At 36.5% G+C, this 121,896-nt stretch overlaps 3 protein-coding genes and 1 long non-coding RNA gene across 6 annotated transcripts; 2 read left to right on the top strand and 2 right to left on the bottom strand.

The window, feature by feature from the left end:
- Positions 1–7,647: 7,647 nt before the first annotated feature.
- On the top strand, positions 7,648–61,327 carry LOC106079887 (tyrosine aminotransferase-like). Of its 2 annotated transcripts, none has more exons than XM_056034519.1 (12): positions 7,648–7,782; positions 18,702–18,897; positions 27,521–27,625; positions 34,500–34,567; positions 36,944–37,102; positions 39,182–39,373; positions 40,516–40,598; positions 42,394–42,460; positions 49,369–49,497; positions 52,085–52,168; positions 58,516–58,614; positions 59,650–61,327. In XM_056034519.1, the coding sequence occupies exons 2-12, from the start codon at positions 18,756–18,758 to the stop codon at positions 59,908–59,910; spliced, it is 1,389 nt and encodes a 462-aa protein (XP_055890494.1). In that variant the 5' UTR covers positions 7,648–7,782; positions 18,702–18,755; the 3' UTR covers positions 59,911–61,327. The 2 variants fall into 2 exon arrangements, with proteins under 2 accessions (XP_055890494.1, XP_055890496.1); XM_056034521.1 differs by having other exon boundaries at positions 7,778–7,891.
- Positions 58,597–58,793, bottom strand: LOC129927180 (uncharacterized). The gene is made up of 2 exons (XR_008778779.1): positions 58,728–58,793; positions 58,597–58,647 (listed from the first exon to the last, which is right to left on the bottom strand). It is a non-coding gene; the product is annotated as an uncharacterized LOC129927180 (long non-coding RNA).
- Positions 61,328–61,720: 393 nt separating the features above from the next.
- LOC106070726 (bromodomain-containing protein 7-like) lies at positions 61,721–98,825 on the bottom strand. 2 transcript variants are annotated; one of them, XM_013230685.2, is made up of 14 exons: positions 98,692–98,825; positions 87,997–88,187; positions 84,383–84,630; positions 83,289–83,433; positions 79,417–79,527; positions 74,893–75,041; positions 74,662–74,794; positions 74,176–74,248; positions 73,740–73,850; positions 73,498–73,633; positions 71,640–71,754; positions 71,457–71,522; positions 66,967–67,138; positions 61,721–62,277 (listed from the first exon to the last, which is right to left on the bottom strand). In XM_013230685.2, exons 1-14 carry the CDS (start codon positions 98,750–98,752, stop codon positions 61,994–61,996), a joined length of 1,995 nt encoding a protein of 664 aa, XP_013086139.2. In that variant the 5' UTR covers positions 98,753–98,825; the 3' UTR covers positions 61,721–61,993. The 2 variants fall into 2 exon arrangements, with proteins under 2 accessions (XP_013086139.2, XP_013086146.2); XM_013230692.2 differs by having other exon boundaries at positions 84,383–84,624.
- Positions 98,826–106,956: 8,131 nt separating this feature from the next.
- Positions 106,957–107,789, top strand: LOC106063943 (uncharacterized). The gene is made up of 4 exons (XM_056035922.1): positions 106,957–106,966; positions 107,059–107,271; positions 107,355–107,565; positions 107,659–107,789. Exons 1-4 carry the CDS (start codon positions 106,957–106,959, stop codon positions 107,735–107,737), a joined length of 513 nt encoding a protein of 170 aa, XP_055891897.1. The 3' UTR covers positions 107,738–107,789.
- The last annotated feature ends 14,107 nt before the right edge of the window (positions 107,790–121,896 follow it).

Here is a 121,896-nt window from a genome sequence, read left to right as displayed (position 1 = left end):
GGGTAGGATTTTATGGTTATGGATGCCAAGTTTTGGAGAATGGCAGGTGTTAGTCACCTCTTGGTGGCTCCCTCTTGCCCTACCAGGGACAGGTTTATTTGTGGGGTCGGCAATCTCCTCCACGGAGGGCACGTACTAATTCTCCTAGTAGGGATTCTATCAGTGGAGAGCCCAGCTGATTTAGACTAATTGGCCGCAATATGGAGGAAAGATCGCATTTTGATGCGGTTCCTCTCTCCACTGTCGCACTAAAATTGAGGTGGGTAGCCTAAAGTCGCCCCTTTTGTAGCGCTCGTAGGCCGTAAGTACTGCCCTCTCCCTCCTAAGATGTAAGGGTGCCACGTTTGTTAAGATTTCATCAGCGTTTGTTGGGCTTGTCCGAAATGAACCGTAGGGCCTATGCTTCTACTCGGTCGAGTGATTCGAGGGCAGTTTTACTAGCGTATACTTGAACTGTATAGCTGTACTCTATTTGTGATCTGACTGCCCCTAAGTACAATGTGCGTAGCATGTCAGCTTTGGCACCCCACTTTGTGCTGGCCAGCTTTCTTAGTAACGCTAACTTCTCCGAGGCTTTTCTTTCAACATCCTGGACGTGCTGGAGCATTGTCAGCTTTCTATCCAGAGTCACCCCTGGATGTTTTGGCGTATTTTCACGTTTTAGTCGCAGCCCACCTACACCAGTCACCAGATTGTATGAGCGTAGCCAAGAGGGGTTTTGTGTTTAAAACCCCCCTCCAAGGGGGTTTCCAGCTAAAAATACCTCTTCAATATAAACAAAAAAGCAATTGACACACACACACAATTCTATGAGCATAGTCAAAGGGGTTTTGAGTTTAAACCCCCCTTCAGCTGGGTTTGAAGCTGAAAAATACCCCTTCAATATAAAAAAAGCAAATTACGCACTCAAAATGCGATGAGCGTAGCCAAAGAGGTTTTAAGTTTAAACCCCGCTTTCAAGCTAAAAAATACATCTTCCATATAAAAAAAGCAAATTATACAAAATTCTATGAGCGTAGCCAAAGGTCTTTTGAGTTTAACCCCTCCCCCCTTTCAGCGGGTTTTAAGCAAAAAATACCTATTCAATATAAAAAAGCAAATTACTAAAACTTCTATAAGCGTAACCAAAGGGGTTTTGCGTTTAAAACCCCCTTCAGCGGGGTTAGAAGCCAATAAAATACCTCTTCAATATATATTAAAAAAAGCAAATTACACACTCAAAATGCTATGAGTTTGAGTTTAACCCCCTCCCCCTCTCTTCAGCGGAGTTTAATGCTAAAAAATACCTCTTTAATAAAAAACAAGATTACAAAGAGAGTTTGTGTTACACAAACTCAGAGGCGGCCCCCGTCGAAGTCGGATCCCTGTTGGATCTGCATATTCGCAAATAATATTCAAGAGGTGATTTAATTTTGATGGTCAAAAGTAATAATGTTTCAAAGATTCATTTGCCGTAAATTTAAATTAAATAAAAAATAGTAGATTAGTTTTAGTATATTAAAACATTACAATATTGATCAAAACGTTTGGAAATGAAAATCTACACTTTTTTTTACACTTTAAGTTTAGAAATTGAAATTCTACATCTTAATCTAGTCTATTTTAGTCTAAACTAGATCAAGAAATTCTAGATCTAGACTCTAAAATAATTTTAATTAGAATATAAATCCAGATCTAGATATACTGTAATAAAAATCTAGATCTAGTTTTAAAAAATCTAGATTAGATCTAAATCAAGATATCATTCTTTTTTTAAACGCGAGTCACATAACGAGGCTTAATAAACATTACTATACCGAGTTCTTTTTTCATTTCATTTGAAGAATTAATTCCATATAACGTCAGAGGGAAAAAAAAACACTACGTCACACGGCCTAGCTAGAATAAAAATCGCCTTCATCAATACGAGCCATTTATCGAGAGTTCATAGACATTGATGCACCGAGTGCGTTCTTTAAGCACTTCATTTAAAGAATTCATTCCATATGACGTCAAAGGAAAAAAAAACACTACGTCACACGGCCTAGCTAGAATAAAAATCGCCTTCATCATTACGAGCCATTTATCGAGTGTTCATAGACATTGGTGCACCGAGTGCGTTCTTTTAGCATTTCTTTTAAAGAATTCATTCCATATGACGTCAAAGGAAAAAAAAACACTACGTCACACGGCCTAGCTAGAATAAAAATCGCCTTCATCATTACGAGCCATTTATCGAGTGTTCATAGACATTGGTGCACCGAGTGCGTTCTTTTAGCATTTCTTTTAAAGAATTCATTCCATATGACGTCAAAGGAAAAAAAACACTACGTCACACGGCCTAGCTAGAATAAAAATCGCCTTCATCATTACGAGCCATTTATCGACTGTTCATAGACATTGGTGCACCGAGTGCGTTCTTTTAGCATTTCTTTTAAAGAATTCATTCCATATGACGTCAAAGGAAAAAAAAACACTACGTCACACGGCCTAGCTAGAATAAAAATCGCCTTCATCATTACGAGCCATTTATCGAGTGTTCATAGACATTGGTGCACCGAGTGCGTTTTTTTAGAATTTCTTTTAAAGAATTCATTCCATACGACGTTAAAGGAAAAAAAACACTACGTCACACGGCCTAGCTAGACTAAAAATCGCCTTTATTATTACGAGCCATTTATCGAGTGTTCATAGACATTGGTGCACCGAGTGCGTTCTTTTAACATTACATTTAAAGAGTCCATTCATATGACGTCAAAAAAAAAATTCCATTACCTCACAATAGGCTAGTACCGGTACCATAAAAAAAAATGTCTTTATTTACACGAGATATTTAACGAGGGTTCATGGACATTGGTGTACTGAGTTCTAATAGAATTTATTTAAAAAGGATCAAAGCCGCATTGTTTTTGCGTTTTGTCTGTCAGTCGGTCTGTCCATCATCTTGATATAAAAAAAAACAACAACTAAAAGTTATTAAAAATTGATTAACCTTTATTTTACGTTTCAAAACATCGCAATAATTTTTAGGTATGAACACAATTGAAAAGTTTATAATAGATTGTTCCGGATGTTTGAATAAATAGTAAAAGAAAAAGAGAATTTCAGTTAAATGTAATACCGTTAATTAAATTTTTTGGATGGTCTCGTATAAAAATTAGATGTACTACAGCCATGTGGAGAGATTTTCATACCTTACTTTGGTGTTTGGATTCTGTTTTCCTTAAAAATCGGAAACGATAATTAGATTTTTTAATGTTTTAGTTAGAAAGTTAAATGTACTGTAAGAGAGTAGTAAGTTAAAATATTTTTCATAAAAATCCGTAAAAATATTATTTCGTAAATGAGAAGATTATTTGTTTATTAATTAGAAGAGGGAGTTCAAACAATTATTTGGCGTTAGTAGATTTTTAAATAAATTCGGAAATTTCTGGCGACGATTTGTAAGAAACAAAATCCGGAACTTTCTTTATCGATTACAAAACTTCTATGTTGTGTTTTAGCAAGAAAATTAAATGTCTAAAAAGTATTTTCAGTAATCAATTCTAGTAAATTACTTTTTTTTAAAGCCCTGAACAACCTATTGTCGATATTTTAAAAAAATTGTTTAAAGATGAAAATACGGAACAATTTGATATTGATAACCAAATTATAGTGACGCATTGTCAAATAATATAAGTGTAATATTAGTAAATTATGCGATTTCAATAATTAGGCATAATTCATGTTTTATAAAACATCCATCGTCGTCGTCATGTTTTATCCGGAACATTTTTACACTTAATGAAATATAAGTCAGTATAGAGATTTTGATTTAGCATTAATATGCTATTTACATAAAAAACGGAACAACATATTATTGATAATGTGTTTTTGCAACGTTTAAGCATGGAAATTGAATGTATTATAAATTAGAAGAGCAAACAAACATTTGTTGGGGTTGATTAGTTTTGCACAAAAAATCCGGAACATAAATTTTTAGATACTTAAAACTAGTGACATGTTACGGGAGGAACATTGAGGAGTTCTAGTTTTTTTAATCTAATCATGACGGACAGACCGACCAACAGACAAAACGCACAAAAATAATCTTCTTTTATTCGGATGGGGGCACTAAACAAAAAATAAATAAAATCTGATTTTTTTTTTAAAGTTTAAGGAATTGGTTTAGTACCTGATCATGTAGCGACGTTACGCTACTGCACGAAAATCGCTGCATAAAAAGTCCATTAAAAAAAAATGTGCGTGATATTTACATACAAAATGCATTATTAGCCTTTATAAACAAACAGAAATGTTTTCTTTTAATTTTAGCAGCTAGTTGACCAGAAAAAACATCTTTAACTATTATTTATATTTGTTGTAAACATTTCCTGTACATTTTAAAAATATATTTGACTTAGTGATACTGAAAATACACAAAAATAGTCCATCTTTGTTAGCATATTGTAACATTGCCTCCCTTTCATTTACGTAATTGTTTTAGAATTGGTGTATTTTTATGAAAAAAAAAGATAAAATAAATGAGAAATGGACGAGCTCCCATCCAAATCACAAGAAAGATGATGCTTACTATAAGCTATCCCGACAAGACCAACGTCTAATCTTTCGACTCAGGACCGGACACAACAGAATGCGACAACACATGTTCCGGAAGCTCAAAATTGGAACCAGTGAAATCTGCCCATGTGGAGTATCACCAGAAAATGCCGACCACGTCCTCCAAAACTGCTCTCTCTACCAAGAGGCCCGTATAAGACATTGGCCCCAAATCACCCCAATAGAAAGAAAACTATATGGAGAGCTCCCTGATTTGGAAACCACTGCGCAGTTCATCTCATGTATTGGTCTAGTCATATGAACACTCCAACATAACAATGAGAACGATGAAGAAGAAGAAGAAATGAAAAAATCGCTTGCATAATTAATTTTATAAATTAAACGGTTTGCTTTTAGAAAACCAAAAGTAGCCGTTGCACCTAAACTTTTCAAGCCGCATTTAATGATGAAATAATATTTTTCATATATCTTCTAGTTTTTGAGATCTGAGTGTGACAGACGGACATTTTGCACAAACCTAATAGCGGCTTTTTCCCCTTACGGGGCCCGCTAAAAAGGCAAATCAGACACTAAAAATTCTATGAGCGTAGCTAAGCCAAGAGGGTTTTGAGTTTAAACCCCCCTGCTCTAGAAGGATTTTAAAAAAGTTTTGAGTTTAAAATCCTCCTAGTCACCAAATTCTATGAGCGTAGCTAAGGGGGTTTTGAATTTAAAAGCAACAACAAAGCCCCAGAGATTTATAGTTTAACACCCCCCCCCCCAATCAGATTATTTTGACGATATAACTTTCTTTTTCGTCATAAAATCTAAAGCAAACTACAGTCACCTATTTCCAAGAGCGTAGCCAAGAGAGGTTACACATTTCTACCAGTGGCTGGCGGCTGGGCTCAATTAATAAAGTGTAGTGAATAGTCATCTGCCGAAATTGAAAAAGACTAAATGTGGCTCAACAAAAATGTCTAAGACGGATTTTAGGAGTCAGTCATAGAGATCGGGTCTCAATCAAGGAAATCCTGTGCCGAACTGTGAGTCGACCCCTTAGTAAGGTTATGACAGAGCGTCGCATGAGGTTTGCGGGACATGTTTTCCGTTACGTGAAAGCGCAAGCAGTGACATCATAGTACAACTTGGCGTAACAATTTGATGGAGATCCTCAGATCAGGTGGCAAGTGGCTTCAGACATCTGGTGACAGATTATTGTAGAAGCAGGTTGCCGCCCAATGTGCCAAAGGGTGCGGGAGGATCTAAGTAAGTAACTTTCTATTAGCAGGATAATGTACTGTAGATACCTCGGAATATGTATTTTGTTGGCTTTCAATACCGGAAATAGTGCTTGGCGTCGGGGCTACGCCAGAACCCCGCTGAGGGAGCTCACAGCGTTCCAGCAGTTTCCCTTGCTGGAAAGGGCGGGGAGTCTACAACTTTTCCACTAACTCCAGGAAGAAACTATTCTAGGGTACAATAAACGTCTTCCGAAAGAATGAATTTAAGGGGCAGAATGTAATAAAGATTAATTATATACACACAGACACACACACACATAGATGAGGTCAACGTATGACCCCGGCGAGATAACACAGCAGCGGTTGTTCTCTGGAATGTACATGTATCAACAAAGACAGGATGTGACGTGTCCTTACGTGTTATTCCAGAAGGTACTAGCAATGTCCAGTGACAGATAGACCCCGGCAAGATGACACTGCAGCCGATGTTTTCTGGAATCTACATGTATAAACAAAGACAGGATGTGACGTTTCCTCACGTGTTATTCCAGAGGATACTAGCCGTGTTTGTGCAACTTTGGACAAGCGATTAGGGACTCTATATAAGCCAGAGAGTTAATGTGAAAGTCAGTCGTATGGAGTCGTGAGTGAGCCGTTACAGTCGATACAGACGATGTAAGACGTGTGCGGCTCTGTGGAAGAAAAATGTGTACGACTCGATGCAAGTTAACTAGGGTAGAGTTAACTGGAGTGGACTACTGTCGTTAAAGTCTATACAGCGAACTACAGTGGACTTGAGCCGTTACAGTCGATACAGTCGATGTAAGACGTGTGCGGCTCTGATTCGGTAGACTTGAGTACGACTTGGTTCAGCTTTAGGAGACCTGGAGCGACACTGGGAAGTGTGTCGTTGGTCTGTTCTGCGGAATACGGCTCGATGCAAGTTGAGAAGAGAGGAATTGCAACGAAGTATAGCTAACTGTAAACTGACAGATATTGTACAGTCTTCTACGCTACATGTTACAGTAACGAATTGTTAGAGTTAATAGTCATTAAAGTTATATGAAACTGAAAGTTTAGTCGTCAGGTTCTTTGCTGTGTTTTTATTTGTGTGCCAACTAATACCTCTAGCCAGAAGATTCAGAAATACGTAACAATATATATATATATATATATATATATATATATCCGCGGAGGGGGAGAGAAAAATCTCCCCCCCCCCCCGAAAAAAATATCCTGACTACGCCCATGTTAAATCCAAATTGATAATTAAAATAATAAATAATAAAGTGGGGAATGGGAAATGGGAGTTCAATTGGCGCCTTCGGAAACAGCATTTGTTTTCCCTGATGGTGTAAAGAAATGTTTAGATTAAATTGGATATCTAATACCGTACAATGCTTGCCTTATGATTAGATTATTGGGGAAAGAAAACTAAAACTAATCAAAGGAGCTCTATCTCCTATCTAGAATTCAAAAACTGAAAAGTGTGTGGTGAGGGCCGATCAATTTGAGGATGCTAAAAAAAAATAATGGGTTGTCATTACAATAAAAAAGGGGGGCGAAAATTGTGAAAGAGAGTGGGCGAGGGTCCGGTCGAAAAGCAACAGAAGTCTAGAAGCTGAAGAAAAGTCAGAGATTTTACGTAGAACTAACTTTTTTTGTTTGTTCTGAGTTTCCAGAGATAAACTAGGAATTAGGACTTAGAAATTCAAAATCTAAATATGTATTTATTTGGATCATTTGAAAATAGGCCTAACTTTTTCTTTAGTGCGGCCCACACCCTCCTAGTCACGCCTCTGGTATTTGTGTCTGCTGGGTTTGAATTTTGTTGTTTTGCCCAACAGAAAAATGATATAATCTAAATATAACAGTCACGTGGCTTTACCACGGTATACGAAGACAACAAAGGTGCACAGCTGGAGGTGTGTCGAGACCTGCCCACAAGTTGCGCCAATCAGAATTTAGCAACTGGAATGTCAAGGTGAAGACATTTTTTAACGACACAAACAGCTGAATTGTAAGTAACTTATAAGTTGCTCTGAACGTAGGGAGCATTCGCACTAACAGTTTGTAATAGTTTGGTTGTTTTTTTGTTTTTTTTGTTAAGCCAAAGATAAACGTTAACAGTAAGTAGATTTAAATGTCATTTGTCAAGTGTATTAAAGAACTTCAAGAAAACAAACGTATAGAGTAACCCACGTTTACTTAAACTAATATTTGTATTGCATCTGTAAACTAGGAATACTATACTTAATTTAATATTTAATAATAATCTTTATTGTCCGTATGGAAATTTGTCTTACAATTTGTGCATTACACCAAACAAAAAACATAACTATAAGAAACCAAAGTGTACATTCACACCAGACTCACTCATAATTTACATGTGACAAAGTTTATATCAGATTGTTCCTTTTTAATGATTTGATTGCCAGGGGAACAAAAGAGTGTTTGTGTCTGTTTGTCTTTGCTATCGGTGTCTTGTATCTCTTTTGTGATTGTAAAATCACAAAATCCTGACACATAAGCTGATTCTTTATTTCGAGGATCTTGTTAGCTTTTTTTTATAGATGTTTGTCTCAAACAACTGCCAAAATGGGGTTTGTTTTTTTGCCAATTATTTTATCAGCAGCATTTAGGATTCTATAAAGTTTATTTTTATTTTTAATGCTCAGATTGCCGTTCCAGACAGTGATATTGAAACTTAAAATATTGCAGATGTGAGCGTGATAAAACATAGCCAAGGCCCTTTCGCTAACATTAAACGAGGACAGTTTTTAGTAGGCCTAATCGTAATCTTTGCTGCCCTTGTTTGCTGATATAATCAGTATTTGCAGTGAAATTTAGTTTATTGTCTGGGATAGTACCAAGGTATTTAAAGGTTTGCACTATTTCAATATATATATAGTCTCTCCAGCTACAGAAACATCATTTTCCTTCTTTTCCCTACGAAAATCGATTCATTTCTTTGTTGTTTTTTTTTACATTTAATAAAATCTTTTATATATATTTCAAATTAATTTTGCTTTAAAATGTTGGACTCCGAATGGTGTGTTGTGAAGACGACATAGTTCCACGGTCACTTCTATACTGTTCAAGCAAGCTGAAATAGAATACCTCTTTTTACTTTGGCATGACATTTGGTGACAGAAATCACCCATGCATGAATCTCATTATTTGCCTTTTATGACATTTTCAAAAAACGAAACGTGAAGGCCTCGCGGTCAATCGCTGGCATTTTCAAGTGCATGTTTAAACGTGAGGGTATAGGCTATTGTAGTATAAATAAAGATCATTAACATTATATACAATCATTGATTTAATTAAAATAAAACATAGATATTTCTCCGGCATCTGCAATTCTATGTTCTAAATCGAGAGTAGCCTGCTGATGCGGCTTGCACTCTGGAGGGCCTTCAGAATGTATCCGTATTCAAACCCAGCCCGCGACCACCATCCCCCCGCCTTCCTGTTTCGGATAGGCTATAACATAGGAAGAAAGTAAAAGAAATAAACACGTTTGTTGTTAGACCCACAAACTGATAGTCATTACTTGAATTGTTTTCAAGACATTTTTTTTTACTTCATTAAGTTTTTTTTTTTTTATAGTCGTCACCAAGTTTGAAATGCATACACGTCCTTGAACCAGATTTTATATAATAATATGGAGGTGTGTCACCAACCTACTACAAAAATGAGCCAATCAGAGTTTCTTTTCCACGCGGCCAGTTGACCTATTTTACCTGTTGTTGTTCGCTCTAAATATATTATCCATTTTTTTTTTTACTGCACTGATGCAATGCCACGTAGATTTAGAGATCTAGATCGAGTTGTTTTCATTAACCCATATGTCTCCTATTTATAGATTGTTTTTCAACTGACCTATATAGCTCAGGGTTATACGTGATGTGGGTGTAGTCTCTTTCACTTTGGCTGCCTGGTCGTGCGGTTTGCGCGCTGGACTGTCGTTCGGATTTATTGATGGTCCTAGATTCACACCCTGTGTGCTCCCATCCCCAGTCGTCCTGCGAGAGGTTTGGACTAAGAAGTAAATTTTTTACATTAAGCCAAGAGACAAGAGAACCAGGTTAAACTTCCCACCAATATACAACATTTAGCCAAGAGAGCCAGGTTAAACTTCCCACCAATATACAACATTTAGCCAAGAGAGCCAGGTTAAACTTCCCATCAATATACAACATTTAGCCAAGAGAGCCAGGTTAAACTTCCCACCAATATACAACATTTAGCCAAGAGAGCCAGGTTAAACTTCCCATCAATATATAGCATTTAGCCAAGAGAGCCAGGTTAAACTTCCCACCAATATACAACATTTAGCCAAGAGAGCCAGGTTAAACTTCCCATCAATATACAGCATTTAGCCAAGAGAGCCAGGTTAAACTTCCCACCAATATACAACATTTAGCCAAGAGAGCCAGGTTAAACCTCCCACCAATATACAACATTTAGCCAAGAGAGCCAGGTCAAACTTCCCACCAATATACAACATTTAGCCAAGAGAGCCAGGTTAAACTTCCCATCAATATACAGCATTTAGCCAAGAGAGCCAGGTTAAACTTCCCACCAATATACAACATGTAGCCAAGAGAGCCAGGTTAAACCTCCTACCAATATACAACATTTAGCCAAGAGAGCCAGGTCAAACTTCCCACCAATATACAACATTTAGCCAAGAGAGCCAGGTTAAACTTCCCATCAATATACAACATTTAGCCAAGAGAGCCAGGTTAAACATCCCACCAATATAAAAAAAAAACAACTATAGGAAATCTAAATTAGCCAAGGGGAGGGGGAGGTTGAGATTAAAACCCCTCATTCTAATAAAAAGAAAAGCAAGGCTTTAATTATTAAATTCCATCAGCAAAGTCAAAATGAATTTTAAGGTTTAACCCCTCCCTCCAATAAAAAACCAAAGTACCGGTAAAACCATAGTAACCATTTGAGCCTAGCAATAGGATATTTCTGCCAGCTGCTGGAACCCTAATAAAGTAACTCTACGAGAATTCAAGCCACAAAAAAAAAAAAAAAAACGTATGCAAACTACAGTCTTTTGAGCTTTAAACCCTACCCCAAATGAAACCTTTCACGCATTGATTTATTTTTCTACCAGTCGCTGGACTCCGTTAATAAAGTGCAGAGAATAGCAGATTTCATATTTCAACTACAACTTTTTAATAGAAGATTAACAGGACATTGCGCTGTAGACACCTCAGAATAAATATATATTTTTAGTTTCAAATACTGGCAATAATGCTAGGCTTGCTCTATCCCAGACCCCGCTGGGGGAGCTCACAGCCAATCTGGTTCTGGTCGGTTTGGTTAGTACATATGGGCACCAAGCCAATCTGGTTCTGGTCGGTATGGTTAGTATATAGGAGCACGAAGCCAATCTGGTTCTGGTCGGTATGGTTAGTATATAGGGGCACCAAGCCAATCTGGTTCTGGTTGGTATGGTTAGTAGGCCTATATAGGGGCACCAAGCCAATCTAGTTCTAGTCGGTATGGTTAGTATATAGGGGCACCAAGCCAATCTGGTTCTGGTCGGTATGGTTAGTAGGCCTATTTAGGGGCACCAAGCCAATCTGGTTCTGGTTGGTATGGTTAGTAGGCCTATATAGGGGCACCAAGCCAATCTGGTTCTGGTTGGTATGGTTAGTAGGCCTATATAGGGGCACCAAGCCAATCTAGTTCTGTTCGGTATGGATAGTAGGCCTATATAGGGGCACCAAGCCAATCTGGTTCTGGTTGGTATCGTTAGTAGGCCTATATAGGGGCAGCAAGCCAATCTAGTTCTGGTCGGTATGGTTAGTATATAGGGGCACCAAGCCAATCTAGTTCTGGTTGGTATGGTTAGTAGGCCTATATAGGGGCACCAAGCCAATCTAGTTCTGGTTGGTATGGATAGTAGGCCTATATAGGGGCACCAAGCCAATCTGGTTCTGGTTGGTATCGTTAGTAGGCCTATATAGGGGCACCAAGCCAATCTAGTTCTGGTCGGTATGGTTAGTATATAGGGGCACCAAGCCAATCTAGTTCTGGTTGCTATGGTTAGTAGGCCTATATAGGGGCACCAAGCCAATCTAGTTCTGGTCGGTATGGATAGTAGGCCTATATAGGGGCACCAAGATAATCTGGTTCTGGTCGGTATGGTTAGTAGGCCTATTTAGGGGCACCAAGCCAATCTGGTTCTGGTTGGTATGGTTAGTAGGCCTATATAGGGGCACCAAGCAAATCTGGTTCTGGTTGGTATGGTTAGTAGGCCTATATAGGGGCACCAAGCCAATCTAGTTCTGGTCGGTATGGTTAGTATATAGGGGCACCAAGCCAATCTAGTTCTGGTTGGTATGGTTAGTAGGCCTATATAGGGGCACCAAGCCAATCTAGTTCTGGTCGGTATGGATAGTAGGCCTATATAGGGGCACCAAGCCAATCTGGTTCTGGTTGGTATCGTTAGTAGGCCTATATAGGGGCACCAAGCCAATCTAGTTCTGGTCGGTATGGTTAGTATATAGGGGCACCAAGCCAATCTAGTTCTGGTGCTATGGTTAGTAGGCCTATATAGGGGCACCAAGCCAATCTAGTTCTGGTCGGTATGGATAGTAGGCCTATATAGGGGCACCAAGATAATCTGGTTCTGGTCGGTATGGTTAGTAGGCCTATTTAGGGGCACCAAGCCAATCTGGTTCTGGTTGGTATGGTTAGTAGGCCTATATAGGGGCACCAAGCCAATCTAGTTCTGGTCGGTATGGATAGTAGGCCTATATAGGGGCACCAAGCCAATCTGGTTCTGGTTGGTATCGTTAGTAGGCCTATATAGGGGCACCAAGCCAATCTAGTTCTGGTCGGTATGGTTAGTATATAGGGGCACCAAGCCAATCTAGTTTTGGTTGGTATGGTTAGTAGGCCTATATAGGGGCACCAAGCCAATCTAGTTCTGGTCGGTATGGTTAGTATATAGGGGCACCAAGCCAATCTAGTTCTGGTTGGTATGGTTAGTAGGCCTATATAGGGGCACCAAGCCAATCTAGTTCTGGTTGGTATCGTTAGTAGGCCTATATAGGGGCACCAAGCCAATCTAGTTCTGGTCGGTATGGTTAGTATATAGGGGCACCAAGTCAATCTAGTTTATGTTGGTATGGTTAGTAGGCCTATATAGGGGCACCAAGCCAATCTAGTTCTGGTCGGTATGGATAGTAGGCCTATATAGGGGCACCAAGATAATCTGGTTCTGGTCGGTATGGTTAGTAGGCCTATTTAGGGGCACCAAGCCAATCTGGTTCTGGTTGGTATGGTTAGTAGGCCTATATAGGGGCACCAAGCCAATCTGGTTCTGGTTGGTATGGTTAGTAGGCCTATATAGGGGCACCAAGCCAATCTGGTTCTGGTCGGTATGGATAGTAGGCCTATATAGGGGCACCAAGCCAATCTGGTTCTGGTTGGTATCGTTAGTAGGCCTATATAGGGGCACCAAGCCAATCTGGTTCTGGTTGGTATGGTTAGTAGGCCTATATAGGGGCACCAAGCCAATCTGGTTCTGGTTGGTATGGTTAGTAGGCCTATATAGGGGCACCAAGCCAATCTAGTTCTGGTCGGTATGGTTAGTATATAGGGGCACCAAGTCAATCTAGTTCTGGTTGGTATGGTTAGTAGGCCTATATAGGGGCACCAAGCCAATCTAGTTCTGGTCGGTAGGGATAGTAGGCCTATATAGGGGCACCAAGCCAATCTGGTTCTGGTTTGTATGGTTAGTAGGCCTATATAGGGGCACCAAGCCAATCTGGTTCTGGTTGGTATCGTTAGTAGGCCTATATAGGGGCACCAAGCCAATCTAGTTCTGGTCGGTATGGTTAGTATATAGGGGCACCAAGCCAATCTAGTTCTGGTTGCTATGGTTAGTAGGCCTATATAGGGGCACCAAGCCAATCTAGTTCTTGTCGGTATGGTTAGTATATAGGGGCACCAAGCCAATCTAGTTCTGGTTGGTATGGTTAGTAGGCCTATATAGGGGCACCAAGCCAATCTAGTTCTGGTCGGTATGGATAGTAGGCCTATATAGGGGCACCAAGCCAATCTGTTCTGGTTGGTATCGTTAGTAGGCCTATATAGGGGCACCAAGCCAATCTAGTTCTGGTCGGTATGGTTAGTATATAGGGGCACCAAGCCAATCTAGTTCTGGTTGGTATCGTTAGTAGGCCTATATAGGGGCACCAAGCCAATCTAGTTCTGGTCGGTATGTTTAGTATATAGGGGCACCAAGCCAATCTAGTTCTGGTTGGTATGGTTAGTAGGCCTATATAGGGGCACCAAGCCAATCTAGTTCTGGTCGGTATGGTTAGTATATAGGGGCACCAAGCCAATCTGGTTCTGGTTGGTATAGTTAGTATATAGGGGCACCAAGCCAATCTAGTTCTGGTCGGTATGGTTAGTAGGCCTATATAGGGGCACCAAGCCAATGTAGTTCTGGTCGGTATGGTTAGTAGGCCTATATAGGGGCACCAAGATAATCTGGTTCTGGTTGGTATGGTTAGTATATAGGGGCACCAAGCCAAGCAGGTTCTGGTCGGTATGGTTAGTATCATGGGCGTAGCCAGGATTTGTTTTCGGGGGGGGGGGGGTAGGGGGGATCTTTTCTCCCCCCCCCCCCCCCGTGAAAAAAATATTTGTATGTATGTGTATTTGTACATAATCTTTATTAGATTCTGACCCTTCATTCTTTCGGAAGATGTTTCTTCCTGGATTTAGTGGAAAAATTGTAGACTTCGCGACATTGCCAGCAAGGGGGTCTGGGGGAGCGCTAGCAGCTCCCCCCAGCGCGGGGCGGAGCCCCGCCGTCAAACACTATTTCTGGTATTGAATGCCAACAAAATGCATATTCTGAGGTATCTACAGTGCATTTTCCTGCTATTTAAAAGTTTTATTTCAAAAACCTAATGTGCTATTCTTACTGACTTAGACCCTCCCGCGCCTTTCGGCGCATTGGCCGTCAAGCTGTTTCCACAAAAATCTGTCACTGGTAATGTCTGAAGCCTCTTCCCACCTTATCTGAGGACCTCCATGAATGTGTGGCGCCAAGTTGTACTAGGATGTCATCCCAACTCTTATTGTGCGTAATTCATTTTGTCGGAGAACATGTCCTGCAAACCTCATGCGACGCTCTGTCACAATCTTATTAAGGGGTCGACTTCCAGTTCAGCATAGGATTTCCTTGATTGAGACCCGATCTCTATAACTGACTCCTAAAATCTGTCTTAACCATCTTTGTTGAGCCACATTTAGTGTTTTTCAATTTCGGCAGATGACTATCCACTGCACTTTATTAATGGAGCCCCGCCACTGGTAAAAATATGTAACTTCTCTTGAATACGCTCTTGGAATTAGGTGACAGTAGTTTGCTTTAGATTTTATATCTAAAAGGGAAGTTTTATCGTCAAAATCATCTGTTGGGGGTTTTAAACTAAAAATCTCAGGAATTAGTTGTTGTTTTTTTTTTAAATTCATAACGCCATTAAGCTACGATCATAGAATTTGGTAACTGTAGTTTGCTTTATAAAAATATTGAAGATAGAGGTTTTCCACCTCAAAACGCTCTGTATGGGGATTTTAAACTCAAAACCATCTGGAGGAGAGGAATTTAAACTCAAAACCCCCAATTGACTTGGCTACCCTCAAATAATTTTAGTGTGTAATTTGCTTTTTTTATATTGAAGAGATATTTTTTAGCATCAAACCCTTCTGAAGGAGGATTTAAACTCAAAATTCCTTTTGGCAACGCTCATAGCATTTTGAGTGCGTAATTTGCTTTTTTTTTACATTGAAGATGTATTTTTTAGCTTCAAATCCCGCTGGCAAGGGGGGGGGGGTTAAACTCAAAACCCCTTTGGCTACGCTCATAGATTTTAGAGTAATTTACTTTTTTTTTAAATTGAAGAATGTATTGTTTTAGCTTCAAACTCCACTGGAGGGGAGTTTAAACTTAAAACTGAGTCAAACCCATTTAGCTACGCTCATAACATTTTCAGTGCAAAATTTGCTTTTTTTTCATATTGAAGAGGGGGTTTATCGTAAATTTTGGAGGGGGTTTTAAAATCAAAATCTTCCTTAATTTTGCACTTGGAATTTAAAGTAGGCCTATGTCGTTTGCATTTTTTTTTTATACAAGAGGGGGATTTAACTTTAAAAACCCCTGGTAGGGGGTTTTAAACTCAAAACCCCCTGGAAGGGATTTAAACTTAAAACCCCCTTGGCTGCGCTGGGGCAAGTGATGGTTTAGTATTAAAATCTCACCTTAAATAAACAAAATCAAAGAAAAAAATCAGTCACTAAAGTCCGTCTCCCTCCCCTCCACCCCCCCCTCGTGGGGGGGGATTTCATTTTTTTTTGGGGGGGCTACGCCCATGGTTAGTATATAGGGGCACCAAACCAATCTGGTTCTGGTCGGTCTGGTTAGTATATAGGGGCACCAAGCCAATCTGGTTCTGGTCGGCATGGTTAGTATATAGGGGCACCAAGCCAATCTGGTTCTGGTCGGTCTGGTTAGTATATATGGGCACCAAGCCAATCTGGTTCTGGTCGGCATGGTTAGTATATAGGGGCACCAAGCCAATCTGGTTCTGGTCGGTCTGGTTAGTATATAGGGGCACCAAGCCAATCTGGTTCTGGTCGGCATGGTTAGTATATAGGGGCACCAAGCCAATCTGGTTCTGGTCGGTCTGGTTAGTATATAGGGGCACCAAGCCAATCTGGTTCTGGTCGGCATGGTTAGTATATAGGGGCACCAAGCCAATCTGGTTCTGGTCGGTCTGGTTAGTATATATGGGCACCAAGCCAATCTGGTTCTGGTCGGCATGGTTAGTATATAGGGGCACCAAGCCAATCTGGTTCTGGTCGGTCTGGTTAGTATATAGGGGCACCAAGCCAATCTGGTTCTGGTCGGCATGGTTAGTATATAGGGGCACCAAGCCAATCTGGTTCTGGTCGGTCTGGTTAGTATATAGGGGCACCAAGCCAATCTGGTTCTGGTCGGCATGGTTAGTATATAGGGGCACCAAGCCAATCTGGTTCTGGTCGGTCTGGTTAGTATATAGGGGCACCAAGCCAATCTGGTTCTGGTCGGTCTGGTTAGTATATATGGGCACCAAGCCAATCTGGTTCTGGTCGGCATGGTTAGTATATAGGGGCACCAAGCCAATCTGGTTCTGGTCGGTCTGGTTAGTATATAGGGGCACCAAGCCAATCTGGTTCTGGTCGGCATGGTTAGTATATAGGGGCACCAAGCCAATCTGGTTCTGGTCGGTCTGGTTAGTATATAGGGGCACCAAGCCAATCTGGTTCTGGTCGGCATGGTTAGTATATAGGGGCACCAAGCCAATCTGGTTCTGGTCGGTCTGGTTAGTATATAGGGGCACCAAGCCAACTCTATCGGGGTCCCTCTTAACCGAATCATTCATTGGATAGATAAGATTTTATGGTATTTTTTGCTTTTTCTTCTAGTTTTTTCAAGTGGTAAATATCCCAGGGCGGCACCTTCCTGGCCAATAAGGAACAGGTTTATAGTATGGTATGACTTCCTCCTCCAGGGAAGAGCAGACACCTGTTCTTATTATAGATACTTTGTCAGTAGAGAGCAAAGCCTGTAAGCTCAAATTCGTAGCTACGTGCATAAATCTTAATGCCATGTGATGTGACTAACTAAATATATATGGATTATGAGTTATGTACTTTGTACTGACCAGTGTTTAGGTTGTATGAATTCCATCTAGAAGACTTGCTCGATTGGATTAATCATTTTTTTTTCGCAAATTTCATAGACAAAAGAGACGTTATAACATAAAATGATGACATACAGTTTTGCATTGAAAACTGTTAGTAAAAATAGTTCCAACGGACCCAATATCTGAGCTATAGATGAAGGCTTTTGACTTGTCAGAGGCTATTTGAGACGCATGCCAGTGAAAGCATAGTATAGGTACTGGAGTAGGCCTACTGAGGCCTTTATCAATTACCACTTCCGGCATTAAGGCCTATATACTGTGCAACAGATGTGGTCATACATGTATATATAGCATGCATTATTTTCTAAAGAGAAAGTTGAAACATGAATGGTGACATACAGTTTTGAATTGAAGACTTGAGATTTAGGTTAAACCTGACAACTAAAAATTAGCTGAATAGTTTATTATTCACCCCTGTAGACTTGGGTCCTGAGACTAAACTTTCATAACAGTGAAACAGGGGAAGTAACTAAATTTAAAACCAGATGAAAGAGACGTGAGGATCTACAGATTGGTATATAACAGAGATTGTCCACGAAATGAATAGCTAAAAAGAAAAAAAAAACGAGTAAATACCCGCGTTTAAAAATAGATACATAAGTAACTTGGAGTAAGGTATACAAGCTTAAAGCCTTTGTTGACAGCAACAGTTTGATTTTTACTAATTTGAGTATGGGAAAGTATGTGTTGCAGGCTGAATATTCTGTTCTATTGTCGATGCCTAACTTAACGTAGATACCTTCGTATTCAATTGTCTAGTTGAAGTAGAACTCCGAAGAAGGGAGGTGAAAATGTTGGAACAAGTTTGCACTCTTGATTCTAATTTGACGTTTTCTCCCTCATACAGCTGCTTGGGAATGGAAAGAAATCCGGGCAAAGATAAACACAAAGCATCTCGATCAAACTGTATTAAACGTCTTAGAGTTCGACATAGACACTTTATACTTATAATTGAAAATGTTCATTCAGAGATGTTATTTATTTTTTTCATTTTTTAGTTGCTTTTGGAAATTCGATTTTTTTTTTTTTTGTTTACTGTGATCGTTTGTCAGGAAATGCTAGCATAGCGCCAATCCATTTAAAAATAAATTTTTAGATTTTGATAAACATTTTTTATGAAGTTGTCTGTAATCTTTTGTTTCAGTTTGATAACGTCATCGAGTTAGTAGCACAAGAAGAGATTTGATAAAAGACTGGCATGGCTCAAGAAATAAAAAAAAACAAATGGACTGTGCCTATTTCCAAAATGGCTCAGAACACGTTCAATCCAATAAGAAGTATAGTAGATACAATGAAGCTTGAACCACATCCAGATAAGCCTATGATTGCATTGTCCATTGGTATGTAACTGCACACATCTAAACAGGAAGAATGGGGGAGCTCGCAGTAAAACAAGGGACAAAATAAAAAATTCAAAGTGACTCAAAATTCGTTTTTAGAATAAGTCAGTTAAAAAGATTATTTCTCTCATACAGTTAAAACAAAAAAACAGCCACTGTACCTTGGCCTAGACTCAAACGATAGTCAAAAGTGCAATCGTGCTTAGGATTATCCATTGATACGTGACACTTATCTTTTAGTACCTTACTACAGTCTCTTCATTTGTTAGTAGATGCTCAGACATCAGCAGTATAAAGAAGAAGAATGTACATTCAAGCAATAAGTTTGAATACTTCTTAAGCGCTTTCAAATAACTTTAAAACGAATGATAGGGTTTCATCGTTTGTCAGTAGCACATTGCCTACACGTTGCATCACTCCATATAGCTTATACACATTTCTATGCATGCACCGAGGAAATAATGCATGCCATATATACATGTACGACTACATACATTGCACAGTACATCTAGATATACCTGCCAGAAAGGGTAATGGATACAACCACTCCACTACCTTTAAATGCTTACAATGGAACTGTTATCACTAACAGGAGAAGGGACAAAGCGCATCAGCTAGTAAGCTTCTGGCAGGAGGGGCTCGTTAGCCTGTCTAGCTACCCACCTAGGTTAAGTAAATTCAAACCTCTGCTGGGTTTCGGAGAAATAACGTGTACAATTATCTAAGGAAACAAAAAGCTACATATTTAGCCATATCAGTGAATTAACAATAATTAACTCATTGTTTTTATTTTATTGATTTATGTATTGTCTTAGCCAATCAATAATTATGAAATGTTTCAAATTGATCCGACAGTGAGTGTGGGTAAATAATGTGTTTAAACTTTTAGCCTGACAGGCAGAGTTGATAAAAACTTTGTAACAAGAAATCTGCACCCCTAAGCTGTCAGAAGATAAGTTATTGCGTAATAATAAAAGATTTGTTTAAATTATCAATACATTTATAATATATATATATATATATCATGGGCGTAACCAGGATTTTTTTCGGAGGGGGGGAGGGGTTTGGGGGATTTTTTTCTCCCCCCCCCCCTCCGCCCCCCCCCCCCGCGGAAAAAAATTATATGTATGTATGTGTGTGTATGTACATAATCTTTATTACATTCTGACCCATCAGTCTTTCGGAAGACGCTTATTGTGCCCTAGAATAGGTTCTTCCTGGAGTTAGTTGGAAAATTGTAGACCCCCCGCCATTGCCAGCAAGGGGGTCTGGAGGAGCGCTAGGAGCTCCCCAGCGCGGGGCGGTGCCCCGCCTCCAAGCACTATTTCTGATATTGAAAGCCAACAAAATGCATATTCTGAGGTATCTACAGTGCATTTTCCTGCTATTAAAAAGTTTTATTTCAAAAATCTAATGTGCTATTCTCACTGACTTAACCCTCCTACGCCGTTCGGCGCATTTGCCGTCAAGTGTTTCCACAAAAATCTGTCACTGGTAAATAGTGATGGGAACTAAACTAATTTTTTTTAGTTAAACTAAAACTAAGTTTGAACTAAAAAAAAGTAATTAAACTTTTAGTTAATCACAAATTGAAAAAAATTAGTTAAACTAAACTAAGAAACTTTAGTTAAACTTTTACAAACTATTTTGACCTTTTTTAAGGACGAACAGCCAAACATGAAAAATATAAAGTATAATAAAGCACAACAAATCTCTTTAGCAAAATGTAATAAACATTTATTTGTGCACATGAAAAAAGATTTAAATGTCTTTATGGAATAAATGTAGATCTTAATAGAATCACTAGAATGATACTATTATAGAAAGAAATTAGAAGTAATTGTCCAAGTTCTAATATAAGTTACCTTTAGAAGTAATGATAAAACTGCATGTTGACTAACTAACTCTAGATTCTAGAATATTCTGGATCTAATATCTTCTACAAACGAAATGATCAGAAATATAATCTGGATCTAGAATTAGATCTACTAGACCTAGATCAAATAATTAATATTTTAATCTAAAAATAATCTAAGAAATACTAGTTACTACTACTACTAGATCTAAAATCTAGATAGAGTCTAGTAGATATCTTAGTAACTTTAGATCTAGAGATTTTAGATTATTATAATTATAACTAGATATGGGTATTTAGAATATTTAGATCTATATACTCTAGTAGATAATACTAGATTAACTAGATGTAGATCTAATAGATCTAGATAGTAGATATAAGTATAATTATAATAGAAGTAGATGTAGATCTAGTCTAGATTTAGTTTATTTAGTATTAGATCTAGTATAGTGACGACTATTATTAGTATATTATAGTCATTATAGATCTATCTATCTATGCATCTAGGGTCTTAGTATAATAATGTTACAAATGAACAGTGATAGGTAGAGGTCAACGTATGACCCCGGCGAGATGACACAGCAGCTAGTGTTCCCTGGAATCTACATGTACAAACAAAGACAGGATGTGACGTGTCCACACGTGTTGTTCCAGGGGACGAATAGATCTAAGTAGAGGGACAGTTACTAATGAACAGTGACAGATAAAGGTCACTACGTGTGACCCCGACTTGATGACACTGCAGCGAGTGTTTTCTGGAATCTACATGTATAAATAAAGACAGGATGTGACGTTTCCTGACATGTTATTCCAGAGGATACTAGGAGTGTTTGTGCAACTTTGGACAAGCGATTAGGGACTCTATATAAGCCAAAGAGTTAATGTGAAAGTGAGTCGTATGGAGTCGTGAGTGAGCCGTTACAGTCGATACAGACGATGTAAGACGTGTGCGGCTCTGTGGAAGAGAAATGTGTACGACTCGATGCAAGTTAACTAGCGTAGAGTTAACTGGAGTGGACTACTGTCGTTAAAGTCTATACAGCGAACTACAGTGGACTTGAGCCGTTACAGTCGATACAGTCGATGTAAGACGTGTGCGGCTCTGATGTGGTAGACTGGAGTACGACTTGGTTCAGCTTTGGGAGACCTGGAGCGACACTGGGAAGTGTGTCGTTGGTCTGTTCTGTAGAATACGGCTCGAGGAAAGTTGAGAAGAGATGAATTGCAACGAAGTGAAGAGATGCAGTGCAACGAAGTATAGCTAACTGTAAACTGACAGATATTGTACAGTCTTCTACGCTACATGTTACAGTAATGTTAGAGTTAATAGTCATTAAAGTTATATGAAACTGAAAGTTTAGTCGTCAAGTTCTTTGCTGTGTTTTTATTTGTGTGCCAACTAATACTTCTAGCCAGAAGATTCAGAAATACGTAACAATAAGTAATCTAGATTTATCTAGATCTAATCTAGACTCTAATTCTAGAATAGTAGAATCTCTAAACTAATAGATCTAGTCTAGTAAAGTAAAGTAATTTAGATTTCAATTTTATTTAATAGATCTATGTCTATATTATTGACTTATAATTTTAAATTTACATCTAGATAGATCTAAGACTAAGACTACTAAGAGCAGGGGCGGACTGGGAGTCAAAATCGGCCCAGGCATTTCTATACATATCGGCCCATAAATTGCATATTATACGATGGGATTCCAATTATAGGCATACCTTACCTCAAAACCATTATGTTAAGTTTAATAATGTATCGATAAATGTAGGCCTACGCAAGCTTTATATCTTTAAAGAAATATGGGCCTTATGTTGCTTTTTCATCGCTAAGTGTGTAGGCCCTAAAAGGATGTAGCCTACAGTAGCACTGTCTACGGATGTAGGCTATTAAATTATTTCGGAAAATGTGTTAAATTAGTATTTTAGGACCTACAATGTAGAGTCTGTAAACGATTTTTTTAAATCATGACGCTCAGAGGGCCACTTTTATAAGAGAATATCATAAAACCTTTAACAATTTAATACGTGTCATAGTGGCATTCATGAGGCCCTTTAGGTCGCCCTACCGGCCCATTTGGGTGCCGGCCCACCGGGCATTTGCCCGACTGCCCATATAGCCAGTCCGCCCCTGACTAAGAGTTAGACTCTACTTGAGACTAAAATAATTAAATATAGACTATTATGACTATAGATCTAATAGTAATAGACTTATACTAATAAACTAGACGTAACTAGACTCTAACTCTAACTCTAGATCTAGTAAAAAAAAATTTAAATAAAAAGAGTCGACATTTCTTTTAGATATATAGTAAAGCAAAATTCTTTGCCTGCAGCTATACAGGAACACACTGGTGTTTAATAAAAAGCAGCAAAATGTAGATCTATAGAAGCAAGGAATTATCAGGATTTATCAAGCAGCGAAACTTTCTAGAAATATAATGAACACGTTTATTTTTCTCGCCTTTCAAATACATTGAATTGGCGGGAATAGCAGCCATAATAGGCTAAAGGTCAAAAGGCTTTCTAGTGACCTGTGCACCCTCTAATTTATTCTCCTCTCTATTATCCATTATATACATTCTCCAAATTACATAGATCTAAATATTTATTGGTATAACAAAGAATGTTAAAAAAGTTTGTAAAATTTGTAATTAAACTTTTTAGTTTGTAACTAAAAAAAAAAATAATTAAACTAGGATTGTAACTAAACTTTTTTTTTTAAATTAAACTTTGGCCTTAACTAATTTTTTTGCGTTAAACTAAAAGTTAGCAACTTTTTAGTTAACTTTTGCCCATCACTACTGGTAATGACTGAAGCCTCTTCCCACCTGCTCTGAGGACCTCCATGAATGTGTGGCGCCAAGTTGTACTAGGATGTCATCGCAACTCTTCTTATGCGTAATTCATTTTGTCGGAGAACATGTCCCGCAAACCTCATGCGACGCTCTGTCACAATCTTACTGAGGGGTCGACTCCCAGTTCGGCATAGGATTTCCTTAATTTACACCCGATCTCTATAACTGACTTCTAAAATCTGTTTTAGCCATCTTTGTTGAGCCACATTTAGTGTTTTTCTATTTCGGCAGATGACTATTCACTGCACTTTATTAATTGAGCCCCACCACTGGTAGAAATTTGTAGCCTCTCTTGAATACGCTCTTGGAATTAAGTGAACGTAGTTTGCTTTAGATTTTATATCCAAAAAAGTGAAGTTTTATGGTCATAATCATCTTTTGGGGGTTTTAAACTAAAAAATCTCTGTAGTTGTGTTTTTTTTTAAAATTCAAAACCCCATTTAGCTATGGTCATAGAATTTGGTAACTGTAGTTTGCTTTAGAATAATATTGAAGATAGAGCTTTTCCACCTCAAAACGCTCTGTATGGGGATTTTAAACTCAAAACCATCTGGAGGGGTTTTAAACTTTTAAAAAGGTCATCTGTAGGAGAGGGATTTAAACTCAAAACCCCTAATTGTCTTTGCTACTTTCAAATAATTTTATTGTGTAATTTGCTTTTTTTTTAGCATCAAACCACTCTGAAGGGAGGTTTAAACTCAAAACTTCTTTAGCAACGCTCATAGCATTTTGAGTGCGTAATTTGCTTTTTTTCTTACATTGAAGATGTATTTTTTTTAGCTTCAAACCCCGCTTGCAGGGGTTTAAACTCAAAACCCCTTTGGCTACGCTCATAGATTTCTGAGTGTGTAATTTTCTTTTTTTTTTATATTGAAGAGGTATTTTTTAGCTTCAAACTCCACTGGAGGGGAGTTTAAATTCAAAACCCCTTTGAATACACTCATAACAAGTTTAGTGTATAATTTGCTTTGTTTTTAATATTAAAGAGGTATTTGAAGGGGGGGTTTAAACTCAATACTGAGTCAAAATCCATTTAGCCACGCCCATAACATTTTAAGTACGTAATTTGCGTTTCTTTATACCGAGTATTAAAGACGTTATTTTTTAGCCTCAAATCCTACTTTTGAATGTGTAATTGTCTTTTTATTTTGAAGAGGGGGTTTATCGTTAATTTTGGAGGGGGTTTAAAAATGAAAATCTTCATTAACTGTGCTCGTGAAATTTGGGGGTTTATAGTTTGCATTTTTTTTGTTTTGTGTTATAGAAGAGTGGAATTTAACTGCGAAAACTCCTGGAAGGGGTTTTAAACTCAAAAACCCCTGGTAGGGGGTTTTAAACTCAAAAATTCAAAAGCAAAAAATCAGTCACTAAATTCCGATCGGGGGGGGGAATTTCATTTCGGTGGTTCAACCCCCCCCCCCCCCCCGTTGGCTACGCCCATGATATATATATAAATATATATATATATATATATATATATATATATATATATATATATATATATATATATGTTTCTAGATCTGGGCTCTATTTAGTCTTATTTAGACTGTCAAGTGTAGGCCGGCATATTATGATAATAAGTAAAAACTGCGCGCTATAAAAGTAGATCGTTATTTTTTAAACTTATAACTAAAATGAAGTTCGTATCAAAATTCTTTTTTAAAAACATTTCAATCAGTATTCTATTCAATGAGTTAATTAATAAATAGAAAATATATTTTATAATGATCTACTGACACTTTTACCATTGTGACCTTACCAATGCGCGAATCTATAAAAGAAGCTTGAATTATTAATGAAGTCCTTGCCCTTTTAAAAAAGTTACCTCCCCTGAAGTTTTTCATTGAAAAGTGGTGTAATTTTTTGAAAAATCTGCTTGCACATATAATTTTAAAAATTAAAGGGTTCGGAAAAGAAAAATGTCGCCGTTGCATCAGAACTTTGAATGATCTAAAATATCATGATGTCCAATTTTCATTTCTCTACTAGTTTCTGAGATCTAGACGGGACGGACGGACAGACAGGCCACACAAAACTAATAGCGTCTTTTCCCTTTCGGGGGCCTCTAAAAACAAAGCTTATATTAAGCGCAGTAGCATTAAAAAGTTAAGATCAGTTGTGTAATTAAATTTGTAATAGCTCTAAATTCTAGATTAACATTAATAAATCCGTGCGGTTAGAAATATTATTACCATTTTTAGCGGCCCCCGTAAGGGGAAAAGACGCTATTAGGTTTGTGCAAAATGTCCGTCTGTCACACTCAGATCTCGAAAACTAGAAGAGAAATGAAAAATATTATTTCCCCATGCTATGCGGCTACTTTTGGTTTTCTAAAACCAAACCGTTTAGTTTATACAATTAATTATGCAAGCGATTTTTTTTCATAAAAATACATTGCACCAATTCTAAAACAATTACGTAAATGTAAGGGAGGCAGTGTTACAATATGTTAACAAAGAAGTACAAGATTCGGTGAATTTTTAGTATCAAGAAATCATATATATTTATAAAATGTAAAAGGAATGTTCACAACAAATATAAATATTAGGTAAAGGTGTTGTTTTTTCTGGTCAACTAGCTGCTAAAATTAAAAGAAAACATTTATTTGTTTATAAATGCTAAGAATGCGCTTTGTATGTAAATATCACGCACATTTTTAAAATGGACTTTTAATGCAGCGACTTTCGTGCAGTAGCGTAACGCCGTGGCATGTTTATTTTGCTAAACTTATTCCTTAAAATTTTTTTAAATAATCAGATTTTATTTATTTTTTGTTTAGAGCACTCATCAGGATAAAAGCCGCTTATTTTTATGCGTTTTGTCTTCTGGTCGGTCTCTCCATCATATAAAAAACAACAACACTAAACGCTATTGAAAATCTGATTTCACATTTAATGTTCCTTCCAAAACATTGCAATGGTTTTAAATATCTATATAGATTGTTCCGGATGTTTTTGTGAAAAACAAATCAATGCCAACGAATGTTTGTTTTATCTTCTAACTTAGATTACATGTCATTTCCGTGCTATGAACTATGAAGAACTATAAAGTTGCTCCGGATATTGTTTTGTAAGAAAAATAGCATCATTGACTTACATTACTCTTATATTCTTGGACAATAAATTTATATAGTTTAATTATCGATATCCAATTTTTTTCGTATTTTCAACTTGAAAAAAAAATTATGTCAAATGACTTTTTTTTTCAAAGATATTGACAATAGGTTGTTCAGGATTTTAAAATAAGAAAGTAATTTACTAGAAACGATTATCGAAAAACACTTTTTATACTTATTTTACATTGAATTTAAAGCTGCGACCAACAAAGTATAAAGTGAGCTGGTTCAACTTATACCACCACATCAGACAAGTACAATTTCTTTCTCTTTTTCTATACCAAACAAAATAATTAATTACCATTAGTTAATTAACTAATTGATTTTTTTATTTTGTATTGATTGATTCTTGTTTTGTCATGCAAAAGAAATAATTGTTCAAAATTTCAGCGCTTGATCCGAGATTGGGTGTGGGAGAAATAAGATGTACAAACTTTTTACCAGACAGACAGAATGAGTAGATATTAGGTTTGTAAAAATCAAGAGCTGGCGCCCCTTAGGCAGTTTGCAGCACAGTGCTACACCCTGGCAGAGTCTGCGACGCTGCTGATCCCAAACTGTATCATCACTTAACCTTCCTTTGGATACATCATCTGAGTGGAGAGGGGGGTGACATGGTTACAACCATAGCAAATGCTAATTTCTGTGGTGACCCATAGTCGCTTACTCGACTGAAGATGGTCATAGCTAGATATACATAAGTTTGATTAATAAATGAACATCAAAATGCTGTATTATAATTATAGTGAACTAAATCTATTTTTAGAACAAAGTTTATTCGATTTGCAGGAGACCCAACTGTTTTTGGGAATCTGCCTATGTCAGAAGAGATTGAAAATGCTGTGATTAAATGTATTAAACAGAGAAAATACAATGGTTACGCTCCATCGGTTGGTAAGTTCTCCCTTCTTATCTGTTGCAAAGCTCTGAGCTATTAGCATGTTCAAATCATTCAGTTACTGCAAGATAACAAAAGCAGCTTGTGTTTTCACACAACTCTAAGCGGCCCTTGTGTATTTGTTGTTTTGGTAAGCATGCTGTCAAAGAGCAGCTATTGGTAGTTGAGCACGATGAAGAGCATGACTTTGCTTACGAAGCCACAATACACTTTAACAAGGGGTCAAACGTATTACTTCATTGAAACTTTTAGTGACTGCTTTTGGAGGTTCGTACAAATAGGTGAAGGGATTCGAGTCACCAATTAGCAAACTTTAAAACCATCAAACATAAGAATATTTTATAACTTGAGACTGAACGTAGAGTTTCTTAGTTCTATCGTTGACTTGGTTCAATATGAAGCGACTTGAAGGAACATACTTCTAGGTATCATTCTAGACAAGGACATAAAGTTAAGTAACGTATAGTGTATGTGATGTGTGGCTGAGGGACAAGAGTCAATTGACTACTTATCAAGTTTTATCCAGACTCGAGCAGAGCTATGTTTGCAGGACGGAAACCTGCATCCAGGCAATGGCCTCACTAGGGTCGGTGTCACCTGGTGCGGTAAGCTCAGGGTGTCACCCCCCTCTCAAGGAAAAAATTAATCTCCCCCTAAAAAAAAAACAATTATTGTTTTTTTTCTTTATGTTGAATAATAAAACTGTAAACTAATTAATTAAATGGTGTAAGTTCGTTGTGTCGTGTGGTGCAGTTTGAAGAGAGCCTGAATAGTAGGAGAGACGTTACAGTATACACGATGTGACGGATAAAGACGCCCTCAAAGTTATGCATATTGGGTGCAGGTTACCCGAAACCCCCTTCAACATTGGTCATACAGATCTTGAACAAATGGAAATATTAGTCTATTAAGACACTGCCATCACAAGCAATGAAGTTGCATATCATGGTGTTGAGTGTCGGATTGGAAAGCAGGAGACGTCTTTCAAAAAGGACGTCCTATCTGACCAAACGAATTAATTAGCCTGGAGATTAAAATCCACCTACACAATACAATCATTGTCCCAACGGCCTTCTACGCTTCGGGACGTGGAAGGTTGAAAAGAGGCAGAGCAGTGATGGCTGAGAAGGATCCTACGAATAACATACCGAGAAAATGTTACAAATATAGAAATCTTTTCCCGCACAGTCATTCGCCATCTAAGGGACGAGGCGACTGAACGTCGATTGACATTTGTGAGACATAGCAGTAGACAAGACGAAAAGAGGAACACCTTTTTAGAAGGACAGTGGCTGGGAAAGTCGCCTAAGACTGATTTCTGTGGAAAGTGCTTGCAGCCCTATGCGTTGAATGGCGTGCGAAGGGCAAATGTCTATGTGTTTCTCAACATTTTACAAAAAAAATGTTACGTTCGCCACAAAACTGATCAGATGTTCGGAGAAGCGTCTTAAGCTCACTCGGAGTTGTCCGGGGAGAAGCCCCGGGCGCCAAACTTTTTCTACATTTCTGAGCTTCAAAAACTCTTTCTGCTACAACGTATTATTTTTCTCATAATAGGAAGATTACAAGTCAAATAGAAATGAATTAAGAAAGTTTGGGAATTTTTTATACTAAACTGAGAGACATTCAAGGTGGTAATTTTTATTTTTAAAAGTTGCATTTTGGAAAAGTGCATTTTTCCGACTTGGGTGTCACCCCCCTGGTGGGTGTCACCCGGTGCGGCCCGCACACCCCGCGTCCTCATAGTGACGCCCCTGCATCTAGGTACTCCTCCGCACCGTCCCACCAAAAAGATTGAACCAGAACTTTTAAGATCTTGTTTAGACATGGTTTAGATCTACTTCTAGAATCTAGGTGTAATAGATATTACATTTACGTAAGAATATAAGCAACGCCTATAAACTTCACAAAATTGAAGCAACTTAAAATTGACTGTTTTTGCATAATTACGGCTGACTTCGCCCTTCGACCTATGCTGGAGGGCGGTGGCTGGAGGGTCAATCAGGGAGCTGCTGTATCGGACACATGTCCGATGCAGCAGCTGACTGAGTATAGCACCTGTGTAGCCCTGGCGGGCTCATTCTGGACATCCGAATGGCCCGTCCCCTTTTTGGACTCATGGCGGGTGGGGAGCACAGGTGCCGAATTACTACTTACGTACATGGACAAAAAAAACCCACACAAAACTACTTGCCCCAGACCTATGTCTGGGCAAGAAACGTCGAATTGATGATAAAAAAAGAGGTGGCCTGACAAAGCTGAGCCCTTTTCTTATATATAAGGAACTCAATTCAGTAGTGGGAGAGCCCAAGAGTGTGTCTAAGCTACACAAGTCGATGGAACTTCTTGTAGAAGTAGATAGCAAGATACACTCTGATGGGCTTTTAAGATGCAGAAGAACTAGGACACCGCCAGAGTATGAGAAGGCAGGATACCTACGAGTTCCAGTGAGGCCCTACATACCTAACCCCATGAGGTGCTTCAAGTGCCAGGGTTATGGACACGACGCGGCAGTTTGCAAGAGGAACACTGTGTGTGCCAGATGTGCTGGAGAGGGACATGAGGACAAGGGCGAAATCGGCTGTATTGGCCCTACCCAAGGGCCAATTCGGCTTGACAAAGACCTACGCCCAGGCTGCGGCTAAGATAGGAAGATACATAGCCACACAGACGGACACATTGACCCCACCACCCCCTCCTCCTCCTCCTCCAACTCAGAAGAAAACACCGCCAAAAAACACACCTCAGAAGAGACAAGAAAGCCCTGTTGTCGTGCTAAAGAACAGGTTCTCTGTGCTCACTGATGAGAGCATGGAGACAGAACAGCACTCCGGGAGAACCCGGAAACATTATCTCTGACACAGGTTCTCCTCAGAGAACCCAGCCAGACACACCAACCTCTACTGAATTAGAGGTTGACCAACTCCCTAAGTGAGAACTCAAAACGGAAAGGATGCCCGAGGTGAGGGAGGGGGAAATAGCCTCCGCTCTAACAAGAGGGACCTCCCCTTTCCAGAGAGAAGGACCCCCGCCCAAGAGGGGGGTGTCCTCCTCTACACCCAAATCCAAGTGGAAAAACACTAAGGTCACTGGAATAAAGGAAAAGCCCTCCGGGGGACTCCCAAGGCCTAATAGCTCCAAGTAGGTCATTTAGAATAAGCCATGGATTCCAGAATTGTACAGTGGAACTTTATCTACCACCAGGCGCTCCATTAAACCCAGCAGTCATGGAGGACCTATTGAAACAACTCACCCGGCCTTATATAATCCTTGGGGATTTCAATGCATATAACACCATGTGGGGATCCAACAATACTGACACAAGAGGTCGTATGCTGGAGGATATCTTCCTCCAACATGATTTATGCATACTTAATGATGCATCACCGACATACTTGCACCCAGGAACTGGATCTCTCACATGCATTGACCTCACCGTATGCGTCCCCGGACTTCTGGACGACTTTAAATGGTCAGTTAGCAACGATCTACGGGGAAGTGATCACTTTCCAATCATCATTACTAACAATCTCCCCTCATTGGGACGACCTCAGCGGTGGAATCTGAATAAAGCCGATTGGGAATAATTCCAAAAAAGATGCTTCGAGGATATCACAGAAAATATCCTCGATGAACAGAACCCAGCTGATACCTTTGCTAGCACGCTACTAAGTATAGCCAGGAAAGTTGTACCCCTAACCTCCGCAAATCCAAAACGGCCTAGCAAACCATGGTTCGATACAGCTTGCAAAAGTGCTATTGGCGATAGGAAAAAACGACTGGCTGCATTTATAAAGAATCCTTCCCAGGAAAACCTAAAGCTATTCAGGATAGCTAGAGCAAAGGCTAGACAAACCATACGGTCAGCCAAAAGGAATTCCTGGAAAGGTTTGTCGGCAGTCTGGATGCCAAAACTTCTGCTAGAGCGGTTTGGAAGGCAGTAAGGTGAATCAAAGGGAAATAATCAAATGCAATAGGGCATTTGAAAAATCAAGGACGAACTGTCACGTCCCCCAGAGAAATAGCTGACTGCCATGCCCCCTCAATAGCAGAAAAGTCATCCACTGCACACTACACGCCAGAGTTCTAAAAAATCAAAACCAGGGAGGGAAGACACCCCATTGATTTCAGGTCAGAGAACAATGAAGACTACAACAAACCGTTCTCGCTTGAGGAACTGAGGGACTCGCTAGACAAGTCACATGACATAGCGCCTGGAGAAGATGAAATCCATTACTAGTTCCTCAAGCACCTTCCCGAACCCTCATTGGCAGTCCTGCTATGGGTCTATAACTGTGTGTGGCAAACAGGCGCTTTCCCAAGCAGCTGGAGGAAAGCCACAGTTATACCGATACCTAAACCGGGAAGAGACGGCTCTGACCCAGCTAACTATCGACCAATAGCACTAACAAGCTGCATCTGCAAAACCATGGAGAGAATGATTAACAGTAGGCTGGTCTGGTACCTGGAGAGGAATAAAGTGATCTCCAACTACCAGTGCGGATTCCGGCAGGGGCGGACAACAACTGACCACCTGGTAAGGCTGGAAGCTTATATTAGAAATGCATTACTCAGAAGAAAACATCTAGTAGCTGTATTCTTCGATATAGAAAAGGCCTATGACACAACCTGGAAACATGGCATTCTACGTGACCTGGAGCTTATGGGGCTTAAGGGACACCTTCTCCGTTTTGTGGGGGAATTCCTGAAGGACCGAAAATTTTAGGTAAGAGTGGGCAACTCCGCTTCTGACACTTATGACCAGGAAATGGGTGTACCCCAGGGCAGCATTCTGTCAGTCACCCTGTTCAACATTAAAATAAACAGCATCATAAATGCTCTGTCCCCTGGCATAGAGTGCTCTTTGTATGTTGATGACTTTGTCATTTTTACTTATGGGAAAAACATGAACACCTTAGAAAGAAAATTACCGTTAAGTTTAAACAAAATTCAAAAATGGGCAAATGATAATGGTTTTAAATTTTCGGACTCCAAAACAATTAGCATGTATTTTTGTAATTTAAGGGGACCCCACCCAGATCCTGAACTATTTATACACAAAAAGAAGATCCCTATTGTAAAAACTACAAAATTTTTATGCCTCACCCTAGATTCCAAATTTAATTTTCTCCCCCACATTAAGGAACTTAAGAAGAAATGTCAAAAGTCATTAAACATACTTAGAGTTCTCAGCCATACGGACTGAAGAGCTGACAGAGATACCTTGCTGCTGCTATATCGGAGTCTAATCCGATCCAAGCAAGACTATGGATCCATAATATATGGAGCAGCAAGGAAGTCTTATCTAAAAATGCTGGAACCAATACAAAATGCTGCCCTGCGTCTCTGTCTCGACGCGTTTCGTACATCACCTATCCCAAGTCTCCATGTGGAGGCTGGAGAACCCCCCCATGGATATAAGAATGAAAAAACTTGCAATGCAGTATATAGTCAAGCTAAAATCCAACCCCACGAACCCTGCTTTCGACTCCATATTTAACCCTACAGAGGTAGAACTATACAATCGAAGGCCTAACGTCATACAGCCGTTGGGTCATCAAATGAGAGAACCCACCCAAAATTTAACCCCACCCATTGACCAAATCTCTAAAATAGAAACCCCACAGAATCCTCCTTGGCTAATGAATAAACCCAAATTAAATTCATCCCTCCTTAATTTCAAAAAAGAAAATACAGACTCAAGCACACTACAAGTCCACTTTAGGGAACTGCAGGAGAGCTACGGAGATTGTGGCACCATCTACACAGACGGATCCAAAATGGAGGGAAAGGTCGCGTTTGCCTGCTCCTTTCGAAACAAAATCTCATGTAGACTCCCCGATGGCTGCTCCATCTTTACGGCTGAATTGCATGCAATATCGCTTGCACTTATGGCCGTCAAAGCATCAGAAAGCAGGAAATTTATAATCTGCTCCGACTCCAAATCTGCATTGCAAGCTTTGGGGCGGATGAAGACTGACATTCCATTGGTACCATAGGGATGTCACCTTCATCTGGGTCCCCTCCCATGTGGGCATTGAGGGAAACGAAGCCGCAGACAGAGAAACAAAGAGAGCCCTAAATCATGCGGTGTCAGGAACCCAAATGCCCTGCTCGGACCTGAGACAAAGTATTGCCTCTGCCACCTATCGAGAGTGGCAGAACCGATGGGAGGCTGAGACTTACGATAAACTCAGGCAGATTGTGGCGGATGTCTGGTGGCGGCCCACATCTAAGGGTCTGACAAGGCGTGGTAGCACGACCATGTCCAGACTTAGGATTGGCCACACCTACATCACGCACTGTTTGTGAGTACTGTGACTCTCGCCTAATCGTGGAACATATACTCTTTGATTGCCCCAGATACCAGGATGTCAGGGAGAATTTTTTTAGAAAATACACATTGAAAACACTATTCGACAATGTCGACCCTGGGAAGATACTGGGCTTTGTCCGGGAGGTGGGGTTGTCTACGAAGATCTAATTTTTGAACTGTGAACATATAATATTTACATAAGATTTTTACCAAATTATTAAATTTTTACTACCTTTACTATTTTAACTGTTAATAGACCTTGTTTTTAATGATTTAACTGTATAGAATTTAGCCCTTGTTATGTAAAGGGAGAGTGATCCTTAAAGGATTACAGGCATGACATTGTGCCGATGTGCCTAAACTCAAAACTCAACTCAACTCAAAGAAATCTAAACGTTTGACTTAAAGAGAATAGTGATATAAGCTTGACAATCTATCACACACACACACACACACAGACGAAATTGAAAATTTATTTTGCAATAGACTTGTCTAATTTTACAACGAAAAAGTTTTTTTTATCTAAAAAGAACTCTTATTATTTATGTTCACAGGTTTTGACTTTGCCCGTCAAGCAATAGCAGAGTATGTGTCAACACCTTCGTCACAAGTAGAGGCTAAAGTAAGTTCCCTTTCCAATGTAACTGTGGCATATGCGACATAGGCGTAGCCAAGATTTTTTTCGGGGAGTGTTTTGGGGGTGGGTGAATTTTTTTTACCCCCTCCCATATATATAAATGAGGTGTGTGTTTATTGTGTGTGCATACGTAATAAGTCTTCATTTCATTCTGACCCTGCATTCTTTCAGACGTTTTTTTTTGTACCTTTGAAAAGTTTTTCCTCTAGATTTACTGTAGTTTTTTATTGGAGGAGGTAAGGGCAACCACAAAACCCCTTTTGGCTACACTCATGAAATTTAGTGTTTTACTTTGCCTTTCCTTTTGCTGTGTGAGGAGAGGTTATACATAACATGCATTAAACACCGGCTACGTCCGTTGATTTTTTTTCTTTTTTACCAGTACCCTTCCTCTTTTTTTATCATTTGCATCCTTCGCATCTTTACACTCTCACACATAGTTTTCTGGCAGGACCCCCCAACACACAGTTTTCTGGCAGGACATCCCCCTCCCCTCTCACAGTTTTCTGGCAGGACCTCCCCCTCCCCTCACACAGTTTTCTGACAGGACCTCACCTCCCCTCACACAGTTTTCTGGCAGGACCTCCCCTCCCCTCACACAGTTTTCTGGCAGGACCTCCCCCTCCCCTCACAGTTTTCTGACAGGACCTCCCCCTCCCCTCACACAGTTTTCTAGCAGAACCTCCCCCTCCCCTCACACAGTTTTCTGGCAGGACCTCCCCCTCCCCTCACACATTTTTTTGGCAGGATCTCCCCCTCCCCTCACACAGTTTACTGGCAGGACCTCCCCCTCCCCACACACAGTTTTCTGGCAGGACCTCCCCTCACACAGTTTTCTGGCAGGACCTCCCCCTCACCTCACACAGTTTTCTGACAGGACCTCCCCCTCCCCTCACACAGTTTTCTGGCAGAACCTCCCCCTCCCCTCACACAGTTTTCTGGCAGAACCTTCCCCTCACCTCACACATTTTTCTGGCAGAACCTTCCCCTCACCTCACACATTTTTCTGGCAGGATCTCCCCCTCCCCTCACACAGTTTACTGGCAGGACCTCCCCCTCCCCTCACACAGTTTTCTGGCAGGACCTCCCCCTCCTTTTATTAGTTTTTTTAACCATTGAATTCTATTATCACTATTTCTCCCAGCGCCCCTCTCAGCTTATGGATGTTTATTTGGCACAGCGTTTAGTAGGCGTGCCAGTCCCACTTCAAACCGTCTGTCACGCTTTTCATAAAATGTCCAAGCCGGACGGCCAATGTCCAGCTTTTATCAAACAAAGTTAATCAATGCCACGCTTTTATTTTAACTTAAAAAGTACTGCCTTATGAAAAACATTAAAGCGATAATGATTTTAAAAAATCGCTCTCCTGACTTATAATACATTTAATTCTCTTGCCAAAGCACCAAATAATCTGGTTGTTCCGGAGTTTTTAAAACGTAAATTTACGCCAAATGATTGTTACAATGATTGTTATGTTAAAATTCACTGATGATTGTTAAAATTCACTGATGATTGTTACAATTCACTAATGATTGTTAAAATTTACTGATCTTAATTATATTACATTTAATTTTCTTGACAAGCGTAGCAAAAATTTGAATATCAATAATAGGTTATTCCGGATTTTTTATCTAGGACTTTTTGGGAGCTAAAGAATCGTACAAATTGTACGTAAGCCTGTATGTTTTTTTTCCCTTTTTTGGTGGGGGGACTGAACGGTGTATTACGCTGCACTGTTTCGTGGCATGAGACAATGATTTTGTATCGGATACATCTGAGGGAAGAACTAAATTGTGGAGGTGAGCAAAGGAAAAGCGCGTTACTAGAACTCTGGAACAAAAAAATGTGGTTTGGACGTCGGTATTATGATGCATCTCTTCTATTGCAGCATAAAAATTAAAAAAGGGTTCGTATAAAATAGGGAAAAAAAATCATAATAGTAAACAAGGCAGTTATTTCATCCTTCAGGGCGCTTAGAATTCAATGGGACAAAAGTGTGTGCCTATGTATGTGTTAGGGTGTGTTCTAATTTGGGTCACGTGGAAGAAAGTGTTTCGGGCATTTTGAAGAATTAATACACAAGTATTCTAGAGACATTTTCTATTTAAACTGAGCACACCACACACAAGTATTCTTGAGACATTTTCTATTTAAACTGAGCATACCACACACAAGTATTGTAGAGACATTTTCTATTTAAACTGAGCATATCACATACAAATATTTTGTAAAGTCTATAATGAAACGGGGCATTCATATAATCTATGACACGCATCATAATAAAATGAATTGAGTAATAAAATGAATATAATGTACCTTTTCATAATTTGATTGAGGCATTCCATTGATTGCATTGAACAGGATGTTATACTAACAAGTGGTTGTTCAGGAGCTCTAGAACTTTGTATTTCCTGCTTGGCAGAACCTGGACACAATATTTTAATTCCAAAACCAGGATTTTCCCTGTACAAAACGCTGGCGGAATCCCTTGGAATTGAAGTTCGAAGTTATAATCTTTTGGTACGTATTACTTTGATGATGGATATTAGATTAAACATTCTGAAGTATAAAATCTCAGTTTGTTTTTAGCAGTCCCTGTAAGCTACAAAAACCGCTCTGGTTTTGTTCTGTCTGTGTTAAGATTTGAAAAGCTCTTCTGAGAGTCTGATCTCACCATTGTCTGTCTGAGCTCGGTGCAACTGTTTTGTTTGTCTAAAAGAAATTCCGAGTGGACAAATCTGAAAATAGTTTTATTTTTATTATTTATTAGCTTCAGCCGTGAATAACTTAGTATACGAAATATTACCTATTTTATAAGAAACAGGAATGTTTAGTAAAAGGGTTCCAGGAATTTTTAGTGAAAGGGTTTCAGGAATGAGGAATGTTTAGTGAAAGGGTTTCAGGAATGTTTAGTAAAAGATTTTCAGGAATGTTTAGTAAAAGAGTTTCAGGAATATTTAGTGAAAGGATTAGTTTCCCTGAAGCCCACTGACGCATGCATTGTAGAATTGTAAATAATGTCCCATTTGAAATGTTCAAGATTGGATGTTTTTCTTCGTGTAGGTCGGGCCTAATGCTATTTCACTATCTGGCTAATGATACAGAGTAACTATTTTTGAACTGGACATAAATAATTCATCGGTTAATGATATCTACTAGTGACACTTAATGAGGGTCGACAGTAACATAATTCCTCGCTAGTTGTTGCATTGTGTAAGGTTATCTTTTCGGATAACTTGGTATGGTAATCCAGCTTCCAGATTATAGGGACCTGTTGGCTGAAATTGGTTGGTCGGTTGAAAACATTCCTGACAAGGAAATATCTCTTCGATCAACTGCTGCATCTCAGTCTACTGTAAGTGGCCAAGTTTTTTGTTAGTGTATGAGCAAGACTATGTGCCAAAGGAACAAATGCCTTTGCGTTAAAAAACAAATTAAATGCACTTCAAAATGGCATGCTAGTCTTTCATGCTGCAACAAAGAATGAATATAATGTCTAATTCCTGTGTACTCCTAGTAGAAAAATAATGTTTTTTCTTTCATTAATAGTTACCCGTTAGCTACTGTATAATACAATAATTTAAATATTTTTTTTAGTTTTAGAATTTGGACAAATCGATTTGTATCCTACAGCTACATTTCTTTAGTAGGTACTACTTCAATGTAAAGACAATTTGTTAATGACTGATAAATGATAGGCCAATGTGAAATACTTATGAATCTTGTAATTTCCATTTGTAATACGGTTAGATCCAGTAGAAACTAATTAAAATGTTGTTTTTTTTTAATAACAATTATTATCTTTGTGAAAATATTTTTTTTCCTTTAAATTTTTTTCCATGAAATAAAAAGTAGCCTAAAAAAGAGATACTAAAAATAGATTTGAAATGTTCATATTGCTTGTTAGTCATTTCTTACTAGTTGGTGAAGAATTTATCTATAAATATACTAAATAGATTTGAAATGTTCATATTGCTTGTTAGTCATTTCTTACTAGTTTGTGAAGAATTTATCTATAAATATACTAAATAGATTTGAAATGTTCATATTGCTTGTTAGTCATTTCTTACTAGTTTGTGAAGAATTTATCTATAAATATACTAAATAGATTTGAAATGTTCATATTGCTTGTTAGTCATTTCTTACTAGTTTGTGAAGAATTTATCTATAAATATCTTTTGATTTGCATATTTACACACTGCCTAAAGCTGTTCTAGACATTCTATAGAATGATTAGATATTCTATAGCAGCGGTTCTCAACCTTTTAAACTCGGCGACCCCTTTTTTTTACTATTCCCCACTCTGCAGCGACCCCCACCCACACGCACAGCAATAGAAGAAAAGACAATAACAATCCATATTTTCGATGGTCTTAGCCTTAGGCGACCCCTGGCAAATCGTCAATTGACCCCCCAAGGGGCGCGCGACCCACAGGTTGAGAACCCCTGTTCTATAGCGTATATAATGCCTAGGCAAAGTATGAAATTGAGAATAATTTCGCACTTTGCCCAAAAACGTCAGGCATTCTATAGAATGTCTGCATTACGTACTTTTCCGATAACATCTTTATATATTTATTTTGTATTCATACACTTCAGCCTGAGCACTCGTGGGAAATCGATTTGCAACACCTTGAAAAATTAATTGATGATGAGACTGCTGCAGTTATTGTTTGCAATCCTTCAAATCCTTGTGGTTCCGCCTACAGGAAAGAACATTTACTCGCCATACTTGAGACAGTAGCCAGACATAAGAAGCCAGTGATTGCAGATGAAATTTATGAACACTTTGTAAGTTTCCTAATTAAAAAGATTGTAATCGTCTTAAAATTAATACCCTAAAAAAGATCAGGAGTAAATAGTTATCATAATGTAAAACCAGATGTATTCAGTACAGCACTCTACAGTAGGCCTACTACTGTATGCTTCCAAGGAGTAAAAGAAGTTTTTAAATCTAGGAGTCCATAAGCTCAACGCGGCAAGAGTTCTTTATATTTGGTCACTAACTGAATGAAAAACTAGTTCAAAGATGTAATAATAATTGCAATTGTTTTGATAAGAAAAACATAATTTCGGTTTATACATCCTGTTTCTAATTTATATGAAAATCAAATTTTCTCTGAGGTAGTTTAAAGGATGTTGATGTCTTAAAATAACATATACAAATAGTTCTACACATAAACTGACAGAAACATTACATAATTTTAAACTATATTGGAATAAGTCTTATGGACGCAACTCAACATCATAATGACAGAGCAGAAGTGTCTTTAGAATTGCTTCTTCTTAAGTTCCTCGACTTTGGCGGAACTCCGTTGTTTCACTAATGTCAACATTTATCTCTAGTCTAGTTCCTAGCAGTGCACAACTTCTGCAGAAACGAGATGTCACTGCGCATCACAGAGTTACAACAAATGTTACATAGGCCTATTTATATCTTCAACAAGGTTTACAAGCTCTAATCAACAAATGGTATGCATAATGTCGAACAAGTTCAAAATGGTCATAGACTGAAAGTACCATTGATTGATGAAAACTGAGTATATGACTTTTACAAATTAATAATATTGACATATGGGAAAAGAATTAATTAACTCGAGTAAGTTGAAGTAGATTAGCCTTGAACTTACTTACCACGCCATGGCCTCATTTTCAAGTAACAAATGGAATAGGTAAGAATATTCGTGTAAAATCACGTTTATCATCACGGATGCGCTGAAATGTATTTTTACAACTGAAATACATTCAATGAAAACAAATATTTGACTTCAAAAGTTTTCTATTCAATAGGACATGTTAACAAAGACATTTCATTGTAAACCATCACGCTTTACTCCCACATGTTTTAACTACAGCGCAGAACTTACTTCCCTAACGAAACTTATTTGTTTACACTTTAATGAAACCCTAATTTTTCTACTTTCATTAAATAGGTGTTCAATGGCCAGGCTTACCATTCTTTGGCTTCCTTATCTACAGTCGTACCTATTCTCGCTTGCAGTGGATTAACTAAACGGTATTTATGTCATCTTTAGAATTTCCCTGTATTGTATTACAAGCATTATCCATCGGCTGCGCATCTTAAGGTAGATAACATAGATATTTGACTTTAATTGGAACGGTCCGGTTTTTAAAGGTCAGAACCCTTCTTTTTCTCAACCCGTGAATTCTAGTATCACTGACGCTCATGCTTCACTGCGTTGAAATAATTAATATTTTATGATGTTTATTTTTTTGTTTTTTTTTAATCCTTTAATGGAACGCTCTCAACTCATAATTTTGTGGCCCGGGAATTCTTTTATCACTTACTCCCCCCCCCCTTCCCGTCCCAGAAAAAAAAAAGTTTGCTATTCTATGACTAGTCCTCGGCTTATCAGTTTTCTTTTTACAAATTTGATAAGCTCTACCAAAGGGTAAAAAGGGTTAGCATATTTTTCATCTATAGTATAAAACTTCCCCAACCAATTCTTGGCCCATTAATTCTGTTATTGGTTGTTGAAATAGTTGACAGGCAATTGGTTGTTGCGCCCGAACCCACCCCTCCTTTTATTTTTGTTGGCACAAAATCTGTGTCTGTTTGTGGGAGGTCGATGTAAGTGGGTCGTAGAAATTCATAAGCCAAATAAATTGTTATAGGAGCGTTAAAATGGGGGGAGGGTAAATATGTTTGATGCGCAGGGAACTAAATAAGGGCTTCCGTCGAAAAGCATTAGAGAGACTTTCAGATTGGAAGCTGAAATGTTGAAGAATACTCAGTAATTGTATTTATAACTATTTTCTAAGGCGTAGGTTGGCGGAATAATAAGTAATACCCAGGGGCGAAGCTATCGATTTGGGGGTCCGGGGGGATTGGCCTCTTTGGGGGCCCCTTGCATTTTGAAATTCGATATCATGACATGAGATAATGTACTTAATAAATATATAAACCTAAATTCTAATTGGTACAATATATCAGTAAAATTAACAAAAATAATCATTAAGATTCTTTTAAGAATTACACCGTTTTTTATGGGCGAAAGTGACAAATCTCAATTCATATCGCTTCACATCGTGCTTTCTGTGCAACAAAGACATCTATAACATCTACATCGATAGTGTCTAGTATTTGTGACTCCACTGACATTAAAGCCATGCTGCTATGCCTTCCTGCGTCATTGTGCTCCTGAGATAGTTTTTGATTAACTTGAGCTTTCAGAATGATCTCTTACATGACGCAATGGAAGTGGCCTGAGTTAGCAGTATTCGGATGGAGGTTTCAAAGTTTTAGCAGACATCATTACCATATGAAGCCAGCTTCCTCAATATGTCAGTTGGTGATTGCGCTACTGGTTTGTTGATGAAAAGTGCTCGTGCATCAATGGCATCATTGAACAAGCGATTTGCTTGTATTTCATCAGAGAAACAGAAAAAAAGTAACAATTTTTCATCAGCGTGTCATCATCCATAGACTCCAAGAGGTGTCTTTGTTCAAGAAGAAACCCAAAGGTGTCCACATGATTGTTTACTTGTGGGCATTTATATTTTTTTATAAGTAAGGAAAAAAAAATGTCCAGTGCAAAATATATAATAGTAATAATAATAATAAGGCTTGTCTTCGAGTCCGAAAATGGATGAGGAATGCAGTATTTCCCGTGGCCTCGCAGTGGATAATGCTAGTAATAGATTTTTAAAGCCCAATACTTCCTTTAATGTATTCAAAAAAAGTATTCATCCAAGTCATCTGTTTTTTATTTTTTTTTTAAAATACTTTGATATCACTTTATTCATCGCTATACCACGTTAAATTGTACATATGTCGTTCGTAATTGCAGGTTTCTAGTTCCTGGCTGGAGACTAGGCTGGATAGTCATCAATGACAGAAATTATGCATTTACAGAGGTAAGCTTAGAATGTAAAGAAAAATTTAATTCTTTTTAGCGGCCCCCGAAAGAAGCAAAGACGCTATTAGTTTTGTGTGGCCTGTCTGTCCGTCAGTTCGCCCGTCCGTCCTCCGTCCCGTTTAGATCTCAGAAACTAGAAGAGAAAATGAAGATCGGACATCATGATATTTTAGATCATTCAAAGTTTTGATGCAACGGCTACTTTTTTCTTTTTCGAAAGTGAACCATCTAATTTTTTAACTTATATATGAAGATTATGAAGCAGATTTGTCAAAAAATTAAACCACTTTTCAATGAAAAACTTAGGGGAGGTAACTTTTTTTAAAAGGTCATGGACTTTTACATTAATAACTCAAGCTTCATTCATAGATTCGCGCATTGGTAAAAAAAAAAAATTTTGCATCTATGGTCACAATGGTAAAAGTGTCAATGTTCAATTTATTAACTAACTCATTGAATAGAATACTGATTCAAATGTTGTTTTTAAAAAAGAATTTTTAAACGAACTTCGTTTTAGTTATAAGTTTCAAAAATAACAAACTGCTTTTTTAGCGCGCAGTTTTGACATATCCTCATTATAGGGGCCTACACTTGACATTCTAAATAAGACTATATAGAGCCCAGATCTAGATATATATAATTCTGTTTCCTACATAGATCTGTTTGGTGTAATGCGCAAATTGTAAGACTAATTTCCTCACGGACAATTAAGATTATTATTATTATAACACTAGCCCACCCAAACATATATAATATATATAACTCTCTTCATGGCTCAACAGTCTGGATACCACCAAGAAGTCATAAAAAGAATTACCAAATGTTTCAATCTATCTTTGAGAATCGTTGACCTCAAGTAATTCTTCATTAGTTTGAGGCGCGAGAAGCTTAAGATTAAACGTGTTTAGAACTCTAGATATAGTAAATTCTATTCTACATCTAGTTCTGGATCTAGATCTATACTTAGATCTAAACTTAGATCTAGATATAGACTTAGATCAAACTTTAGATTTAGAATTAGATCTATTTCTGGATCTAGACTATTACTGTATTAGATCTTGATATAGACTTAGATCAAACTTTAGATTTAGAATTAGATCTATTTCTGGATCTAGACTATTACTGTATTAGATCTTGATATAGACTTAGATCAAACTTTAGATTTAGAATTAGATCTATTTCTGGATCTAGACTATTACTGTCTTTCTTAAAATAGTTATGATAAATTCATGTGAAATTACATAAACTCTGTCTGGAAAGGGGAAGGCGGTAAAATGAAAACGATTTATCCTCACTCCTTTTTATAATTTTTTCTATTAAAAAATCCGCCAGCGCCCCCTCTAAGAAAAACATTTACGAAGAATCGCGAGAAGACAAATATGAACAACGTGTCATCTATTTATTAATTATTTATCCCGAATGGAAGACGACCGCATGCCAAAGACGATCTTCTTTGGTGAGGTTAGAGTAGGACAGAGTTACAGAGGTGCCCCTTTAAGCGCTATATAGACCATTTAGGTGCCATTTCACCCTCACTGGCATAGAGGAAAGTACCTGGAAGCATTCTCTGGCAGCAGATGGCCTCTGAGATAGGCAGTTGGAGAGATTTCACAAATGCTGCGGGACAAACATTTAAGACTCAAAGAAAAGCCATTATAGACATGCGCCAAAAGAAGTAAAGAAAACTTAAATAGACCTCCAGCAGTTAACGGCTTTGTCTGCTCGAAATTCGGGATAATATGCAAGTCACAACTAGGTTTGCGTAGTTATGTGAACCACTGCACCTTAATCTTCGGAATCGAAGGTATTGCTAACAGGGGGGGGGGTTGGGAAAGACGGACTTTAGTGGCTGATTTTTTGCTTTGATTTTCTTTATTTTAGGTGAGATTTTAATACTAAACCATCACTTGCCCCAGCGCAGCCAAAGGGGTTTTGAGTTTGAAACCCCCTTCCGGGGGGGGGGGGGAAGACGGTATTTAGTGACTGATTTTTTGCTTTGATTTTCTTTATTTTAGGTGAGATTTTAATACTAAACCATTACTTGCCGCAGCGCAGTCAAAGGGTTTTTTAGTTTAAAACCCCTACCATGGGGTTTTGAGTTTGAAACCCCCTGACAGGGGGTTTTGAGTTTGAAACCCAGGGGGTTTTTTAGTCACTTGCCCCAGTGCAGCCAAAGGGGTTTTGAGTTTAAAACCCCTACCATGGGAAAGACGGACTTTAGTGACATGTTTTTTTTGCTTTGATTTTGTTAATTTAGGTGAGATTTTAATACTAAACCATCACTTGCCCCAGCACAGCTAAAGGGGTTTTGAGTTTAAAACCCCTACCAGGGGGTTTAGAGTTTAAAACCCCTAGCAGGGGGTTTTGAGTTTAAAACCCCCTACCAGGGGTTTTTGCAGTTAAATCCCCCTCTTCTATAAAACAAAACACACAAAAAATGCAAACGATAAACCTCAAATTCCAAGTGCACAGTTAAGGAAGATTTTGATTTGAAAACCCCCTCCAAAATTTACTATAGACCCCCCTCTTCAATATGAAAAAAAAAAAGCAAATGCACTCAAAATGTTATGAGCGTAGCTAAATGGGTTTTGACTCAGTTTTAAGTTTAAACTCCCCTCCAGTGGAGTTTGAAGCTAAAAAATACATCTTCAATAAAAAAAAAAAAATCAAATTACACTCTAAAATCTAAGAGCGTAGCCATATGGGTTTTGAGTTTAAACCCCCCGCCAGCGGGGTTTGAAGTTAAAAAAATACATCTTTAATGTAAAAAAAAAGCAAATTACGCACTCAAAATGCTATGAGCGTTGCCAAAAGGGTTTTGAGTTCATATCCCCCTTCACAAGGGTTTGATGCTAAAAAATACCTCTTCAATATAAAAAAAAAGCAAATTACACACTAAAATTATTTGAACGTAGCCAAGCGAATTGGGAGTTTTGAGTTTAAGCTCCTTTCCTCCAGATGGTTTTGAGTTTAAAATCCCCCTACAGAGCGTTTTGAGGTGGAAAACCTCTATCTTCAATATTACTCTAAAGCAAACTACAGTTACCAAATTCTATGATCGTAGCTAAATGGGGTTTTGAATTTAAAAAACAACAAAGTCCTGAGATTTTTAGTTTATGACCTCTAACAGATGATTTTGACGACAAAACTTCACTTTTCGATATAAAATCTAAAGCAAACTACAGTCACCCAATTCCAAGAGCGTATCCAAGAGAGGTTACATTTCTACCAGTGGCGGGGCTCCACTAATAAAGTGCAGTGAATAGTCATCTGCCGAAATTGAAAAACACTAAATGTGGCTCAACAAAGATGGCTAAGACAGATTTTAGGAGTTAGTTATTGAGATCGGGTCTAAATCAAGGAAATCCTATGCCGAACTGGAAGTCGACCCCTTAGTAAAATTGCGTCGCATGAGGTTTGCGGGACATGTTCTCCGACAAAATAAATTACGCACAATAAGAGTTGCGATGACATCCTAGTACAACTTGGCGCCACGCATACATCAAGGTCCTCGGAGCAGGTGGGAAGAGGCTTCAGACATTACCAGTGACAGATTTTTGTGGAAACAGCTTGACGGCAAATGCGCCGAACGGCGCGGGAGGATCTAAGTCAGTAAAAATAGCACATACGTTTTTGAAATAAAGACTTTTTAATTGCAGGAAAATGCACTGTAGATACCTCATAATATGGATTTTTTTTTGCATTCTATGCCAGAAATAGTGCTTGGTAATGGCGGGGAGTCAACAATTGCTCCACTAACTCCAGGAAGAACCTATTCTAGGGCACAACAAACGTGTTCCAAAAGAATGAAGGGTCAGAATGTAATAAAGATTATGAACACACACACACATACATATATACAAATTTTTTTTTTTGCGAGGGGGGGGGGGATGCGGTGGGGGGGGGGGAGAAAACATCCCCCCAATCCCCCTCCCCCCCGAAAAAAAATCTGGCTACGCCCATGATGCTAATATTATCATTATACAAAAATTATGTTAAATATTTTGCAGTGATTACATACAAAAATTAATCTCATTGTCATGACTTTCTTTCAAATCCTAAGAATAGTCCCCTTTTAAATTTTTTAATATTAGGACCAACTGTTTTTAGGTTTAATTGTAAATTTAGTTTTTTTTTTAAATATAAACATTATTATTGCTGAATTTACTAGAAAATGAAATTAAGCTAACGGGAACCCTGTACCTCCTGCAGTCTGACAATATTAGAAATTTCAAGCTTTAAATTAGTCAAAGCAAGGCGAATGTCTCATCTACTGGCTACATCTAGTCTATTTCTTTGCTTATTCATTAAGTTTGTTACACGCTCAAACTAGATTAACCATATATGTTGATAGAAAAGCTAAAACATAATTCCAATTTCAACAAAAGTTTGGGAATTTTACTGAAACATTCAAATGCAGCCACATCTCTGTCGAGCCTCCTATGTTAACATTCTTTTTACTGATGACATAATTTTGTAAATCTTAGTTTGAACATCGGTAACAGATGTTTAATAATTGTCCTTTTTTAAATTTATTTATTTACATCCTAAAAGCGAATCGTAATTTCTTCATAGAGCATTGTTGTGTGAATTGCAGATATCGGTGTCTTTATGCAGTATTTCATTTGTTAACGAACAAGTTACGTGAGATTGTAAAACTCTTTAAAATAGATTTGATATTTCGATAAAAGAAAAAAAAATGATATAATCAATGAAAGTCCATTTCTTTCATAGCAGTCGAATGTTGGTTTCATTCATTTGCGTTAGATGCCTACCATAAAAAAATATTTGTTAGCATGCTTAAAGTCTTCGCAAACCGTTGAATCTTCCTGTTTCTCAAAATAAATAAAAAAAAACATTTTCGAAATCCAGCAAACTTCAGTCTACAACAGCATCTCACATCTTTTTCATCAATTTTTTTTTTACTTATTCACTAAAACTTTTTGCAATATTCCATTACAGGCCAGCGAGTTTTCATAACACTTTGTCAATGTTTTTTTGTTTAAAAAAATATTAAATTATTCTATTTGAATGTTAGCTTTAACGTTTTTCTTAATTAACATTTACATATCAATATATTAACTTATGTAGATATAATAAACTATAATCTAAAAGGCGCATTACCTAGTTTGTGTTTATCAAATCATGAACGTTTATGAGCGCAAGATCTAGGGACACACCCTACAATTTCAGCAACAGAGTAAGAATTTAAAAATAGAAAATGGGATTCCCGAACTCAATTTCTAACGTTAAATTAAAAGCAACCTAATTATAATTCATCTATAATTAGTTTGCCAGCTTTAATTTGCAAGAATGTTTAAATCTGTTTTGTTTCAGTGCACCTTTAGTTTCTTCTGTCCCCCTTTATGCCCAGCGCCCCCTTACTGCCCCCTATTGTGCCCAGCGCCCCCGTACCGCCCCTTTGGCTCCCAGCGCCCCACAAGATCTCGAAAACGCCCCCAAGGGGGTGATAGCACCCCCGTTGAAGACCACTAGTGTACACAATTGTTAATTTCCGTAGATCAAGAATTTTTTTTTTGTGTTGCCAATTTATCCAATTTTGTTAGAACTCTTTTTTAGTTTCTCTTTAATGCATGTAACATGTTATTAATTTTGAATGTATGGATAAGGTTAATAATAATTATTTTAAAAAATACAAGTGTACGCTAAATGAATAAATGGAAATGCTGTGGCTGAGGCGTAAAGCACTTGGAACCGGAAGTCCCGCGTTCGAATCCTGGTGAAGACTCTAGGTGGACCACCATCTTTAGTCTAGTTCCTAACAGTGCACAACTTCTGCAGAAACGAGATGTTAGTGCGCACCACAAAGTTACAAATAAGAGTTACAACAATATTATGTAATCCAATCTACGCTTTGTGTCTCCATTCAAGTAAGGGGCATGTTTGCAAGCATTTCAAGGGGTAGTAGAATTACAAAATGATCCATCTACACAGTGCACACCCACGTGATACCCACTTCTTAGTTTCAGATGATTCAGGTTCTAAAAGTGGCGTTTTAAATGGGACAATCTCAGCAAGCTCGGTATTTAAGTCCAATTTGAGGTGCCCCACTTTTCATCAGTGCTTATGAAGGTGCTGATGATAAAATATCTATCTTAGTGAAATCCATTCGTTCCACTGTCACATCTCTTTTCACTCAAAACTTACAGACTGAGCAAGTTTGTCAAATTGGAACTCGCTCCCCATTGAGCTTAGACAGACCACATCCATCATTACATTCATGAAGAATATTAAGACCTAACAGTTCTAAACTTGTAGAGTTACGTTCTCGAGGCCTATATTGCGCTTGTAAACGGCGCTTTACAAACAAATGTATTTTTATTATTTGAAACAATGCTCCCCATGAATCTAATGTAATCACGTGATCAGCCATATTAACAGTAATTTAAAAGGACCGAAAAAATATTTTAAAGAAATTTCCGGCTATTAATGTTACTAAAGTCTTGACTATTATATCAATTTAAAAAGTTTACGAATAATGCTCTGGGTTTAAAATGTTTTTCTACTTATAAAACTCTAATTGTAAAGACAATTGCAAGATACTATGTAGATATCACATCAACAGAAACACATCAGCGAGTATGTGTACTATTAAGTACTATATAAAAGAGAGAGAAAGAGAGAGAGAATACGAAAATGAGCCCATTGGAAACATTCTACCAATCTGAAGGTTTACTGTTCCTTCTTAAGGTCACTGCAAATCGCGAATCACTGGGGTATCTAGGACGGGGGTTGATAGCTTTTTCCCCACTTGAACGACCCCCATATAGCATTTCTGTATTTCAGAATTCGGAAACATTGATTAACACGAAATTACCATTATTTATTAAAGTACACATTTTCGAAAGTATATTAGAAAAATGTATATTTTCTTAATCCCTATAGGTTAGAAATGGTTTATTGAAACTTTCTCAAAGAATACTTGGACCTAACACATTAGTACAAGCTGCTCTACCAGAGATTCTCAAACTTACACCTCAGAGTTTCTATACAGAGACACTGGAGTATCTTGAGGTAAGTTTGAATCTATTGGAAAACATTGATGAGGTGTAAACCATGTAAAGAACAAACAAATGTTTATATGATGAACTTTGTGTGACCTTCTTTTATTCTTTTCATAATGATTGGGTGTGTTGGCTGAGTGGTTAAGTGCTTGGCTTCCAAACCACGGGTCCGTGGTTCGAAATTCGATGAAGACTGGGCTTTTGAGTTTCGGGATTTTTAGTGCTCCCCTGAGTCCACTCAGCTCTAATGGGGGACTTTAGATGGGGGAAAGTAAAGGCGGTTGGTCGTTGTGCTGGCCACATGACACCCAGCTCGTTAACCGTTAACCATAGAAACAGATGACCTTAACATCATCTTCCCCCATAGATCGCAAGGTCTGAAAAGCAACTTTTTTTTTTTACTTTAATGATTGAATGATAGCTGAAAAAACAAAAAGAACCAAACACCAAACAAAGCCACCAGCTTGTAAGGCACTATAGCAGGTCGTTTATAGACTCTCAAACATTAGAGTGTCAAATTGTTTATGCTGTGTAGTCTTTTAGGCTGTCGGTGTTAATATTGCTTGAATTAATGTCAACCAAATACAATGTGAAGGTGCGCTGAAGACGGTTGAAAGTTAATCTCCATTCCCTCCAGGCTGAAAACTTATTTAAATGAGAGCGTTAGTATCTGGTAGCCAAGTCTCGCTTGGTTAAATGTGTGCACTGCATTGGGAGATTTGTACATAAGGTTCAGGGGAGGTCATCAAATTAGCAATTTTTTAAAAACCCATTGAACATATAAATAAATAAAAAAAAAATATATATATATATATAAAGTAGACAGTAAGGCCTATGTATGTATGTATGTCCCGCATGGAAATCAAAACCTTTTGAATAATCTTAATAAAACTTGGCAGAAATGTTCCTTGTGTAGCCTACTAACTGGAGCCGTAACGTATGTTACTAAAACCCTAAAGCCCTAAAACAAACTTAAGACCCTCAAAAAAAAAAAAAAGAGTTGCCCAACTCTATTAAAGTATTAGTATTTTATGGATCTAGGCCATGTTTATCATGTTTACATGAGAAAAGATCGAAAAGATCTAGATCTAATTTTAAGAATTACACTTTGCGCAGATAGTTTTTTACTTTGACACATGAAAATTACAAAATATAGTCTATTGATTTCATTATTTAATAAAATTAATCTTCAAATGTGTCTTTCAAAAGCATTTTTACATACATTCGTCCTTATATCTGCGAAGTTAGAAGTCCTGACGTACTTTATAATCCCATTCATCTATCGAAGCCGACATCTAAGTCTAGACTCTAGACAGTCCAGATCTAACTCTAATTCTAATTCAAAGAGATCTACTTTATACTTTAACACATTAACTTACAAAATAAAGTCCATTTATTTCGTATTCTAATTTTGTGATTCTAAAGCATTTCTCATACATTCGTTCGCTATAACATTTTAATAGTCCCATTCATGTGTTGTGCAACGGCCATGTAAACAGACTATGAGGGGATATTAAATATAGACTACTAACATACAATAATTAATAAGCTTCTTGAGCCATTGAATTAACTCTAATAATAGTAAGTCTACATCTATTATAATAGTATCTGGACTCTATATCTAGATCTAAATATATGTAGACCTACAAGAAAATGTTTTTATTAAACAAATGGATTTAGGTCGATTAGCTATTTTGGTAGCTCCATTCATACTATTTTTTAAATTCAAGCATTCGCTTTCTTATAGCATTATTATTTCGTTTAATTGTTTCCAAAACACTCTGTTACGATATCGATAGTAATACGCAAATTTATATATATATATATATATATATATATATATATATATATATATATATATATATATATATATATATATATATATATATATATATATATATATATATATATAAACGGGGTGGGACTTATAGATCTTCCATATTTTTGAAGACTGGGATTTTCAACTTCGGAATCATTGGGCGCATCTGAGTCTACCCAGCTCTAATGGGTACCTGACATTAGTTGGGGGAAAGTAAATGCGGTTGGTCGTTGTGCTGGCTACATGACACCCTCATTAACGGTAGGCCACAAAAACAGATGAACTTTACATCATCTGCCCTATAGACCACAAGGTCTGAAAGGGGAACTAATTAGGCCATGTTCACATCTAACTTTGCATTCACTTGCACCTATCCTTTGATCTGCAGCACCATTGGGGCACTACACAAGATCTGTCAACCTTCCTTCTCCATTCTTCTCTCATTTGTCTTTGATATAATTTCTTTTGGATGTTCTTTCTGAAAATATTGAAGCCTGCCTGGGTGGACCACTTCGGGGGCCGATTTTAAGTTTGTGTTTCCACACAAACTGTCTTTGTAACATTGGTTTTTTTTTTTTTTGCTTTTAGGGCTCTTTCTTTGATTTCTAGTCACTGTGCATCTTCTATTCATTAAGTTTGAACGACTTTTTGCTGTTTCGGTCTATTTCGTTGTTGTTGTTTTTTTTTTTTTGTATTGTAATGCAATGCTCTTTACTTTTGTGTTTCAAAAATAGAAGCCATATATTTATTAAATTTCAATTTGTTTTATCTTTTGCAGACAAACGCACAATTATTCTACAAGTATTTAAGTAAAATTCAGGGCTTGATGCCTATTATGCCCAGAGGAGCAATGTATATGATGGTAATGAATAAGAACAAAAGTTTAGGTCTACCTTTCTTGAACAGTTACCCAGTCAAATCAACTAGATTCAATTATAAATTATAAATTTTAAATTATTTTTAACTGCCCCCTTAAGGGAAAAGCGCTATTAACTAATTTGTAAATTAGACATGTAACACTAAATGAAAACCAAATTTAAGATAAAATTATATTAATAAGCTAGCTTGTATACGCCATAGAAGCTTAAGGGGGGCTTTTTGCCCCACGTTACCCTAGTTTTGTGTAGTCAGTCTGCCCGTCTGTCACAGTCAGATCTAAAAAAAAAAGAAAAACTATAGCTAAGTAACATTGATTTCACCAGATATCGTGGCTTGCAAAATTTAGTCTTGTCTCAACGTAAACATTCTGTCATCGGAAGGCAAATCGTTTTATTTAAAAATTAGTTATGCAATCTTTTTTTTTTTCATAAAAATAGCCTCTTTTAAAATAATACATAATTGTATTTTAAATTCAATGTAGGTACAGTGGCAAAATTTTTTACAAGTATTAACCTGCATAAAGTATTAGGCCTAACCTGCATAAAGTCTGTGGTTATATAAAATCGTCTTCTACATGGGCATTGAAAAATCTCAAGCCTCTAGATGGTTGGCCTATAAGTGTTGAAAATCTAATATCGTTACTTAAACTTGTATTTCAGTTTAATCATGGAACTATGGTTTAATACACTACTATTGAATCATTTTTTTGAATGTTATAGAATAAAAACTGGTCATCACAATTTCAAATTGAATTTATTCCTATTCTCAGTTTTCTGGGATCCACAGTAGAGATGGGAATCGAACCCAACTTTTAAAGTTCGGGTTCGGTTCGGTTCGGTCAGATTTAAGTTCGAGTTCGGTTCGGTTCGATGACGAGTATAGTTCGGGTTCGGTTCGGTTCGGTCAGGTCTAAAGTTCGGGTTCGGCTCGGTTCGATGTTATGAAATTATGTAATAGCAAAATTAAGTTATAAGGTTTAATACAATTTATCAGATAAAACACTTTAAGTTTAATTTTTACATAAAACAAATACTTTGCAACATATAATAGGCCTATGGGCAATACTTTTCCCAAAATAATGTTGCCTACATACATTTTAAGCATTGTAAAAATTTCTTAATGGAGATAGAATTGAAGATGCGGCAGGTTTTCGCTCAAGTCGGCAAGTGGTTTAATTCTGTGCATGACCCGGCGCTAAGCGTATTCTAACCTTTTTCTCTTAGTAAGAAGAGATTATTTTTTTTAAAAGGCTAATATCGATGTGCTTTCTTTCAGAACGCACTATTCATCATAATAAAAAAACAAATATTCTTCGTGTAAAGACGTCTCTATCGAGGATTTTTTTTCACACATAAGTCGTCACTATAATAAATTGCAATATACGGAAGAAATTCGACTATTCTGAGACAAAAAATGCAGAATCTCAATAGCGGAGATGTTTTCAAATATTTTCTTCAAAACGTTTTGACCCATATTGTGCATACGCGCCTAGCAAAAAGCAGTCTACAGTTGACAAGGTCTTATTAGAAGATAAAATGACATCTCCTACTTAATATATTTTAATTTTTAAACATGTAATTATACTAATATTCAGATAAGTTAAACTGAAAATAAAACTTTTTTTTTCGACTCCCCCTCTCCTTGTTAGTTGGTCTTTGGTTTGTCGCTTACAAACAGATAATACAATTGAACCAATAAAGGCGTTTTATATTTTTACCGGTAAGGATGGTAGAGAGCGACTTCTTATGGTCCGACAGTTACGCTGGGCAGGGCACGTATCCCGTATGGGAGACGAACGTATGCCAAAGTCAGTCTTTTTTTTTTTTTTTGTGAGCTAAAAGGTGGCCGCCGTAACAGAGGCGCCCCACGGAAACGCTTCAAAGACCAGCTTAGGCGTCAACTTTGCTTAGCTGACATAGAAGAGAGCACCTGGTTACATGCGGCTTCAGAACGAGTCAGTTGGAGTTCACTCCCGAAGGCCGCGGGATACTCATTTGAGACCAAAAGAAAATCCGCTGCCGAGGACAAACGCAGACGCGAAAAGAAAAACTAAATGGACCACCTGCGGACAGTGGTAATGCTTGCCCTGGATGTGGCAAAATATGTAGGTCACATCTGGGACTGCGCAGCCATGGGAAAAACTGCAGTCCTCACTAATCTTCGGACTCGAAGACAAGCCTTATAATAACATATAAACTTTAAAATAAAGTTCTTATGTGAACAACTCAATATAGCCAAACTGTTATAAAAATATTCACATATTTAACTTTTGATAGAGATGTAATATTAATGAAATATACTGATATTTAAACGAAATCTAGGTCACCACAAAACAACGTCTTTACTCTTTCATGTCTCAAGATTGTCTGCCGTTTCACATTTGCATTACGCTAATTTCATCATCCTCAATGCATAAACACAAATCAGTCGCTTAACCTCTTCTTACCGCCATCAGGAAACACACACACACACACACTCTATGACACCCCTTTTTGTCAGGAAGTTGCGTCTCCCCATCCCCCAATTCAAGGTACTTGCCATCCCCACCCAGGGGGAGGACCCAAAGTTTGAGAAACGCTGCATTAAAAATACTGATGATCAATAATGCAAAACAAAATAATAGTAAAAATATTCAGGGGCCTTGCTAGGAATTTTTCATCATTTGGGGGCCCGGGAGGGGTTGGACCTCTTTGGTGGCCCCTGCATTTTGCGTAATATTGAATATTGTAAAAAACACTCATTTGGGGCCCCTCTCAAGTGGGGGCCCGGGGAGATTTTCAAATTCTTCCCCTTTTCCCTCACCCTTGCTACGCCACTGATAATATTCAATTATGGAATACTTCACAATTTTGTAAAAATAAATTACTAAATAGAAGATAATTAAAATTTATTTTAAACTAAAACACAAATGAACTTGTAGATTCATATCACTCTCTAATCGGCAAAAACTATTCTACTCTCAACTAACAGCCATCTGAAATAAAAGTGACAATATTTTAATGTTGACTTTCTACTTACTAGGAACTAGAGTTTAGATCTAGATCTAATTAGAGGGCGCCTATTCAACTCAAAACCAATATTGCAAACAGCCCGCGAAAATTCAAGGCCAGGAGGGAGTTGGCACATACGGAAAAACCCATGGGAACCCCAGCGCGCCCCTTTTTTTTTTCTTTTTAAGGTTTTTAAAATACCCCCCCCTCCCAAGTTTTCAAAGTATAATGGAATCATTAGAATTTAAATAAATATTTAAGTAATTATTTTTTTTACTTTTTTTAAACCAAAAATAAAAAAAAGGATGAACAAATTGCAAAATTAGTTCGGTTAAGAAAAGGAGGGTTCGTTCGGTTCGGTTTGTACCGAGCAGTTTCAAAGTTCGGGTTCGGTTCGGTCATAAGTGAGGTTCGAATTCGGTTCGTTCGGTTCTGGTTAGGTTCGTTTCCCATCTCTAATCCACAGTTAATGGACAAATTATCAGTGTTAAATGTTATCTCTCAAGAAATGTTGAACCTCTTTAGGTATCTGTATATTTCTTTACCAACAGAATTTAATCAAAGAATATTTTGAGGTATCGGTCTATATTAAAATACACGCTAATGATCCATCGTCAATTTTAGTAGAAAAAAAAAAGTATTTCTTTAATATAACCCTAAAATCACAATTTTATGATGATAATGTCCTAATGCCAGATTACATACCTGGCGATGAACAAAGAGTTATGGGAAAAAAATGAAGCGTTGTTTGTAATTAGTGTAAAATTAATGTATAAATTTAGAAGTTACTGCACTCATAAGATTCAGTTATACAATTTTTTTTGTATATAGGCCAATTTGAAAACAGCTATCGCTTAAGTTCAACATCAAGATTGATGGTTGTACCAGTAAGAAGAGGGCTGGCCTAAAACATTGTTTCTCAAACTTTTTGTGGTGTCATTCTTCTACACATAAAAAATTAATTTGACACCTCTCCCTTATCCAGCTAGACCTACTAGGCCGTCTGTAAACTCCGGTGCCAAACGTTTTCCTGCATTATAAACTTTCGAAAGTCATTATCCTTTGGTCTAGAGTCTAGACTGATGTCATTTTTAGCGGCCCCCGAAAGGGGAAAAGACGCTATTAGTTTTGTGCGAAATGTCTGTCCGTCTGTCCGTCCGTCCCGTTTAGATCTCGTAAACTAGAAAAGATATTGAAAATCCGACATCACAATATTTTAGACCATTCAAAGTTCTGATGCAACGGCTACTTTTTTTTTCTGAAAGCGAAAAAATCTAATTTTTAAAATCAGTTATGCAAGCAGTTTTTAAAGAGAAAAAGCTAATTAGTATGCATTATAAGTTAGACCTAAATTAAAAAGAATAGTAATCTTGTAAACGTCATTTTCGTGAACAATTTTTTTTATTGCGGAAATATTTTTTTTTTTTTTTTGAGCATTCGAATAAGAGATTGATCCTTTTCAAAACAATGACATATATTATAAGACTTCAGTTAGGCCAGGAGAGGCGAGGTAGCTGAGCGGTAAAGCGCTTGGCTTCCGAACCGGGGGCCCCGGGTTCGAATCCTGGTGAAGACTGGGATTTTCAACTTCGGAATCCTTATGTGCCTCTGAGCCCACCCAGCTCCAATGGGTACCTGATATTAGTTGGGGAAAAGTAAAGGCGGTTGGTTGTTGTGCTGGCTACATGACACCCTCGTTAACCGTAGGCCACAAAAACAGATGAACTTTACATCATCTGCCCTATAGACCACAAGGTCTGAAAGGGGAACTAGTTAGGCCAGGTTCACATCTAACTTTGCATTCACTTGCACCTATCCTTTGATCTGCTGTACCGTTGGGACACTACACAAGATCTGTCAACCTTCTTTCTCCATTCTTATCTCTCATTTGTCTTTGATATAATTTCATTTGGATGTTCTTTCTGAAAAAATTGAAGCCTGCCTGGGTGGACCACTTCAGGGGCCGATTTTGAGTTTGTGTTTCCACACAAACTGTCTTTGTAATCTTGTATTTCTCTTAGGAAGAGAAGCTTAGTTAAAGTTCAATTAAGAAAGCGTGGAAAGTGTTAAAACTTCATTGTAAGATACATTCCAGGCAGTTGAAATGAACTTGATAGTAAAATCCTACTCGTGTTCAGAAAGACGTCTAGTAGGTTTCCAAATTGTTTGCGAAAGAAACAAATGTCATCAGAGCGATGGTACGACACTCTGAAGATTTTGGACCGTTCTGACGTAAGAAAGTACCCTGTAGTCTTCTTTCAACTTTATGACTCGATCTTGCTGCAGACACTTCTCACTAAGACAGCATGAAAGATTTACGTAGGAGATGAAACAACTTCACTTAATTTATTCACTGATTTATTTCAACATTGGTAATGCTATCGTTTTTATTTAATTGACAAATAGGAATTATCGGTATAAATACAATGCAAAAACATTTTTGTTGTCCTTAAGAAACAATAAAACCAATTGTGTGCCCCCTTTGTCAGTACTCTATGATGGCCTCAGAATTCTAACAACGTGGGAAAATAGAAGTACAGTATAGATTTTAGATCTTCTTTTTATTGTCTATTTATTATTTTATTTATACACTGTTCACAGAATTATAATTTAGTATCAGATTTGTCAATGATAAACGATTTTCACACTGATAATGACAAATTGTGATAAACACACAGCGCATCAGATAAAACGCGAGCAAAAGTTTCTTATGGAATTTAAATGAGTAGGCCTATAACGACCATTTCTAAAACAGATCAAGACAAAACAAATGAATTAGATGTAGGCTATGTGAACATATTTATGAAGTTCAAAATATATTTTCCACAACTAATGATTTTTTTTAATTTAAAATTTCCAGAAAATCAATTTTGTCTATTTTCGTTTTTGGCCATGATGCCCCTTTCCCTCACTACGACTTTGAGATATAGATATATATGTTGTTTTCTTTTTTAGAGAATATTAAATTAACGCCAAACGATTGTTTGAAATTCCTATTCTGAATTTTATTATATTTAATTACGGTCCAGAAGTTTCTTTATCGATTTTCGTTAATATTGTTTATAAAGATGAGGAATGCAAATTGTAGGTAGGACCTACATAGCATGCACATTTTTTTAGAATCTAATAGTGCTTTACGTTATTAAAGATATTAGCCTACTTTCTCAAGCCAAATAAGAATATGGTTTGAATATTTCTTATGGGTACATCCGTCGGGGGCCATGTCTTTGTAACATGTTATAAGCCTATGTAAGCCTTGAATTTTTGAATATTTTTTTTATTAAGTATCATTAGCCTGTTCATAAACTATGACTTACTATATGTTGAACTTTTCTATTAGATTGGGATTGATATGAGACATTTCCCCGAGTTCACATCAGACATCGAGTTCACACAGTTATTAGTCACAGAGCAAAGTGTATTTTGTTTACCTGCCTCTGTAAGTAGTCCAGCAAAAGTGTATTTTGTTTACCTGCCTCTGTAAGTAGTACAGCAAAGTGTATTTTGTTTACCTTCCTCTGTAAGTAGTCCAGCAAAGTGTATTTTGTTTACATGCAAGATTCACAAAAGAAACGGTGAATACAAGACAGAACATGGACATTGATCGACGAGAGGAAAGATGCCAAACGTAGACTAGACTAGAATAATGCAACACAGGATCGCAGCTTAGCGGAAGAAGCCATGTTGACAGAATGACGGATATCTTAAATCTCTGTTGGCAAACTTTTAAAGTTCCTGAGGACTGGCAAAATAGTGATTGTAAAGCCAAAGGGCAACTTGGCAGATCGCAACAATTTGAGGGGCATTACCCTCCCCTCTGTCTCGGATAAAGTTTTAAGCATTGTTCTGTTGAGACAGCTTCAACAGTCTGTAGACGAGAGGCTTAGAGAAGAGAAAGCATATATATATATACAGGGCTTTTTTGTGATGGTACGCACCGGTACGGCGTACCGGCACCTTTTCAATGTGGGGAAAAAATTATTACTTTTATTGTAATTTAACGTTTATTATTCTGTATGGCGATCTAATAGAAGGCAGGAGAGCAGCTGGTCGCCCACTTTTACGTTATACAAACGTATGCAAACGCGACATGAAGCTCTTCAAAATCGACACTAGCAGCTGGGAAAAGGTGGCACTGGATAGATCCACATTGAGAGAGAGCATAAAGGAAGGGTCACGGATTGCAGATGTCACAACAGAAGCAGAAAGAAGGGTGAAAATGCAACAGCGCGTGGTGATTATATATGCCCAACCTGCGATCGCAGCTGTGTATCAAGGATTGGCCTCTTTAGTCACACAAGAAGTTGCAAAGGGAAAAGATCGTCTCTCGAGACTTAAAATGCCACAGATTAGTAGGCTAGTTAAAACTTAGGCAATCCATCACTGAGTACCGGCACCTATATTTTTTTTACAAAAAAAGCACTGTGTATATATATATATATATATATAACCAGTTTTTTTAAATTTCTTTCAGTGTTTTCAATACCCAAATTACTTTCGTGTGGTGCTGACAATACCAACAGAGAAAGTCCAAGAAGCCTGTGATAGAATCAAAGAATTTTGTGCTCAACATTACCACTTTCCAGCTGATCCTTTTGTACAAAGTGTTAAAGGGCATAAGAATGAGCAAATAAATAACACATCATATGTCAATGGACTCTGCCCAAATGGGCATTATGAAAATGGTAAATCAAATGGTATTGAAGTAAATGGTCTTCATGATGCAGAAAAATAGGTTGATGCAATTCTGTTATTGTTGAATGTTTATAGTTGTCAAAATATTTTGTTCCTTTATGTGTTATTTAAACATTCCAATTGTTGTCAACTACTTTTCATTTTTTGAAAGTGAACTTTAAAATATACATGCAAACTTTATGTTTGTATACCTACACCATGTTTTAAACTGGATTTTATATTACATGCACCATGTTAGAAACACGATTCCATTAGTAGTGATACTACTGTGTAGTGACCAGGTGCAATAGCTTCGAAATGTTTCATCAAAACCATGCACTTTTGTGTGTTTAAACCGTAAGTGTAATTATAGAAAGCTTATAAACGTTAAAAAAAAAAATTAATTAGAAATTCTTGCCATAACATGCAAGATCTGTGGGAAAGTCTAGCTGACCTACTGGGATTCCCGTCATTTCATTAAAAACAAAGTATTGCTGACGTCAGAATAAAAAACATTTAGTTTTTTCTATACTCTAGAAATTTCTATGACGTCATTTGTGTGCGTGAACTCCTACCCAGTTTGTGTGTTGGGCTCGTGCATCTAGTTTTAAGACTTTCTCAAAAACATGACATTTTTTTTTTGTTGTTGTTGTGGCATAGCTATGAGCCTTTTCGTAGACTGAGCATAGTGTTATATTAAAGATAATGTTAAGTACAACACAATTATGTTCTATCAAGTTTTAAGCACGACCTCAATTCAAATATGATTTGTTTTATAACACTGTGCACAAACGGAGACCCCAGCAAGAGACATTTAAAAAAAAAGTGAAATGGGTGGATTTAAAAGGCATAGAAATATTATAATACATTCGTTAATTATAAACACCTTTTTTGAAATATTATTATTTAATCTTAGAATATTTTCAAATTTTGGCCCTCACTCTAATCCAAGCTCATATTTAATGTAGAGTTATAATTCAGTTATTCCTAAATGCAACACTTGACAAATACAGCAGTCTATGTTCGGACAAAAGTAAATTGGTGAAATTAACATGCTTAAAAACGATTTTATTGACCTAATACCAGAGATGCTAAAAGCTATAATTTTTTTATTTTTTTTTTAATTTATTTTTTTTTTTTTTTCAAATTTATAGTCCTTGGCTTGTGGATCATAGGATGCTGTTTTGATTTCTATAGACATTATTCTTTTATATCTATTAGATTAGACTGTAGCAATATTGTTTTGAAGTGTTCACATACTATTGTTGATGAAATCAATATGAATCTCATATACACATTTTTTTTTATACCAATGTACCTATTTAATAGTACTTCAAGAATTTTTTTTAAAGTCTTAACATATACTATAACTATTTGGATAATTGACATTTTATGTTTAAAAACTGCCACACTTACACCCCTGTATCCACATTTTTTTGAGTAAAAACCAGATTAATAAACAATTTTTGCTTTAATGATTTCCTTGAGTTTTTTTTTGTTTTTTGTTACAAATTAAATAATTGCACAGATGTATAAGAACTGTAGAAACCAGTCCACTTGGGCCACTTTTTGTATTGAGCAAATTTCTGTGAAGCAAAGTGTACATCATTTGTTTCAAGCCTTTCTTGCACAAGGTTAGCCATTGTTAGTAGGTTACAACATTACTGTATGGTTTTGATACTAATATGGTCGGAGTAAATGACACCCACAACAGTTTAACACTTTTGATGGAACACATTTATATTATTGTTTTCCTCCTAATTTCACCAACAGAAGTAAAATCAAGTTTTGTACTCCCACAGTTTCAAGGATTTTGTCATTTTTGAAGCCATGTTATTGTCAACTGTATAACAACAACTAAAAAAAACAACTGGATCAGAATTATTTATTGGCAATGTCATAAAAGTCAAGTAAAACATTTTAGTTTTATTTTGAAATGAAACTTATTTAAATACAATAAGTGGATCATCCCATGCTGTTACAAAAACAAAGGTGTTGTGGGGAAATATAACATGATCAATTTTGTGGGTTTGTATTTCTTAGTATTAAATATAATAGCTGCTCACACCTGGACAGAACATCATTGGTAGCAACAACAAATCTGATCCGTACAAACAATGGGGACATAAGAACAATACAATTGTCTATGTTGAGTCAATGTCAAAGCTAGTTTGTTCTGCCTGGGCACCATGAACTTGTTTCTCTTCTCTTTCATCTTCAGAATAATCTTCATTCATACTCTCATCATCAGCACTTTCATCATCTTCCTCTGAGTCATCCTCCTCATTACTGCTGACTGCATTCAGGTTACTTCTGGTGACAGGGTATGTAGTAATGCCCATAGCTCCACGTACAGCCTTGGTACTGACTACATCACTAGGCTGTACATGTTTGGTCATAGTCATCAAGTTACTTGTGACTTTATCAGCTAATAAAAACAAAAAGCAATGGTTAGCTTATCAAGATAAGTATAACACATAAGTTGAATCATTTTTTGAACATTTAACATTGTTATAACAGGTGGAGACACAGATAGGGATCAATATGTGTGTCAGTGTGTGTAATCAGCTAATACATATTACATAGTTCAGTGCAGTCAACCAAGATGAGTGGCAAAGCCGCAATGTTTCAGGAAAGAGCTGTGTTGTGAAGGATATTCATGCCATTCAAGTCAGATATGTGATCATCAAGCTATGTTCTGATAGTTTTGAGAAGGTTTTCTGAAACCCTATATAAAGAACGAAGGTGTCAAGATGCTTCACTACTTCACAAATAAGAGAGGAGTCAGGAGTCAGTCTGGTACAATGAGTGCTATGTTTGAAACAGAGAATCAAGTACAAGCCTGGATGAGGCTGAGAGGCAAGTAGAGTTTGATACAGTGGTATAGAGTTGATACAGCAGTACAGTTATCGGTTATCAACAGTGAAGCTTTTGTACAATCATTGTTACATTGTTGCCAATTGTACAGTATTGGCTGTGATATATTAGACATTAAAGTGTTACATTATTTTGGAGCTCTGAGTTGTCAAGTTCTTTGAGATGGTTGTTTCATGTGGTGCAGTATTGCAGAGAGCCTAGATAGTTAGAGTCGTTACAATATTATAAAAGTAATAAAAAACTTTTTTTTTAAAATGTTACTGTATTTGATGATTTCGACAATCATGTGGTGACTAAGTTCAATAACCCATTTACAATCAGAAAATGTACCAAACTACTTTAGGCTAAATAAACTCTAAACACCCTTGTGTTTCTGAAACTTTTGCCACTGCCCCCCCCCCTCCTTTTAGCCAGATTATGACCTAGAGGAGGGATATAGGCTCCCTGTCATGGAGTGTGTGTGTGTGTTTCCTAAGTGACGATGTTGAGAGGTTAGGCAATAGGTTGGTGACTGTGTAGTTCAGAATGATGAAATAGCAGTTGATTTTTCATAATGCAAATGTTAAGAACCAGAGATCATCTAAAGACATGAAAGTGTAAAGACGTGTTTTTGTTGTGAGTTAGATTTTGTTTAAATATCAGTTTATTTCATTTCATCTCAAGTTGAATTTGTCTATATTGCAATAAAAGTTATTTCAAGTTCTATAATTTAAAATATTATTATACGCCTACATTAGTTTAGCTGTTTACAAGCAATCTGGTGCTATAAGTGTTCTGTTGTCACAGATTAATAATAAATTACTGTAGATGTTACTAATTAATAATGATAATAACGAGACTGTCTTTATCAAGGTAGACATATATAACTATCTTTTTATTTCCGTCCGATCCTTTGCTTTTGCACAAAGCATAAACAACCAACAATGACGTAATATCATATAATATTAGCACATCCTTCCTTTTGAAGCTATTATCACAATAAGTCAATGACCATCAACAATACTTCTACAGTGATCCAAGAAAGTTTAAAGAATGTAATGAAAGAGAAAAAAAGAGACATACAATTATAAAACAATTTTCCAGTTTTATTTTGGATTAAAATTTACACTACATTTAGAATCCTAATTAGCAATGCAGGTCAAATTAAGTCTTATAAAATGGAGGCAGCACTGGCAAATACTATTGTGGGAGAATCTTTCTAGGTACATATTGTGCAAGTAGGTCCGTAATGAGTATGATAGTTGTAAGATCTTTGTGTTAATAAAGATGTTTTAAAATGCATTCTTCAAAAAGTTTGGAATAGATAGTGTATACATCTAAAAAGGTCTTTAATAGAAGTTGAAATGACATCTCTAACTTAAAATACTTAGATTTTTTAAACATGTTATTTCACAAGGTTAATAAATATTCAAACAAGGATTGATAACTATGACAAAAATAACCCTTGAAAAATTAGCCTCCCCTCCCATGAAAAATATTTCCACAATAACAAATCTGTCATGTATCAATTTAAATAAACTAACTAATGTCTACTTTAAAAAACTTAACATATTTATGTCCAGTATCGCACATGTCAAGTGTCAAAATTTCCCATCATGTAATCTGACATGTGTCCATCAATAGCGTGACATCTGACAGGAAATAATTTGATTGGTTAAAAGCAAGCGTCTAAGAGAGGGGCTAAGGATACGTGGGATCTAGAATGTTCAGTCATAGAGAAATTTTCATAGAGATAAGACGTATTTTAGTTTTGAGTTGTAACTTGCAGTGACAAATCTTGAATTTTATTAGATCTAGAATTAATCTGAATATATTTTATTATTGAGCTTTGAAAGAAGATATTTATTTGATACAGTCTATTTAGTATATTTTGAACATACAGTGATTCTTAGTTGTTGAATTAAAGTTCTGTATTTGAATTAAAAGGATCTTTGTTTATTGAATCTCTAAGATAGCATTTAGATCCAGAGATATACATCTACAGAATCCCCAGCATGTCACAGTGACTTCTTGTAACATCTGACATCTCAAGAAAAGACATACAACATACTAGCACAATCGACAAATTAGAACATCTCAACTATCTTCAACAAGAGCACCTGTGACATATTCTAGCACTTCCAACAACAAGACTACTGTGACAAAATCATTAACCTGACAATGACTTACCAACAACTGGTTTCATGACAATTGGTTCACCAACAAATCGTTCACTGTATTCATTGTTAATATTCTCAGTGCAAGTGTAATGTTTACATTGAAAGTACTTACAAGAGATTGATACTGTTATAAAACTGGTGGTGGCACAAATGGGGGTAGTGGTGTGTGTGTAGTCAGCCGACGCAAATCGCCCCAGGCCAGCGCTAGACGAGCAGTCAACCGTGACGAGAGACGAGCGGTCAGCCGAGTCAAGTGTCAACAGGACGGTTCGGGAAGGATCGACGGCGTGAACAGAGCTCAAGGGCGTCACGAGAGTTGTAGTTATATGACCACCTAGAAACGTCGAGCGGGGTTCTGTCCAGTTCGAGAAGGCCAGTAGGTACCCTATATAAGAGCGGAGGTGTCGCAGTCAAGACGGTTCAGAAAAGGGGTTCATGACAGAAGGTTCACTACAGCACAGTTCAACGGTGTGGTTCTGTACGGAGCATTACGACGGTTCAGTGCGGAGTACTGTCAAGTACAGTTGAGATGACTGGCGTCTTGATCTTGGTCTGTGATCGAGTCCGACACAACGAGCCTAGTGTGTGAAGTCAGTCCTGAACTGTTGAACCCAGTGCAAGCCCGGAACGAGGCGGAGAGGCCAGTGCAAGAGTTGATACGGAGGTACAGTGTTATCTGAGAGATATTTGTACAGTGTAGGTGTTGCCAATTGTACAGTATTGGCTGTTATTTATTCAACTATTAAAGTGTTACGTTACTTTGGAGCCCTGAGTTGTCAAGTTCTTTAAGTTGGTGGTGTAAGGTGCAGTTTGCAGAGAGCCTGGATAGTGAGATTCGTAGCAATACATTAGAACTTTTGTTTCTATTGTTTCCAATATTTTTCATTGCTAGCTTGCCACAAGATTGGGTCTAATCTGAGTTTCTTTGTGAATCTTTCTAAATCATGAGGATAGTATGTGTTCAACTTTAAAAATTTACATCTTACAACAAGCTACCTGAACAATTTAAATAGACCCTCTATCTTTTTACTTTCACCGTGTAATTTTACAGTTATACTTATGGCTTTTTAATGTTAATATGGTCCATACCTCAAAACATACATCATCCCATTATGGTTAATCCTTTTTAAGGCCCTCACTACATAAACTCATTTTTTTCCTACCCATTCAGTTTTTGGCACTTCTGGAAGTAATACAACGTTACGGACATGGAACCATTATGTCTAAAAAGTTTATCTGTTAAGATTGAAAATATGAACTAGAATTCAAACCTTTTAAAAATTGGTTAATTACAAAAATAGATTTGCAAATAATTGATTTATTTTTCATGGCTTTTTTTTTTTACCTAGTGTCTTGGATATCTAATGCTCTCATTGGCAGGCTAATTTTACTGCTTGAATTTCAAACTAATTGACCCAATCATTTCTGATTTGTTTTACAATACATTTATAATTCTTGATCTGGAACAAACTGGTGTTGTAAATGTAATTAGATTTGGTCGATTTTTCTTCTAAATATCTGTGAAACAATTATCAGTGAGCCATTTATGGTGAACCAATTGTCAGTAAGTATTTGAGTGATTTGTCAAGTCCCTTCCCCCCTGGCATTTGTCAGGATGTCACACCCTCCCATATTCGAGGAGAGCTGCTCTAGATGATTCTTTTATTATTTATATAAAAAAAACAAAACTATCTTTTATTTTAGAGTTTTATTGTAATGAGAGCTAACAAATTTTTGTTTGGTAAGAAATAGAGAGATAACAATAGAACATGGTGAGAACTGAAAGCTAACATGAAGGCCTACTGCATTGTTTACTCTAGACACCTTTTTTTTTAATCAAAAGTGCTCATACAGCAAATTTAGATTTTTTAAGTTAGTCCAAAAGGTATTAAAAATAAATATTTATTGTAACTAGGCATATTTTTCTTTTTTTTAAAGTTTTTTTTTATTATATTAATTTTTTTTTAAATTTTTTTATTTGGTGTTACCTCTCTTTGCTTGGGCATTTTGGGTAATTTTTTCAAAGTGGAAATAGACGCTAATGTGTTAAATTGAAACAAATAGAGAATTAATCAACTAACCTAAATCTGCTTCCTTGTCAGAAGGCGGTGAAATTAAGGACAAATGAGGTGGAGGGTCCTGGCTCAGTCTTTCATTTTGAGTTTGAGAGAGTTCTGACAACATTGCAGCTGTTTCATTCAGTTTATGTTGAACTGGATCTTTCACTGATGTCTGCTCTGCTTCTTCTGCTGCCTAAATGTAAACAATCTTAGAACATTATTGGAGTGTCCAAGTAATTTCAATAAAGTTTATCATTATGCTACATAAGCTTAAAATTTTAAAATCTTAATTTTTAGAAAATTTTAATAGAAATCTGAGCGGAATAAAATTGTCCTTTTTTTAAACTGTTCACTTTTGAAATAGTAAAGAAATAGAAAAGCTTGTTTCTAGTTTAATACAGATTAAATATTTTACATTGATCTGTTTTCCTACACAGCTGGGCACCATTAAAAAAGTAAATCTAAGAGAATTCAAACACCAAAACTGAGAAAAACTAAAGCAAACTAAGTACAAAATTATAGTTAAACAACAGCTTTTTGCTCACTGAAACTTACACATATACTTAAAAATAAGCTAAAAAAAGGGAATTCTTTTCAAAGAAATAGAAATTTTCCTAAAGTCCAAAGCTCTTAAGTTATCAATCTTTTGTCCAACCTACTCATCTGAGCAGAGTTAGTCCACATTCCCATGGATATTCAAAATAGCCTTTTACAACTGAACATTGCAACAGTGCAGCTCAAAATTTAATTCTAAAAATGCTTCAATGTCCTGTGGGTAGACTTACTTGGTCACTACTTAACAAGATCTAGATCTTAATAAAAATTTGTGGCATAATGTAAATACAGTGTCTTAGTTTTCTAAACCAAGCTTGTGAATAGCAGACTGGATATATGACTAGTATTTTTTTTGTTTGAAGAATAGACGCATATTGCACTGCAGACACCTCAGAAAATATCTTTTCTGAAGCGCAGAGTACTTGGCACCAGGACTCTGCCTAGGGCTTCATTGGAAGAGTTGAAAATGACAGCTAGGGAGAGGTAAAAACTCCAGAAATAAACAATAAGAACCTATTCCAATGTATAAAATACTTTAAAATTATTTATTACTTACTTCCGTGGAAAAAAGGAATGGGCTAGGGTTTTATAAATAAATTTTTAACCACCACGCCCCTCTGGGTTAAGCACTTGGCTTCTGAACCTAGGGTCCTTTCAGGATTTTTAGGGCGACCCTTAGTCCAACCAACTCTAATGGGTACCTGACCTGAACGTAAAGGCGGTTGGTCATTGTGCTGGCCACATGACACCCACTCAAAAACCATTGGCTATAGAAACAGATGACCTTAACATCATCTGCCCCATAGTTTGCAAGGCCTGAAAAGGAAACTTTACTCTTTACTTTAATATATAAATAAATAAATAACTAAGTAAACATTCCCGAGTAATATCTGTGATAATAATAGCTGTGACAATAATTTTCAGTTTGTCTATCATTTTGGCACTAATTTTGGAACTTATATGACCCTATTTATTTGTCCGACAAAGGCTTCATCTGCATCATATGCTGCAAAATATGCTGGTCACAACTGGTCTAAATAATTATGTGAAATACTGCTCTTATCTTTGGACTTGCACAAGATAAAACTTTTTTTTAAACACTGAATTTGATTGTAAATCTGTGTGTGTGTGGGCAAAATTGTAAAAGTGAATGTCTATTTCCTTTTTCTTTATTAAATTTTGGAGTAAATATGGATTTAAAAAACCCAGATATTTCCTTTTTTTAAAACCAAAATATGAAATAGCTTTTTGACCTGTGTGTTTGTATTAGGGGTGCACCGGATAGTACTTTTTGATATCCGGCCGAGGCCGGATATGACCGGATAGTAAAATCTGATATTCGGCCAGGGCCGGAGCCGGATACCTAAGTGTCTTGTTAATAGCTTGTGTTGCTGAACATTCTACGAAACTGTTAAATAACATACCTATATTGGTTGGTTTTATTTTGTTTTCCTTTTATATACATTATTGTTTTAAACTCTGTTACTGATTGATTTATTCAAGCTTAACAGTATTTCTAAAAATCTTTATAGCATGAGTGTGTCTGTGTGTATGTACGATGCCACCAACTGTAAAGGATGTGTGTAGGAAGATCAATGTAAATAATGTTAGTATATATTTAACTAGTTACTAATGTAAATCTCATAAGTAAAGTGCAATCTGCCTTGTATAGTGGTCGGATGTATGTGTTCATGAATTTCAGACCAACAACCTGGTCAGATATACCTAGTGAGCCTACACATGTAGTCCTAATTAGCAATTAGTGTAGTGTGTATTGTTGTTTGTGTTAACCATCAAGCATTGTTTTTTCCTTGAGCATACCCACGCAATAGAGTTGGGTGTCAGTCAAAAAAGATAACACATTGGCATGGTCAGTCAAGCATGTAGATAAATTATACCCGTCCACTAGTTAGAGGTCAAGGTTTGTTTGTTTTTTTACACTCCAGCATATTGTTTCTTTGTTTGCTAGATCTAACTGCGGTACTATTATTCAATTTATTTTATGCGATTTTAAAATTTGCTGTAAGGTTTTCAGTTATTTATGTGTAAAAGTCATCCTAGCCAGATACATAGTGGCTAAGTACGCATCTTAGTAAAAAAAAAAAAGTAATAACAAGGAGTTAATTGACTGTCACAAATTATTAAGAATATTATTATCAAATCAAGACACATATTTGCAGGAATAATATTCAAGTTAACACGTAAGAAAAATTATTTAACCGTAATATTTATTGACAGTGTAATATCCTTTGTTAGCACGTTGTGTTTTTTCATTCTGGCCTAAAAAAATGGTCAATGTCTATCAATAAATTGGGTGTCAAGGACCAAAAAAATAAAATAAAGAGTAGGAGGTGTTTAGCTCTCCATTGAAAGATAGCCCTGGTCGTGTCTCCTACAAAATAATTAGTTACTGGCTTACTGTGCTATATAATCTCGCGGTTTGTGTTCTGTGTAGCTAAAGGTCACTCGTTTAGGTGTGTGTGATCTTTAGTCCAGCTTACTAATTGAGATTTATGTTCAAGTAACTCGGCACACTTGAAAAGGTGTGGCCTCTAGCCCAACTACGTGATTCAGATTTTTCTTCAAATAAGCAAACTCTTTGTCCGGATACCGTGTAGATGTTTGGCTTGAAGTCCAGTCCCCCCCCCCCCCATTAAGATTAACTACTAAGTAAACAAACATAGTTCCCTCGTGTGACCTCTAGAAAGTGCTTACGTCCATCGTATCTGACTTGTGGTCACCTGTCAATCAATGAACTCAATGTGATGGACTAAACAAATAAAAGGGGGAGGGAGTTGTTCATCTGGAAATATACCTAGTTACCTTAGAGGTGTGGCTATGGTAGTCCAGCCCCCATAATAAAGATTAACTACTAAATAAACAAACTCAGTTTCCTCGAAAGGTGTGACCTCTAGAGGGGTGTCAATACCCTGACATTAAACCTACGTCCATCGCATTTAACTTGTGGTCACCTGCCTATAAAAAAAAACTCAATGTGATGGACTAAACAAATAAAAGGGGTGGGAGTTGTTCATCTCTACCGCTGGAGATATACCCGCACAGCTAGACAGACGTCTGGTCAGCATGGCGTAGTCAAGGAATGTAGCATTTTAACATGTTAACTAACCTGCTCAAAGGTCAAGACAAATTGAAAAAAGTGTCAGCCATTGCTGCTCTGTATGTAAAGCGCATTTATGATGTAAAGTTTCATTTCTATTTATATTAAGTTATTAACACGCCTTGACTTTATAATAAACGATGTTTGGTGCATATTCATAATGGCTCTATTTTTTTAAGCACATTATTTTGTTTTAATATAAACATTAATACATTCTACAACAGACATTAATGGAACGAGGTCCACTTTATGCATATTAAATAGGTGTATTTTTTACTATCCGGTAGTGATATCCGACCGGAGCCGAATAGCACCGGATAGTAAAAAATGCTGGATATTCGGCAGAAGCCGGAGCGACTATCCGGTGCACCCCTAGTTTGTATATAATAAGTTATTAACGTATTTAGCAGAATAATCAAGTGAGTGTATGTCAGACTTGTATAAGGGGGGAGGGGTAGAAGTAGAAGGCATAGACATTTTTTCTTTATGGGCTGCAACTGATGGCATCAAAAAGTGAGGAGCAGCTATGGAAAAGGACTTGACCTAGGTAGATCTACGTGTATCTGGAGAAGACTAATTAATGAAACTGTGGAAAAGTGAGGAGACAAAGTAAAAATACTTTTATTGTTATTGGATAAAATGGCAAGCCCTAAAGATTGTGTGTAATTAATGAAATCCAGCAGCTCTTTTTGTAAAACTTGGACAAGGATTATCTACACTGTTTACATAACTGATTATTTCTTTCTCAACATTCTCTGAGGACTTTAAAAATCTTTCCATTAACAAAATTTTTGATCTAAGTTGATATTATAATGCTCTATCTATTTAAATCACTAACCTTTTGAGCTTTCATTATCATTTCATCCTGTAATGCTTTCTCAGCCTCTTCTTCTTCTCTTCTTTTCTGGAGATGACACACACAAAAATGAAAAATAACTTTTTAGTACTGGATCAGTTTTTGCTGTTCTTAGTGGTAAAAGTAAAATGTTTTAAAAAAAGAAAGGAAGTTATTGGATCTTACCTGCTGTTCTAACAAGATGCAAGATTTAGAATGTTGTCCATTAGTCAGTGTATCCAATAGTTTATCCACCATTTCTATAGCACTGATGCCAGCATTTTCTACAAATTTCTGAACACTATAGATAAAAACAAACATTTTTATATATTGAATTTTGGTAAAAAAAAAATAAATTGCAATAGATAAAAAATGTATACTAAAATGATTTTTTTTTTCAAGAGAAGTTTATTTTTACAATTCCTCTTATCAGCTTCCAAATTCGGACACAGGATTTCGAAAATGGCTTTAATGATTTTCCTAGAAATATGACAGCTTAGTATATCTTTGGGAAAAAATTATTAGCTAATTTGCTACACAGGGGAAACAGGTTTGACCATTATAATTTTTCAAAATATAATTATAGTAAAATTAAATTTGGTCTATTTTAAACATACGTCAGTGGAAATTCCCACATGTATTCAGTAAAGAGTTAAATAAATAAATAGAAATTCAGGAACATTTCTTATGCATGAATTATTAGATTTAATGCTAGAACTAATTTATGACAATATATATGTATGTATATTACACTTATAAAATTTTTCATTACAAAATATCAATGCTATATCAGCTTCATAAAGGAGAATTTTTTTTTTTCTTTTAAACTTTTTTATGTTAATTTTATTTTTAAAGACCAGTGAGATTCTGAAAGTTGTGCTGTCATGACTAAGGTTCCTTGTACTGTAGAGTTTTGATTCAGGGGAAGGGGGATCATCAAAGTTAACCCTAAACCCTATAAACCCTAGCCTTATATATAAATACAAATATAATAAAACAAGAAACAACAACAAAAACAAAAAAAAGAGGGTCTAAATTAAAATTAGTCTAAAAAATCTGTTTGTGCTCCCCTTACTGTGAGTGCAGTACTCATCCCTGATTTTAGAAATGTCACCCTTTCAGACCTTGTGATATACATGGCTGATAATGTAAAGGTCAATTGTTTCTTTGGTTGATGAGGATGCTTTACTTTCCACAACTAGTGTCAGGTACCCATCAAAGTTGGGTGGACTCAAGGGGGTTCTTCTATAAATTTAGAAATTAAAAATCTCAGTCTTCACAAAGATTTAAACCTCAGAACCATTCAGTTAGGAAGCCAAACACTATTTACCACTCAGCCACCATGCCCCAAGATAGGTAGATTACATAAATTGAAAACAATATTTTGAATACCATCAGCAGGTCATCCCCTCACGACTCAAATTTTTCTTTGTATTCAGTAAAGAGTTCATGTATATATTGCAAACTGTCTTATTATGTATAAATTAAATGGACTGTAATATAAGAAATTGATAGTAAAAGCTCACTGTAAAGACTCTTTGAAATATTGAAGAACCACAAAAAATAAACAGAACAAGATACTATAGACCAGCTTCATAAAGGAGGTATTGATTTTAAAAAATACAACAATTTTTTTATATTACTTGTTTTCACCCTTATTGAGAGAATTACTGGCGGAAAAAAAAATATAGTTGTAGTGGCTGAGTGGTAAAGCGCTTAGCATTTGAACTAAGCAATTTTGAGTCAAATCCAAGTGTAGACTGGGATTTTGTACCTGTAATACTACAGGGAAGTAAAGGGGATTGGTCCCTGTGCTGGTTACACCATCATTAACTGTTAGCTACAGAAACAAATGTTGTTACATTGTCTGACCCTATAATTTTTTTTTATTACTTAATTTTAGGCTATACCTTAATATCTAGGTATGAAAAAATTGATTTTGAAGCTGTGAAACAAGAAGCTGGTTTCAACACAGAGAAAAATGGTTCTGAAACTTTTGTAACAATGTTAATTACTTGATTATAGAAATAGTCAAAACATTCACCTTTTAGCATACTGAACTCCAATGTCACCACCATAGGTACTAAGGAGTAGATCAGACTCTTCCTTATTACATGAGGCAAAGGATGAATCATATGCTGGAGCGTGGGAGCTAAATGGTCCATAACACAAGTAGGTTTCTGGGGGGAAAAAGTGTGTAGAATAAAAAGCAATGTGCATGATACATAGACAACTAGGTCTATTGGAAGGAATTTTATAGATAGTTCTAGGCCTATAATGACTTACCTGGACAAACAATGTTTCTTTTGTCTTCTTTAAAATTAAATAAAGACCCGGAACCACTTTTCAATTTCCCCATGTAATCCCCAAGACTAATGACTTTCTGAGTAGAGGAAACTGCATATAAAAAAAATAAATGAAAAGTTATGAGTACAAGAGGCTATGAATATTTGTTCTAATTTTTGCTATCTATTTAATGTTTAACTTCAGATATATTCAGATGATTGTTTTCCTTACTTTTTTGCTTTTAAATAATAAAAGAAAGTAGAATAAAACCCAAAGACAATGTCTTTACTCCTTTATTATTACAAACAAAAATAACGTAATAGATATTTTTCCCTTTATAATTCTATTTCTTCAAACACTATTATTTTTCATTTCATGTACAACTACAGCTTATTTTATATTAACATAAAAATATAAAGCTCCTTTTCTTTCTCACCCATTCCTTCATTCCAAGGGTTAAGTATTGTCATAGATGTGGTGCCATCTTCATCAAGTCTAAGAAAACCAAGCTATATAGAAGAAGTGTAGATTTTAGAGAAATTAGAAGATCCTCCCCAAAAAAATGTACGAAATATAATTGAATGATCAAATTGTAAGAAAAAATTGAAATTTTATACACTGCCAATAAGTGTTTTGGAAATAAAATAATTAATTTTAACTATAACAATCAACATGATTAGGAATAAAAGAGAAATGACTTTAAAAAAGGAGGAATTTTTTGAGAGACTTGTAAAGAATCTTTTATAATTAGGAATACAATAAATTTTACAAGTTTTTAATACAAGTTTTGCATTCATTGTTCTTTAATTCAATGTGCAGGAGGAACTAAATATTAATTACAATTTGAAGAAGATGAAACTAATAAAGTATCAGGAGATATTAGGTTTCCAATATGTAAGTAACAGGCCAAAAAATTACTAACATCTGTTTTGGGTTTCCGAGTTGTTAAAAGGTCTTTGGCTTTCTTTGCTGCATCTTGAGCCTGTTTCAAAATCTCTTCAGGTGACAAATCATCATCAGCTATAGAATCATACTTGTTCATTTCTAGATCTGGCCTGAAGGAGAGCGATTACAAATCATCAGTTTATAGTATAATACATTTTATAAGAAGAAAAAAATTAATTAAAGATATACTTGTATTTTTAATTCTCACTTGGGTTCTTCTTTGACCAGTTCTTTGTTGTCTATGCTGATTTGTTGTACTGGAGATTCCATGACATGACCACTTTCATCAAATCCTAACTCTTTTAATGTGATACTTGCCAAGAAACTTTGAGTCTTTTTTAAATGCAATAATTTTTCCTGAAATATACAATCACTTCTATTTAGAGCATATCTATGTATCAAGGATGTCTTCTATGACCCATGGCACAATAGTCCTTTGATTTCCCTTAGGACCTCAGAGGCAGACTCGTGTCATACTGTTCTGACAGTAGCTGTGAGTCAGTGTCCTTGTGTACAAGGTTGAGAGCTGTACATTTCCCTCCCCTGGTGGCCTCAAACAATTCAACCATGTTTGGCTCTTCCAATGTTTCAATGTTACATTTAATGCATGGGTTTGTAGACTTGCAATTCTTTTTTAATTTCACAGTCATCAAAACCATGTCATAGTCACTGCCAATGTCAGCTCCAGGGAAAGTTCTGGCTTTGACTTTGTTGACGCTTGATTTAAACCTCAAAGGAAACAATACATAGTCAATCTGGCTGTGCGTTTTGTTATCTGGTTCATACCATGTATTTGTTCTGGAGGGTTTGCATTGGAATAAGGTGTTAGCTAGAGTGAGTTTATAGCTGATGTCAAACTTTAAGAGCCTCATTCCTCTGTCGTTAGTTTCTCCTAATCCAAAACGTCCAGTAGTTCCTGCCCATTGCTCAAACACATCCATTCCTATCCTGGTATTCCAGCCTCCCATAATAATGAGAACATCCTTTTTCAGAACTTCCTTGATGCAGTCATCTATTTCATTGTAGAAGTTCTCATCTTCATAATCAGAGTTTGGGGGCATACACTTGAATAATTGTTATATTGAGAGGTCTAGCCCCAACTTGTATGGTGATTATCCTTCTGTTTACAGGTTTTCAGCTTATAATGAAATTAGCTTTCTCTTAGTGGACTATAAAACCAACACCATGTTGGTTTCTTTCATCACCCCTGTACCAGATCTTGTGGCCTTCTGTTGTAGTTTCTCTACAACCTGTCTTCTGAGAGGTTGATAATGTCCCAATGATATCTTTGAAGTTTTTGTGTAAGTTCCTTTAGCTTGACACTTCTTCTTCTAGCCAGCTTTTTGCTACTGATCTGTCAGCTCTTTGGCAGACTGTGCCAAGGAAAAATAGTGCGCTGTTTTCTTCTGTTGTTCAGCACTGCTGTACAGGGTGTTGGTTATGTTGGGTCTGCCTAAGGTGGATTAGGAAGGGGCATTCAAAAAGGATATGGTTAATGGTTTCATAAGGGTGGGCTCAGTGTCTACAAAGGGGGAGTTGTGAGGGATTTATTTTATTGAGATGGTAATTTAACAGAGGTGTGTACTTAGTTGGAAGATTGTAGATTGCTCTTTGCGGGGGAGGAAGTTAATACTGTCCAGTTTGTTAGGCATGTTCATTTCTTTGTACATGGCTCTGCCTGTGTTTCCTGTTCCCCATTGGTTGAGCCACTCTTCTTTGTGATTGTTGATTAACATTGACCTTAGGGTGAGGTAGTAAACAGGTCTATCTGGTTGTTCCATTTCCATAGATGATTCTGCCTTTGATAGCTTATTTGCCTTTTCATTTCCCATGACGCCAATGTGTCCAGGGATCCACTGTAATGTGATGTTGATGTTTAATTTTGTCATCATCTGGTGTATTATCACTATTAGTGTTGTCAACTCTCTCCTTGGGCTTTTTGAGGTGCTGCTGTTAAGTGTGATAAGAGTAGATTAGGAGTCTGTAAAGACAACAATATCTGATGGTGATTGTATCCCTTCATATAATTTGTTTTCGACTGTCTACAAAGCTATGGTAATTGCCTCAATTTCGGCTTGGAAGTTTCAGCAGTAGTCGCCACAGGGTGCACTTATTTCATAGTGTTTATTTTTGGGGAAGACCAGGAAGGCACAAGACCAGCATTGATGGTGGCTTTGAAGGATGATCCGTTGGTGTATATATGAATGGCTGTTTTTGGATAGCTTTCAATTGTTTCAAGCTTTGAGCTCCAGTGGATTTGATTCTTTTGTTAGAGTGTTATTTATTAAATGTGTTTTAATGGTTGGTTGTTTGTAGTTAAGTCTAGGAGTTATGTTTGAGAATCTGGTAATTTTTTCTCTGTTGTTGGGTAGGTGGTGTTTTAGGGCTAGTTTGTCAGTAAGTTGGATCAGAGTTCTTTGCTTTTTTTGCTTGTTTTTCTTATTTCTCTGTGTTAGTAATTTATTTGGATGGTCGTCCTCCAACCTTCTGTATCTCTCAATAGCTTCTAATGCTGCTCTGTTGTTCCTTAACTTAAGAGGTTCAATATTGGAGTCTATTTCAGACTGCTGTGGGAGTAGTTCTCATACCTCCGCTGAGTAGACGCAAGGCCTGGTTTTGGATTGTGTCTAAAGATGATTGATAGATTTTGTTGGCGGCTACTTGTATGGAGATACAGTTATCCATTACAGATCTGATGTATCCAGTGTATAACTGTCTTAAGGTTTTCTTTTCAGCTCCCCAGGATGTTCCTGCTAGAAGTTTTATTATGTTTAATCTTTATGATGCCTTTTCTTTTAATCTGCCATAAGTGTTTTAGAGACAGTTTTTGGTCTAATTTTACACCAAGATATGTTGGATTTATTGGCTGTGAGTCTATTTTTAGGCTGTAGTTTCTTTTTGCTATTTTGTTGCTGTGGCTAAAGATTGAATAAACTGACTTTTCTTTTATTTCCATTTTCCATAATTTTGAAAATGTGGAGATAGATGTGAGGGCTCTATTTAGTTTGGATCTAGTCAGCACTGAAATATTTCTCTGAAGTCCAAATTTAGAGGATATCTGCGTAAAGTGCCTTATTTACTGAAATGAGGTCCAGGAGGTCATTCATGAAGATAAGAAAGAGTGTGCAGCTAACGGATGAACCTTGTGGTAGGCCTTCTTCCAAACATTTTTTTACTAGAGATGGCACCTTCGAATCGGGTTTGGATGGTTCTGTTTTTTTAGAAAAGCCTTCATCCAGCTATACATTCTTCCATGGATGTCCATTTTTTTCATCTTCAAAAACAGACCTTTTCTCCACACTCTATAATAGGCTTGTTGCAAATCTATAAAAACTGCTGTAGTGTGTTTGTTTTCGTGAAACCCTTCTACTGTGTCCTGGATAAAACGAAACAGGTGGTCTTCTGTTCAACTTGCTTTCATGAAGCCAGCTTGTGCATTGTGGGGTGAGCAAGTACTTTCTAGCCACCAATAAAGTCTGTTATTGATCATTTTTTTTGCCATTTTGCCAATGTTGGATGTTAGTGATATTGATCTATAACTTTTAGGGTCTCCTGGTGGTTTATTTTTCTTTAAAATGGGTATTGTGTTTGCAGTTCTTCATTCCTGTGATATGTCTCCAGTTCTCCATGTATGGTTGATAAAGTTAAGTGTATAGTTTTGGGCATGTGATCCTAGTCTCCGGATAATTTCATTTGTTATTCTATCAGGTACAGAGAATTTTTTTACCTTGAGTTTTTTTGGGGGGCAGTATTTAGCTCATTTAGAGTGAAGGGAGTGTCAAAGATATGACAGTTGACAGTTGGAGCTTTTTCTTCTCTCTTTAGGATATTACTAAAGGCCTGGTCCAGTTGTTTTCTTGGTTTTCTTGGTTGTGACTTATTTGCATCTCAAATATCCTTCATGTGTGGTTCACATATTGAGTTCGGTGGAACTGTTTTATACTGGATAAAATGTGAAGGTGATTAACTGGCACCTAAACCAGTAAACTTCAAGCAAGTGGGGCTTGTTAGTCTTGGCTGGCTACTGTGAATTCAAACCACTGCTGCCTTTTATAGGTAAACATGGGTAAGGCTTCGGGAGTCAATTCAAACCTCTGCTGCCCTGCATGGGTAAACATGGGTAAGGCTTCTGGAGCAAAGGCTTTGATCCATCTGCTGCATTGAGAGGGGGGGGGAACTGCTGTGTGGGTGACATTGTTTCAACCATAGCTGATGCCCAGACATTCATCTCATTTCTTTCAGATGATCCAATCTCTTGAGCATGAGGATCATTTATGAATTAGACGCTTAAGGGCCACTAAAAAAGCTGTGCTACAGTCCCTTAAATATTGGTATTAAATATAAAGAGTACATTACAAGATCAGACAAAGACTGCATTTCAAGCCTTTGTGTCCCCAAGAAAAATTTCTGTCAAAAGTGGACATGGAAATGAAGGCACTCAATTATCCTCCAAGGAAATAAATTTCAATAGTACCATTCAGCTATAATGTGCTAAAGCTTGCAATCCGCTATAGCCATTAGTTACTTGGACATGCTAAACAATATGAAGGAACAAAAACCAAAATAATTAAATAAGTACATTTTAATATTTTAAGATTCCTAAGCAGGCTCCAAAATAAATAACACAGTTGATTTCAAAACTTTAAAGCCAAGCATTAGATAAAGGTTTAACTTTTTGTTAAGGCAATAAATACACTTCTAAAACCCATTAACAATCTCTGCAAGTACATACCTTACTGAGCTGCCTGATTCCAATATGCAATAAACGTTTGGCTTCTTTATAATAAATGGTATCTGGTCGGTTGTAGGTCATAGCATTATTGCACATCAAGATAAAATCTTTCTGAAGAAAATGTTTCAGACTTTTAACATTTTATTTTATTGCTATGGGGTGTAAACATTTTTTGTTTCACAATTATTGATAAAACAATTTAAACTATTAGATCTATATACTACAAAAGTGTACCCAAATATATATATGTACGTTGATTTGTTCCCATGCTAAATATAGCTTATTTTTGAACTTCCAATATAATGGTGCTGTAATGCTCCCCCTTCCTTGAATTGAAATAGCCCATATCACTCTTCCAAAAAAAGCCAATTTACAACTCTTTCAAAACTACGGAACGTTCAGCCTCATAGGCCCATCCAACAAAGTCCTCTTAAAAATTATACTAAACCAGCTAAAACCAATAGCTGACATTATATCAGAAGAATAAGTTGGTTTTCAACAAGGTCACTGCACAACAGAAAAAATCCTAAACCTCAATATACTCTGCGAGAAATACCTCCAACACCAACAGAATCTTTTCCTTGTCTTCATTGACTTCAAGAAAGTTTTCAAAAAAGTATGGCATGGGGCACTCTGGGCACCAATGGAAAAGTACAGCATAAATAAAAACAATAAAAGTAATCCAAAACTCTACAAAGGGGCCACTAGTGTGGTGTACTTCAACAATAACATTGGAGACTGGCTTAAAACCACAGTTGGAGGATAATGAGTTGAAAGGATAATGGAAGATACTTTCGAGGGCTACAAAGGTTCTGTAAGCATCGGATGAAGAAAAATGACTAATTTGCGCTTTGCGGAAGACATAGATGGTGTGGTAGGGACAGAAGAAGAATTAGCGGACTTGGTGATAAGCATAGACAAGATTTTCGCAGCATATGGTATGCAAATCAATGCTGAAAAAAACACAAATTATGATCAATAGCCAACAGGGCTTTAAAAGAGATGTCAGCATTAGTGGCGAAAGGCTGACAAGTGTCAGTTGTTTTAAATACTTTGGAGCTATAGTCTCAGGTGAAGGAACCAAACCTTAACTAGTGGCCAGAATTGCACAGTCTACAGCAGCACTTGCAAAACTCAAAACAATCTGACAGACAAAGGCATAGCCATAGACACAAAAATCAGACTGATGTGCTCCCTTGTCACTGTCACATTCCAATATGCATGCGAATCCTGGACACCGATTGCAGATCTCGAAAAGAGGATCCTAACAATGGAACTAAGATGCTACAGAAAGATCCTAGGTGCCATTTACAAAGACCAAATCACGAATGAAGAGATTAGAAACAGGATTAATGCAGCAATAGCACCCCATGATGACCTGCTAACCGCTGTCAAAACACGTAAACTCAAAATATATGGCCACATCACAAGGTCCTCAGGGCTCGCAAAGACCTTCCTTCAGGGGACAGTACCAGGAAGAAGAAGTAGAGGAAGACAGAGGAAGCGAGGAAAAGACAGCATCAAAGAATGGACGGGCCTGTCATTGAATGAAATTTCAACCAAGGCAAAGGATAGAAAGGAATGGAGAAAGACAGATCTTGTGTGGTGCCCAAACGGTTCAACAGACTAAGGGATAGGTGAGGTGAGTTAGGCTTAAATTTTAATTTAATCAGTATATGAAAAATGAAATCATAAGTTCAATATTTTTTTTTCTTTTTCATCTTTTATTTTTTTATACCCTTGAAAGTTCAAGAGAATATTTTATTCATCATAAATAGAATTTACTTGACATACACTAAACACTTGGTAGTTTTGGTAATCAGACAATCTTCCAGTCCCATAAAAGTCAACTGTACAGAGCTAGGCTGGGGGAGAATTTTTTGTTTACTGAATTGAGAAGCCAGAGGATTAGTCAGAGATTTTATTTATTAGGGCTGGGTTGGGTTGGGGGTGGGGGGTAATATCAAGTTAATATCTAGAACTAGAATTTTTTATATTTTAATTATAAATAAGTTGATAAATTGAATAGTAATTTATACAGTTTTTAGCATCCTAAAGGGGGTTTGCTGTGTTGAGGAATAGATAGTCCTTGAGGGATTGATGGGCACAACATATTTTTTTCATATGTGTAACAGTTTGTGTAGCTCATACAATGTGATTGTATAGATTGTGGTTGAGGTTGGGCAAAAAAATAGAATTCATGGACCAAAAATATGTTAGGGAACATTCGGATACTACATAACAACTAAAGGAGGAAGGGGGTATAAACATTTGTTACAAGTGGTCTGAAGATTTGTTACATAACAAAACAAAAAGAATATTCAAATGAAATAACAGGAAAAGACATGGTCCCTTGACTGTCATGGTTCTGACTTTCACGGAAGGGTTATTCCACTGTTATATATTATTTAATATTAAAGGAAAAAATACTCCGTTTTTTTTTCACATTGTAGACATAACATCCGAACATCCCCTAAGTGAAACGTCAATATGTAGGCCATTTTTACTGGAAGTGAAAAAAAGGAGGGAAGGATGGGGTCCAGAAAGAATATGGTACGATGCACAGGATACAATTTTTAAAACAAGGAAATATAAAAAATGCTTTTTTTAGAAAACAAAGCTTATATTAAGTGTAGTTGCATTAATTAGTTTGGATCAGTCATATAATTAAATTTGCAATAGATCAAGACTAACAACAATAAATCTGTGTGATTAGAAATATTTGTACCAACTGTTTGTGTTTCGTGCTTTTAGCTTTCTAAATAGGCTATTTTCTGGACCAGTTGGGAAATGGGTGTGAAGAAAGAAGGGGGTATCTTGGTAATGTTACCATGATTGCTTTTTAGATGCATCTATTAAAAAAAAGTTGAAAGACCTGAATTCAAACTCAAGGGTTTAAGCCTCCTCTAGCAAACACACTAATTCCTGTGCCAGCGAATCACTTATAAACAGAAATTTCTATATTTATCTATTGATAGCTTCAAACTTAAAAGCGGTGTTATGACATAATTAGAATTTAGTATTTGTTTCGGGAATAGGGGGAAAGTTTTACTTAGCGACAAGTGACGTGACAGATCTTTAAAAAAGAAGAACGCTCTAAGTGACGCTACAAAGAAGACGCTTCGTGAAGCACAATACAATAGATACGGATTTACGGACATAGCTGACATCGGACGATTCCCTTCGTGATTATTAAATATATTTGTAGAACAACATCAGCGTCGACTACAAATTTTGTTTCGGCCTTTCGCCGGTGTTACTGAAGTAATTTGAGTTCAGTGTTACTTCCAGACAGACGTAGATCTACACTAGTTATATTTCAAAGAACCATCACCGCACGGAGGCCTTAACAACGGCAACCTACAAAGTTTAAAAGGGGACTAATTCAACTTATACCACCACATCAGTCATACACTATTTCTTTCCCTTGTTCGATAACAAACAAAATAATTAATTACCAATAGTTAATATGTTAGTTTTTTTTAATTGATTCTTGTTTGTTAAGTAAAAGAAATAATTGTGTAAAATTTCAACTTGATCTGACATTGTGTGTGGGAGAAATAAAGTGTACAAACTTTTTATCAGACAGACACACAAAGTGAGTTGATATAAGCTTACATGACAAAATGAACATTATATACCCTGAGAACAAATCAACTGACATAGCTGGTATAAAACGCTAATATTTATAAATATATATATATATATATTTATAAATATATATATATATATATATATATATATATATATATATATATATATATATATATATATTTTTATATATATATATATATATATATATATATATATATATTAAATATATATATATATATTTATATATATTTATTTATATATATATATACAAACCCTACTTTGAACTCCATGACATTTGAATATTCATTGGACTCAATTTTGGAGGCCATTGTACTGAAGTCCATCGGTTGATGAATGATACTGGAGTAACCAGGTGCAATGCTATCAGTTACCGGAAAGGCAAAGAAACCATTCACATCCTTGCTGTATGAAATAAGTAAAAAAAAAAAAAAAAAAAAAAGAAATTTACAATAAACATATTTGTACAAAATGAACTGATTGAATGATCTAATTGCTACTAAAATTGATTACATCACTATGGCTGTATTTGTTGAATATATAATAAATTAATGTGGACCAACAAAAAAAAAAAAGAATTCCATTTGCAATGTGTTATCTGTACTCTCTTTGTATGCCAGTGAAATCTGTATCACATAGTTACCACAGGAACTATGTGTACAATATATTTTCATAATAATTTGGAAAGATTTTAAGAGTTACTACAGTAGACTCTTTCAAAACCTCATACTACTTGTTTGTGTCTTCAGTAAAGTCCTCCGCTAAGAAAAGATGTATATGTCACCCATAATGAAAATTGCACCAGTATTGGTGCCCACAAAAGGTGTTTAGTTAATGGAGGTTGGAAGATTGACTTCCTATTTCAATGACTTGCTGACTATTGTAAAAATAGAATGCAAACTTAATATGGTCATATCAAGAGCTCTCCAGATGTCCAAAAAACCTTCATGCAGAGAACAATACCTGAGAAAAGAAGAAGAGGCAAAGAAAGCAAGTGGAAGACTTCAATGAATGGACAGAACAGTAATTGAAAGAAATTCTAGTCAAGACAAAAAACAGAGAGGAAAAGAGAAAGTCTATTGACAAATAATGTGTGGTGCCCCAATGGTCCAACAGACTTAGGGTGAATGTGAAATCATAACATACACCTTAACCCTAACCCATTTAAAGGGTAACAAAAAGTAAACAAATAAATGGGTTAAAAAAAAAGAGATTTTCAATTTTGGTATAATTTGTTGATTAATATCACATTAATTTCCAATCTAAAGAAAGAAAGTTTTTTCTCTTCTAAATTCACCCTAATTATTATGTTTTATCATAGTTAAATTATGTTATTAATTGCAATAGAACTAACTTTTGTAGAATTTTCATTAAGTGGTTCAGCATCTGCTTGAGTATCACACCATCACTGTCTCTTAGAGTACAGGACCGAGGCTCTCTCAGTTTTCTGCTAGGAGAAACATTTCCTTCAGAATCATCCTCACTTCCTGTCTTATTAAAATTGTCCTGATCTCTCTGCATGTGTTCAGACATACTGGCGTCCTCTTCCTCATCACCACTCTCATCCTCATCATCAAGAGGTCGTTTAACTTGCACCTGTGACTAAACAAAGTAATTATAGCAAAAATATATGCATGTTTTCTTAGCTTAAAGCACATTTTTAAAATCTGATGTTGACTATTTTGTCAAGAGATTAAAAAAAAATTAATTTAAGGATGCGATCCAACTTTTTTTTCTCTCTCATATATCCATCCATCCATCCATCTATCTATCTATCTAATATATATATATATATATGTCAGTACAGACAGAATGAAAGCATCTGTATTTTATGTCATTAGAGACAGAATGAAAGCATCTGTATTTTATGCCATTAGAGACAATGAAAGCATCTGTATTTTATGTCATTAGAGACAGAATGAAAGCATCTGTATTTTATGCATGGGAGCCTGCAGGATTTTTTGCAGGGCGGTGCAAGCTGTCACTTATGGCTCAAAGTCATAGCTTCAACTTTTTTTATTACAGAGAATATGAAAGAAAAGAATTGGTGCCTCCTCGTCCCTTTCCCATACCTATGTGATATTAAGTTCACTGTTAATACTTGTTTCATGAAATAACAAGCTTACAAAGACAGTTTGTGTGGAAACACAAACTCAAAATCGGCCCCAGAAGTGGTCGACCCAGGCAGGTAAAAAGGCAGGTTTCAATATCTTCAGAAAGAATATCAGAATGAAATTCTATCAAAGGCAAATGGCAGAGAAGAATGGAGAAAGAAGGTTGACAGATCTTGTGTGGTGCCCCAATGGTCCAGCAGACCAAGGGATAAGGTGAACGTGAAGTTAGATGTGAACCTGGCTTTAACGATTTCATATAATGACTATCTTATTGATCTAATGTTTTTTATTGGGGCCAATCTCTTATTCAAAGTCTCATAAAAAAAAAAAAATCCCCAAATTAGGTGTTTGGAGATATAGTAGTTAATATGTTAGACCTTACATAACTTAGCAATACTTTGTATAAAAAAATATTTTTTGACAAAAAATCTAAAACCATTATCATAAAAGTGTTAAAAATATGGTAAATAGTTATCTCCCTTACTAAATAGCCTCTTGTGTTTGTTACTATTAATAGTGAATAGTTGTAAAAATGGTGTATTTTTATGAAAAAAAACTGCTTCCATAGTTAATTTAAAAAATTAAATTTTTCACTTTCAGAAAAGAAAAAAGCCATAGCCATTGCTTTTCCTTTTGTTGGAAGGGAAGTCAACCTCAAAACCCTTCTTGGCTATGCTTATGGAATCTGATGAATGTAGTTTTCTTTGAATTTTTTATTGAAAAGTTGGGGAACTTAAAACTCAAAATCATCTGGAGGGGGTTTCAAACTTAAAATTGTCCTGGGCTACACTAACAGAATTTGGTGATTGTAGATTATTTTAGTGTTATATTTGAAGAGGGGATTTTTAACCTTGAAACCATCTCGATGTTTTTCATTTTAAAAAAACTCTATGGAGGGTGTCTTAAACTTAAAACCATCTGAAGGGGGGTTTAAAACACAAAACTCTCTGGGGGGAGGTTTTAAACTCAACCCCCTGTCTTGGCTACGCTCAAAGAAATTTGTGACTGAAGTTTATTTTAGTTTTATATTGAGGATGGGGTTTTAAAACTCAAAACCAAATAAAGGGGGTTTTAAACTCAAAACCCTGTTTGGTTACACTCATAGAATTAATTAAATGTCATTTGCTCTTTTATTTATTTTATTGAAGAGGGGGGTTTTAACCTAAAAATCATCTGGAGGGGGGTTTAAAGCACAAAACTCTCTGGAGGGGGTTTTAATCTAAAAAAAACCCTTGAATGTTTTGGGGCAAGTGATGGTATAACATTAAAATTAACATAAAATTAAGAGAAAACAAGGTTACAAAAGACAGTTTGTGTGGAAACACAAACTCAAAATCGGCCCCCGAAGTAAAATGTTTTACATAATTCGGATAATCCTTCAGAGTTGAAGATAGTTTACTTCCTAGTCCAAACCTCCCGCAGGACGACGGGGGATGGGAGCAGGAAGGGTTTGAACCTTCGATCGTCGATAAATCCAAACGACAGTCCAGCGCGCAAACCGCACGACCAGTGGTCCACCCAGGTAGGCTTCAATATTTTCAGAAAAAACATCCGAATGAAATTATATCAAAGACAAATGAGAGATAAAAATGGAGAAAGAAGGTTAACAGATCTTGTGTAGTGCCCCAACCGTCACGCATATCAAAGGATACGTGAAAGTGAATGTAAAGTTAGATGTGAACCTGGCCTAACTAGTTTGTGGTCTATAGGGCAGATGATGTAAAGTTCATCTGTCGTTGTGGCCTACGGTTAACGAGGGTGTCATGTAGCCAGCACAACGACCAACCGCCTTTGCTTTTCCCCAACTAATGTCAGGTACCCATTAGAGCTGGGTAGACTCAGAAGTTGAAAATCCCAGTCTTCACCAGGATTTGAACCCGGGACCCTCGGTTCGAACGAACTAAATAAATTAATTTCTTTGAAAAGGCTCAAATTTCCGCTATTTAGAAAAATGTTCACGAAAATGATGTTTATAAGATTACTATTCGTCTTAAATTAGGTGTAACATATAATGCATACTAATAAGCTTTTTTTTATAAAAAACTGCTTGCATAATTGATTTTTAAAAATTAGAATTTTCGCTTTCAGGAAAAAAAAAAGTAGCCGTTGCATCAGAACTTTGAATGGTCTAAAATATTGTGAAGTAGGATTTTCAATATCTTTTTAGTTTACGAGATCAAAACGGGACGGACAGACAGACGGACAGACATTTCGCACAAAACTAATAGCGTCTTTTCCCCTTTCGGGGGCCGCTAAAAAACAGTCACAAAAACAGTTATGGGGTGGGGGGGAACAGGGGGGTTGAACCCCTGAACCCACCAGCAACGCCCATGAATATACTACTACCATATTACATAAGTACAGAAATAGTCAAAGATTATGTAACAATTTTAAAAGGCTATATACAGGGAAATCCAAGCTATCTTGTCATTGATCATTATGTTTTATGTGAATTTGTTTATCGTTAGATTGCTTAATTTTACAGATAGAGTTTAAACATGTAACTCAAGGAAAATTATATTCAACACCATGTTTCTTCAACATGTTAATATAAAGACACGTCTGTAGGTGTGGATGTCATGTTAGTTTGAGAGACAAAAAGGTTAATTGATAGTATGGACAACAACACTCACAAAACAGTCCTGACAGTGATCTTGCTTCACATTGTAGCCCATGCATTGCTGCCATACAACTGAGCAAACAATTTTCACCTCCATTTTTTTTAATCATCAATTTAATTCTTCTTTTTTTCCTTTAACTGGGTCATGTTTATTAATTTTTTTTACTCCATCATATTTGTATATATATCAGTATTAACTTTTCCTTACTATATTTGTATTGCGCTCAATCTCACCTCTTCATGATTATATTTGTATTGGTCTCTGTCTTTCTCACTAGACTTTTTCTTTTTTTTCTTTTTGTGTTTGTGCTTTCTGTCTTCTGTTTGAAGTGGTAAAGCAATTACATCTGGAAGAGATTCCTGACTTGAGCCAATGCCAACTTTCAAATTAAGTTTCAGGCGTAAAGGCTTTTCTTGTCCAGTTTCTATACAATCAAAACAGTTGAAGGAAATCATTAGCTCAAATCTAATCATTAACTTTAAAACAATATGAAAAATGGTGGACAAAGAAAAAGGTCTGTTATAATGAATTCAGAAGAAAAATAAGGGAGAACAAAAAGGATTTATTATTTCAACTGTCTAATAATGGTAACCTAAGTTGTATAATAAGTAACAAAATAGAAAGGACAGTCATACAATGTGGTTGAAGGAAACCTATAAAAATTTTACTATCACAATAAAAACCACATCCAGATTGTCATTCTGATAAATTAACATATTATTCCTTTTTGCCTGGATAGGTTGAAGCAGTGAATTTATTTTAAAAGAAACCATACAAAATTTTTAAAAAAGGAAGACATTTAACATGGAGTGTCTAGATTGTAAAAAAAATAATATGAAAAAAAAAAACAAAAAAACTCCAGATCTTCTATGCCAGATACTGGAAGCCAAAAAAGATATCAACTCGTGGGAGAGAACCAAGACATTAAAAATAGAAAATGAAGCACCTTGAGAAATCCAACTACCCATGTTGCAAAGAGAGTAAAAAGGGCAGGCCTAAACAAATCTGTAGTAGGTCAGTCATCAGCAACTGTTTTGTGGATGATGGAGTTTCCGGTCAAGTTGTGTTGATTAGGACTGAGAAGCATTAACTTCTTTTATTGTTATTGGTTAATTATTTTCACCTTATTTTGAAGTTTTATTAAACTAGAATGTTTGCCACACTATTTTATTGAGGTTATTTAGGAGCTCATTATGAGTTTAAAACCAATTTTACTAATTTTATTTTTAGCATAAGATATTGACTAGGGATGGTATTTGGCTCCAATTGGATATCTTATCTTACTATCCTGCCAAATCTGGCTCAGGACAGATATCAAAAAGTAGTATCTGGTGTACCCGTAATATTTATAAATGATTTTTCCATGGATGTCAACTGGCACAATGTTGTTTTTTAAAAATTAATCGACAATATTTAACCAACATAATACTGAGTGAGCTGTAAAATAAAAATGGGTTAAATATTCAAAACTGTTACGACTAAGTGCATGTTTTGGGTAACCGTAAGGAGTTACTTGAAACTCCCAAATTATTAAGTAGAATGTGGTTAACAAATCAAGACACTCAAAGCTGGAGTAAGATTAGAAGTTAACAAAAAAATGCATATATACAAAACCGAGCAGATACCTGTGCTGCGCTAGGGTTAAAACCATCTAATATTGAGTATGCACAAACATTTCCTAGGCTCATCAGTTGTAGCCTTCTCATCTGCCTGCATTATAACACCACCACCCACACACACACAAAAAAAAAGCAAATTTTCAGATCTTGTGATCTATGGGGCAGATGATGTTAAGGTCATCTGTTTCTGTGGCCAATGGTTAACGAGCAGAGTGTCTTGTGGCCAGCACAATGACCAACCGCCTTTACTTCTTCAACTTAAGTCAGATACCCATTAGAGTTGGGTGGACTAAGGGGCGCCCTAAAACTCCCAAACTTCAAAAGCCCAGTCTTCACTGAGATTTGAACCCAGGACCCCAGGTTCAGAAGCCAAGCACTTCTAACTGACCCCATCACAGACACAGGCCTTTGAATTCCAAATATGCATGATATATATATCATTACATTTGACCTGAATCTTTTTTATTATTGTAATTTAGTGTAATTATTATTGTGATCCAGTGTAACAGACAGCATTACAATGGCATACCATAATTTTTGGTATCCTGAAATATGAAACCTTAATTCCCAACCAAGACCATTAAGGCCCTTCCCCCTCCCCCTTTATTTTTTTTTTTTTGCATACCTCAAATAAAAGGTCAATAAAGAACAGTTTTAAACAAAGCACACCCTTCATTGAATCACCTGTTACGCCCTAGCATAATAATGCTCCCCACTACACACATTTTTTACCCATTATAAAAGTACTGATAATTAATCATTAAAGCTTTACTCTTCCTGTGGAACGGTTTGAAAGAAGAAACATCACTATTCCCAATTAACTCCACTCTTTACATATATTTTTTTTTATTTTATCAATCATAGATCTAGCTAGACACACCTTATACAGAAAAACCTATCTCCATAAACCATATTTTACACACCACACCCCCCCAAAAAAAATCATAATTTTGATAGGCCCTTAGTCACTGTGACAATTTGTTTTACTTAAAATTTTTGATTTAGAATAGAATCCTACATGTAAATCTACTGTATTTTCATGTTTATAACCCACAGGTTATACAAGTTTTTAAAAACAGATGGCAGGAGTGCAGGGCATACAAAAGTGCTGGGTTTACAAAATTTATTTTAGATCTCTATATCTGATTAAAAATAAACAAATAAAAAAATTGGAATGAAAGAAAATAACACACTAAAAAAAGTGTTAAGTGCTTTGAACATTTAAATGTCAGCTTTAAAAAAACATATTGAATTGAAATTGGGAATAAAAAAAAATTTTTAGCTGCGGTTTCGTTAGGGAATATGGCTTCTAAGTTGTTCTATGTACCCAGAAAGTAATAACATATTAAATGTTTGTATTTTATGGTCCACAGCAAGTGAGAGAATTAGTGATTATCAGTCAGTTATCTGGGCCAAGGATTTTATATTGTAGATAAATGCCTTAAGTAGCCAATAGTGTACTTTCATCATAATTAGTTACTTTACTGGGTTAGAAATATAGTTTTACATATATACATCAGGTTCATATAATTTTCTTACCCTGATTACATTAAAGCAGGCCATATTTCAGATTTAGCATTAAGAAATTATCAATATTATCAAAGTAATAGTAAAAATTGATACTTATAACATCAAAATACAATAATACTCAATATCAATATAGACAGGAAACAACCCAAACACATCCAGGACCAGGTCCATTACTGGCATCTGGACCAGCACACATTACCTCCCCTGAACACCTGAGTTAAATTCCCATATCTTTCCTACTTTCAGCAAATAATCAAAATTTTGTTACAGCTCAACAACTTGCACTCCACTCCTAACAATCTGAAAAGGCTAGAACTAGGTTACAAGCAAACTCAAAAGATGTTTTTTCTAGACAGAGTCAGGTCACATCTGTAAACTCAATGTGATGGACTAAGACTAAACTAAGAAATAAGAAAGGGGAAGAAAAAGCTTACTAACTAAAAACAAGAAAAATATAAAAAAATACTTAAAAAAAAAAAAAAATTAGTTTGGTTAACTCATGTTTACAATTAAATTTGTAATAGATCTAGACAAAGGCAACAAGGATCAGCCACAATGTGTCATATGTTTCAATGTTAATGATGAAAGTTTGAAATCTGCTAAATTAAAGCGTCATCTTGAAAAGATTTCTTTAAACTTTAAGCAAATTATACACAAATCAGCAAAAAATTAATTTAGCAATGGGACAACAGTGAATGAAAAGGCTTTATTTTTAGTTTTTAAGGCTTCTTATATTACTATAGTAATATAGTAATAGTATAGTAACTAGTTTAACTAGAATAGATCTATAATCTAGAGATAATAACTAGAAAATATATTAATATATATTCTATATGAGACTCTCACTCTAGATGTCTTTAGATTGATAACTTAAAATTAAAGTAGAATCTTATCTTATCTTATCTTATATAATACAGACGTTACTTCAAAAAAGAAGATGATTACGTCCTACGCGTCATGCATTTAGTCATGCATATTAACCAATGACTTAAATTCTGCCAAGTCACTGGTTTTCCTGGCTAGCTCAGGCAACCCATTCCATGCTCTAATAGCACTAGGGAAGAAGGAGTATTTGTACAAATTTGTCCTAGCATATGGGACGAGGAATGTGCCTTTATCTTTGTGTCTTTCAGAGTATTTTATTAAATTTTGTTTTTGTATTTGAAGATTATGGTTCAGTGTTTTATGTATGATTGCTACTTTACTTTTGAGCCTTCTGTCCTGAAGGCTTTCTAAATTTAGTGATTTTACTAAAGGTGTTACTCTAGTCAAATGTGAATATTCGTTTGTTATGAATCTCACTGCTCTATTTTGTGTCTGTTCCAGTTTCTTAATGTTTTCTTGAGTTGAGGGGTCCCAAACGGAGGATGCATATTCTATTATTGGCCTAACCAAGGTTAAGTAACATTTTAGTTTTATGTTCTTATTTGATTTATAGAAATTTCTTTTAATAAATCCTAATGCTTTGTTTGATTTTTTTGTAGTTTCATCAATATGTGGATTCCATGATAGTTTTTCATTTATTATAACACCTAGGTATTTTGCGTTTTTAGTCTGTGATACTGGTTTGCCATGAATAAGATAAGTGGAATTAATTTGTTTTAGTTTTTTTGTTACTCTTAACAACTGACATTTTTCTGGGTGGAAAGACATGCTCCAATTTGATTCCCATTTCTGTAATTCATCTAATTCTCTTTGTAAAATATCTGTGTCTTGTGTTGTTTTTATTGTTCTATATATTATGCAATCGTCTGCAAATAATCTGACTTTTGTTCCTGAACTAATGCAATTTGGTAAATCATTTATGTAAATTAAAAATAGTAGTGGACCCAAGACTGTACCTTGAGGTACACCTGAGTTTACTGTTATCGGTGTTGATTTAGAGCCATTTATTATTACAGTTTGTTCTCTCCCTATCAGAAAGTCTTTAATCCACTGATGCAGTGGACCATTAATGCCGAAATATTTTAATTTTTTAAGCAAACTATGGTGGTGAACTTTGTCAAAAGCCTTAGAAAAATCTAGTAAGATAGCATCTATTTGTTCACTATTATCTAAACCTTTTGAAAAATCATCAATTAGTCCTATTAGTTGTGTTTCACATGATCTATATTTCCTAAAGCCATGTTGGTATGGTGTGAGGACATTATGTTTGTCTAAGTGGTTTATGATGTTGCTACATATTATGTGTTCTAGGATTTTACATGTGATGCTGGTAAGTGATACTGGTCTGTAGTTCCCTGGGTCAGATTTTTCTCCTTTTTTAAATAGGGGGGTGACATTAGCTTCTTTCCAGTCCTTTGGTACTCTGCCCTGGTTAAGTGAAGCCTGAAAGAGTATTTTGAACACTGGGGCTAGCTCATTACTTAGTTCTTTGAGTAATCTAGCTGGAATACCATCAGGTCCAGAAGCTTTATTTGGTTTGGTGTTGGCTAATAGTTTTTGAATTCCATTTTCTTGTACTACTATATCTTCTATGTTGTCTACTTGGTTCAAATTCAGTAATATGTCTTTGTCTCCTGGGGCTGAGAATGCTGATGCAAAGTATTTGTTTAGAATGTTTGCTTTAGTTTCATTATCATTATGTATTATGTTATGTTCATCTTTTAATGGCGCTACGCCTGTTGTTTCCATTTTCTTAGACTTAATGTATGACCATAGGTTTTTGTTGTTATCTTTAGATATTACATTGTTTATGTATTCACTCTGCAGCTGTCTGCTTACTTTTTGGGTTAAGTGTTTAATTTTTATATACTTTTTGTAAACTCTTTCTGCATTAGTTTCTTTAAATTTTCTATAGAGGTTTTCCTTCTGTTTACAAAGCTTCTTTAGTCTATTATTAAACCAGCATTTATTTATTTTGTTTGATGTGTATTTAGTTGGTATATGATTTTCTATTATGCTTTTAAGATGGTTTTTAATGAAATTCCAGAGGTCATCGACTGGTTGGTTAATGTCTTTTTCTAATAAGAATGTTTGTTGAAAGTTTAGTGCAGCTTGGTGTAGTTGTGTTAGGTTACATTTATTCCAGAGTAAGATTTTTCTTTTGGGTTTTGTATTGGCTACTGCTTTTATCTGACTGTGTATTTTTATGATCTCATGGTCTGATAGACCAGGGATAATTTCATAATCAACTACTAATCCAGGTCTGTTGGTTAAGAAGAGATCTAATGTGTTGTTTAATCTAGTTGGCTTTTTAATGATTTGATCTAAACTTAGGTTGTGTAAAGTTTCTATGAAAAGCTCATTTATGTCCTTAAGGTTTTGGTGTTTATCTATGGTTAGTGTTTTCCAATTTATATCAGGTAGGTTGAAATCACCCATAATCCAAAAAACTGCATTTTTATTTGTCTCTTTAAGTGTAGTAATCTGATTACATAGTTCCTGCATGTATTCTAAACTAGAATTTGGTGGTCTGTAAATGCTGCCTATTATTAGGGATGTTGAGGTGGTATTAATTTTACAAAATGTTGATTCTACATTTTTTGAGTTAGGTAAGGTAATTTCTTCTGCTATAAGAGTGTTTTTTATTGCTAAAAGAACTCCTCCATGATTATCAGCCCTATCTTTTCTAAAAATTTCATAATTACTATTGAAAATTTCTGCATTATAAATTTCAGGATGCAGCCAAGTTTCTGTTCCTGCAATTATGTCTGGTTTCTCACATTCTAATAAAATTTCTAAGTCTGCTGTTTTGTTCCTAATGCTTTGAAAATTTATAACTAAGGTTTTAAGGTATTTTGGTATTACTTCTTTAGTAGGTTTGTTTAGTGAGGCTGTTGTATTAATTTTAGTAGATTTAGGTTTAACAGGAGTGGATCTGGCTAGTGGTTGGTGAGTTTGGTTCGGGATGGTGTTTAGGATGTTGTATGGGTTAGAAGTGTCCGCATCAAAGGAATCAAACAGTCCTGATGTAAACTGAGGTAACCCACACGGTACACAGTGCCATGATGCGTCTTTGTTGCCTAAGGCATAATACACAGGTGTATTCATATGGAGACATGATGCATGGTACCATTTATCGCAGGTGTCACATTGAATGGCTTTCTGTTTCAGGGTGCATATTTTTTTGCAGATGTTGCATCTATCTTTAGATCTAGGCCCTGGATTTGACTCTACATCTCCTGCCATTAATATTAACAGTGATAGGTATTTATTTCTGCTGTGTCTGATTGAGAACTTCCATTTGTGATGGGTAATCTTCTTTAATGTTATAGATGTGTATGTTAGGTTATTTTTGAAGTTGCATTGTTCTAAAGTGTGATGATTGATTATGACTGTTGTTTCCTTTTTAAGTTTAGTGTTGACAAAGGTAGATCTAGTTCTGTGTTCAGCTAGTGTGCATTTGGTGATTATTAGGATAAATAGCCAGAGCAATTTCATGATGACTGTTCTTGATTTTAGTTTTTAAAGGAGTCTAGTCTAAATCTAGTTTAAGGTTTACAATGCCTAAGTTAAGTCTAAATCTAAAGTGAAAGCTAGTTTACAATGACAATTAAATCAAATCAAATGGTTTATTAAATTCAAAATGTGGACCTAGGCCCTAGGCCTAGACTAGATCTAGATCTAATTCTAGATCAATATATTTACGTGTATAACTAACTACATAGAATATTACTATTAGTTATTATTAGTAGTATTAATAGATGATTAGTAGATCTAAAGCCTTAATTAAAGTCTAAGTCTAACACTAGACAGACTAGATCTAAAATCTAAGGATATAATAATAAATATAGACTAGATCTAGATCTAATAAATTATAAGGATTAGTGAGACAAAATAGTCCTAAGCTAAGAATTGTTAATTTGAATTAATTTAGATCTGGACCTATCTAATCTATCATGATCTATGATATTGATAATCTAAGTCTAGAACTCTAGATTCTAGTATAAGTATAGACTATAGTATAGACACTAGATCAGCGGTTCTCAGCATTTTTAAGTCCGTGACCCCCCAATACAATTTTCCTCTACTAGGTGGCGACCCCGACTATAAAACGTTTTTTTTATTATAGGCCAGTGTTATAAAATCGTTATCAAAATGTACATATATCTGATATTAGTGATATCCATGATGTCAATTCCATTTTTAGAGTCTGAACATTACAAATACTTTATTTAGTTTTTAAAATAAATTTGTGCTTAAATTACAAAAAAGTGTAGTATCTTTTATGACTTTCATTTTTAAAAAATTTTTTTTTGCTTGTTACAATTCTCTATAAACCCTTGACAAAAAAATGTGGCTAAGTCAAGAACCAGACAACTTGGGCTCTGATATAACGAGGTACTTAAATGAGTGTAATAAATAATGAAGAGAAAACAATCAAATACTTTACAAATGGGCAGAAGTCAATGTCTGAATAAAACAGCTATACACAACTTGTAAAAATGAATGTTGTTCTTCCTTAACTTTCTTGTTCCTCTCTGAGTCGGACTGACTTGACTCGATACAGTAAACTACATTGCTTCAAAATTTTAGCGACTGTATTTTCAAACACGCCACAGTTAGTGCGAAGGTTGAGCTTGTTTTTATTTCACTAGATTAGGAATTCACATCTACTGCATCAAGTTTATTTCTGTATTTAGACTTGATAACTAACAGGCAGAAAAACCATGTTTCGCAAAGATATGTAGAAATAAATCGGAATTACTACAAACAATTGAAGAAAAATCATATTGAGCTGCATCAATGTAATGCTAGTGGCAATGTCTTTGTCGCTAATATTTGTCAATGAATCATACAGTGAGTTAAGATGGATTCTTCTGGCAACTCATTCTGTACCAAACATAGAAAGCCAGAACATCCTAGCATAGTTAGAGCACTATCACCACAAATATTTTTTCCCAAGAGGTCATTTCCTAAAATGAACCAACTTTGACAGTTACATCACGTGCTGCAGAGGTAGTTTCAAGAGGTTTGCATCAAAACTAATCTTTAAACTCGCCAGTATTACAACGTCTGTAGATTCATCAAACTGGATGCTAAATATTGTAAAAGGAGCAGACATTATTTCCTGAATTACTTGATTGATAATATCAGAAGACATGTCAACTATTCTCCTGTGGACAGTGTCATTAGATATAGAAATTGCACTAAATTTATTAACGTATTCGGCTCCAATCAGAACTCAAGCAATGTACTTATCCGCTGACAATAACTCCTTGGTGTGAATAAGAAGCTTCAAGTGATGCTATGTTTTAATTATAGTACTTGCCATTTGAGTGAAGTCTTGATTGCTTGACTCCACCAACCTTCAAAACTATAACACTGAACGTCCTTATCCGTAAAGCTCGGACGTTTGTTCAGCCTCATACCTTCGACAGATAGAACTTCATTACAAGTGACTCTTCGGGTCATTTCAATTCCTGCTTTAACTATTGAAATTAAAAATTCCGCAAAAGTTGTCAATTTGTTTTCTTAACATTCTTCTGTCCTTGTTCATGGGCTGTTCCATAATGATTTAATTCCTTCAAAAACATGGACTATAATATAATTGCGTATTATTAAATACATTTTCTTCATGACGTCATTAGATCCTCACCATAGAAATTTTTAAAATTTTTTATCCCGCAATTGTGTTACGACGCATTTAATGGACAATAATTTCAATAGTTGAACAATTTTATTCCGCAACAGCAAAGATGGGGTCTGCAACATTTTTGAATGACAATCATAAAAAACAAAGAAGAAACTACCAATGAAAAAACATGTCTACCTATAAACAATGTTGTTACATTTGTCACTAAAAGTGCCCTCTGTATTCTCTGGTAATATTCCCTTGTTCTTAGATCTAGATTTGTCACTTTTTATTTTATTTGATTGATACTTGAAGATCGTTTCATAATCTTTTTTTAATAATTTAATCTGAGCATTGTCTCTTAATTGAAACTTTGTAAATATAAATACATATCAACTATTGTACAAATATGTGTGTTACAATGCGTTAGAAACGAAAATAAAAACAATTAAAAATTCCCCCTCCCCCAAATTTTCCGATGGTAGTAGGCGACCCCTGGCAATGGTCAATCGACCCCCAAGCCCAAGGGGGTTGCGACCCACAGGTTGAGCCAAGTTGTTATTAAATGCTCTTCCGCGGTGTTTAGTACTTGAACGAAAATGTAACTAAGCCCAACTGGAGGTAACACTGAACTCAATACTGGAACAGATAACACAGATGAAAGGCCAACAATCGATAAATAGAGTCGATGCTGGTGTTCAAAAAACAACAAATACTTTTAATACTTAATACGGGAACCGTCCGATGTCCTCTATTACTAGCCGTCTCTATAATTCTTATTCTTACTGTAAATAAGAAAGCGTCTTCATTCTAAAGCGTCGCCTAGAGAGTTCTTGTTGTGGACACTGAGTGGCACTGACAGTCGCAATACTACTAGTATTACTAGTTACTAGATCTACTATCTAGAATAATCTAGATCTAGTAAAGTAGTATTAAGTATACTATAGACTTGTATACTTTTTTTTATAATCTAGTCGAATTTCAGAATTATTATTCAATTAATAGAATTATGAATAATATGAATTATATCTAGATCTCTAGAGACTAGAGTTGACTAGTAGACTAGTCACTAGAAAGTAATCTAGTAACTAGTAATACTAGTAAGTTAAGTGCAAGTCCTAAAGTAAGTGACGTCTAGAGTTTAGTCTTAGTACTGTAACTGTTCAGACAGTCTGAGACAGTTACAAGACAATACCGACAATCATGACAATGGCTATTTTCAGTATTTGGGGTCTAACTAAATTCTAGAATTCAGGTCAGACCTTCTTCTTCAATTGCTGGTCTATTGTCAGATTTGTGTTTTTTGTGCTTTTTACTACCCATGTTTCCTTTGTTGTCTTAGAACTAAGCCATACGCTCTTTAACAAAAGAGATTACAATTTAAATGCATAACACAAGCTTAGGATCACAGACCTGTATATATACTAAATCGAGTTAGTATATATAGGTCTGTGGATAGGATTTTACATGCTACGCAAGTGGCGCTGTTTAACCCTATGGTCAACAGGTCACCTGGTAGACTATATCTATATACTAACTAGAGTCTACTAGTGATGGGTATAAGTTAACTAAAAAGTTAGAAACTTTTAGTTTAACTAAAAAAAAACAATTAAGGCCATTGTTTAACTAGAAAAAAAAGTTTAGTTAAAATTGTAGTTTGATTAATTTTTTTTTAGTTACTATCTAAAAAGTTTAATTAAAATTTGTACAACTTTTCAACAGTGGTCAGAGTTGAAACACATATCCCTGTTTTCTAGTCATGTGATATCAATAACTTTATTTTAAAAAAATGATGCAGTTAACAACTATTTAGTCAGTCTGCATTTGAAGAGGGTAAAGTAAGATGCTGGTAGAAGTTATGGGAGTAAATATTTGCAACTAAAAGTAGCAGTATTATAAAATATTAAACATTTTTTGCCAAAAGCTTCTATGCAATATTATGAATGGAGTTGTTCTGAATATTCTTGTGAGCCACGTGGAGATGTTTAATTTCTGTTTATAGTGGGAATCTGATTAGTGAAAAAGGTCAATATTTATGTGGTTTTAATCAATTCATTTGGGGTAAATAATTTTTTAACTGCAGAAACATCAAATACCGGTACACCCTTTTTATAGTCTTAAGACTTATTATTTAGATCTAAGTCTAAATCGACAGCTAGGGCGCTAGGCCTATATAGATCTAAAAGCATTAGGATAACCAACTGTAGAAAAAAAAATATCTTAATCCACATCGTCTCCGTCCGACCATAAAGTAAATAGGCTGTGTCCAACTGATTTTAACAACTTGGTCAGCTAGACATACACATGTAGGCCTAGTGTACTGTAGTGCCGTCGATGATACTACGAGACTACTCAGGGGCGGACTGGCTATATGGGCAAACGGGCAAATGCCCGGTGGGCCGGTACCAAATGGGCCGGTCTGGTCGCGACCAAAGAAAAAAAATTAAATGCAGACAACTTAAAAAAATGACAGCAGTAGGATACAAAGGCCTTAACACGTTTTCTTCTTGTTAATTTTTATTACAATTAATTTTGTTTGAAATTCAACAAGAATAAAAAAAAAAATACACTATACACCATATCATTTGCAAAACGTTAGACCGTACTTTCTGCTATGCACGAGCGGCATGGACTGCTTTGATATCTCCGAGGTTGTGTTTGGCCTAATCATTTTGCTGGTCGGCATGGGCCTTTAATGGCAATCCCATTTTTTTAGCTCCTTGCCTCCCCTGTCTTTTAATGGTTCCAATGAAATTTAGTATGAAGTCATTAATGATGAAAATTCGTACAATAATTTATATAGCGTTGTCACATCCGATATTTAATGAAAGGAGATTTATATTTGAAATAATGGGTCATGGTATATTCATATACAAATCGCGTTTTTGAGAATGTACTAGGAGGAAGCAAGAGCTTTTCACATTACGTAAGTACCTCTTTAACCGTTCTGCTTTTTCTTATCTTTTAATGGAATGGGTTGCTGAGTCAGCCAGGAAAACCAATGATTTAGCATATTTTAAGTCACAGATCAACATGCATGACTAGATTGACATATGAAATACGTAAGACGTAACAATCTTATTTTTTTTAAGAAACGTCCATAATCAATAAGTAATACCAAAAAGCTTCAAACTCATTAGGCTGCTATTGTATTGTTTCTAGTTTTCAGACTACATACATGTATAAATAGAATACATTATGTAATCCTACGAATGCATACATCCAGTTTTCGATTTGTTATCAAACTTTATATATTTTGTAGAGAATTAGGCTTACACCTATAATTTAATACATGGGCGTAGCCGGGAGGGGAGGGTCTTCAAACCATCACTTGCCTCAGACATCATTGTCTGAAAGGGGAACTTTACTTACTGCCCCAGTGCAGCCAACTTAAGCAAACTACAGTCACCATGTGCGTGGCCAAAAGGGGTTTTGTGGTTTCCCTTCCCCCTCCAATAAAAAAGCTAAAGCAAAACTATATTTATCATTTTCTACCAGTCGCAGGACTCCATTGAATAGCAGATTTGTGGTTTTTGAACTTTTTTAGCGGAAGAGTAGCCGGCTAATTGCACTGTATATACCTCAGAATATGCATTTTTAAAGCTTAAAATAACGGAAATAATGCTTGGTTCCGGGGCTTAGCCCCGGACCCCACTAGGGGGAGCTCACAGCGCTCCCCTGGACGACTCCTTAGCTGTCCTTTGGCGGTGTGTACTGTCTTTCCACTAATTATAGGAAGAGAGTATTCTAGTTTAGAAAAAACGTTTAAAAATTGAAAGAAAAGAATGTAATGAAGATTAGTTACATATACACACACACTAATATATATACATATATATCAACACTGGTAGCTGGGAATAAGTGGTGGCACTGGAGAGATCCACATGGAGAGAGAGCATAAAGGAAGGGTCAAGGATTGCAGATGTCATACACAACAGAACCAGAAAGAAGGATGAAAATGCAACGGTGCCTGGTGATTATATATGCCCAACCTGCGATCGCAACTGTGTATCAAGGATTGGCATCTTTAGTCACACAAGAAGTTGCAAAGGGAAAAGATCGTCTCTCGAGACGTAAAATGCCACAGAATATATATATATATATATATATATATATATATATATATATATATATATATATATATATATATATATATATATATATATATATATATATATATATGTGTGTGTGTGTGTGTGTGTGTGTGTGTGAGCTTGCGCTCCCAGAGCTAGTTTTATATGCAATTTTAGCTATTTTTTAAATGTATTTTTGTTGTATAGGTTAGAGCTATTTTTATATATTTTATTTTTATAGGTTAGTGTCAGATTTTATAATTGTACTTCCGCATATTTATATAGGTTAGTATAAAAGGGATGTACTACATGCTGTTTTAAAACAGTTGAGTGTACATTTGACCAGTGGTCAGTACCATATCTGTCTGCGTGACAGCTGAAGATCTTTGTGGTCTGTCGTCTAATTATATTTTTATTCCTGTACCTGGGAAAAATAGCTGCTGTTTATAACTGCTGTTGTAGATCTATTGAATCTATTCTAATTCTAGGGAATTGATAGATCTAGTTTTAAAGTTTTGTTATTGACAGTTATTGTTTCTGTAGATCTATTCTAATTTTAGGGAAGCTAGTGACGTGTTATTTTGTTTCTGTAGTGACTAGTGTAGTGTTACCTTAGTGGCTTAGTTATAGTCTGTTTCTTGCTTTAGCTAGTTAGTAATTACATAGTCTAGTTAGTAAGGTACTAAGAGTAAGGTGTTCTTGTTTTAGTGTTAGAGTTATGGGTTGGTTATAGTAGTAGGATATTGTAGATCTAGACTAGTTTATTGTAGTTTGTTTGTCGATCTAGATCTAGGGTAGTAGTTGTAGTGATTTAGTTAGATAGTTGGTTTGGTTAGTTTGTTAGTGTTTGTAGTGGTGTAGATTTAGAGGGTTTTAGTTTGTTGATGGGTTCAGTAGTAGTGATTAGTCAAGTTAGTGTATATATTATATTTTATTATTGATTTATTTTTGTATGTAAATAAAGTTTCTTTTTGTTTTATTTATCGTAAACTAAAGTTTGTTATCCTGTTTTCATTTAGTTAAGTTATTATAGTTAGTTGTCTGGTTACTTAGGTGACTCTAGCCCCTTGGTCACCATACCGAGGTGCACAGATTGAGCCCACCCAGTAGCGCAAACATCTGTCCACTGTTGGTAAATTTTAATGTTGAGCAGCAGAAAATAGGTCCTCTCTCACTCGCGCCTGCCTGACCTGCTCATATATATATATATATATATATATATATATATATATATATATATATATATATATATATATATATATATATATATATATAATGCGGAGTGGGGTAAAAAATCCCCCCCCCCAACCGAAAATATATGACATGCCATTTGTGGGTCGGTTTATATGGTAATGCCCGGGCCGATTTTGATACCCAGTCCGCCACTAGAGACTACCCTACATTTGTTTTTCATTACGCATTATGCAATAGTGTTTGCTTAATGTGGAGTGGTCAGGCTAGTCATGCATGTTCGAAGATATACTTTTACACTAAAATAGTTACACCCTCCCTGCCCAGAAAATAAATAGACGGTGTGTCCGACTGATTTTAACAACCTGACCAGATAGCTAGACATACACGCGTAGGCCTATATAGTGTACTGAGTGTGAAGTCCATAATGACAACCCTGCTTTTTCCCCTTGCCCGTTTAACGGTTATGCAATAGTGTTGTATTTTTAGAGGTCAGACAAGAAAATAGCACATCGGCATGGTTAGTCAAGCATGTAATTTTTTACACAATGAAATAGTTATACAGGTCAAATGTTTCTTAAGTTCTTAGCATTCGGGTAACCAACCCTAGGAAAAAATTGTAACACTTTCATCCACCCCTTCCTTTCTGCCCAAAACCAAAAGTAGGCCCAATCAAGCTAGTTGAGTAGAACACTAAAAGTTTTCAATATCAGAAATAGTGCTTGGCTTCGCCCCGCGCTGGGGGAGCTCCTAGCGCTCCACCAGACCCCCTTGCTAGTAATAGCGGGGAATCTACAATTTTTCCACTAACTCATGGAAGAACGTATTCTAGGGCACATTAAACGTCTTCCGAAAGAATGAAGGGTCAGAATGTAATAAAGATTATGTACACACATAAATACATATAATTGTTTTTCCGCGAGGGGGGGGGGAGAAAAAAAATCCCCCCCCCAAACCCCCCCCCCCGAAAAAAATTCCTGGCTACGCCCATGATATATATATATATATATCGATGTGCATTATGAAAAGGGAACTATAGGAACTATACCGGTATATGAAAGTTTATTTTCCAATTATATTATATTATACATTTGACTAGAGTAACACCTTTAGTAAAATCACTAAATTTAGAAAGCCTTCAGGACAGAAGGCTCAAAAGTAAAGTAGCAATAATACATAAAACACTGAACCATAATCTTCAAATACAAAAACAAAATTTAATAAAATACTCTGAAAGACACAAAGATAAAGGCACATTCCTCGTCCCATATGCTAGGACAAACTTGTACAAATGCTCCTTCTTCCCTAGTGCTATTAGAGCATGGAATGGATTGCCTGAGCTAGCCAGGAAAACCAGTGACTTGGCAGAATTTAAGTCATTGGTTAATATGCATGACTAAATGCATGACGCGTAGGACGTAATCATCTTCTTTTTTTGAAGTAACGTCTGTATTATATAAGATAAGATATAAAATCCCGCATTAGGTTTTTTCCTATGTAACGATAGTCTTTTGAATGCCAACATTGTCAGGTGAAAAATACACAATTAGTTAATACTTTATGTTACATCAAAACATCTTCCAAATTAAGGGAGTTGTTTACTTTGTGTTTCTTTCATACCAGTTCCTAAATGGACATTTATGACTACAATCAATGCAACAAACATAAAAAAAAACTAAAATTATAGTACAAATTTCACATCTGTGAATCCGTGAATGAAATTTTAAAAAATTCTGGAGCGTACTGTTAATTCAATCTTGACAAGACAGAATTTAAAGTTATCTTACAAGGTATTTGTTAATTTTCTCATAAGCTGATTAATGAATGAACCCAAGTCCAGCGGTCCTTAGACACATCTTTTTAACACGTCAGCAATCACGTTGATTTGTCCCGCAATAGCTTGAACTGTAAAGCTGAAGTCTTGAATCTAGTAATCCTCTGGCTGGCTAGCTTATTTGTATTGATATAAGCTAGTGTGGCGTGATCTGTTAGTAAGATGAATGATTTCCCAAGCAAGTAACGGGATAGTTTCGTTATGCAGAACACAATAGCTAGAGCTTCACGCTCTATCGTGGAATATATACAGTCTTGTCTTCTTCCGGTGTACTCTAGTGGGTTGACGTATTCTTTTGCGACTAAAATTGCGGTTGCGCCTGTATCGTACAGTACGTTGGTCATTTGTTCTCCCACAAGTCCTGGGTATACCTGCAGTTTATTAGCGTGTTTGGCAGCTAATTCTCGATCTCTTGGTCTGTTGTTCCAATCTTTATTGCGTCGGTTGTAGAAGCAAGTCTCTGTTGTGTGGTTTGTGTGTTTGTGTGCTAACATACGGAATAAGTTGTTGGCAAGGCAACGCCTCATCTAAACTGTTGCAACGTCTAGAAAACATCATTTAAAAAGCATCAAAAATTACACTCACAACATTACCACATTTAAAGGAACTTTTTGAACAAACGTGCCTAAGAAAAATCGAAAAAATTTTGGAAGACAACGGCCACCCGCTCCATCAGAACTACGCCAGGTCGTCGTGGGCGACTGCTGTCAATCAAAACAAGAACGGAGCGGTACAAAAACCTGTTCGTACCTCACTCGGTCAGACTCTATCACCGCCACTCATTGATCAGGGAACATGAAATGCACCAAGATTCCTGTGTGTAGTCGCTGAATGAACTCTTTATGTTGTCTGTTGTATTTATGTGTATTTTTCTGTTGTGTTGTCTTTATATGAGAAACGAGTCTTTGTAATCACAACAAATTTCCGTAAGGATCAATAAAGCAGTCTTAGTCTTGTTCTACCACAAATTTGACATAGGAAACGAACTCTTTGCTGATTACGTCTGTATTCTTGTTCCTTGTAGGTATATGTTGGGCTGTTTTCTTCATCCTTCCTTCTTCTATATGTACATGTTGGGCTCTTAGCTGTGTCTTTCTTATATGTATAGGTTGGGCTCTTATCTGCGTTCTCTCTTCGAGATCTATATGTTGGACTCATTTCTTCATCTTTCTCTCTTCGATATCTATATGTTGTTCTCATTTTTAACATTCTCTCTTCTATATAGAGGGCTTGGAGTCCGCATTCTTGCAGCGTTGTTCACCATAAAAGCTGATGCCGCAGTTGGGTTCTCTCTAGCTAACACTTCCCTTGGGTGTGCGGCCTTATACTGCCTTAGTTGTGCTATCAGGCTGCTGATGGTCTTTGGCTCTCGCTCTGTGACGCATGTTTTCACGTTATTATTGTAAGCTTCCATCACAGCGTCCATTATGATGTGTTCTCTGAGGGTTTCATATTTGTGATCCACTTTTGACAGGTCTACCCATCGATCGAAGTATATCGACATGTTGGTGACGAACATTTGTGGATCGTCGTTAGAGGTGTCGACTCTTTCTATCTCCTTCGGTATTCGTAACTTGTGGAGCCAAATTGTCTCAGCAAAGCCTCCTTCAAGGTCACGTAGTCTTTTCTTTCTTCTTCTCTCATTTGAAGACATATGTTGATGGCTCTACCTTTGAGGCTTCTTGCTCATTCTGTCTGTGGGAGGTTGCATGCTGTTGCTAAGTCTTTAAATCTCAGTAGCCTATATATGAGTCAATGCCCTCATTCTGGCTCTAATCAAATGGAGACATTCTGTCTAGTTGTTTGTATTTGTCGAAGTGTTCCTCCTTTTCATTTTGCTGTTCTTTGTCTTTCTTTTCTTTAAGTTTTATTTCTAGTTGTAAGATTTCCTTCCTTCTACTATCTTCTACTATCTTCTTCTTTCCTTTTAGATTCTTCTAGTAAGATTTTCTTCCTTCTACTATCTTCTTCTTTCTTTTTGGCTTCTTTCCTATTAAATCTCCTTTCTTCTCTTTCTTCCTCCTGTGTTATTTTTAGTGTAAGGATCTTTTCAAGTTCTTCGCCTTGCAGGCCATTTTCCTTGCCCGCTTCTCTGAATATTTTGTACATCGACATTTCCACTTACTTGTGCCTGGTCGTGGTCACCAGTTGTGAAGAAACAAGACCCTTTACGTTTAAAGTGCCTTTTAATTGTGAAGCATTTCAACATAACATATATACACGGCAAACGTTATATACAGATACCATACTTCACTAGCTGACTTCCTCTCCTCTTGTTTACGCACTCGTCTCTTCCCCCAAGTCCCCTAACACTCGATACCCAACACTTGACCGTGTGTCACAATCGACCACACAGTAACCGTGACACAACAGGTATGTTGTGCCAAAATGTAACTTTTATATTGTAAAAGTGCTGTACATTGTTTAAAATGCATTACAGTTTGTTTAAAATGTATTTATATTTCTTATAGGACTTTAAAAAAATTGGACCACATTATAAGAAGAAAACAAGGGGGAGAGCTAATAAACAGCTGGAAAAAATATATCATCAACCATTATACGGTTATATTTATTATGGTGTGCTGTTTCAACTTCTGATGGTAATGGCGATTTAATGTTTGACAAATGGCAAAGCCTTTTAAATCACTTGGTCAGTCAGCATACAGATCACTCAAATTCGCTGTTTTCCTCAAGTTTACATAGCATTGAATACAATACAGATAATAAAGATTGGTTTGAGCCTGGTGAGTATTTTCTTTGACTACTATATTAAATTAATGTTTAAATTAGTCTTGGGAAACCTGTTTAAATGTTTTCTCACCAACAGAATATATTGACCTTTTTTTTTTCTACATTAATGCTTTACAGGAACAGACTATTATGAAGGTGTTTGCAAAATCTTACAATATCAAATTGGAAAAGGATATAAAAAAGGTATCTCCAATATACCAAACAGCTGCTCTGGAATCATTCCACAGTCTTGTAATAAAATTTGCACCAAAGCACACTGCTTTTTCTTATTTAGGAATGCAAAGCAGGTAAATAATACAATACAATATACTATTTTATCAACTTGTTTGTACTAAATGTTGGAGTACCATATTTCTAAATTTCATTTATTTGTTAACTAGACTCCACATTGCAGCCATGCACTACAATGAAAATTGTGGAGAGGAAACTGATGACACAGATGAGGAAGGAAATGTATGATGTAGTATCTTTTTTCCAAAATGCAAAAAAGGAGACTACAGCATCAAAAAACAAAAGAAATCTCCAACACAAGGTTGAAATTTATTTATTATATTTCTTTTGAAACTAACGCAAAAGTCTTGTAACATAAACAAATATTTGTTTGTATCTTAATTACATAGCAAATGTTTAATTGCAAGGTTTATGAAACTGAAATTATATTTACACATTATGTTATGTTACATTGCTCATACATATTTTTTTTGGGCGTTTGCCCAAAAAAAAAATAATTTTGATTTTTCTGTTAATGTACATAGACTTATGAACTATTTGTTTGATGAATTTCATAAGGACCCAAAAGAATTGACCAAGAGCCTCACTGAATATGTGGATCACATACCAGAACCATTGTGTTCAAAATTTGAACGGCCATCATGGGACAATATAAAGAGATTGACACAGTTTTAAGTCTGTTTATAAATAACACTGTATTTTTTTTAAATTTTAAATTAAATATCTTTTTATTAATGCTATATATATACATTTTATTTTCAAAACTATGTAGCCATTTCAGCATGCTGATGACTTGAAACCTGTTTTTGTGCCTTCTGGAAATTCTTTTCTGATCTTGTTCACTGCACAGGATGAAAGAGGAACTTTTTACCAGACAGCCCCAGCAACAGCGAACAAATTGTCTATATGCTGTATATCTGTATTGTCTAAAATGAAAGAAAGTTACACATGAATGATGTACAAAATTGTATTATTCTTAACATTTCATCTAACATTATGATAACTGCATATATATATATATATATATATATATATATATATATATATATATATATATAGGTAGAGAAACATGAATCAGCTCTAAACTTAAGATATGGCAACATTATTGACTAAATTATATTATATATTGTTATGAATTTCAAATTATGTATGTTTAAATCAATATTGCTCTGTGAATGTAAATTTTAGTTTTCAATAGTTATGTTTTATTTGGTGTGATGCACAAATTGTAAGCAATTTCCTAATGGATAATAAAGATTATTTTAATTACTCATGTTTATCATCAAAATGGTCTCCAAATAGTTCTCTGTAATTGTGATGTGCAGTTTGTAGACTGTCTTGGTCCAAACAAACAGACCTGAATCCTGGATGATTGCTAATGCATTATACATTAATACTAGACATTTTCAGTGATACTTTGAGAATTTCTGTGCAGCAAATATTTTCATTTTTTGTGTACATGTGCTTACAGCATCCACATTTACACCTGATTTAAATCAGATTTGTTTATCAAACATGTACACATAAGAAATTTTCACATTTTTCAGTCAAACAATGTCTAATGCTACTTACCAAAAAGTAGTTGGATCACTTAGTCTACTAGTACTCATCCTATCAAGAACTACACACTGTGAGACCTTACTTTGTGATTTCTGGGGGTTCAAACATATAAGTCTTAGCTCAGACTCCTGCCATGTATTATCTAAAAATGATGCAATAAAAAAAAAACATACAAAAAACAAGATAGCAAGTTAAAACACAAAAATTAGACTTGTTAATATAAGGAAAAAAGTTAACTTTCTCTAGATGTAAAGATAGATAATATAAGACAATAGAAGTTATAATATAATTGTCTAGATAACAAGAAGCTCAACTTGAAAATATATATTATAATATATATATTACATACATTCTAATACATCTAGATCTTGATATAAATTTATTTAATAATACAGTGCCTGCCGATCTCCTCGTGGTGTCCCCTAGTAACTGGATTAAGCCTAGTCCACCCTTTGCTCTCAGAGTGATCCGAAAAGGGCTAACGTTGCGGGAGCCCCAACTTTCCTAGCAGGCTCTCCTGGTGCAAAGTTCTGCTGGTGAGGTTTTGTGTCTGTCGGGGCATTAGCTAATACCAGCCGCCGCCATGGAGACTAGTTGAGGGTCAAGCCATCAAAATTTGCGGGCTTCAAAAACAGGTCTCCTGCCTCACTTCACTTTCGTGGATTAAACCCTGCCCATACGAGCGAGCGGTTGAATTAACTGGTCTTTCGATCGATTCATAGTCCAATGTTTATGTCTGGACTGTTTTCACGGCTCGCTCTAGGGGGGCAACCTAAATCTCCTCCCCCTGGAGGAACCCATACTAATGTCGAGTAAAATTACAAAGAAAAGCGGGTCTGAGCAGACCCTAATAGGCTCCGCTGGCCAGGTAAAGGGCGTTAGGCCTGGCATCGAAAAATGTGCTACTAATTTAATCGCCTCGCAACGTTGGTACATAGGTTGGGAAAAAAGAGCTACCGTTCTTCCCAACACACAAACCCTGATAACATCATTTTTCCCCCAAACAAACACAACAATTAAAAAACCAAAAGTCTCAGAGAAAATTAACCCAACACCAACACCTCATGTTGGGAAAGTAAATATCCCCAGACTAATTTAGGTGGAAAGATAAAGCAACATGATCCCCAAATTTCCAAATCCGATACTAAAACTTTCAAAGTCCTTCAATGTAACGTCCGAGGACTCATTCCAAAGACACTTGAAATAACTATGAGCAGGTCAGGCAGGCGTGAGTGGGAGGACCTATTCTCTGCTCAACATTAAAATTTACCGATAGTAGACAGATGTTTGCGCTACTGGGTGGGCTCAATCTGTGCACCTCGGTATGGTGACCAAGGGGCTAGAGTCACCTAAGTAACAAGACAACTAACTATACTAACTTAACTAAATGAAAACAAGATAACAAACTTTAGTTTACGATAAATAAAACAAAAAGAAACTTTATTTACATACAAAAATAAATCAATAATAAAATATAATATTGTTATGACTTTGCCATGCGCACCGCCATTCAAGATAGTGCAGAAAGAAGGTGCGCACTATCTGTGACTAAACAAGTCGGATGTTGACATCAGGAGAAAAACGATTTCCGCCCAAGTAGAGAGCCAATATGGAGATGTTGTACTCAAGGCAGATGCCCCATTGTGTTTGTCATGTCTCAGTGTAAATAAACGTCTTTGTCTCGTTGAGTTGCCTCACTAAAGTTATTACAATATATACACTAACTTGACTAATCACTACTACTGAACCCATCAACTAACTAAAACCCTCTAAATCTACACTTACAAACACTAACAAACTAACCAAACCAACTATCTAATTAAATCACTACAACTACTACCCTAGACCTAGATCGACAAACAAACTACAATATCCTACTACTACAACCAACCCAAAACTAAAACAAGAACATCTTAGCCTTAGTACACTTACTATTAGTATTCACTAAGAACAGAAACAGACTATAACTTATAACTAAACCACTAATAACCCAGCCAGCAAAGCTACCTGTTCAGGCCCGGGCTGAGTTAGGGGCCCGCACGGCAAACCGGATAGTCGTGCGGGGCAGTTTTTTCCTTTCCTACCCCGTCATGCGCCCATTCAAAACCCCCCTTAGATGAATGGGGCCCGTAAGTAGCAGGGGATGGAGAAATTCGCCCAATTGTTTCACTGCTGGGCGTCGGCTGGCGGTCTGAATTTTGCGTAATACAGTTAAGGTCCCACCACCTCCCCCTTCTCGTCCTACTGGCAAGGAGTGCCCTCCCCGCCTCGCTCTTATCTCGGACGAGACCGTCGGCCAGGAAACTCGTTGCGTAATGAAATTCAAGGGGAGACACAAAAAAAAGAGCTCAATATAATTGGTTCGGATAGTCTCACATTTCATTATAACCACAATAAACTCATTGAATGTTTTGTTATTTTTTTATATAAACTTTTTATTGCTTTTTTTTTTTTATTTTTTTTTTGTTTTTGTTTTTTTTTTACATTAAAATATTTCGTTTTAATATATATGTATATAGCTATGAAATAAAAACAAGTGTTTTATTGTTATACAATATATAAGGATGATTCTTTTGATTTAATAATTTTATTTACATATTTAATGAAAACTATATTTTTTGATATTTTAAATTTATCAGAAAATTTTTTACGAACAATATAAAAATTGATGTAAACGCTGCATACAATAACTGTATCCCTGATAGCAAAATTTTCGGGCCCGGTAAGGACCCTCAATTGGGCCTGCCCATACTAACCACATGGGCCCCAATTGGGGATGAAATCGGCCCTTAAGGTTGAGTCTGGGCTCAGTCAGTGGGCCCAGAAAATCCCCTTGTGAAATCCGTGTGGGACCAGTAAGGGAAAGGACTTGTGGGCCCCAATAAGGCTATAGATACTTGGCCCTTTGGGCAGAATTAATGAAAGCCCAAATGGGGCCCTTAGGGGTCGAGTCTGGGCGAAATCAGAAGGCCAAGATGACGCCGTGATGGAAACCTCATGGGGCCAGTACGGGGAAAACATTAAGGGGCCTGAAAGGGCTTAACACATGGGTTCGATTTGGGGGATGAACGTTGGCCCAAACGGGTGACCTTAGGGCTGAGTCTGGGTTCAGTTAGGGGGCCCAGATGAAGCCCTGATGGAAACCTCATGGGGCCAGTACGGGGAAAAATTGAGGGGCCTGAGAGGGCTAAACTCATGGGCCCCATTTGGGGGATGAACGTTGGCCCAAACGGGGGCCCTTAGGGCTGGGTCTGGGCTCAGTTAGGGGGCCCAGTTGAAGCCCTGATGGAAACCTCATGGGGCCAGTACGGGGAAACATTGAGGGGCCAGAAAGGCCAAACACATGGGCCCCATTTGGGGGATGAACGTTGGCCCAAACGGGGGCCCTTAGGGCTGAGTCTGGGCTCAGTTAGGGGGCCCAGTTGAAGCCCTGATGAAAACCTCATGGGGCCAGTACGGGGAAACATTGAGGGGCCAGAAAGGGCTAAACACATGGGCCCCATTTGGGGGATGAACGTTGGCCCAAACGGGGGCCCTTAGGGCTGAGTCTGGGCTCAGTTGGGGGCCCAGTTGAAGCCCTGATGAAACCCTCATGGGGCCAGTATGGGGAAGACATTGAGGGGCCTGATAGGGCTAAACACGTGGGCCCCATTTGGGGGATGAACGTTGGCCCAAACGGGGGCCCTTAGGGCTGAGTCTGGGCTCAGTTAATGGGCCCAGATGATGCCCTGATGGGGCCAGTACGGGAAAAAACATTGATGGGCCTGAAAGGGCTAAACACGTGAACCCCATTTGGGGGATGAACGTTGGCCCAAACGGGGGCCCTTAGGGCTGGGTCTGGGCTCAGTTGGGGGCCCAGTTGAAGCCCTGATGTAAACCTCATGGGGGCCAGTACGAGGAAAACATTGAGGGGCCTGATAGGGCTAAACACATGGGCCCCATTTGGGGGATGAACGTTGGCCCAAACGGGTGCCCTTAGGGCTGAATCTGGGCTCAGTTTGCCTCTAGTTTCTCTCTCCCTTTTCTCCCTACTGACACGGAATGCTCTCCCGGTCTAGCTGTTATCTCAGACGAAGCATAGAAAGTTATTACGTAACATAACTCGAGGGGAGGGAAAAGAAAAAAAAAAGAAAACCATGACTTTGATATGTTGGCTCGGATAGACTCACTTAGATTATTAATACAAACAATATTGCTGTTTTTAATTATTTTATTTTCATAAAAATGTGTATAGGTTCCTATATGTTTTACTTCTTTTTTTTTTTTCGTTCTTTGCATTTAATTTAAAGTTATAGAATGCTGATTTCTAAACTGCGATAATTTTATCTTACATTATACTTTATTAAATTAATTGGATTGTAGGTAATTATTAGGTATAACATTCAATGTCATTAAGTCAAAAAGTGATTTATATTATATATTTTATTTATTCTTCTCACAGTAGTTTGATCAAAACGTTTCTACTATAACGACATATATATGGGATATTTGTGTGTGTGCATGTTTGTTAGCGCGCGTGTGTATGAACTATGCATGTTATATGCCAATTTAAAATTTCTAGATCTAATATAGTACGTGACACTTTTTAAAAAAAAAAAATTGTCATTGCCTAGCTCCAATATTTTTCACGAGATGGCTAGATACAAATGTGCGATTAATATGATGTCGAGTGTTTTGATTTTTTCGAGTAAAAAAAAAAGCAACTTGTGACTTTACAACACTTGCTGTAAATGGACCTTAACTTAGGCATCATTTTGACTTTGCTCACGTAATGTAACACCCTTGTGACCATAGTCGCACTCCCTCTACGTCTATCTGACCCAGATGTTGAATTAACATCATGGTGATCTCTTTTATAGCCTTCCTCTAACTTAACTCCCCTTTCTTTTTTTTTTTTACCCACTCTGCCGGATTTCTCGAGTTAACACCTAATGAAACGCTAGACAAAATGACGCCTCTCGAAGTAATAAAACAGAATCTGTGGTTCTTGTAGGTTTCTATCATTGCGGAAGGTACCGGTATTTACTGACCAGTCATTGATATTTAGGGTTATGTATTTTCACGTCTACCTCAGGAAATATATATATAGTTTTAGGTTAACATAGAAAATCAACAGATTCAGTTAAACAAGCACAGCATTGGTTTCTTTTTTTTTTTTTACGTTTTATCTGTAACATGTATTAAACAACTGAAGCCTATTACGCACAAGGAAAACTCATGGCTGATCGCAGCTGTGTATCAAGGATTGGCCTCTTTAGTCACACAAGAAGTTGCAAAGGGAAAAGATCGTCTCGCGAGACGTAAAAATGCCACAGAATGTATTAAATATATTTGAACCATTCATAACACAGATATCTGATTTACTGTAATGAGGTAGTTCCGAATTCCCCCCGAGTCACGTGGTTGTGTGTATACAAGGCGCACCGTGTTTAGTTTTAGTTAGTTTGTAGTGGGAATCTGAAGCGTTTTAAGTCAATATTTAGTGGTTTCAATTTACTCATTAGCGCTAAACTATAATTTGTTAATAACAGGAAAATCTAGAGATACATTTTTTTAATAGTTTCAACTAAAACAAATAGTTAAACCTTTGATAGAAGGTACTGAAGAGTTGTCCAATAATCTGCCATACTGAGATCAATATTTCTTGATCTACGATGTTCTTACAGTTCTTAGCATTCGGGTAACCAGTCCTAGAAAAAAAAGTAACACTTTCATCCCCCCCCCCTTTTTTTTTCCACTCTGCCCAAAAGTAAACAAGCTTGAACTTGAGTAGAACACTAAAAGTTGGACAGCAGACCAGTGTGTATTGGTCAGATAGCTCTAGGGCTAGTGTGTAGTCGATATGTCGACTAGTTGTTAGAAAAGATAAAAAGACTGCCATGAGTTTTCCTTGTGCGTAATAGGCTTCAGTTGTTTAGCGAACAAATAACACTACAGAAACAAAATAACACTAGCTTCCCTAGAATTAGATCTAAGAATAGATCTACAGAAACAATAACAAAACTATCAATAGCAGAAACAAAATAACACTAGATTCCCTAGAATTAGAATATATCTACAACAGCAGTTATAAGCAGCAGCTATTTCAGCAGAGTTATTGCAGCAGCTAAAAGCAGTAATATTCAGCAGCTAAAAGCAGTAACAATAGCCTGCAATACATAAATGCAAAACTATATTATATTCTATTAGGACTGATGGACGCCGCTATCTTCAAAACAGCATGTTGGGAACAGCTGTCAACTCTTTTGAAAAATATTCCAAAAAACTAAATTAAGATATATCTAGCATATTTACAATGTGTGACATAGATCTAGTAAAAGAAAATATAAAATATTTCTACACTTACAGGTCGTCCCAGGTACAGGAATAAAAATAAAATTAGACGACAGACCACAAAGATCTTTAGCTGTCACACAGACAGATATGGTACTGACCACTGGTCAAATGTACAACTGTTTTAAGACAGCATGTAGTACATCCCTTTTATACTACCCCGCACTAACCTATATAAATATGCGGAAGTACAATTATAAAATCTGACACTAACCTATAAAAATAAAATATATAAAAATAGCTCTAACCTATACAACAAAAATACATTTTAAAAATAGCTAAAATTGCATATAAAACTAGCTCTGGGAGCGCAAGCTCACATAACTAGCCTGCTCCACAAAGAGTGTGTGGATGTTGCTTCACTACAAGAATATCTGATAGGTGAAAAAGAAGTGTCTCAATACCCGGGTACTCTGTTTTCCGCTGCTCCTGTGGGGATTGCCGAGGCCTGGTTACATTGGTGGCTAATGCTCTGGTCGCCAAGAAAGTGTCCACAGACTTAAGTCAGGGGAGGACAGACACTTTGGTATTAGAAATTTGGAAAAATAATAGACGCTTCAAGTGCATTAATGTTTATAATCCACCAAAACAAGAACTGACTTTAGATGTCAGAGAGACAATAACTGTAGACACTATCATAGCTGGAGATCTAAATGCCCATTCACCTTCCTGGGGCTATGATGACACTTATCAGTCTGGTAAAAAAGTTCATGACCTGTGCAATTCTACTAACCTTTTTCTTTTGCAAAATAAACACTCTCCTCCGACTCTTCTGCATGCTAGCAATGGTTCACTATCACGACCAGATCTTTCTTTAGTCACTGCTAACTTGGAATCTGTCATAACTTATCAAGTACTAGGCGATATTGGTAGTGACCACCTTCCAATATTACTGACTGCCACTCTTTCTAAAATGAACACCAAGACCACTAAAGAACCACGAAAGTGGTGCTATAGTAAGGCTAATTGGAAAGGATACGAGACAGCTGTCGACTATGCCCTTGAAACAATCCATGTAGAGTCTAGCTCTGTCGACCTTGTGTACCGTCAAATAACATCAGCTATCCTGGGCATGGCTAAAAAGTTTATTCCTCGAACTTACCCTTGTAAAAAATTCAAAAACTTTTGGACGGCTGAAATCAACAAACTTGTAATGGCTCGGAGAAGGGCATACAAAAAGGTCCAAAAGAACCCAAACAATCCAACACTCAGGCAGAAATACAACAGACTCAGCCTACTAGTCAAAACGTCTGTTAACAGGGAAAAACGAGAACGTTGGACCAACACCTGTGCAAGGTTAAACCTAAGGGATAGCTCTAAGGCCTGGAGTCTTCTGAGAAATCTCGAAACTGCTGGGCGTACGAAAACAGCAACCTCATTATCTTCACCCATTGGAGTAACCATTTCATCAAAGAAGAAAATTGCCTTCTTGTTGAACAAATATTTTGCTAAGATCAACAAGGCTGCCAAGAAGTCCCCAATGTCCAAAGCCATTGATAAAGCTCGCAAAGCTGATGAAAAAAAAAGACCGAAGGGAACCACAGACCGAAAGTGCTGAGGGAACGATGAACTCCCCCTTCTCGATAGGCGAGCTTAATGCTGCCATAAGGAAATGCCAGCTTAAAAAGGCTCCCGGGCCGGATGGTATCACCCCCAAAATGCTTAAGCATGTAGGGGGGAAAGGAAGGGTCGTGCTCTTGGCATTTGTAAATAGAACCTGGGCAGATGGTCATCTGCACAGGGCCTGGAAGCGTGCCACCATTTTTCCTATACCAAAAAAGGGAAAAGATGCTTCCACTGATGAGGGTTACAGGCCCATCTCACTCACATCTTGTGTGGGAAAGATGGCTGAAAAATGGTAAATGAGCATCTGGTTTGGTACCTTGAGAGTGCCTGTCTTATAGCTCCAGAACAGGCTGGTTTCAGGGCTGGAATGTCCGCTATAGACCAAGTCAACATCTTTGCGCAGAGCGTAGATGATGGATTCCAAAGGACCGAAAGCACATACGCAGATTTCATTAACTTAAAACAGGCATATGATAAAGTATGTCTGCCTGGTTTGCTTCATAAGATAAGAGCCGTGGGGGAGGGGGGGTGCGGGGACGGATATATTACTGGATTAGAGACTTCCTACAATAGCGTACAATAAGAACAAGGATGTACGGAGAAGTCTCAGGGGAAAATGACCCTCGAGCACGGCCTCCCCCAGGGCTCCGTCCTTTCATGCGCCCTTTTCACGGCCTTCATAAATGACCTATATGATGGATTCCAAAGGACCGAAAGCACATACGACCCCAGACATACGTTTGAAACTACTAGACCCAAATGCCACTAAGCTAAGTCGTTCATCTAACGACCTTCAAATCCTAGTTCTGAAGACCATTAATACCTTCAAGCCCAGTGCTATTTTTTGCATACACTGATGGGTCGGCATCAATAGATTCTGGAAAAGCAGGCTATGGAGCCTACATCGAATTTCTTGGCTCTTACACGGTCAAAATCTTTGGATCATGTGGTAGTGTTTGCAGTTTTGATGTGGAGACCATGGCAGTCTGTGAAACAGGGGCGGACTGGGTATCAAAATAGGCCCGGGAATTTTTACCCCACTCCACAATATATATATATATATTAGTGTGTGTATATGTAATTAATCTTCATTACATTCTGATCTTTCATTCTTTTAAACGTTTTTTCTACCCTAGAATACTCTCTTCCTATATTTAGTGGAAAGACAGTACACACCGCCAAGGGAGATGTAGGGAGTCCGGGGGAGCGCTGTCTGCTCCTCCAGTGGGGTTCGGGGCGAAGCCCCGGAACCAAGCATCATTTCCTTTATTTGAAGCTTTAAAAAATGCATATTCTGATGTATATACAGTGCAATTAGCCTGCTACTCTTCCGCTAAAAAAAAATTCAAAAACTAAATTTGCTATTCATTGGAGTTCAGCGACTGGTAGAAAATGGTAAAATGGTTTAGTTTTTGTATTGGAGAGGAAGGGAAACCACAAAACCTCTTTTGGCTACGCTCATGAAATTTGGTGATTGTAGTTTGCTTAAGTTGGCTGCACTGGGGTAGTAAGTAAAGTTTCCCTTTCAGACAATGAGGTCTGAGGCAAGTGATGGTTTGAACCCCTTCCCTCCCGACTACGCCCATATGTTATATTATAGGTGTAAGCCTAATTATCTACAAAATATATAAAGTTTGATAACGCATCGAAAACTGGATGGATGCATTCGTAGGATTATATAATGTATTCTATTTATACATGTATGTAGCCTGGAACCTATAAACAATACAATAGCAGACTAATGAGTTTGAAGCTTTTTGGTATTACTTATAGATTACAGACATTTCCTTAAAAAAATAAGATTGTTACGTCCTACGCATTTCATGTGTCAATCTAGTAATGCATATTGATCTGTGACTTGGTCATTACATTTAAGTAACCAAGTAGGCCTATTATGTATTGTCATTACAATTAAGTAACGAAGTATTATGTATGATCATTACATTTAGGTAACCATGTTTTACGTATGACTATTACATTTATTGCTCACAAATGAAATGAAGCCTAATTGTCAAATTTCGTCACAAAGCTGTTGCAGCTCCGGATTTAGGGCCTTACCCTGCACAAACTAAAAAAAAATATAGGCACACAATTTTAAAAAATTAAAATATAGGTACATATTTAATAGTCTTTTGTAATAAAAAAAGGAAAATGAGATTAAATTTACTACTACTCTATTTTTATCTTCTAAAATTTGACATGCTGTTAGATATAAGTATTATTATTCACTAGTCGGATATGACCAGTAGCCTGCGGGTCTTAGTTTGGATATCTCTGAACTACTGGATTGAATTTAGATCTATGTCAAACTTGTAGAATGTTCCCTTCACATTGTTTTGCCACGAAAATAAAAGTAGAGTATGAAAATGGGTTTATTCGTTCAGCCCACATATTCATATCCAATATAAATTACTTTGAAAATAGTTTTACTCGATTTGATAAAAAGTTTCGCATATAGGCCTACAATTAGGTAGTTTTTGTCTATTTTTAAGGCCCTCTGGTTGAATGAGGGACATTATAAATATACATTACGGTATCTGCCATGATCTAAGTAATTTTTATGCCAATTTGTATTTTAAGATTACCTTGATCACTACTACACTGTAGTATAACTACTAATAAAATCGTGTTTCAAACATGGTTCATGTAAGATAAAATCCTGTTTAAAACATAGTGTAGGTATATAAAAAATAAAGTTTGCATGTATATTTTTTGGGTTAAAGTTCACTTTCAAAAAATGAAAAATAATTGGAATGTTTAAATAATCATAAAGGAACAAAATATTTTGACAACTATGAACATTCGATTCAACTATATATATATATGGCTCCTTTGTCTCGAAAGGCAATGGATGCGCCCAAATGAGTCACTGGTTTTGGCTTAATCTGGAGACGGGGCAGAATCTGGTGTGGCTAATCAAGCCAATTCTAGAACGGCAAACTTTGCCACAATTCATACATGTGTATGCCTCTGATTTAGGGCTAGCAGACAGGGCAGCTTTCTTTTTATCCCTCTTGATTAAAGCCGCTTCAATTCTTTTGTTCTCAGCAAGGGTTGTCCCAGCACGCACAGTCTGTCTCCATGCACTCCGGTCTTTGGCTATGTTTTCCCACATACTTTCGCTGATGCCTGAGGCTCTAATGTCTCGCTTGCAGACATCTCTATATGTTAGTCTTGGGCGGCTCTTGGGTCTGACTCCTTCCACAAGCTCAGCATATAAGATATCTTTCGGGATTCTGGCTTGCGGGTGACATGTCCGAACCAGCGTAATCTTCTATGTGTCAGGAGAGCATACATGCTGTTCATATTGGCCAATCTCAAAACTTCCTGATTGGAGACATGGTCCCTCCAAGAGATGCCCATTATGCGTCTCAGGCAGCGCAAGTGGAAACTATTCAATCTGTGCTCTTGGTACATGTATGTTGACCAGCTCTCACTGCCATAAAGGAGAGTGCTCACAACACAGGCGTTGTAGACCAGGATTTTGGTCGCTGTGGTCTATTTACCATTTTCCCAGACGCGCTTGGAGAGTTTTGCCAATGCTGTGGTAGCTTTTCCTATCCTTTTTGTCAGCTCGATGTCTAAGTCTAGGTTACTGACAATTGTTGACAATAACAGAATTACATATACCTATTTTTCTGCATCATGAAGACCATTTACTTCAATACCATTTGATTTACCATTTTCGTAATGACAAAAACACTGCACCTCAAGTAAGCATTAATGGTCAACCACTAGAAATTGTTGATCACTTTTGTTGGCTCCATCATATCCAACAACACTCTACTGGATAAAGACATTAACAACAGGATAGCCAAGGCAATGGCCACCATGTCACGGTTGCAGAAAAGAGTCTGGGACAACATATTGCTGACTAACAGTACTAAAGCCCTAGTCTACCGGACCTGTGTGTTGAGCATATTGCTGTTCGGAAGTGAAACATAGTCAACCTACTGATGGCAGGAAAAAAAACTGAATGTCTTCCACCTCCGATGCCAAAGGCGGATTTTTAAAATAAGGTGGTAAGTGCCAACCAATGAGGAAGTGCTACGAAGAGCAGGGCGCCAGGACATCCGCTCTGTTATCAGCAGCAGACGCCTTGACTGGCTTGGCCACGTTCGTAGAATGCCAGTAGGTCGACTTCCACAGGACATTCTGTATGGCGATCTAATAGAAGGCAGGAGAGCCACTGGTCGCCCACTTTTATGTTATACGGATGTATGCAAACGTGACATGAAGCTCTTCAAAATCGACACTAGCAGCTGGAAAGAGGTGGCACTGGATAGATCCATATGGAGAGAAAGCATGAAGGAAGGGTCACTGATTGCAGATGTCATACACAACAGAAGCATAAAGAAGGGTGAAAATGCAACGGCGCCTGGTGATTATATAGGCCTATGCCCAACCTGCGATCGCAGCTGTGTATCAAGGATTGGCCTCTTTAGTCACACAAGAAGTTGCAAAGGGAAAAGATCGTCTCTCGAGACGTAAAATGCCACAGATAATGTAAAAAAGGCAACTCCAATCTGGTTCATTTGATAGATCTATTTGTATTAGTCTTAATGGAATAGCACCCTGTACTAAACCAGTGATGGGCAAACAATGGCCCACTGGCTGGAGAGGTTTAAAGCGGCCCGCAATATGCTTTGAAACAATATTTTAAAATAACAGTTTCACTCACAATATGAAAATTCTAGTATTCAATAAAAGTTGAACCTTTGGAGTAATATTGCAAATTTTTATTCTATGATTCACTACATGTTGCATCTGCTGAATTGAAAATGTGCACAAACACGATGTACGTGAAATGTTATTCAAACACGCAACTGTTCTAGATCTAGTTTTTGTAAATTACACACACTAGATGCAAGTTCTAAAAATATGGAATAAAAACATAAAGGTCATTCAGAATGTCTTTTTTCTTATAA

The sequence above is a fragment of the Biomphalaria glabrata genome, chromosome 7, assembly GCF_947242115.1.
Source record: "Biomphalaria glabrata chromosome 7, xgBioGlab47.1, whole genome shotgun sequence".
Classification (NCBI taxonomy): domain Eukaryota; kingdom Metazoa; phylum Mollusca; class Gastropoda; family Planorbidae; genus Biomphalaria; species Biomphalaria glabrata.
Note: the sequence above shows the minus strand (reverse complement) of the source record. Positions and strands in the feature narration are given on the sequence as shown.

Bases quoted from the DNA above. Each gene is read 5' to 3' on its own strand.
- LOC106079887 (XM_056034519.1), top strand. From the start codon at position 18,756: ATGGCTCAAGAAATAAAAAAAAACAAATGGACTGTGCCTATTTCCAAA. The intron at 34,568-36,943 runs GTAAGTTCCCTT...TGCATTGAACAG, and splicing joins CGTCACAAGTAGAGGCTAAA to GATGTTATACTAACAAGTGG. The intron at 52,169-58,515 runs GTAATGAATAAG...CTTTTCTATTAG, and splicing joins GAGGAGCAATGTATATGATG to ATTGGGATTGATATGAGACA.
- LOC106070726 (XM_013230685.2), bottom strand. From the start codon at position 98,752: ATGGGTAGTAAAAAGCACAAAAAACACAAATCTGACAATAGACCAGCA. The intron at 88,188-98,691 runs GTCTGACCTGAA...TTGATTGTATAG, and splicing joins ACCAGCAATTGAAGAAGAAG to AAACTGGACAAGAAAAGCCT. The intron at 62,278-66,966 runs GTTAGTTGATTA...TGTTTTTATTAG, and splicing joins TGACAAGGAAGCAGATTTAG to CTGATAAAGTCACAAGTAAC.
- LOC106063943 (XM_056035922.1), top strand. The intron at 107,272-107,354 runs GTGAGTATTTTC...TCTCACCAACAG, and splicing joins TAAAGATTGGTTTGAGCCTG to AATATATTGACCTTTTTTTT. The intron at 107,566-107,658 runs GTAAATAATACA...TTTGTTAACTAG, and splicing joins TATTTAGGAATGCAAAGCAG to ACTCCACATTGCAGCCATGC.